Raw genomic sequence first — 115,692 nt, forward strand, 5'->3', positions numbered from 1 at the left:
GCCCGGGCGCTGGGGTGGCTCCTTGGCCTCTGCCCCAGGCGCTAGAGTGGCTCTGGTCGCCGCAGAGCGACGCCCCGGAGGGGCAGAGCATCGCCCCCTGGTGGGCAGAGCGTTGCCCCTGGTGGGCGTGCCGGGTGGATCCCGGTCGGGCGCATGCGGGAGTCTGTCTGACTGTCTCTCCCCGTTTCCAGCTTCAGAAGAAAAAAAAAAAAAAAGGCTCTGATTACAATGGAGCAAAGGCCCTAGATGAGCAGAGCATCACACCCTAGTGGGCTTGCCATGTGGGTCCCGGTCAGGTGCATGCGAGAATCTGTCTCTGCCTCCCCATCCTCTCACTAAATGGAAAAAAAAAAAGAAGTCAGACATAGATGCCTGATCAAACTTGGCTTCCAATAATAGTTGTACACTGACGACACTGAAGACATTGCTTCAGAGGATGAGAAGATGCATTGCAGTGATAGGGAGGAGCCACCACTCTATGCTCTCTCCTCACAGGAGAGGTGGACTGACAAGGAGTCAACTGGATTAATAAATCAGCATGGTGGCCTCACCCTGAGCCCAGGAGACTCTTGCTCAGAGTTATGAGGGGAGGCTAAGATCAGCGGCTGCTCATAGAAATGGGAATAAGGTGATGAACCCTGGGAATTCACAGGCTACCAGTCTCCAGAAGACCAAAGGCAGAAAGAACTCTCTAGAACATGGATCCCTCCTCATCCATTCTCATGGTGCTTTCACCATCAGGCTCATAGAATAAGTTAGTGTCAGAGCTGGAATCAGAGCAGAAGAAAAAGGACAGTCCCCACTGTACCCCTCCTAGGTTCCTTTCCGCAGTGCTGCTCCCTCTGTGAGGAGGAACCCTCCCACCTGGCACACTCCCACTGTCTTTACGTCCACTCTTCCTATAGACCCCTCTCTGGGCCTCAGTCTCTTCATCTGCAAAAATTAAGGGGTCAGGCTGGGTGAACTTGCAGGGCCTGATATCTTCTGAAAGCCTCAGGGAAGAGGTGGTGCTGCAGGGCAAAGATGGGGTCTGTGTTCTAATTACCTATCCAGGTATCAGGTGTAACAGACCAGAGGAGCCTGGCCACAATGTGGTCTGGGTCTACTGACACAGGGCTCAGTCAATTTGGTGCCAGCGAGAAGGGGTGGTGGTGGTGGTGGTGGTAGCTAATTTAACTATATGTTTACTATATGCCAGGCACTATTCAGAGCGAGGGCTTGGATTTGATCCTGAGGGTAATGGAGAGCCATGGGAGGTCTAAGGAGAACAGTGGCACCATCTCATTTCCCAATTCTGAGATCCCTGTAGAGAATGTATCAAGGGAACCTCACACATCAGTGGAGAGAACTCTGTGAAGCAGTTTTACTGTCAGTTTTAGAAGTTTTAGGTCTGGCCAGGTAGTTCAGTTGAGTAGAGCATCATCCCGACATGTCAAAGCTGTGGATTTGATTCCTTCAGGGCACATAAGGAGCAACCAATATTTCGATGTTTCTCTTTCTCTTTCTTTCCCTTCCTCCTGCCTCCCTCCTCTCTTCTAAAATAAAAATTTTTTAAGTTACCTTTCAGAAACAGAGTTCTCTTGAAAAAAATTTAGATCTAAAAAGTAGCGAAAACACCTCAAAGAACACCTCTGGCATCGAGGAGTCCCTGTGTGAAGCAAAGAATGGGCAGCCAAGGAGAGAATGATCTGAGGGTGCGCATGCTCCCCACTGAGCTAGTAAACTGGGGTCTCTGGCTGTATTCCATGAGCCCTTCTCTCATCCCCAAGGATTCTGACTGATAACAAGGGTGTCCCCTCCCCTGGCTCCTTGGTGAAACTCCACTTTCCTCTCTGCAGGACCAGCCAAGATTTGGGTAGAGGAGGCTGGGGGCTGGGTGGGGAAGCTGTCCAATCCACCTCAGGTGAGCTGCTGGGGCAGAAGAATTCTCAGTTCTGTTCTAGAAAAGGATTCTGTGTCCCACGGTCCCACATGTAGATGCCAGTGGCTGCGTCCACCGAGAGCGAGGGGATGTCTGCGGCTATAGGTCCAGACTGAGTCTAGGTAGTTTTCTTAGAGAAGAAAATATTCTCTGGAGAACGGAGGTAAGATGCTAAGGGAGAGAAAAGGTGTCGCTCAGTTACTTCTTGTTCTGACATTCATCAGACACACTGCCGAAATTGCTGAGAACCAGATGGTCACATCTGGTGGCGGTGAGGAGGAAGACTGAGCTGAGGAAACTGAGAAGGGAGAGGCTGACCAGATCCTGAGCGTTCAGGACAAGGTCGTATGGCCTTCGGGACAAGTCTGGAGGATGGAGGGACCTCTGCTCCGGCGACCCTCCCCCTTGGCTGCAGTGAGCAGAGCCTGTACCATAATCCTTCTGCCCTCTGGGCACTCCAGCTCCTGGCGCTTAGCTCTCGGAAGGCTCTTTTCTCTCCGCCCTCAGCCTTGGTTCTTTCGCTGTGTCTGTCCCTGGCCTTGCCTTTCTGAGACTCTCTCCGTTTGTGTCTGTCTCACTATTACTGCCCTGTTTTGTCATCTCTCTCCTGATCTCCTTCACAATCCATGTCTCATCTCATCCCTCTGCCTTCTCTGCCAACATGCCGCCTCCGTCTCTTTCTCTGTCCCCCTCTGTCTCTCTCTTAGCCTGTCTCCTCTGTCTCTGCCTTCTCCCCATCTCCACTCCCGCTTTCTCAAGTCAGTGTTTCACCTTTGTCTCCATCTCTGTCCCCGTCTTCCTCTTGCCCCTGTCTCCAACCTCGCTCTCTAGTCCATATTTCATCCTTGTTTCCATCTGTGTATCTGTATCTGTCTTGTCCCTTTCTCTCCCTGTCTTGTCTCTGTCTCCTCTCCTTATCCACGTCCCCATCCCAGACGCCTCTTTTCCTCGGCCCTGTCTCCATCCCCCTTCCTGGGCTGCCTCCTTGGTCACCGCCTGGAGGAAACCTAGCTGGGGGCGGGGCCGAGGGGCTGGGGCTCTGAATAACTCGGTTATCTGGACGAATTGAATTAACTTCTTCACACAAGCGCTGCCGGGCCGGTCTCCCCTCCCTTCTGCGGGGCCGCAGGTGGGAAGCCGGGGAAAGGGTCGAGACCCTTCGGCCTGGCACGATGCGCTGAGACCAAAGGTCTGATCTGGATTGGAGCGGGATGGGGACTCTGGTGATGGGGCCGCGCGCAGCCCCGCCCTGAGCCTCGGGAGCCATCAGAGGGTGGTGGGTACCTTTTGGGGTGGGGGTGCTGGGGCGGGGCCTTGGCGGCGGCCAGGCCCCGCCCCGAGGAGCTCGTCCCGCCCCCTCCACGGGGTCCTGCGCGTTAAAAGGCGCGCGGGCCGAGCAAGGCTGCACTTGCTTTGCACCCGGTGGAGCGCGGCCGCGACGGGGCGGGCAGACTCGCGGGTGCTCAGAGCCAGCCTCGGGTCCTTGGCGCCTGGTCCTCGAATCCCCATTCCGACTCGCACCCGGCTCGGGACCCCGACCCCGACTCGACCCCGACCCGACCCGGCCCGGCCCGGCCTCCGTCCTCGCCCCCCGGGCCGATGGACTACTCCTACCTCAATTCGTACGACTCGTGCGTGGCGGCCATGGAGGCGTCCGCCTACGGCGACTTCGGCGCCTGCAGCCAGCCGGGCGGCTTCCAATACAGCCCCCTGCGGCCCGCCTTCCCCGCGGCCGGCCCGCCCTGCCCCGCGCTCGGGTCCTCCAACTGCGCGCTTGGCGCTCTACGCGACCACCAGCCCGCGCCCTACTCGGCAGGTGAGCCCAACCCCGGCCCAATCCTCTCCAAATCCTGCGGGACCCCCAGTCCCTTCTCTACTTGGCAAGTGGTTGAGACAGTCACCCACAGCCGCCACCACTCCTGCCCTGGCCAGACCCTCCAGTGCCCCGCCGGCCCCCAGTCCCCCTGTAAGACGGGGTTACCCTGGGCAGAACTGAGCCTCACCCTTTCATCCTTCCCATCTGCTACAGCCCTGTCCCACGCCCTTAGGGCCAAGGAAACAGATAACCGGTACAGCTCCAGGTTCCACACCAGACCCTCCCCTCTCCACCTGCAAAGACTGACCATCAAACCTCTCAACCCCCTATATCCTTGGAAGATGCTCCCGGCCCAATTTAATCAGACTCCCATCCTTATCATCCCCACCCCACTTGGTGCCCTGTCCCCAGCAAGGACCCTTACAGCAGCTGAGCTGCCCAGGTGAAAACCTTACTAGAGCCCCAGAACAGTCAGGCCCCTCCTGCCAGCTTTTGGACTCGTCCTGCTTGTGCCCAAACCCTCTTACACCACCAAAACCCATGTTCCATTACCTGAAGAAAAGGGTGCCCAGGTCATCAACCCATTTTCATTTTCCCATCTCCCTGAAGACTCTCCCAGCTAGAGTCCTGCACAGCCCAGAAGCTGCCCCTACAGCGCCCAGGCCCCTTGGTGCAAGTCCCCATCTGAACTCTCAGCCTTATGGAGCCCCTCAGCCCTCCTCATCCTTCCATTACAGCCCAGGGTGCCCCAACCAATGTCCTTATCTCCTTCCTTCCTGGGAAGACCACTGGGACACAAGTAGAAGATTGGGGCCTGGGGGTGGTGGTGGGAGGGATGATGAGATAAGGGCCTGGATTTGGAGAAAGGAGATTCAGAGAGATGGAGCCAGAAACTGAAACAGGGATGGGGAGGTTGGGTACTCTGGACCTGATGCAGATGGGGACTGGGGAGATGGGCCCCAGTGAGATGGAGTTCTGATAGGGACAGGTACAGAGAGATGTGAGCCAGAATGGGGAGATTGGAGACCCTGGGAGAAATAGGGACCCAGGGTTTGGGAGGTGGAGGTAAGAACCAGGTGGTAGAGACAGGAACTATGGGAAATAGGGAGAAAGGAAAATGCAAACAGATGAGGAAGATGGGGATAGGATAGGGTGTTGGGAGACAAGGACTGGGGAGATAGAGAACTAGGGAGATAGAACAAAGATGAAGGATATTGGGAACTCCTGGAAAATATGGAGATCTAAACGGGGGTTGGAGAGAGTGATGGGAGAGACAGTGTCAGAAACACTCTATGGGGTAGTGGGAACTGGGGCAGGGTAGACAAAGATGAGAAGAGGGTGAGGGGGAAGGGTGGGACCAGCTTTGGGGAGATTGGGGCACAGAGAGGAATGCCTGGGAGGAAAAGGTTCAAAGAGAAGATGGAGGAACCTGAGTGGACAGAACCAAGGACAGTTCCCAGTGGGCACCAAGAGAATATTCAGAAGGGGAAAGTTGGGAAGATATGTGGATGGAGAGACAGATGAGGAAGAGCATGTGATGTGAGAGGGGGCTGAGGAGATGAGGCCTGGGAAGGAGAGATATGGTGGGGTAGTGGGGATCAGATCTGTACACTGCGGGGAGCAAGCATGGCAGAATTAAAACTAGACCTACGCAGGGGAGTCTCGTTCGCCCAGCCCAGGTCCAGGACTGGTTACTGGGGAGATGCGCGATGCTGCTGAGACCCGAGAGCCAGCCAAGGCTAGGGTAAACAGGGCAGGACCTGAAGCCAAGCGGGCAGGCTGAGGAAGAGACACACTGATGGGAGGGAGCAAGGGAGGGGTTGGTGGACTGGTGGGCGGTAAGGGGAACAGGACGAGGGCCCACAACAGGTCAGTGGCCTTGACCAGAGGGTCAGATTCTGGTTCACTCGCTGCTGCTTTTTGGTCGGTCTCACTGCGCCCTGTCCGCCGTCACCCCTGCCGGCTCTAGCGAACGATAGGGAAGACGCTCGATCCGAGGCTGCGAGGACGAAGTCGAGGGGCCAGGGTGGGGAAGGGGACCGGTGGCCGATCCCCTCGGAGGCAGGACAGAACAGGCTGAGCGCGGCCCCTCACGCCGCCGTCCTGGTTGCTCCCCTTCCCGCGCACACCCGTAGTGCCCTACAAGTTCTTCCCGGAGCCGTCGGGCCTGCACGAGAAGCGCAAGCAGCGGCGCATCCGCACCACGTTTACGAGCGCGCAGCTCAAGGAGCTGGAGCGTGTCTTCGCGGAGACCCACTACCCGGACATTTACACGCGAGAGGAGCTGGCACTCAAAATCGACCTTACTGAGGCTCGTGTGCAGGTGCGTGTTTGCGCGCGTGTGTACGAGAGTGTGTGCTCGGAGAAGGAGCACCTGTGGGGCTGCGAGACAGAGGGGCCTCGCTGGCGGAGAACCAGGCAGGGCTGGGGGCCAGGGGCTGGCGGGGGTAGCTGGCAGGAGAGGACCGGCAGCCTGGAGAGGCGGCGGGACCAGGACCTCGCAGACGTGAGGTCCTCCGGAGATTTGAACTTGTCAGACCCACGATTTCCTTGCAGTTCGCCCGGTAAGGCCGGACACGCAGAGTGGTGCTTGGGAAGCCAGAGCGGAGGCCGAGTGGGGAGAGGGCTCAGCAGGGTGGCGGAGTGGAGGAAAGCGGGCCCGCGCCAGGCTCCCTCCCCAGCTCCGCAACTCAGAAACACCCGAGCCCGGCAAGGCTGGGCGCAGGCGGAGGGAAGCCGAGGCAGGGCGACTCTGATGTCAGCCTCTGAAATCCGAGAAAAGTCCAGCTGGCCCGAATTTGCGGGAGACAAAAGGTTTCTCCTGGTGCCCTAGCCGCTCTCTGCCGTCCTGGGACACTCGGGAACTTCTTGTAGGAGGGGGTTGGGGACAGCGCCTCGGGTGAGGGGGGAGCGAAGGCGGAGTCCCTTCCAGCGGGGTCCGTGGGTAAGCAGGGCTGTAGGAGGGGTAAGCGCACGAGGAGACGCGAGGAGGGCAGCGAGCGGAGTGGAGGGCAGAAGGGCCACGCTCGGAAGCCGGGTGCTAATCCTGATCCGCCCTCTTCCGGATTGAAGTCTCACTCGCGCCTTGCGGCCCCGGGCTGACCGGCCCCTGTGCTCGCAGGTCTGGTTCCAGAACCGCCGGGCCAAGTTCCGAAAGCAGGAGCGCGCGGCCAGCGCCAAGGGTGTGGCAGGCGCGGCCGGCGCCAAAAAGGGTGAGGCGCGCTGCTCGTCCGAGGACGACGACTCCAAGGAGTCCACGTGCAGCCCCACGCCCGACAGCACCGCGTCGTTGCCGCCGCCGCCTGCGCCCGGCCTGGCCAGCCCGCGCCTGAGCCCCAGCCCTCTGCCCGCCGCGCTGGGCTCGGGCCCCGGCCCTGGCCCGCAGTCGCTCAAGGGCCCGTTGTGGGCCGGAGTTGCGGGTGGTGGGGGCGGCGGGCCCGGCGCGGGGGCGGCAGAGCTACTTAAGGCCTGGCAGCCAGCAGAGCCAGGGCCCGGGCCCTTTTCCGGGGTTCTGTCCTCCTTTCACCGGAAGCCCGGCCCCACCCTGAAGACCAATCTGTTCTAGCTGCTGGACTCTGGAGCCTCCGGGCCTGGCCCCAGAGACGCCCCTACCCCTCCAAGACGTTACGGTCTACCCCATCCCGGCCGCCTGCCAGGAAGTCCCCATCCGTCCCCACCTTTCACTGTATCTGACCCCCAGGTGCACCCTCTCCAGTTTTGGAAACCAGTTCAGGGCCACTCTTGTCCTCGCCCACCCCACCCAACAGAGTGGGGTACTTTTCACTGGGACACCACCCTACCCCACCCCACCCCAGACCCTCAGAGAGCCTGGAGGTTCTTCTAGCTTGGCTTTCTTTGGAAACGGGATCAAATAACTGCCTGTCCCTAACAGTGCTGGAATGTGAGGATCCTCAAGGAGGAATAACTGGCCCCTTCCCCTCACTTGGCAGCAGGCTGGGTCACTCACCTTGGTAACCAGCCCACTGCCCCACCCTCCAGGCCCACCCATCCAAAGGTCGTCAAGATAATCAACAACCTGAAGGGTCCCACCAAGTTGTTCTTCAGCATTTCCTCCCATTGGTAACCAGTCTGGGGCAGAGGGTAGGCCCCTTAGAGGAGGGGAGAGGGGGCTGCCAGGGCATGGGACAGAGGGGTTTCCTCTTGATTTTTTGTTGTTGTTCTTTTCCTTTGAAAAACTTGTAATTTATTGAGGTGAGTTTTGCTCAATCCAAATAAAACTTAATTTATTGAAGACATCATGCTGGTAACCCCTCTGAATACCCAGGAGGGGGGCAGGCTGACTGCCTGCAAGAGGTGGGTCTTCCTTGCGACCAGTGAGGACCCAAGGCTGCTACTGATAGACCAGGAGATAGCAAGAACTAACAAACTGGCACTTTATGGCAGCGATCCACCTCCCACCCCTGACCGGCCCCAATAATATTCAAGTGCCTGCTCTCCCTAAATCCACACAGAAAAGTTTAAATAAACCCCGGCCCAGTCCTTGGGCTGTTCCTTCATTTCCGGATTGGCACCCCAGAGTGGGGGTAGAGAGAGGTCCTAGCTGATTATCCCACTGTGGTTCAGGCCGGAGGAAACAGTGGTGAAAGTGGGGGCCCAGCCATACCCAAATGGACCCCTCAGGCACTGCTGGGGCTGAGAGGAGAAGTCCAGAAAGGGAGGACAGCACCAGAATAACCAAGGTCCTTCATAACCACAGCAACTGATCTCTGATGCTCCCGGTATAAAGGCAAGGGGCAGGATGTCCTAATTAGGGCATTCCAAATGATTGGGCAGTGGGGAACACAGGTCCCCAATAAATACACAGAGAGGTACTACCCCACCCCTCATAAATTTTCAACTCTGGTGCCATGGCTGGGTTTTGGTGGGGAAAAGAAGGGGCGCTGAATTCGCAATTTCACAGTGCCACCGCTATCACTTGCTGAGCTGCAGGGTATCCAGAAGGAGGCGTTTGTGAGCCGGGTCCTGCACCCCAGCCTCCTCCAGGTCCTCCTCGGTGATGTCACTGTAGTAAGGGGTAAAAGAAAAGAGGCTGGGAGATGGGCGAAGTGGTCCAGAGGGCCCATAGCTCTGCCTCAGGGGCCAGCGCCACCCTACCCACCTCCAGCCCCACCCCCACCTGAGAAACTCCAGGTCGTCCCAGCCATTGTGCACCAGGCCTTCTTCATAGCGCTCCAAGCCGATGGCCCGAAGCCAGGCACCCATGCCCGCCTCACCCAGCCCGCTGGCCCGCCCGCTCTGCGGGCACGGAGCCTGAGGGAATAGGGCATGTCAGGGAGAGCACTGAGGGTGCCCACACACATAGAAAAAGCACCTTCTACCACATGTCCTGGGATGGGGGAGAGGGAGGCAAGCGCGGGGGCTAATTCATGTGTCCTACAACTCCCCAGTGCCCAGCTCAGGGTGGAGGGGAAATAACTGAGTGTTGAATGGTGGGGTGAAAGGATATGCAGTCCATGGGCAAGCACACACCTCAAGTCCACACCCAGCCAGCCACCCCGGTCCACACACCTCTTCTGCCAGGTCCTCCTGGATGCTCTCTCGGATGCGAGGTGGGGGGAAGCTGAGAGGCCGGCCATAGTCTGAGGGCAGTCCCCTGGGTGGCTGTAGCTCCAGGGGGCCTGGCAGGAGTACTGAGCGGCCAGGCCCAGCAGGAGCATAGTCCACCTCGCTCAGTGTCTTGGCCATCTGCAGCACTGAGCAGGAGCGATCGTCCCCACTGGCTACCTCCCCCAGGAAAGTGCTGGTGGGCGAGGGTCCTGGGGGCAGTGGGGGTCTTGGGTGGGCCTTGGGAGGCGGTGGGCCACGGGGCTCACTCCCACTGCGACCTCGGATGACTGGCCCTGGCAAAGGATCCAGGCTTGGAGGCAGGAAGATGGCCGAGTCCGGCAGTGGCGGAGGTGGAAAGTCTGGAGGGGGCAGTGTGCCCCCGGACTCCTCATCTGATGAGCTCCCCTCCCCCACATGGGGAGGCCGGTGGCGCCCAAGCTGTGGAGCAGGCACTGTGATAGCCACCTTGTTCTTGGTGGCAGGTGGGACGGGGACCCTGGCAGGTGGAGGTGGCTCTGGGGGCAGCAGCTGGTGTGGGACCCCTTCAAGCACGTAGTAGGCAGGGTTGTTGAAGCTGTTTTTGGGTGGGGGAGCCGCCACCCCTTCAGGCTCTGGAGCCCCCTCTGGCTTCAACCTGGGTTAGGGAGTAGGATAACGAAGTCAGGACCCAGAAATCCAAAGTGAAGGTAGTGGGAGCAATAGAAGGAAAACTGGACTGGGAGTCAGGAGACACAGTCCCCAGTCCTAGACTTGCTTGTGACCTTGAACACAGTACTTCCCCTCTCTGGCTCTTGCTGTCTTTATCTCTAGTATCAGGGAAGAGAAGGAGTTGAATGGAGAATACCTAAACTTGCTTGCCTCACTTACTGCGATTCTCAGATCTTTTATAACTCTGTAACTTTGAAACCTGAGCTAAAAGGAAACAGGTGCCAGAAGACAGGGCAATATAGGCCTTTAATGAGAATGACCAGCCGGATTTGGAAAAACCTCTGGAGACATGAGGTCGATCTACTGAGGCATCTTGCTCAGGAATTCAGGTTAGTTTTACACAAGCCTGGCAATAAAACCAAGATGACTGATAACAAATGAAGATGAGTGAAAAAGCACCAAACTGGACGTAGGAGTTTTTATTTAAGTTCAAGTCTCAATTGGATATAATAAGAAAGCAAGGCTCACTTTCCCAAGGTATGATCCACAGAACACTAGTTCCCCAGGATATTAATAGTTATTGTGTGGAAGAGAAGTTTCCTGGCCTGTTAAGTTTGGGAAACTATATTGAACAGAGTTGAAAAGGGTTTCCTTTCTGTCCACATGCTCAGAGCTTTTGCTAATACTAATGTGCACTAGGAATATCTAAGAAACTAATCTAGCAAGAACCATTTCCCAAACTTATGTGACCACAAACCTGCTTCCAGGGTGGGCACCTTGTAGGACAGTGCTCCATAGAAAGCAAAAAGGGAAAACCCACAGAGAAGGCTCAAAGTAATTTTGTTTACGTGGAGGGAGCTGCTGCAGAAAGAATTTCTAACTCTATTTTTTAAAGCCGAATTGAGAGGAAAGGCCGGCTATGCTCCCTTTGACTCAGAGAGCCACACCTAAGGGAGGCCTGGCTGGCCAGAGTGGCCTTGGGCACAGGACCCTGGCACCTCTAGCCATGAGGCGGCAGAGCACCCAAGCAGCCGACAATCCCCAGGTTGGCCCTGAGAGCCAAGCACAGTGATGGATAAGGGGGGAGGGGGAATGACAGGTTCTCCTCTCACCTGGGGGTCAAGAGCTCCTCCCGGGGAACAGCTCGAGGTGGGGCTGGTGGCCTCCCAGTTGGTGGTGGCTTCTCTGGTTCTTCAAATAACTTGGACAGCGGACAGAAGGCCTCTGTGGGGCCTGGCTTTCTGCTCCCGGACCTGCCAGGGGTGCACAGGACAGGAGAGATGAAGTCGGGGATGACCAAAAACCCCAGCTACCCCTTCACATGACACCCAACACAAGCCCTGCTCACCTGGGCTCCTGGCTGCCTCGGGACACAGAGGGGGCTTTGTTCTTTGTCCCTGCTTCGTCCTTATCAATGCTGATCCACTCTGGGGGAGAAAGAGAAAGACTCAGAGGGGACCTGGGATCCTGGACCCCAGGCACCCACTGACCTTCAAGCCCCTTCCCAGCCGAGCTTCAGGGCAGGCCCACTCCTGCCTGCGGCTGCAGAGCTTCCACTCGATTCCAGGGGTTCTACCACGCCCCGCCCGAACCCCCGGTACTCCCCTCCTAGACCTGCCCACACCACCTCATCTCATGCCCCACACCCCTCCCAATGGAGCCCCCACCGTAGAGTCGCTCACGGGTGCCCACGCGCTCTGTGGGCACCCGCACCTTCATGGAGCCACGGATGTTGCCTGTCTCCTCGCCACGGTGGGAAAGGAAGGTCAGGAACTGCTGGGCTGTGCTGCCAATCATGGACTTGAGCGCCACCACGCACTCCCCTGAAGGGCAAACCAACAAACTGACAATCCTTTCTAGGACCCCCGGCCTCCTGTGCTCCTTGGTATCCCTTGCCTCTCACCATAGGATTCATAGCCATCCATGGACTTGACTGTGAGCAGGAGGTGCTGGTCCTGCAGGTACTCGATGTCGGCCAGAATCGGCTTGAGCTGGGGAGCAGAGAGGCCCAGTGAGAAGCAAAGCCCCCACCAGCCTCTCCTGCCCGGCACCACTCACCCCAGCCCTCATGGTCCTGCACGATCACTCCCACTCAACTCTAAGGAAAGGTCCAAAATTCTTAATGTAGGAGACACAGTCCCCCATGGGCCTTTCATAGCACTTAACAGCACTGTAACTAATTAATGGCATTGTAACTAAATTAATTTCCTGCATCTTCAATGGCCAACAAAGGACCTGACATTTAGTCAAGGCTTAAGAAGTATTTATTAAATGAATGAACAAACTGTAACTTGGTCCCACAACCCCCAAGTAAAGCAAACGCCCTCTCCTCACTCATGCCCACCCCCTACCCCTTGACATGCACACACACACGCGCTCTGCCGGCTCCACCTGCCCTCCAGGCAGCCCTGTGTGCGCTCTGCCATGCCCCTCTGCACCCTCACCCACAAGCCCAGGCCCTGCCTCCAGCCTCACCGTGGGCAGCTGGCGTGAGGACCACTGCACTTTAAGGAAGTTGATGTTGTCACTGCTCTGGGCATCATTCTCAAAGCTCTTCTTGTACTCTGAGGTAGAGGTGGGGAACACCCAGATGAGTGCCACCTCCCAGTTACCCTTTCCCCTAACTAGGGGGCTGACTGCTCTGGGCACCTCTGGCCTCCCACTCCCCTTGCCCCACTCCAGCCCTGGGCCCGTTCTCACCCTCTAGGCAGGTGGAGTAGAACTCAATGAAGAACTTGGTGCGGCTGGCCGTTTTCACAATGGCCTCAATGCTCTCAAACTCAATGTAGGCCTGGTCTGAAGTCTTTGAGAGCCCTAAGAGGCAGAGAGAGAAAGGAAGACAGGATTGCTGAGAGGGTGACAAGAGCAACAGAACAGAGAGCCTGAGCCCTGGGACAGGAAGTCAGGGGGCCTGGCAGAGCAGCAGAGAAGGCCAGGAGGGGCCTCCCCAGTCCCAAGAAGCCAGTAAAGAGACCCCAAGCCTGACCAGTGGTGGCACAGTGGATAGAGCGTCAATCTGGGATACGGAAGGCCCAGGTTCAAAACCCTGAGGTCGCCAGCTTGAGCGCAGAGTCTCTGGCTTGAGCATAGGATCATAGACATGACCCCATGGTCGCTGGCTTGAGCCCAAAGGTCACTGTCTTGAGCAAGGGGTCACTGGCTCAGCTGGAGCCACCCCCCAACCCATCAAGGCACATATGAGAAAGCAATCAATGAACAACTAAGGTGCCACAACAAGTTGATGCTTTTCATCTTTCTCCCTTCCTGTCTGTCTGTGCCTATCTATCCCTCCCTCCCTCCCCTGACATCTTTCTCTCTTAAAAAAAGAAAGACCCAAAGCCCAGACCCAGGCACACTGTGGGGAACACACGTGGCCCCAGGCAGACACAGACACTCACACATATACACACAGACTCATGGGCACGAACATCTTACAATGAATGACTCAGGCACACAGACATCCTCACACATCATATTCAGAAACATTACTGCACTTATATGTACACACACACGTATATTCAAACCCGTGCACATCCCCGGCTTCTACCTGTGCCCACCCAGATGTGTGCCATGCCCACAGGCACATCCAGAACAGTCACCTTTCTTGGAGATGAATTGAGAGGTAACTCCAACCTCAAATGTCCCAAACACGGGGGAGTGGTCGCTGGTGACAATGTCATCAGTGCAACCTGGGGAAAGGACGGGAATGGGGGCTTAGGGAACAGCTCTTTTACTCTGTGCTCCCACCTCCCAAGGCTGGAGCTGAGTCAGGACACTGCACACACAGGACTGCCCATCACTCATCCATGAGGCTCTGACCGTAGGAATTGCAGATGACGTGGGTCTCAGGGTAGGATTTCCAGAGAATCCGGTCACACCATGAAGGCACATTGGTCCGGACCTGGGACAGAGGAGGAGGATGACAGCATGGTCAAGGCCAACAGCTAGGGGTGACTCAGCACGAACCCCAGAGCCGATGAGGCCCCATACCCTTTCCCTTGGAGCCTCACAACACCTAGTATCACCCTACAGCCTCAGAGGGGCCTCAGACACTGGGGTGGTAACTGCAGAGGCCTACACTCTTGACCCCACAAGCACTCCTGATTCACTGCAACCTTGGGGGTCTCCTAAGCACACCCTCTTCTCACTCACCCCAGTTGGTTTCTGCTTGTGCCAGGCATACGTATCCCGGGAACCCCGCTCATAGCGGTAGGTGGGTGGGAAGGAGATCTCCTCCTCACCTAGGAAAGGCAGTGGACAGACTGGGTAAGGGCTCAAGATATCACAGATCTCTGGCCCTCAGACCACCTACTGGGCCCACACTCACTGAATCGAAGGAAGACCTTGTGCTTTTCCCGCTCCAAATTGAGCTGGTCCACCCTGAGCAGGGGCTCGAACTCCTTCCTGCTGATATAATTCAGGATCTCCTGGGGTGGGGACACAGAGGCTGGAGATGCTCCCTCTGAACCACAGCCAGAGGTGAGAGCCCGTCTGACTCCCAGTCTAGCCACCGTGCCAGCCACCCGCCAGGCCCTGCTCACACCTGGATATCCATGTCCAGGCGATAGTTGAGGTCCCCAAACCAAAAGAGGTGAGTGAAACGCAGAGAGATGTCAAAGGCACTGAGCTGGCGGTCGCCTAGCGAAAGCAGACGTAGGATGTCTAGGTAGTTCTGGTTCCGCCTACAGTGGGGATGGGAGGAGGTCCCCAGGGTCAGGACTCAGGGGTAGGCAGAAAGGTAAGGCATCTCTGGGGTCAGGGATGGGGTAGGAATCAGTGTCCCTGAGGACAGAGGAAGATCAAGGTCAAGGATAGACAGAGGGGTCTTGAGTTGGAATAAGGGAGAATGATGTCTCTGGGGACAGGGATATAGGTGGGTGAGACTGGGAGGGCTATGGGAGAGGGAGTAGTTTTCAGGTGAATAGGGGATGAGAGTAAAGAGACTGTTTGGGAAGGCACCCCTCACCGGGCAGTCTTCTCATTTCCCGAGGTCAGGTGGCAATTCACAAAGCCAAATGAAGTGCCATTGAACATGAAGGAGACACCCACAGCCCCCTTGTTTCCTGTCAGGATGACAAGAAAAAAAGGCTTGAGCCACCACTGCAGGGCTCCCAGCTCTCCCCTCTGCCCCTCAAAGCAGCAGAAGGAAGGTTCTCCCTCCCAACTTCCTGCCTCAGATGCTAAGAGGCAGGCAGGCAAAACCCCTGAACACACACCCACATCTTCCCTAGGGCTCCATGTGGGGCAACACACAGTACACCTGGATGATCTGAGTCTGTTTGCATGTATAAGCAGAGCCCCCGGAGGTCACAGGGAATCCCAAGGGCGAAGCTGCAAGGATCCTACAGCTTCTGGGCAGAATCCCAGTGCGCTGGAGGAACACTGACTGCAAACCAATAGACCTGGGCAGTATGCCAGGCTCCACCACCTGTTAGCTGTGTGACCTTGGACAGGCCACTCAACCATTCTGAGCCTGAGTTTTATTACCTAGGAGATGGAGGTCATTATCCTGGCCTGCCTTACTGGTGGGGCCAGAAGAGATTTAGAATATGAACATACTTAAAGTTCAAAGAGTTTTATATATGGAAAAGCTGAGACCACCCAAAAGGGGGGGGATATCCTGGGCTAGAGAGAAAGCAGAAGGCATGGACAGAGGGATGCCACCCACTCTGCTCACCCAGGGTGTTGGCGATGCCAGTCTTCACGCTGGAGGTACTGACGTGGCTGATGCGGTTCTCGTGCTCTGGCTTGACCAGCACAGCCACCTTGATGTTCCACAGTGACTGCATGGCAATCTGGGTGGAGGGCGCAGAGTCACCTCTGTCCCAAGCTGGGCTGCTGTTCGAACCCCTCGCCTCCCCAGCCCACACTATATACTGTTCTAGCAGGCATGTGATAGGAAAACCTGCAATCTGAGGAGCCAGAGAACAGACCCTCCCATAGCAGGAAGGACTCAGGTTAGAGCTCCTAAAGGATATGCTGATAGACCAGAACAGCCAGTCAAGTTGTGTCCCCTAGGGTCACCATGAGGTCAAGTGGTGAGATGAGGGACCTGGACAAGATGACCCCCCTCACCGGGCGGTAATCCAGATCTGTGAGCTCCTTGAGGCCCCCGCGTAGCAGATCCAACCATTCTCGGTCGCCCACCGAGTTCTCCTGGGTCCCAAAAACATAGATGTCATGGGGTATGGTCACTGTGACCTCATCCAGGGTCTTCCCCAGTCCCTTCGATGTGAACCAAGATGTCACACTTTTTGGAGGAGGCACACTTCCTGGAGGTGGAGGGGATGGGGGAGTGGTCAGGCCCCCACTCTGGGCCACTCCTCCCTCCCACTTCAGCCCCCGCCCCCAGGCCTCACCCATGTTCCAGGTGCCTATGAAGACAGAGATCATGTCGGGCTCATCCTGCTTTGAGTGTTTGTTCTTCATGAGCTGCAGCAGCTGGCAAAAGGCTTCCCGCTTCTGGGGGGACAGCTGCCAGTCAGAGGCAGGTGAGCAACCAGGGAACCCGCCCCCCTTCCAGGGATACCCTGCTAGGTAGTAGGTACCATGCGGGCAGGGTCATGCCTATCTGGTTCACTACTATATAGTTCATGCATATAACAGGTGCTCCATAAACATTCATTGAATGAGTATTTAAATCCTCAGGCCACCCACTCTCCAGACACATAATCTCTGCCCTGTCAGAGCCAGCCTGGCCAGGAAGGATAACATGCCCACATCATGAGTTCCTTCTCTTCCCATTCCATAGGGACTCCTGCAGCCCCCAAAGGCCTGGCCCAATCTGCTGCTCACCCGGGCACTGACAAAGATAAAGTCCTTGCGCTGCGTCCGGTCCTTCTCCTTCTCAAACACGACGCCCAGCTTGTTCTGGACACGCTGAGACTTAATGAGTTGGCGGACTAGGGGATGGAGAATGAGTCACACTGGCCTGTGTTCTGAGGCCTGGGGCTACCCTGTCTACCCTTCCCAGGTCAGGCCCTGGCTCACTGCGGTCATGACTGAAGGTTGTCCAGTCCTCCTGTGAGTCTCGCTGTCTCCGCAGCAACACCAGCCGCCCACCTTCTACATCCACGCTCAGTGTGAACTTCTGTGACTTTCCAATCTTAGTCAGATCACCCAGGGTCACATCGAGCTTCACCTGCAAGCCAAGAAGTAAGGAGATGCTGAAAAGATGTTGAGGCAGGCAGCTATCCCTTCATATCCAACTGTCCTTTGACCCATGAGGCCCCACCTGGGACCCCTGCCACGTACCTCAAAGGCCTGCACAGGGATGGTCTTGGCCTTGCGTGTACATGGCTGCAGCGGAGCTGGGGGAGCTGTGGAACTTATGTCCTGTAGAGCCTTCAGGGCCTGGAGGGGACAAGAGCAGGGCAAGGTCAGGAGACATGGGAGGGCAGGGGACAAGGTCAGAAGGGTGTGGCTGGGAGGCGCACAGCTGAGGTTGGGGTCAATGCTAAACTGTAGATTCAGGGTTGAGATCAGTTAGGTCAGTGTGAGTGGTCAGGGACTGGTGGGTAAGAGGTCATAGGTCAGGAGTCAGGCCACCTTCTTCTGGATGCCTGACAGGAAGTCCTTTAACACTGACAGCTTCAGCACCAGGCTCTCTAGTTCCTGCTCCCCAGTCTGTGATGGGTTCTGAAGTGAGAAAGAGTAAGTCTTATACAATGAGGCCACCAGGAAGGAGGCCCCCAGTTTAGCCCCAGAACATGATTCCTCAAAGACCTCTCCACAATCCCACCTGTTGCTGCAAAAGGCGGGTCACCATGGGCGAGCTCTGCTGGTCAAACACCTTGGATAGAATTTCCAGGCCAGACAGGACCTTATCCACCTCACTAGGGGAAACATTAGGTCAGAAGAACTCCCCACCCTGATCCGGTAGGTATAAGGAAAGAGGGCTTCAGCCTCCCCCATGAGGATACAAGGGTCTAAGCGAGGAAAAGTTAGGGGGCCATGACTGGTTCAGGGCCAGACTTCAGAGGTCAGCGCATTTATGCAGCAAGGGGGAGCAGGTAAGGACAGGTCAGAGATTAAGGTGCAATGTATGGTGTTGGATGTCCCAGGTACCTGTGTAGCCTCCGGCATGAGGTGGCAAGGGTGCGGGTGAGGTGGGGCAGGTTGCTGGCTCCACTCCGAACAGCCTCCAGGTCCAGCCCGTAGCTGCCCTTCAGATACTCATGCGAGACAGTGCTCAGCCCATTGGGAGCACTGCGAGGAGGGGTTAAGAAGTCAGTAGAGGCCTTGCTGACCCTGTCCCAGCATCCCTACCCTATCCCTAGAAGAGTTAGTACTGGTGACAGAGTGCTATGGGTCAGGGTGTCTGTCTCTGGGGCTGGGATGGGGCAGGGGTCCCGGGGGGCTGGAACTACGGCTTAAAAGGCCTCCCCACCTTTGGTGAGGACACAATTCTCAGAGAAGAAAGGGACTTCCTGCTCAGTGGAGGGGGTTATAGTCTTACCTCTCAGCAGCCGGAGTTGTAGGGGTCTCAGGGGCTGGTGGGGGGCTGCTGGGCCCCACAGAAGCACAAATGCTGGTGGAGCCAGAGCGTGGGGGCAGCGGGGGCTTCTCATCCTCCCCATCTGTGGACAGGGGTCAGTGGGACATCCATCTGGGCTTTCTGCCCTCAGTGAAGTATGCAGGAATGCCATGATGATCAGAAACTTCCATGGAAAGGGGGTAAAGGGCCCTGGCATCATGGTTAGGGGTGGGGGCTTTAGAGAAGGCAGGCTGAGAAAACTGGATGGAAAGAAGCAGGCAGTATTTGAGCACGGGCAGGGCAGGCATTTGCACACTGCACAGGGGGCGGCACCTGAGGCATCACGGTCATCTGGTGGGTCCAGCTCTCGTTCCCGCTCCACAGGAAGCAGCAGGGCGCACACAAGGCCCTGGTTGGGCTGGGCATACAGGCCGATGAGCTCACCCAGGGTCTGGAAGCGGCGCACAGGCACACCCTGTGAGGTCTGCGACCAGCAAGGGGGGAGAAGTGTCAGCCAGCCAGTCCTGAGCCACAGGCTAGAATCAAGGTCAAGGGTCAGGGTCCAAGCTCCTACCTGCACAGCCAGGAAGTCTTCTCCATCAGGTAGAATTCGATATGTATGCACATGTTTCTGATACCTGACAGCAGGACAGGGGGCAGAATCTGTCACTCTAGGCTAGGGTCTAAGCCCCATGGTAACCACTCTTCCTGCCGCTGGGCTCGGCCCCCAGCCCTTTCCGTTTGGCTTCCCTAAAACCATTTGCCCAGGCTGCACAGGGTTAATGATGGAGCCTGTCTCTGTCTATCCTGCTAGTGTCACCGACAAGTAGGAACCCCCCTCCCAGGCCTAGTCTCCACACCCACCGCAGGGCCCAGGGCCCAGGAAGCAACAGGCAGCTCTTTTGTGGCCTCCACAGCTGTCTAAACAGCCCCTCTGGGCTGTGGTACCAGTCTGGGCCCCCTGCCAGATTAAGAGTCCTCAGAAGCCTGGGTAACCGCTGTTTGCATGCATGGGCTATGTGCTAACACACTATGCCTACTGTCTGTGTTTACATTGGTGTCTAGATCTGTTGAAATTGGGTGTGCCTGGGGCAATTTAGCTGGAAAGTATGGGGTATCATTCTAGGGATTTCCTATGATCTAGGGATCATCCCAGACCCTAGGAAATTGGGATGACTTAAGGGGGCCCGTTATTGTAGACCTATGCCTCTAGGAGCCCCAAACTGAGGAGGGGCATGAGGGGTGCTGACAGATGGCAGCAACAGCTGAGTAGGTGACAGCTGAGCCAGGCCTGGGTGCTGGAAGACTCCCTCTACCGCCACACCTCAGGGTAGGCTTGCCCAAGGGAGTCACTGGGTCTGTGTGTATTAGGCAGGAGGGGGTGTTGGCACCAGAAAGGACCAAATGCCTGTTTGAAAGGATGCCATACCTTGGCCATAGGGCCATGCCCTCCGCTCAAGTAGGTCTCCTTTGAGGGCTCTCCTGGCTGCCGACCAGACACAAGCTATGCAGGTGTCTGTATGTGACTGGGTATGTTGGTTTGTAGACTGTGGGCCTCTGTTTATAACAATAATAGCATCTCATTAACTGAGACATGTCTCTGTGACAAGCCAGGTACTTAGCATAGACGTGATCTCATTTAATCTTCACCTTTTGAGGCAGATATTATTATCCTTGTTCTCCAGAAGAGGAAACTAAGGTTCACAGATAAAAAGTGATTTGCCTAAGGCCCTGGCCATTTGGCTCAGTGGATTAGAGCATTGGTCCAGCATTCAGATATTCTGGGTTTGATCCCTGGTCAGGGCACACATGAGAAGCAACCATCTGCTTCTTTTCCCCTCCCTCTCCCTCTTCTTTCTCTCTTTCCCTCTTGTAGCCAGTGGCTCGATTGGTTTGATCATCGGCCCCAGGTGCTGAGCAGAGCTCAGTTGGTCCACGCATTGGCCTCAAGTGCTGAGGATAGCTCAGCTGATTCAAGCATTGGCCCCAGATAGGAGTTGCTGGGTGAATCCTGGTTGGGGCGCATGCAGGAATGTATCTATCTCCCCTCCTCTCACTTAAAAAAAGAATCTGGCCTGACCAGGCAGTGGCACAGTGGATAGAGCATCAGACTGGGATGCGGAGGACCCAGGTTCGAGACCCCAAGGTCGCCAGCTTGAGCACAGGCTCATCTGGTTTGAGCAAAGGCTCACCAGCTTGACCCAGGGTCACTGGCTCGAGCAAAGGGTTACTCGATCTGCTGAAGGCCCACGGTCAAGGCACATATGAGAAAGCAATCAATGAACAACTAAGGTGTCACAACGAAAAAAGTAATGATTGATTCTTCTTATCTCTCCGTTCCTGTCTGTCTGTCACTGTCTATCCCTCTCTCTGACTCTGTAAAAACAAAAACAAACAAACAAAAGAATCTGACCAGGTGGTGGCACAGTGGATAGAGCCAACGTTTACCTGGGATGCTGAAGACCCAGCATCAAAACTCCAAGGTCACTGGCGTGAGCTTGGGCTCACCATCTTGAGTACAGGGTCGCCAGTTTGAGCACAGGGTCACCGGCGTGAGCATGGGATCATAGACATGACTCCATGGTCACTGGCTTGAGCCCAAAGGTCACTGGCTTGAAGCCCAAGGTCACTGGCTTGAATGTAGGATCATAGACATGACCCCATGGTCACTGGCTTGAGCCCAAAGATCTCTGGCTTGAAGCCCAAGGTCGCTGGCTTGAGCAAGGGGTCACTGGAGCTCCCTGGTCAAGGCACGTATAAGAAAGCAATTGATGAACAATTCAAGTGCCATAACTACAAGTTGATGCTTCTCATCTCTCTCCCTTCCTGTCTGTCTTTGACTCTGTCGCTTAAAAAAAAAAAATAGTGATTTGCCTAAAAGTCACAAAGCAAGTAAAAGGCAAAGCTGGGATTTAAAGCCAAGGCAGAGAACAGGGCCTATATTCTGGCCTTCTGGTGAGATCCCCTGTGCCTATTAGGGCAGGGATGTGTCCTGAATATTACCGGTGTAAATGTGGGAGTGTATATAAATAAGCAAGTATGTTTCTGATTGCCCACCCCCAGGCTCCTGAAACCCAAGGAGTAGCCAGTCAGCTGGCAAAGCTGAAGCACTGCCCCACAGACCTCACCCCACCCATTTCCTTTCCTGGCCATGGAGCCAGGATTCTCCCCTCCTGGGACAATAACTGTTCCTCACCCAGATACAGGCCCAGCTGTCCCCCTCCCACTCAACAGCTGACCCAACACCTGCCTCCGTCCCCTCCCTAATTAGGGGGTATGCCTCAGAGGGAGATGGAAGGCAGGTCTCTAGGATATTCATCTGCCTAGGCTGTTCCTCTTTAGTTTTCCCGGCTGAGCCTCAGACTTGGGGCATAAGCCAAGACTTGGAGTGCCCCTTCCTCTTCAGGTTCACTGTCTACGCCAGGGTTTATCAACCTTAGCACTACTGAGGTTTCTGACTACATAATCCTTTTTTGTGAAGAACTGTCCTGTGCTTGTAGGATGGTTAGTAGCATCCCTGGCATATACCCACTAAATGACAGTAGCTCCATCCCAGTTATGACAACCCAAAAATGTCTCTAGACATTGCCAAATATCCCCTGAGTGATAAATTCAACCCCAATTGAGGACCACTAGCCTAGGCCAATGCTCCCCAAAGATGTGAAGAGAACAGAGGGGATAGGGGTTTGGGAGAGCTCATAGGGCTAAAGAGAAACATAACTAGATCTAAACAAAGCAGCCCTGTAGCTTTCCACTCACCACCTCCTACTCCTGAGGCCCACAGGAGCCCACCCAGTGTCAGACTGAGTGGTGTAGGGGACAGCTCAGAGAGAAGACTCCGAAACGAAAACTGCACACTCACCCAACACCACTGCCACACATGGGTACAGGCACAGAACCAGGCCCACTCAGAGAGCTGCCAAGTCTAGCCCCACATTCAGCACCCATAGCTCAGGGCTAGGGCAGATGGGAGCCAGGGCACACACACTCATTCATTGATTCATGAAATAATGGCATGGCCCCATACGGCCTCGCCCTCTTCTCAACACCACCCTGTCCCCCAGCCCCAGCCATACACATCCAAGCAGGCCCCAGCCTCAGTCCTGGGGGCACAGCAAGACCCCTAAGGAAGCTGCTGACCATCTTCATACACCCCGTCAGTCCCTCTGGCTCCAACTCCAACTATGCCTACCTCTCAGATACCTAATCTGTGTAAACAGAACTGCACACAACCATGCAATGCACAGCCTCATCACTCCAGCTCCTTCTACCTGAAGGGTACCTGCTGGGGTCTGCCACAGGCTCCCTGCATTTTTCCCCCTTACAGCCACCCTGGCAGCAGGACCGCACTTACTCTGCTTCATCGCCCCAGAAAGTGCCCCCAGACACAGAGCAGGAAGGAAATGCTCCCTGCATCCTTCCTCGGCTTCAGCATAAAGCCAAGGCCCCACTCTGGGGGGCGCTGGCGTTCCATTGTCCCAAGCCCTCCCCACACATTCAAGGAACCCCAAACTGTGTCCCCGCCCGCCAAGATCCCCAGCGCCACTCACAGGACGCAGAGCGCGAAGGCGCCCGCCACACTTTCGCTGTCTCGGACCAGGAAGCTGCCATCGCGGCCTGCCCGGGCCAACAGTTCCTCGGCGGCAGCGCGGCTCAGGTCTCGGTGGTACCAGGCAGGAGCCGGGCTGCCCAGCGCGCCTCCCGGGCCGTTGCCCCCCGGGCCCAGCGCCCCGCACGCCGAGGCCATGGCCCGTGCAGGGATTAGCGCTGCCAGCACCCACCGCCCAGCTCCATACCCCCGGCACGCAAGGGTCTGAGGCTGAGGCCGGGCCCGGGCCCCGGGCCTGAGGATCCGCGGACCGGCCGAGTCCGGGATCCAGGCACCGCGCTCCACCGCACAGGCTGCCTGCTTCGCCGCGCAGCCGCCGCCGCCGCCAGCAGCGCCGGCCTCAACTTGAAGAGAAAGAAAAGTTTGTTCAGAGGCGGCGGGGGAGGGGCCAGAGCGGAGCGCAGAGCCGGCGGCCGGGCCCCCTCCCCCTCCGCTGGGCCCACCGCCCCGGACTGTCCCAGCCCCAACCTCTTCCCAGCGGTTTTGATGCCCCCGCCTCCCACATTCCCGCAGGACCCGGGACTCCCTATACCCCACAATGATCATTCCCGCCATCATCACCCGAAGAAATCCAGCCAATCCCCTCAGAGAAGAGCAAGTCCCCCCAGCCCCCCATCCTGCACCCCGACGGTTCGGAATCCCAGCCCCCTACGCTGAGACTGAGTACCCTTCAATAATCGCAATATAACCCACAACTCCCATATACGTCTGATTCTACCCAAATCCTTTCCATTCGCTCCCCCCCATATAGCCTTGCAGAATTGAGTTCCCAAAACCCGCGAAGGACCCCACGATGAACTTCCTCCTATTTCTCACCCCATCATCTGCGTGGCCCCTACCTCCAGCCCCCGTGAAATCCAGCCCCCCTTTAGACCTAAGCCCCAAATTCCACTGGGTCTAGCCCTACAAATCCCGTGGGGGATCACCTCAATAGAGATCCGATCCCCCCGCAAACCCTGAGACGAGGTCCAGTGTCCTCGAAACCCCACGCACAGTCCCTGGCATCCCCTCAGCCAGGGCAAAGCCCTTCCCCCCTCTCGGCCAAGTTCCCTGGCACCATCCACCATACCCGCAGGCCCGGGCCTTGAGGGGTTAGGAGTCGGAGCCCAGGCCTCCCTTTGCCGGTCTAGAAGAAAGTTCCCGAAAACCCGTGGGCTCCCAAGCTCTCCTCAGAGCCGCGGCCACCGCGCGCAGACCCCCACCTTCTAGGATGCTCGGATACCCCCTTCCCGGGGGGAAGCGGCCCTAGACTCTCAGCGGCCACTTAAGATGGCCATCCTCTGCCGCCGCACCCCCCCCCCCTTCGCCTTCCGCCCCGCCCGCCGCTCCGCCCCCGCAGCTCTTTGCAGAGCAGGGGGTAGCACCGCGCCCCGCCTTCCCGGGCCCCGTGTCTTGATCTCTGAGCCGCTGACCGTGCCTAGTGACCTCCGGCAAGTCACGGCACCAATCCGAGCCTCGCCTTTCTGCTCTGTAAAATGGGAATAATGTTATGAGGGTAGACTCAATGGGACTGTGCTTGTAAAGCTCTCGGCAAAAGGCCTGACATCCAGTAGGCGCTCGCGAACGGCGGCTATTTTTATTATTAATTAAGGAGTACCAAGGTGACAGCTGTGTAAACTGTAAAGCGCGGCGGCTGAATGGACGGGTATTATTAGCACCAGCCCCCGCCCCACCTACTGCCTCTAAGTCAACAAACTTCAGCCTTTGTAGGCGGGACGCCGAGTAGGAAGCTCCCCAAACTCGGTCTGCTCAGACAGCCCCGACCCCATACCCATTAAGTGACAGCAACCTGGAGGTCGGGAAGGGGGTGGGGCCTATAGGAGGGATGCCCCGCCCCTTCTCAAAAAAGACCTAGCCTGTGGCTGTGCCTCCAGGGAGTATGCTTCCTGCCCCGCCCCTCCGCCCCCTGGCTCCTTAAAGGCGCAGGCCTGCAGCTGGGCTCCTGCTGCTGTCAACTCCTGGACTGCCGTCTCAGAATCCCCTTTAAACTGGAGGAGAACTTACACTTTACTGAATTGAGTGTTTAAGTCAGTCCCGACGAACTCTTTACTCTATTTCAAATACGCCTTGACTTAATCCAGCTGGATCAAAGCCTGGGACTTGGAGGGGGCTCTGTGGAGCCTTCCAAACTGGATAAATATACTATAATAACTTCTCGAGACCCTCCCACAAACACAACAGTGTCTTCAGGAACCCAGCATCTCAGTCTTCCAATCTGTGCCCAACTTCTCTCATCAGTCACCTTTTGGTATGAGGGAAGGTGAATCTGCTAGGAAGGTGCAGCCAGGAGCTGCAGGGAGAGACTTGGACTAGGAGCACTCACTTCCCACTTGCCCAGTGTTCTCAGACACTTGCCCAGTGTCCCAGTGCCTCTCTGGGGATAACTACAGTCTGTGTACGGAGACAAAGACTTACTCAGGAGGAAACAGGAAATGAGAGCCTCAGAGATCAACTCAGGCCCAGTTCCCTGGAGCTTCAAAGACAGAACAACCCTCCAGGGTAAGCATATCTACCATTCCCAGGGGGACAAAGGTAAGAGTTTCCATCCTTCTTCCAGCCACACCTCTAGGACACAGCCGAGCTGAACCAGTTTAAGGCTTTTGAGTATTTCCTCCCCAGGAACCTCCCACACTGCCCTCCATATATGCTTTCTTCCTCCTCTGAGGGTCCCAAGCCCTAACTCTGTCCCTTCAGTCCACATCATGAGTGATTTTTTTTCACCCCTGAACTCCCATTCCCAGCTATCTCATTGCAGAGCTGAGCATAGAGGCATGAAGACCATGCCTGGGAGAAAGGGGATTTTTGTAGACCAATATAAATAATGAAGTCCTAGACCCACCTCTCACTTGGAGCTATAAGAGTGACAGGAACCCTGAGAACTACTAATGTGCAGACACTGGGCTCACATACTTTCTAGGCAACAGTTCCTTTATACAGTGTGTCCGTAAAGTCATGGTGCACTTTTTTCTTTTTTTTTTTGTATTTTTCTGAAGCTAGAAACGGGGAGAGATAGTCAGACAGACGCCCGCATGCACCGGACCGGAATCCACCCGGCATGCCCACCAGGGGGCGACGCTCTGCCCACCAGGGGGCGATGCTCTGCCCCTCCGGGGCATCACTCTGTTGCGACCAGAGCCACTCTAGCGCCTGGGGCAGAGGCCAAGGAGCCATCCCCAGCGCCCGGGCCATCTTTGCTCCAATGGAGCCCCGGCTGCGGGAGGGGAAGAGAGAGACAGAGAGGAAGGAGAGGGGGAGGGGTGGAGAAGCAGATGGGCGCTTCTCCTGTGTGCCCTGGCCGGGAATCGAACCCGGGACTTCTGCACGCCAGGCCTACGCTCTACCACTGAGCCAACCGGCCAGGGTCATGGTGCACTTTTGACAGGTCACAGGTAAGCAACAAAAGACGATAGAAATGTGAAATCTGCACCAAATAAAAGGAAAACTCTCCCAGTTTCATACCTATTCAGTGCAGTTCAATGTGGGCTCACGCACAGACTCTTTAGGGCTCCTTAGGTAGCTATCCTGTATAGCCTCTACAGACTTATCACTGACTGATGGCCTACCAGAACAGGGTTTCTCCACCAAACTGCCAGTTTCCTTCAACTGCTTATCCCACCGAGTAATGTTATTCCTATGTGGTGGCGCTTCGTTATAAACATGCCGATATTCACGTTGCACCTTGGTCACGGATTCGAATTTAGCGAGTCATAGAACACACTAAACTTTCCTCTCTACCATCCACATCTCAACTGGCATGGCCGTGGGCTGCTCCGCTGTATACACGGTGTTACATCATCATCTGCGCATGCGCACATGCTGCCACATCATCCTACAGAAACTGGGAGAGTTTTCCTTTTATTTGGTGCAGATTTCACATTTCTATTGTCTTTTGTTGCTTTCCTAGGACTGGTCAAAAGTGCATCGTGACTTTACACACACACTGAATTTCACTCAACCCTGAGAGAAGGAGGGATTATTAGCCTCATTTTATGAAGAAGAAACTAAGGTTGCGAGCAGAGCAGTCTAGCAACTTTGCCCTTTCACATAGTGGGTATCTGAGCTGAGGTTAAAACCTGGGTTTCATTTCTCTAATCTGAAGGAATCCAAAAGCTATGGAATTTCTCCTCTATCCATTCACAAACTCACAACCAAAATAATCAGATACAAATGTGTCTGTTTGTTAAAACTGGCTGTCAGAGAAACCCCAAACCCCACAGTGGAACAGGAACTGGCTGACAGAGGGATGAGTAATGGATGGAGGCATGCTAAGGGCTCCCTCATTTGTGGACCTGAGCTGAGCCCAAACTGGTCCTCAAAGCTGGAGTCAGAGAGAGGGGACATCTGGAAAGAGCTGAACTCAGGAAAGGAGCCAGAGTTGCAGAACCAGGGAAAGGCTGAGCAGGAGAAGCCCAATCCCACGGGGCAGGGCGTTAGAAGTCATGGCCAAGGCATAGAACCTTGCCACCTCCTCATTGGGGTTGCCCTGGGCTGGGTCAAACCACATCTGGATACAGCGGCCACTTCCCTTGCTGTAGTTGCTGACTTTGTAGGAATGACTCCAGAGGCCCTCACACAAGGCGGTAGGAGTAGGAAAGTAGGACTCAAAGGTGCGGCACACAGCCCCTGCTGGACACTTGTTAGATCCTGCAAGGGGAAATAAAATAGACATTCAGCCTTTGGTTACCCCAGAAATATTCACACAATGCCAGATCCTCAAACTGCCTTTGTCCAAACCCCATCTCCATCACCTCACACGCCCAGCCCTCACCTGAGGTCCAGTTCCAGCCCTTTTGCCAGTTGCTCTTGCAGGTGTAGGAGGTGCGGCAGTCTTCCCACCAGCTCTCACAGTCCTCTCTGCACAGGGGCACGTTCAGGAAACGTTCTTTGCGCCAGCTCTGGTCTACCTGGATGGGAGGGGAATGGGGAGGCTCCTCTCAGCCAGGCATGTTGGCAGCCACAGCCTTGACTGAGCTGGAGGGCAGCCTGCTGGGGCATGTTAGGGAGACTCCCATACCTGCTGGATCCAGGGCCCCAGGTTGGGGGAGCACTCATAGAGACAGGTGTCCTGGATGAAGTGGCGCTTGCAGGCAGGCTTCATTGGGCCACAGTGGTCCCAGTTAAAGTTGTACAGGAGGGAAGTGTCTTTGTGCAGCTCCTGGCTGGTGCTGACAGAGCAGCAGGCATTCTTCCTCCAGGGACTGCACTGGTGGGGAGGACACAGCACTAAGTCCTTCCCACCAAAACTTCTGCCACATCAGCCTCTCCCTATTTGGTTCTTGCCTCCTACCCCAGGTTGGTTGCCCTAGAAATGTTCACGGTGAGGACCTCTCTGTCCTTGGCCTCCAGGAACTTCTATCTTGGGGGACACTCAATTACAACAGTGTGATCATGAGGTTGTGGGAGCTTGGGGGATACCTTGTCTTGAGAGGATAATACAGCAGACAACAGAACAGACAGAAATATGTGTTTGTGGGTCTTACATTCTGGTCAGGGGAGACAGACAGGAGGACACTAAAAGAGAAAAAATATGCTATGTAAGGATATGATCAACTATATAGGGAAATTTACAGCAAGGAATTGATATGTGGAATATGGGGGGATTGTTAAACTTTTTTTTCTTCTTTTCCAAGTGAGAGGAGAGGAGATAGAGAGACAGATTTCCGCATGTGCCTGAACTGGAATCCACCGCACAAGCCCATCTGGGGCCAATGCTCTGCTCATCTTGGGCCATGTTTGCAACCAAGCTATTTTTAGTGCCTGAGGCAGAGCCTCACTGAGCCATTCTCAGCTTCAGGAGACCAATGTGCTAGAACCAATCAAGCCATGGCTGCTGGAGGGGAAAAAAGAGAGAGAGAGAGAAGGGAAAGAGGAGCGATGGAGAAGCAGATGGTCACTTCTCTTGTGTGCCCTAACCATATAGCAAACCTGGGACATCACAAGCTGGGATGACCCTCCACTACTGAGCCAATTGGCCAGGGTCAATAGTTGAAATTTTTTTTTTTTGTATTTTTCTGAATTGAAAAGCAGGGAGACAGAGAGACAGACTCCTGCACGCACTCAACCGGGATCCACTTGGCATGCCCACCAGGGGGCGATGCCATGCCCATGTGGGGCATTGCTCCATTGCAACTGGAGCCATTCTAGCACCTGAGGTGAAGGCCATGGAGCCATCCTCAGTGCCCGGGCCAACTTTGCTCCAATGGAGCCTTGGCTGCAGGAGGAGAAGAGACAGATAGAGAGAAAGGAGAAGGAGAAGGGTGGAGAAGCAGATGGGCGCTTCTCCTGTGTGCCCTGGCCTAGAATCAAACCCGGGACTTCCGCACACCGGGCCAACGCTCTATCACTAAGCCAGCCGGCCAGGACCTGAATGTTGAAATTTTAAATAAGGTGGTTTGAAAATCCTCATTGGAACGTGACATTTTGAGTAAAGAAGAAAAGAGATTGAGTGACGCAGTAGTTTATTGTTGAATGACCTTATTTGTGGCAAGTATTACATCTGTGTCCCCCCAGTGGCAAAGTCAGTACCAGCCACATAGCAGGCCCACAGAAACATTTGCTAAAAAAGTAAATGAAAGACATATTTATGATGTTCTAGTCCAAACCAAACTTCATCTTACATATAGACACACCATAGTTTAGCATGTTTTTAATATAGACCAGATTTTCCAGGACAACAAACAACATGAAATGGAAGCCTATACTATAAGTTTTTAGTTACTAGAGTTAATCACTATTTAGAAGATTGTGTCATCAATGGCAATACTGCTTAAAGTATCTTAAAGCACTTAAATTTCCAATAGAATACACCTGTATCAATCTTCATTTGCAGCTGCCCCATTCATAGTGAATTTGCCAATAAAAGAAATGTGCTATGTCCCAATGACCTCTAATGTCATCATACCAGAAAATTGACATATTGAAATGTAGTTATTTTATTATAAATGACATTTTTTGTTGTTTGTTTTGTTGTGTTTTTCTTCTAAATTACTTTTTAAAATTCTCCTTTGCATTACAGGTGGTTATATTGATATTTTAAAATTAGATGTGCAAATAGATTCTATTAGTTTTGAACTTCATTCCAGGATAGAAAAGAGTCTAAACAATAGTTGTCATAAAAAGTAGACACGGAGTCTAATACAATTGCAACCAGGTGGCATAGGTTTTATAGAATGTGTGAAAGTACAACACCTCTGCCCTGTGCCACAGTCATCAGGGGCCTTCCTCTTTGCCCTTAGCACTCCATGGGACTGGCACATAGTGAAAGTAGGAAAAACCATCCTCCCCCAAAGTCTGGGAGATGTCCACCCCTCTCCTCCCCTGACCCCACTGCAAGGGCGGGTCATGTCCAGTTCCTCTGGGTGTCCATATGCTCCTCTGGGTCTGTTCCTCATTTGTATCATGTGGAAAATGTCATCTACCTACCTCAAAGGGCCACTGGGAAAAGTGAAATTATGTACAGAAAACACATGATACCTACCTAGTAAGTACTCAATAAATGATTATTCCATATTATTGCTGACATGATATCCTATTCAGGGGAGGCCACCCCTAAAATCACCTAAACCACTGCCCAACCTTTATCTTCTCAGCAAGAACTAGACGATGGGGTGTCTGACCCCTCAACCTTTCCCCCAACACCCTAACTTCCTCTTCCTTGTCAGAACCAGTCCCCTCCCCAGACAGAGCCACACTCCAGCCATACCTGGTCATGCAGCTTGTCCTCAGGGCCAGGCTCTGCCTTGTGGTGTTTGGCGTCCATGCAGACGTTGAGCAGGTCTGTCCTGTCTCTGGCACTGCACGTGGAGGCCAAAATGCAGCCCAGCAGCAGCAGAGGTGGTGTCAATGGCCAGGCCATGTCTTTCTGTTGCTGCAGAGGAAGCTGTGGAGAAGGAGAACAAGGCCTGAGGGGGGAGAGCCCTGTGCAGGGTGCTCCCTTCACCCCATCTCATTCTCCCCTCTCCACAGTGAAGGAAGACTGGGACCCTGTTCTTTCACTGCTAGTGTCCTGGGGCTCCCTGAGGCTAAGGCAGATGAGGCTGGCAAAGGGGGCTCCCTCACCCAGACTTGGAAGGCTCAGAGGGTATCTGATTTTAGAAGGTGGGCCCTGGAGGCCTTTTCCCAAGTTAGAGAAGATATCATGTGTTTACAACTTTTCCCTGGCCTTTACCTATAAAAAGTAATTAAGGAGCTTAGGTCTCTTCCCTACTTCCTCAAAAGGGCCAGGGACACACAGCGTCCTTCTCCTGTGGTCAACAAGTGCTTCGCCTTTAGACCCTGCATCACCTGGGCTCCCATGCGAGCTTAGAAACCCTGTTAGCCTGGGAAGGCAGTGGCCCGCTCTGCTGTGTTCTCCAAATCAGCATGAGGATCAAGTGATGCAACACACAAACAGGACCGTGTTTGGTTACAGGATACAGAAATGGAAAGAATATGGGGTTTTAAACAGCTTTATTCTCTCAAACTTTTTCCTATTTCCTAAAAGCCATTTCCTCCCTGCACCCCATGGTTAATCTGACTTCCTGAGCTCTAAGAGCTGGACTAATGCACCAGATGGCCACCTCACTCCTCAAAAACAAATGCAGAGATTCCTGGACTGAAAGACAACATGAACATCTCTCATGTTAAAGCAGCCTACCACACAGGGAGGCACCTAGAAACAGTGACAGCCCCCTTGTCTGTTCATGTCTGCCTGTCAATCACCCCCATCCCCACCCATTACAGATCTGTTCCTTTGGGCTCAGTCACTGAAGTACCTAAGAGTTGATAGCAAAGACCCATTCCTGTCCCTCACTATTCCCACATGCAATTGATTTCCTAGCCCTGGAAGGGTCCTACTTCCCTTGGCTCTGTTTTTGGGGTCAGGTCCTCCTTCTTCCCATTTACCCTTCAAGTCATCTTCCGCACAGGAAACAGAGTGATCTTCCTACAGAAAGGCATGATCCTCCCCTACACAGACCCACCAGGTGGCCCCAGTGCCCCTGCCACCCTTCTCTCCTTAGGGCATCTTACCTGAGACTCCTTTGCTGCTGGGAGCACACCCTGCTGTGTCTGGACTGGCCTCTCTCTGGGCTGGCCACAGCTGCAGGAGCCAGGCGTGTCCCCAGTGGTCTCTGTCCTCAGGCGGGATAGACTGCAGGAGCTCTGAAAGTGCTTACGAACAGAATGTGCGCTGCGTTTAGCAATTCCAGTTCCGCTTCCTTCAGTCCAGATGCCAGCCTCTTCAAGGCTTCCTTAATCTGTCAAGTTAGGCAATTCTGCTTGATTTCATCCCTTTATTTGTTCATTTACTCATTCTAGGATCCACACATTCAACTTTTATCAAAATTTACAGAACCACTCATCTCCTAGGGCAGTAGTGGGCAAAATCATTAGTCAACAGAGCCAAATATCAACAGTACAATGATTGAAATTTTTTTGAGAGCCAAATTTTTTAAACTTAAACTATATAGGTAGGTACATTCCTTATTGAGGTAGAGCCCGCACGTGGTATTTTGTAGAAGAGCCACACTCAAGGGGCCAAAGAGCCGCATGTGGCTCACGAGCCACAGTTTGCTGACCAAGGTCCTAGGGGAATCTGAATTTTTGAGATTCCCTATACTTGAGGTGGAAATAAGATGTGGGCCTGACCTGTGGTAGCACAGTGGATAAAGCATCTACCTGGAAATGCTGAGGTCGCCGGTTCGAAACCCTGGGCTTGCCTGGTCAAGGCACATATGGGAGTTGATGCTTCCAGCTTCTCCCCCCCTTCTCTCTCTCTGTCTCTCCTCTCTCTCTCTGCCTTTCCCTCTCCTCTCTGAAATGAATAAATAAATAAAAAATTAAAATTAAAAAAAAAAAAGATGTGGTGTAGTAGAACCCAGGTTTTAGGGTCAGGCCTTGGGACCAAGTGACAGCTCCATCCCTCACATGACCTTGTAAATGTCACTAAACTTTGCTCCCAGACTTTTGAGACAAGTGTTGAGACTGAATAACAGCTCTGTCTCACATGCGACCATGGGAAATACCACGAAACCTTGCTGATCTGTTGTTGGCTCACCAGAAAATTGTTGAGCATTATATCTGGAAAAGTCCGGCAAATACCAAGTAGGCTCAAATGACAACTATCAGGTTAATTTATGAGCAGTGAGGTTGACACAGGTAGAAGTTGAGATACAGAAGTCAAGAGTCATAGGGAAAAATTGTCGCAGATCTGGAAAACGGCAATCTCTCACCATATAACATTTTTCTTTAAACATATTTATGCATTTTGGAAAGCCCTGTGAAAATTGTAGTAAAATACACATTATTTTTAGGTCTTAGCCATTTTTAGGCATACAGTTCAGTAATGTTAAGTAATTCATATTGTGCCACCAATCTCCGGAACTTTTCATCTTGTAACAATGAAACTCTCTTCCCATTAAACAACTGCAGGGTGTCCTCAGGTTATGACACAGTTTTGTTCCTAAGGACAGTGACATAACCTAAATTTTGGTGTAAATTGAAACACACCTTAGCCTAACACAAATATGACACTTGTGATTTTAACATTCCTAAATGATGTAGGTAAGCGTACGAGGGGGCAGGGGGCTGGGGGCTGGGGGCTGGGGACAACATCTCCTTCACTCATTCGCCACATTACTATGTATTCTTCCACCACTCGCAACCAAACTAGTTCACCCACGTAGTACGACACTAATGGTGTAAGCCAAAAACACTCATGTCTCAACTTTTTAAAGTTTTTATGGGAGTTAGTGTTGTAAACTTTAATGTTGTATGTGGAGACTGCCGTAACCCGAGGACGCTCTATAACCCCCAGTAAAGAACTACTCCCCATTTCCTCCTCCCCCAGTTCTTGATGACCATCATTTGACTTTCTGTCTCTATGAATTTGACTACTACTCTAGGTACCTTCTATAAGTGACATCATACATTGTTTGTTCTCTGGCTTCTTTGACTACATAATATCCATAAAAGTCACCCATGTGTCAGACTTTCATCCCTTTTTATAGTTGAATAATATTTCATTGTATGTATATATACCACACTTTATTCTTCCATTCACTCATCAGTGGACATTTGGGTTGCTTCCACTTCTTGGTTATTGTGAAAATTGCTGCTATAAACACGGGTGTATAAATATCTCTTAAGGACGCTGCTTTCAATTCTTTTGGGTGTATATCCAGAAGTGAAATAGCTGGACCACATGGTAATTCTATTTTTAATATTTGAGGAAGTGTCATGCTATTTTCCATAGCAGCTATACAATTTTATATTCCCATCAACAGTGTACAAGAGAGCACCCTGGCTGATAGCTCAGTTGGCTAGTTTCAACTCATACAGCAAGGTATGGGTTCGATCTGAGTCAGGGCACATAAAAGAATCAGCCAATGAATGCATAAGTAAGTGGGACAACAAATCAATGTTCCTCTCTCTTTCTCTTCCATCCTCTCTCACTAAAATTAATAAATAATTTTTAAAAGTAATAATTTTAACAGTGTAGAAGAGGAAAAAAATTGTAAAAGAGTTCCAATTTCTTCCCATTCTTGCCGACACTTGTTATTTTCTGTTGAATTTTTTCAAAAAATAAAAGTCATCCTAATAGGTGTCAGGTGATATCTCATTATCTTTGGTCCCTTTTGAGTTAAGTTGTATATATGTAGTAGAATAAGGGTTCAACACAATTTTTTTTTGGCATGGGAATATCCAGTTGTGTCCCAGCATCATATTTTGAAAATATTATTCTTTGAATGGTCACTTATCCCATTTAAATGTCTTGAAACCATTGTGAAAAATCTGGATTCTACGTTCTATTCCATTGATTTGTATATCTATTCTTTTTTTTTTTTTTTTTTTTCCATTTTTCTGAAGCTGGAAACAGGGAGAGACAGTCAGACAGACTCCCGCATGCCCCCGACCGGGATCCACCCGGCACGCCCACCAGGGGCGGTGCTCTGCCCCCCAGGGGGCGATGCTCTGCCCATCCTGGGCGTCGCCATATTGCAACCAGAGCCACTCTAGCGCCTGAGGCAGAGGCCACAGAGCCATGCCCAGCGCCCGGGCCATCTTTGCTCCAATGGAGCCTTGGCTGCGGGAGGGGAAGAGAGAGACAGAGAGGAAAGTGCAGCGGAGGGGTGGAGAAGCAAATGGGCACTTCTCCTATGTGCCCTGGCCGGAAATCGAACCCGGGTCCTCCGCACGCTAGGCCGACGCTCTACCGCTGAGCCAACCGGCCAGGGCTCTATTCTTTTTTTAATTCAGTTTTTTAGAGAGGAGAGATAGAGAAAGAGACAGAGAGAGAGAGAGAGAGAGAGAGAAGGGAGGAGGAACAGGAAGTGTCAACTCCCATATGTACCTTGACCAGGCAAGCCCAGGGTTTCAAACTGGCAACCTTGGCATTCGAAGTTGACACTTTATCCACTGTGCCACCACAGGTCAGGCATGTGTATATCTATTCTTATACTATTACCACACTGTAATAAGTTTTGTAATAAGTTTTGAAATCAGGAAGTCTAAACCCTTCAATTTTGTTCTTTATTAAAATTGTTTGGGCCCGGCAGCAAAATGGCAATGGAGTAAGGGGACGTTTCAACTTCCACCTCCCAGAACCAAAGTGGATTACAATTTAATTTTAAGAACCATCATCTGGAAAAACCAACTTTGGACTAAACTAAGAGGACTCTTCAACCAAGGAACACTGAAGAAGCCACACTGAGCCTACTGGGAAAAGTGGAAATGCAGAGAGGGCTGCCCAGCTCCCAGGAACAAAGGGCAGCCTGGAGGGACTCACATGGCAGGAAGTGAGTTTAGTGGAGAGGGAAGGGTCTGGGACCCAGGAATAAAGCCCCAGCCTGCAGCCCTAGAGCCTAGAAAAGGCATATGGAGAGTATTTAGCTGCAAAACAAGCCAGTGTACTGTTTGTGAGATGAGACAGATTTCTCAGACTCAGGATTCTTCTTAAAGGGACTGTGCAGAAAACCTCTTTTGCAACCACTCACCCGGGTCTCTAGGAGATGGGGAGAGCTGAGAGGACTGGAGTAGCAGGAAGAGAGTGTAATCTAGGAGGCACAGGGAGAAACACTTTGAGGGACAGCCACCCTAACCTCTGGGCTGAGTCACCCCACAAATCTAAAATGAATATTTCCCCTGGAACCAGCAATATCAGCAAAGGGAAGTAGGACACCAGCCAAACAAGCTCTCCCGTGGCACTCAGAGCAGAGTCACTTAGAAGGAGGGAGCCATCAGGGATACAGTATTGAGTGCTAAAGTCTGAGCTGTGTCACCCCCCAACACATACTGCTGAGGGCTCTCCGGAGGGCAGTGGTGAGATGCCAAAGTGTGGTCCTGTTGGCAGAGGCAGAAGCCAGGCCGGCCATGACTGAGGCCCGGTGTGAGCTCAGTCCCCACTAGTGGGGGTGGAAGGGGCACAGGAAAGCAGTCTGACCCTGCTGTGGGCCGGGTAAGCAAGAGCGGTCCTGCCTGCAATCCCGCCCACAGGACGCACAGCCCCCCCTGTGGGGTCAGGGCAAAGGCTGAGGCTGCCTGGGCTTGTAGCCCAAGCATGTGAACACAGTCCCCTCACGGAGGAGAGGCAGAAACTGTAGCGACTGCAGCAGCGGGTTGGCACTGGCAATGCCCATACCTGAATGCCTGAGGCAGTGGCAGAGGGGGTAGTGGGCCTGCAGACAGACCACACCTAGGGAACACAGAGGACACACCCATTGGACTCCAGTGGCCACACCCTTCTTATACACAGACAAAATGGGAAGGCAGAGAAATGCAACCCAAATGAATCAAGAAAAATCCCCAGAAAAGGACTTGAATTAGTCAGATATAACCAAATTATTGGATGCAGAGTTTAAAATAATGATTGTTAGGATGCTCAAAAACCTTAGAACAACAATAAAGGGACATAACAAGCACCTAAATAAAGAGATAGCAAGTATAAAAAAGGACACTGAAATAATAAAAAAGAATTAGTCAGAAATGACAAATACAATATCAGAAATAAAGACCACAATGGAAGGAATTAAAAGCAGAATGGATGAAGCTGAGGATTAAATCAGCGAGTTAGAGGACAAGATAAATGAAGGCACAGAAGCAGAGCAGCAAAAAGAAAAGATACTCAAAAAGTTTGAGGGAACTCTAAGAGAGCTTTGTGACAACATGAAGAGAAATAGCATCTGCATCATAGGAGCTCCTGAAGAAGAAGAGAAAGAACAAGAGATAGAGACCTGTTCAATCAAATCATAGCTGAAAACGTCCCTAAATTGATGCAGGAAAAAGTCACATAAGTTCAAGAAGCACAGAGAATTCCATTAAAGAGAAACCCAAAGAAATCTACACCAAGACACATCATAATTAAAACCAAAGCTAAGAGATAAAGAGAAAATATTAAAAATTGCTAGAGAAAAAAAGGCTATCACCTACAAAGGAACCCCCATAAGAATGACATACAACTTCTCAACAGAAACACTTGAGGCCAGAAGGGAATGGTAAGAAATATTTAAAGTAATGCAGAACAAGAGCCTACAACCAAGACTACTTTAACCAGCAAGGCTATCATTTAAAATTGAAGGAAAAATAAAAGCTCTCCAGACAAAAAAAAAACCTCAAGGAATTTATTACAAACAAACCAATGCTGCAAGAAATGTTAAGAGGCCTGTTGTAAACAGATCAAAGAGGAAAAAGAATATAGTAAAAGAGGAATATAGCTTTAAAAAATAAAATGGCAATGAATAACTACATAACAATAATAACCTTAAATGTAAATGGATTAAATGCTCCAATCAGAAGACATAGAGTAGTTGCATGGATAAGAAAACAGGACCTATACATATGCTGTCTATAAGAGAAACACCTCAAAACAAAAGATGCACATAGACTGAAGGTAAAAGGATGGATAAAAATATTTCATGCAAATGGAAATGAAAAAAAAAAAGCTGGGGTAGTAATACTTATAGCAGACAAAATGGACTTTAAAATAAAGGCTAGCCTGACCACGTGGTGGTGCAGTGGATAGAGCATCAGACTGGGACACGGAGGACCCAGGTTCAAGACCCCGAGGTCGCCAGCTTGAGCATGGGCTTCTCTGGCTTGAGCAAAAAGCTCACCAGCTTGGACCCAAGGTCACTGGCTTGAGCAAGGGGTTACTCAGTCTGCTGAAGGCCCACGGTTAAGGCACATATGAGAAGGCAATCAATGAACAACTATGGTGTTGCAATGGCAACGAAAAACTGATGATTGATGGCTTCTTATCTCTTTCTGTTCCTGTCTGTCTATCCCTATCTATCCCTCTCTCTGACTCTCTCTCTGCCCCCGTTAAAACACACACACACACACACACACGAAGGCTATAGTAAGAGATAAAGAAGGTCACTACATAATGACAAAGGGAGCAATCCAACAGGAAGATATATCCATTATAAATATCCACGCACCTAATATAGGAGCATATATAAAGCAGACTTTGATGGATATAAAGGGTGAGATCAACAGCAATACTATAATAATAGGGGATTTCAATACCCCACTAACACCACTAGATAGATCCTCAAGAAAAAAAAATTAACAAAGAAACAGCAGACTTAAAGGACATACTAGATCAACTGGATTTAATAAATATCTTCAGAACCTTTCACCCTAAAGCAGCAGAATATACATTTTTTTCCAAGTGCTTATGGTACATTCTCTAGAATAGACCACAAGTAAGGGCACAAAAGCGGTCTCAACAAATTTAAGAAGATTGAAATCATATCAAGCATTTTCTCTGATCACAATGGCATGAAACTAGAAATCAACCACAACAGAAAAACTAAAAAATACTCAAACACTTTGAAACTAAATAACATGTTATTAAATAATGAATGGGTTAACAATGAGATCAAAGAAGAAATTTAAAAATTTCTAGAAACAAATGATAATGAGCTTACAACTCAAAATTTATGGGACACAGCAAAAGCAGTACTGAGAGGAAGTTCATAGCATTACAGGTATACCTTAAGAAGCTAGAAAAAGCTCAAATAAACAACTTAACCCTGCATCTAAAAGAAATAGAAAAAGAACAGCAAGTAAAGCCCAGAGGTAGTAGAAGGAAGGAAATAATAAAGATCAGAGTGGAAATAAATGACATAGAGGCTAAAGAAACAATACAGAGGATCAGTGAAACCAAAAGCTGGTTCTTTGAAAAGGTAAACAAGATCGATGAACCTTTAACCAGTCTCACCAAGAAAAAAAAGAGAGAAGACTCAAATAAATAAAATTAGAAATGAGAGTGGAGAAATAACAACTGACACAATGGAAATACAAAGGATTGTAAGAAAATACTATGAAGAACTGTATGCCAAAAAATTAGACAACCTAGATGAAATGGTCAAATTTCTTGAAACATATAATCTTTTAAAAATCAATCTGGAAGAATCAGAAAACCTAAACAGACTGATTACAACAAATGAGGTCGAAACAGTTATCAAAAAACTCCCAACAAACAAAAGCCTGGGCCAGATGGCTTCACAAGTGAATTCTACCAAATATTCAAAGAAGAACTAACTCCTATTCTTCTCAAGCTATTTCAAAAAATTCAAGGAAATTATATGAGGCGAGCATGATTCTGATTCCAAAACCAGGCAAAGACAACACAAAGAAAGAAAAGTATAGGCCAATATCCCTGATCAATTTAGATGATAAAATCCTCAACAAAATATTAGCAAACCAGGCCCTGGCCGGTTGGCTCAGTGGTAAAGCGTCGGCCTGGCGTGCGGGGGACCCGGGTTTGATTCCCGGCCAGGGCACATAGGAGAAGCGCCCATTTGCTTCTCCAACACCCCCCCCTTCCTCTCTGTCTCTCTCTTCCCCTCCCACAGCCAAGGCTCCATTGGAGCAAAGATGGCCTGGGCGCTGGGGATGGCTCCTTGGCCTCTGCCCCAGGCGCTAGAGTGGCTCTGGTCGTGGCAGAGCGACGCCCCGGAGGGGCAGAGCATCGCCCCCTGGTGGGCAGAGCGTCGCCCCTGGTGGGCGTGCCGGGTGGATCCCGGTCGGGTGCATGTGGGAGTCTCTCCCCGTTTCCAGCTTCAGAAAAATACAAAAAAAAAAAAAATTAGCAAACCAGATCCAGCAATATATGAAAAAAATCATACACCATGATCAAGTGGGATTTATTCTGGGGCAAAGCTGGTACAATATTCACAAATCATTCAATGTGATTCATCACATAAACAAAAGGAAGGAAAGAAACCACATGATAATTTCAATAGACGCAGAAAAAGCATTTGATAAAATCGAGCACCCATTCATGATCAAAACTCTCAGCAAAGTAGGAATACAGGAAACATATCTCCACATGACAAAGGCCATCTATGACAAACCCACAGCCAACATACTTAATGGGCAAAAATTAAAAGCAATCCCCTTAAGATCAGGAACAAAGCAGGGGTGCCCCCTTTCACCACTCTTATTCAACATAGTTCTGGAAGTCCTAGCCACAGCAATCAGACAAGAAGAAGAAATAAAAGGCATCCAAACTGGAAAAGAAGAAGTAAAACTATCATTATTTGCAGATGATATGATATTGTATAAAGAAAACCCTAAAGTCTCAGTCAAAAAACTACTGGACCTGAAAAATGAATTCAGCAAGGTGGCAGGATATAAAATTAATACTCAGAAATCAGAGGCATTTTTATACACCAACAATGAACTGTCAGAAAGAGAAATTAAGGAAACAATCTCCTTCACTATTGCAACCAAAAAAATAAAGTACCTAGGAGTAAATTTAACCAAGGAGATTAAAGACTTGTACTCAGAAAATTATAAAACATTGATAAAAAAAAATCAAGGAAGATACAAACAAGTGGAAGCATATACCGTGTTCATAGATAGGAAGAATAAACATTATTAAAATGTCTATATTACCCAAAGCAATCTATACATTCAATGCAATTCCTATTAAAATCCAATGACATTCTTTAAAGATATAGAACAAATATTCCAAAAATTGATATAAAACCAAAAAAGAACATGAATAGCCTCAGCAGTCTTGAAAATGAAGAATAAACTGGGAGGTATCGCACTTCCTAATATCAAGTTATACTACATTGTACTCAAAACAGCTTGGTATTGGCATAAGAACAGGCTTATAGATCAGTGCAACAGAACAGAGAACCCAGAAATAAACTCACACCTTTATGGACAACTGATATTTGACAAAGGAAGTAAGAGCATACAATGGAGTAAAGACAGTCTCCTCAACAAATGGTGTTGGGAAAATTGGACAGCTACCTAAAAAAAATGAAACTGGACCACCAACTTACACCATTCACAAAAATAAACTCAAAATGGATAAAAGACCTAAATGTAAGCTGTGAAACCATAAGCATCTTTAAAGAAAACATAGGCAGTAAGCTCTCCGACATCTCTCGCAGCAATATATTTGCTGATCTATCTCCATGGCAAGTGAGATAAAAGACAGGATAAACAAATGGAACTATATCAAACTAAAAAGCTTTTGCACAGCTAAAGACAATAAGAACAGAATAGAAAGACAAACTACACAATGGGAGAACACATTTGACAATACATCTGATAAGGGGTTAATAATTAAAATTTATAAAGAACTTGTAAAACTCAACACTAGGAAGATAAACAATCCAATAAAAAAATGTGCAAAAGAAATGAATAGACACCTGACCAGGCAGTGGTGTAGTGGATAGAGTGTCGAACTGGGATGCAGAGGACCCAGGTTCGAGACCCCGAGGTCACCAGCTTGAGCGCAGGCCCATTAGTTTGAGCAAAAGCTCACCTGCTTGGACCCAAGGTCGCTGGCTCGAGCAAGGGGTTACTCGGTCTGCTGAAGGCCCGTGGTCAAGGCACATATGAGAAAGCAATCAATGAACAACTAAGGTCTTGCAATGAAAAACTGATAATTGATGCTTCTCATCTCTCTCTGTTCCTGTCTGTCTGTCCCTGTCTATCCCTCTCTCTGACTCTCTCTCTCTCTCTCTGTCTCTGTAAAAGAAAAGAAAAAGAAAAGAAATGAATAGACATTTCTCCAAAGAGGACATACAGATGTCCAATAGGCATATGAAAAATTGCTTAACATCACTAATCATTAGAGAAATGCAAATTAAAACCACAATGAGATATCACTTCACACCAGTCAGAATGGCGCTCATCAACAAAACAATACAGAATAAGTGCTGGCGAGGATGTGGAGAAAAGGGAACCCTCCTGCACTGCTGGTGGGAATGCAGACTGGTGCAGCCACTATTGAAAACAGTAGGTAGATCCTTCAAAAAATTAAAAATGGAACTGCCTTTGGCCCAGCCATCCCACTTTTAGGAATATATCCCAAGAATATCATATCACTGATTCAAAAAGAGAAATGCACCTCCATGTTTATGGCAGCATTGTTCACAATAGCGAAGATCTGGAAACAGCCCAAGTGTCTGTCAGTGGACAAGTGGATTAAAAAGCTTTGGTACATATATACAATGGAATAATATGGGGCCATGAAAAAGAAGGAAATCTTACTTTTTGCAACAACATGGATGGACCTGAAAACTATTATGTTAAGTGAAATAAGCCAGGCACAAAAAGAAAAATATCATATGACCTCACTCATTTGAGGAATCCAATGAACACTGTGAACTGAGGAACAGAACTGAGACAGAAGAGAGATCAAAGGAACCAGAGGAAAAGAGAACAGAGGGAAAGGGAATGATAGGATGGGATAAACCTAAAGGGAATGGGGGAGGGCGCTATGGGGAGGGGGGCAAGGGAGACATTGAGGGGAATACGAGGGAGGGGGGATGCAGTCGGGGTGAAACAAACAAACAAAAAAACAAAGTGAAAGACCAAACACCAATTCTGTATTAGGTAACTAAGAGGTATGCAATTAACATTCTTCAGATTGGCAACTTTTTTTTTTCAGATTCATAACTTTTAGAAATATAGGCTCCTTTATTGTCAAACTCACATTTTTAAGAGACATACTTCTATGAGACATATTATAAAGCCCAAGTAAGTGATCTAGAAAGAAACAGTGGAAATAAGTTAAAATGACTTGCTCAGTGGCAGGTTTTTTCTCTCTTGATAAGAATTACCTCTGAGAAATTTGCATTTCAAAAGATGGCTCAGATAAGAGTTATAGGAAACCAGGTATTTGGACCTCAAAGGTACAGACTTCATTTTCATAAAGACAGTTACCTATAAACCCTATCCTTGAGGAACTCAGAGTTAAATTTCTGCCCGTTGGTGAGTATGTATCCTAAGAGGGGTCTTTAGAGGCACTGTGGATGGAGGTGGTATTGCCTATTGTCTTCAGGGAGAGAAAACTTTCTTGTAAAAGAGGAAGAAATTGGATAGCTGGAGGCTTAACCAGTCTCAGTGCTCACGTGACCAAAACCCAAGATGGCTTGTGAACCCTTCTTTACCGGCTATTGGCATCCCAAAGCCCACTTCTGCCTGGACCAGCCTTCAGTGTCCCTAAGGCTCCTGTCCCGCCCCTCCTCCAAGGGGGAGGAGACCTTCCTAAAGAGGGCAATACAATCAAGTCCTGACCTGGGGTAGGACCAGCAGCTGCAGTTACAGTGGGAGAGGGGAGTGCAACCTCGGCCTCAAGACCCGTGTGAGCTCTCCAGCCGTGCTGCAGCTCCGGGGATGTGAGCACAGCAGGTTGGAGGTGGAGAGAAGAGAAGGGGGAACAAGTTGAAAGGGCCACATGACACACAGTTTATCTAACCTCCAGCAGCTGCAGGAGGTCTCTGGCTGCTCACCTGGGCACTTGCCGCTGTAGAAGCAGTACAGGCAGCTGGATGCGCTTGGGGTTTTACGCACCAGGACCAGCAATCGAGGCAGCAGCGGGTGCACATGCCCTTCCCGCATTCTGTCCCCCGCACCCATCAGTCCATTGTCCCATCAGGTCCCACTGCACTGATTTGCGTGCAGGACAGAGCAAGGGGAAATGCCCAACCAGTGCTGTTTACTGTGGCGGTGCTGAGAACAAAGGCACCGGGCAACCGTGGAAGGGTAGACAGAAAATGTGCCGCGCTCCCCCCAACCTCTGCCCCAGTGTGTGCTGAGCCACAGGCAGTGGCAGCTGAGAGATTGGCAAGGCCAAGATGGCCTCTGAAGACACTTAGACCAGCCCCACAAAAGTGTGAGCCAGGGGAAGTCTTGATCTGGAGCTGAACCAGCAGTGACAGAAAAGAGAGAAGAGGAGTGGGAAAACCCACACCAACAGTAGCAGAGGAGCCCATAAAGAAAACACCTTCCAGCCTCCTGCAAGGGGGAGGGATGAGGAAGGAGGAGCAAGGACTCTTCCCTTCCTGGCTGGCTCACCAGGTGTTGGTGGAAATGAGGTCTTTCATGGACTCACATGGAAGACATTCCAGGAGACTCACCTATGGGAGGTTGAGGCTTCATAGGAAGGTTTGTTCGGGTGGAAATAGAAGGCTGTCCCAATGTCTCATCCCTGTCCATCCCACTGTGGACAAAGTCCAGCCTCATCTCCGTCAGGCCCAGGAGAAATGCCAGTGTCCATAAACTTTGTGCCATTGGTTCAGTTCAATTTAATCCACTCCAACCTTTGTTCCCATCAGGCTAGCATAGGCTGTTCCTGGCTGTGCTCTGACAGGCACTGTGCCCAGGCCCCCATGGTCTGCTGGGCTGCAGGTGGCTGCTCTGCCCACATGACTGCTTGGAGAGAGACTGTGAACAAAATACAGGAAGCATGTGTTACCAGGTGAGAGAGTGAGTGAGACGGAGTTCTTTGTTAAGGTTGGGTTATATTATTTCTGGTTTGGGAAGGACCAGGCACTTCTTCAAGCTAACCAATCAACTTCCCAATCTTTCCTGGGTCTGCACTGGGCCCTCCCCCCTCCCCAACCAATCCATTTTCTAGATCTTCCAGGGTTCTCTCTCCCTTATCCAGTCTGACCCTTTACCCGGGCTAGGCTCCATCCTTTATGATCACCATCTTGTTTCTACTGTGCATGCCTCAAAGTGGAAGCACCTCCCCCTGAGCCATCTTGATTTCTAGGGGGCATTCGCCCAGAGAGGAATTTCTCCTGCTGTTTTTATTCCTCCCCCAGTAATGATCCTTCCTGGCCGCTTTGGGGGATTAGTAAATCCTGAGGGCAGAGGATGCCCTGGGTGGTGTTTGAAGCTGTAACTTCTTTGTGAAGCTGTAACTTCTTTGTGAAGCAGGCTTACTGTCTAATTCAGCTCCCTGATTTATTAAGCTTAATCATGTCTGATTCTCTTTGCTCCCTTTCTTTATTAATATCTAGTTACCAAAGATAACATAAGGAAAGATACTCCTGCAGAAACATTTTGCAACTCATGCAGTGTTCTGCAAATCACAGACACTTTGGCTACATCAACTGTCTCAGAAAGAGGATGTCACATGAGTCTCTTTCTTCCTGTTGGAACTGGAGGGATGTGGGACTGGATGGCATATATATGTTTATGATATGACAAGAAAAGCAAAGAGCCTAAAGGAGGGCTCAGCACCATCACACACAGTCAGCCCCATCTTTTCTCCCCCAAGTTTTCCTGGTTGGCACCATATGTCCAAGACTTTTTTTTTCTGACTTCACATCATATCATAATAATTTTCTGCCATCATGAAATGCTCACTGAAAATGCCATTTTGTGGCTATACAGTATTTTATGGTCTGGCCAAACCACAGTTAACTTTACCGTTTTTTTAAAAAATATATTTATTTTTAGAGAGAGGAGAAGAAAGAGGTAGGGAGAGAGAAAGAGAAAGAGGCAGGGAGAAGCAAGAAGTATCAACTCATAGTAGTTGCTTCCTGTATGTGCCCTGACCAGGGTTTCAAACCAGCGACCTTGACGCTTTATCCACTGCGCCACCACAGGCAAGGCCACCTTTCTTATTGATGAGCAATAAGGTCTTCCCCTCCAGATTTGCTCCTACTTGTAAAGCTGGAGTTAATCTTTGTGCACAAGTCTTTGTTTGATTTTAGATTACTTTCTTATTCAAACCTGAAAGTGAAATGACTGATAATGAATATTTTAAGGCTTCTGATTTACATTTCAAAATCGTACTTCAAAAGGTTGTGAACAAAAAAGCAGTCAGATACTAAATCTGGGAAGCTGGGGAGGCCTATGTGGTGCCTTACAAATAGAGACCTAAAGTAACCACAGAGGATGGCCTGAAATGAAAACTTTCTAACTAAAAGCAGGTCATGGCAGGTAGTCACGTCCTAGGTTGGTATCTTCCCTGTCAAAGGTCAGTCTTTACCTTACCTGAGCCTGTCTATTGTATTTTTGCATCTAGGATAATATATCTTTGGAATGATAGGGTAATTTCCTTTCTTTTCTGGACCCTTCAGAACACAACCACCACACCAGAGCAGAGACCACAAATCCCCTAGTCGTTATTGTTATCGTTTTAATTGTTGACTGTTGAGTACTCTATACCCACCAATATAAAAGAAGTATGTGTCTATTGATTTACTGTTTATCCCAGGGGTCCCCAAATTTTTTACACAGGGGGCCAGTTCACTGTCCCTCAGACCATTAGAGGGCCGGACTATAAAAAAAACTATGAACAAATCCCTGTGCACACTGCACATATCTTATTTTAAAGTAAAAGCAAAACAAAACAGGAACAAATACAATATTTAAAATAAAGAACAAGTAAATTTAAATCAACAAACTGACCAGTATTTCAATGGGAACTATGCTCCTCTCACTGACCACCAATGAAAGAGGTGCCCCTTCTGGAAGTGCGGTGGGGGTGGATAAATGGCCTCGGGGCCGCATGTGGCCCGCGGGCCTGTAGTTTGAGGACCCCTGGTTTATCCCATGACAGAAATTTTCCCACTTTGCTTTCTCCCGCCTCCCTAACCTATCACCAATGAATTTTATATCACCCCTTTACACCTTTCCCTTTGATTCTGATGTATGAAATAAGTGATAAAACTGCCATTTTCCAGAGCACTTTCTCAATTTGTTGAGATTTTGCTTCCTGGCAATTGTCATTTTGGATCAAATAAACTCATAAAAATTAAAAAAAAATTAAAAAATAAAATAAAATTGTTTGGGCTGTTATGAGTCTCTTCCATGTGCATATAGATTTTAGGCTCAGATTTTCAGTTTCTCCAAAAAAAGTCAGATGGAATTGAATATGAAATGTCTTTTCATTTATTAAGTTTTTAATTTCTTTCAACAATGTTGTATAGTTTTTAGTGTACAAGCCTTTTACTTTGTTAAATGTATTTTGTTTCTGTTTATGCTATTGTGAGTGAAATTGTAATCTTAAATTCTTTTTTTTTTTTTTTTTTTACAGAGAAAGAGAGAAGGACAGATAGGGACAGACAGGAAGGGAGAGAGATGAGAAGCATCAGTTCTTCATTGAGACACCTTAGTTGTTCATTGATTGCTTTCTCATATGTGCCTTGACCGGGGGTGGGAGGTGGGGGAGCTACAGCAGAGTGAGTGACCCCTTGCTCAAGCCAGCGACCTTGGGTTCAAGCCAGCAATTTTAGGCTTCAAACCAGCAACTATGGGGTCATGTCTATGAGCCCACACTGAAGCCAGTGATCCTGAGCTCAAGCTGGTGAGCCTGTGCTTAAGCTAGATGAGCCCACGCTCAAGCCGGCGACCTTGGGGTTTCAAACCTGGATCCTCCATGTCCTAGTCCAATGCTCTATTCACTGCGCCACTGCCTGGTCAGGCTTAAATTCATTTTTATATTGTTCATTGCTAGTGTATAGAAATACAATTGATTTTTATATGTTGGTCTGGTTTCCTACAAACTTGCTGAACTTACTTAGTAGTAGTAGTATAATGTTTTTATGGGTTCCTTAGGGTTGTCTATATATAATGCTATATAATCTGTGAATAGAAGTAGTTTTATTTCTTGTTTTTAATCTGGATGGTTTTCATTTCTTTTTCATAACTAATATCCCTAGCTACAACCCTCAGAACAGCATTTAATTGACATGTTGAGAGTGGGTATACTTGTCTTATTCCTGATCTTTTATGGAAAGCCTTTTGGCATTGAGTATGAATTTAGCAGTGGACTTTTCACAGACATTCTTTATCAGGTTGGGGAAATTCCTTTATTCTTTTTCTGTTTGTTGTTTGTTTTATTTATTTTTTATTATAAGAGGATTTTGGATTTTGTCAAATGATATTTCTGCATCAATTGAGATGATCATGTAATTTTTGCCCTTTATTCTAGTCATATGGTATTTTATTAAATCAATTGACACTTGGATGCTAAACCAACTTGTATTCCTGAGATGAATCCTATTTGGTTGTGGTGTATCATTCCTTTTACATTGTGCTGAATTCAGTCTGCTAGTAGTTTTTGAGGAGACTTATGACTCTATTCAAAATGGATATTGGAGTGTAGTTTTCTTTGTCTGATTTTGTATCAGAGTAATATTGGTCTCATAAAATGCGTTGGGAAGTGTTTCCTCCTTTTCTTCTTTGGAAGAGTTTGTGAATGATTGGTATTAACTATTCTTTAAACATATGATAGAATGCACCACAAAGACCATCTGGACCTGAACTTTTCTTTTCTTTTTTTTTTTTCTGTGACAGAAAGAGAGACAGAGAGAGGAACAGATAGAGACAGACAGACAGGAAGGGAGAGAAATGAGAAGCATCAATTCTTCATTGAGACACCTTAGTTGTTCATTGATTGCTTCCTCATATGTGCCTTGACAGGGAATACAGCAGAGCTAGTGACCCCTTGCTCAAGCCAGTAGCCATGGGCTCAAGTCAGCGACCTTGAGCTTCAAGCTAGCGACCTTTGGGCTCAAGCCAGCGACCATGGGGTCATGTCTATGATCCTGCACTCAAGCCGGTGACCCTGCGCTCAAGCTGGAGGAGACCATGCTCAAGCTTGAGTCCTCTACCTCCCAATTCGATGCTCTTTCCATTGAGCCACTGCCTCGTCAGGCCTGAATCTTTCTTTATGGGAAGTTTTAAAATTACCAATTTATTTATTACAGATGTATTTAGAATTTTGTTCTTCCTGCATCTTCTTTGGTAGTTTGTGTCTTTCTAGGTATTTGTTAATTTCATGTGTGTTTTCTAATTTATTGGCATACAATTGTTCATAGTAATCTCTTACATTGCTTTTTATTTCTGTAATGACAATAGTAATGTCTCCTCTTTTGTTTTTGATTTTAGCAATCTTATTCTTCTCTTTTTTCCAGATTAATCTTGCTGAAAGTTTATCAGTTTTATCTTTTCAAAGAACCAACTTTTGGTTTTGCTGATTTTCTCTATTGTTTTCTTTCCTCTATTTCCCTTATTTTCATTTTACTCTTTATTATCTCCTTCCACTACTTTGGGTTATTTTGTTCTTCCTTTTCTGTTTTTATTTTAAACATTTACTTAAATGTTTACTTAAATGTTTAGCAAGAGAGAGAGAGAGAGAAAGAGACAGGAACATCAATCTGTTCTTGTATGTGCCCTGCCCAGGGTTCAAACCCGCAACCTCTGTGCTTTGGGACGATGTTCCAACCAACCAAGCCCTCTGGCCACGACTGTCTTTTTTTTTTTTTTTTTTTAACATAGTAGTTTAGGTGATTGATTAAGATATTTCTCCTTTTTAATATAGGCATCTATAGCTCTAATCACTGCTTTAGCTGTATTCCTCCCGTAAGTTTTGGCATTTTGAATTTTAATTTACTCATCTTAAAATATTTTCTAGCCTGACCAGGCAATGGCACAGTGGAAAGAGTGTCGAATTGTGACACGGAGGACCCAGGTTCAAAACCCCATGGTCGCCGGCTTGAGTGCGGGCTCATCTGGTTTGAGCAAGGCTCACCAGTTTGAGCCCAAGGTTGCTGGCTTGAGCAAGGGGTCACTCAGTCTGCTGAAGCCCCCGGTCAAGGCAAATATGAGAAAGCAATCAATGAACAACTAAGGTGCCACAAGGAAGAATTGATGCTTCTCATCTCTCTCCCTTTCTGTCTGTCCCTATCTGTCCCTCTCTCTGTCTCTGTCACAAAAATTTTTGTTTCTGATTTCTCTTGTGAATTATTCTTTGACTCACTGATTATTTAGGAGTGTGTTTAATTTGCACATACTTGTGAATTTCCTAAATTGTTCTCGTTTATTTCCAATTTTATTCCATTGTGGCCAGTGAACATACTTTGTATTATTTCAATATTTTTAAATGTATTGATGTCATTTAAAATGGCTTAACATATTTTGTATGCACTTGAGAAGAATGCATATTCTTTTAATGTTTGTCGGTGTGTTCTTTTTTTTAATAAAATCTATTTTTTAATGATTTTTAAAAATTCATTTTAGAGAGGGTTGCATAAGAACAGGAAGCATCAACTCCCATATGTGCCTTCACCAAGCAAGCCCAGGGTTTCAAACCAGCGACCTCAGCATTCAAGGTTGATACTTTATCCACTGTGTCACCATAGGTCAGGCTTGGTGTATTCTATAAATGTTATATCTAGCTGGTTTAGTGTTGTACAAGTCTTCTATTTTTCTGTTATCTGCCTAGTTGTTCTATTCATTGTTGGTAAAGGAATATTGGAACATCTGTTGTAATTGTTGAATTGTGTATATCTCTCTTCAATTCTATCAGTTTTTACTTCATGTATTTTGGTACTTTATTGTTAGGTACATTTGTTTATTTTTTATTTACTTTTAAATTATAGTTAACATAAAATATTGTATTAGTTTCAGGTGCACAATACAGTGATTAAACATTTATATACCTTACTAAGTAATCACCATGATAAGTCTAGTATTTATCTGGCACCATACGTAGTTCTTACAATGTATTGACTATATATTACTATGTATTAAATATATGCATAATATATATATTACTGTTATTGACTATATTTCCTGTTCTGTACATTACATCTCCAGGATGAATTTTCTAACTGGTAGTTCGTACTTTTTAATCCCCTTGGTGTATTTGTTTGTAATTGTTATATGTTCTTGATGGATTAACTCTTTTATTGTTATAAAATGGGGGGTTTTTTGCTTCTTAATTTTTGTCTTAAATTTTATTTGTCTGATATCATTATAGCCACTCCAAATATTCTTTGGTTGTTGTTTTCATGATATATCTTTTTCTATCCTCTTAATTGAAACTTTTTTTGTGTCTGTGAATCTAAAATATGGCTTATGTGCATGGGGCCAGTAGCTCAGTTGGTTAGCGTGCTATCCTGATATGCCAAGGCAGTGGGTTTGATCCCCGGTCAGGGCACATACAAGAATCAACCAATGATTGCATAAATAAGTGTAACAATAAATCAATCTCTCTCTCTCCCTTCCTCTCTCTCTAAAATCAATAAAAAAAACATTTTTTAAGTGTGGGTTATGTAGACAGCATGCCGCTGAATAATGACATTTTATTTGCCAATCTCTATTTTTATTGAAGTATTTAATACATTTATGTCTAATTTAATTACTACTGATTAGGATTTACATCTGCAATTTTATTTGTTTTATATAAGCATTTTGTCTTTTTTGTTCTTCTGTTTCTCCATTACTGCCTTCTTTTGTGCTTAACAGATATTTTCTGCTGTGCCATTTTAATTCCTGTGCTGTTTCTTTTATTATATTTAATTTTATTTTTTTAAGATTTTTTATTTATTCATTATAGAGAGGGGGGAGAGAGAAAGAGAGAGAAGGGGGGAGGAGCAGGAAGCATCAACTCCCATATGTGCCTTGACCAGGCAAGCCCAGGGTTTTGAACTGGCAACCTCAGCGTTTCCAGGTTGACGCTTTATCCACTGCGCCACCACAGGTCAGGCTCTTTTATTATATTTAAAAGTTTTTCCTACCCTGGCCAGTTGATTAAAGCATTGCCTCAAAACGCAGAGGTTGCTGGTTCAATCCCTGATCAAGGCACATACAGAAACAGATTGATGTTCCTGTCTCTCCCTCTATCTTCCTTCCTCTCTCTAAAATCAATAAAATAAACATTAAAAAAAAAAAGTTTTCTCATAGTACTTGCTCTGGGACTACAATTATCATCATAATTTATAAAAATCTAGTTCAGATTAATACCAACTGTGTTTTAATAGTGTTCAAAATTTTGCTCCAGTATAGCTTCATTTCCTCCCCTGCTCCTTTGTACTATCATATCATACAAATAAACATATCAACACAGTTTTATAATCATTGCTTTATGCGATGGTATTTTCATTAGATAGGATAAGAAAAGAGTTACCACATAAACACATTTAGACCATACTTTCTTTTTCTCTATGTAGCAACTTTTATTGGTGCTCTTTATTTTTTTTATATGAATTTAAATGTCATTTAATGTGAATTTAAATTGTCATTTCATGTTGGCTTTAAGGACAATCTTTCTCATAGAGATTTCTTATAAGAGAGATCTATCTGCTAGTGACAAATTCTATGTTTTGGTTTAGTTTTGTATTTTTTTTAATGTTTATTTTATTAATTTTAGAGAGAGGAAGGGAGAGACAGGAACATTGATCTGATCCTGTATGTGCCCTGACCGGGGATCTAACTGGCAACCTCTGCTCTTTGAGACAATGCTCTAACCAACCTAGTTATCTGGCCAGGGCTATTTGGGTATTTTTAATTTCTCCTTCATTTTTGAGGGTAATTATTCTGGTTATAAAATTCTCGGTTGACAGTCTTTTATTTTTAGCATTTTGAATATGTTATCCTACTGCCTCCTGGTCTTCATAGTTTCTAATGAACCATTAGCAGTTGATTTTATTGATGATCCCTTAGAAATGATGAGTTGTTTTTTTATTGCTACTTTCAAGATTCTCTATTTGTCTTTGTCGTCTAGTGGTTTGATTCTGATGTGTGTAAGTGTGAATTTCTTTGAGTTTATCTTACTTCAAGTTAATTAAGCTTCTTATATGTGTAGATTAATGTGTTTATAAAATTTGAGAGATTTTGACCATTATTTGGAAATCAATCTCTCTCTCTCTCTCTCTCTCTCTCTACCTCTCGCTTTCTCATTCTCCTCCTAGGACTCCCATTGTGCATATTTCTGTATACTTGATGACATTCTCACAGGTCTCTGGGGCTCTGTCCATTTCTAAAATTCTTTAGGGTTTTTTTGTTTGTTTGTTTGTTTGTTTGCAACAGAGAGAGAGAGAGAGAGCAAGAGAAACAGACAGACAGAAAAACAGTAAGGGAGAGAGATGAGAAGCATCAACTTGTAGTTGTGTCACTTTAATAGTTCATTGATTGCTCCTCATATGTGCCTTGACTGGGTAACTCAAGCCAAATCAGTGACCCCTTGCTTAAGCCAGTAATTTTTGGCTTCAACCAGCAACTTTGGGCTCAAGCCAGTGACCATGGGATCATATTGATGATCCTACACTCAAGCCGGCGACACCACACTCAAACTGCTGAGCCTGTGCTTGAGCCAGTGACCTCAGGGTTTCAAACCTGGGACCTCAACACTCAGGTCAACACTCTATCCACTGCCTCACCACTAGTCAGGCTCTTTTGGTGCTTAAGAATGGATAATTTCTATATTCTATCTTCAAGACTGTAGATCTTCTTTCTGTTACTTTAAATCTGTTGCTGAGAACCTCTAGTAAGTATTTTTTTTATTTTTTTTTTATTTTTTGTATTTCTTTGAAGTTGGAAATGGGGAGGCAGTCAGACAGACTCCCACATGCGCCCGACCGGGATCCACCCAGCATGCCCACCAGGAGGCGATGCTCTGCCCATCTTGGGGCGTCGCTCTGCCGCAATCAGAGCCATTCTAGTGCTTGAGGCAGAGGCCACAGAGCCATCCTCAGCGCCCGGGCAATCGCTGCTCCAATGGAGCCTTGGCTGCGGGAGGGGAAGAGAGAAACAGAGAGGAAGGAGAGGGGGAGGGGTGGAGAAGCAGATGGGCACTTCTCCTGTGTGCCCTGGCCAGGAATCGAACCCAGGACTCTTGCACGCCAGGCTGACGCTTTACCACTGAGCCAACCGGCCAGGGCCTCTAGTAAGTATTTTTAATTCAAACTTTTTCTTTCTTAGAACAGTTTAAGGTTCACAACAAATTGAGGGAAAGGTGAAGAGATTTCCTATATGCCACCTGCCCCCACACACAAATACCATATTTCCCCATGTATAAGACGCTCCCATGTATAAGATGCACCTTAATTTTGGGGCCTGAAATTTGAAAAAGAATGTATTACATAAAGTAATTGAACTCAAGTTTTATTCATCATAAAATTCATACAAATTCTCATCACTGTCAAAACTCCCCTTCATTAGCTTGTCTTCATCTGTGTCTGATGACGAATTACTGTCTTCAACAATGAGCACAAAAACAAGTGCGAAAAGCGGGAAATGCAAGTAAAAAAAAACTACAACCACTGTATAAGATGCACCCAGTTTTTAGACCCCAAAATTTTCAGGGAAAGGTGCGTCTTATACATGGGGAAATATGATAGCTTCTCTCCTTATTCCCAACATCACCTACCAGAGTGGTATATTTGTTACAGCTGATGAATATACATTGACATATCTTAGTTACTTAAAGTTTGTAGTTTATGTAGGCTTTACTCTTGGTGTTGTACATTCCTTGGGTTTGTACAAATGTATAATGATGTATCCTTATTATGTATTTTCACTGCCCTAAAGGTCCTCTTTGCTCTGCCTATGTATCCCTCCATCCCTCCAACCCCTAACAACTTTTGGTTCTTAAGAATGAACAATTTTGTCGACCTGGAATGCTGAGGTCATCAGTTTGAAACTCTGGGCTTGCCTGGTCAAGGCACATATGGGAGTTGATGCTTCCTGCTCCTTCCCCATTCTCTCTCTTTCTCTCTTTCCTCCCTTCTTCCTCCCCCTCTAAGATGAATGAATAAATTATCTTTTTAAATGAAAAATTTTTATATTCTATCTTCATGTTTGTAGATCTTCCTTCTGCTACTTTAAATCTGTTGCTGAAAACCTCTACTAAATATTTTTAATTCAAATGTTTTTTATGCATTTAAGTTTTTTTCCTTGTCTTTTCATGGCCTAATAATTTATTTATTTATTTATTTTTTACAGAGACAGAGAGAGAGAGTCAGAGAGAGGGACAGATAAGGACAGACAGACAGGAACAGAGAGAGATGAGAATCATCAATCATTAGTTTTTTGTTGTGACACCTTAGTTGGTCATTGATTGCCTTCTCATATGTGCCTTGACTGTGGGCTTTTGGCAGACCAAGTAACCCCTTGCTCAAGCCAGTGACCTTGGGTCCAAGCTGGTGAGCTTTTTGCTCAAGCCAGATGAGCCCACATTCAAGCTGGCGACCTCAGAGTCTCGAACCTGGGTCCTCCACATCCCAGTCCCATGCTCTATCCACTGCGCCACCACCTGGTCAGGCTAATAATTAATTTCTTTTTAGTTCTGAATAATATTCCATTGTCTGAATATACCACAGTTTATTTATTAATTCACCTACTGCAGGATATCTTGGTTTATTCTAAGGTTTACACTTATGAATAAAGCTACTATAAACATCTGTGTGCAAGTTTTGTGTGGACATAGTTTTCAGTTCCTTTAGGGAAATACTAAAGAACATGATTGCTAGATCACAAGGTAAGAGTATCTTTAATTTTCTAAGAAACCACCAAAGTGTTCTTCCCAACTGTCTTCCAAAACTGTACTAATTTGCATTCCTACCATCAATGAATGAGAATTGCTGTTGCTCCACATCCTTAGCAGCACTTGGTGTCAGTGTTCCAGATTCTGGCCATTCTAATAGATGTGTAGTGGTATCTAATTGTTTTAATTTGCAATTCACTAAAATGATGTATAATATTGAGCATCTTTTTTAACGCTTATTTACCAACTGTCTATCACCTTTGGAGTGGTGTCTATTCAACTGTTTTGCTCATTTCGTAATCTGTTTATTTATTTTTTATTGTTGAGTTTTAAGAGTTCTTTGCATAGTTTAGATAACAGTTCTTCATCAGATATGTCTTTTACAAATATTTTCTCCCAGTCTGTGGTTTTTATCATTGAAGAAATTTTAAATATCAATTAAGTCTAGCTTATCAATTCTTTCTTTCATAAATCATGTCTTTGGTGTTGTATCTAACAAGTCACCACCAAATTCAAGGTCACCTAGATTTTCTTCTTTGTTATCTTCTAGGAGTTTTATAGTTTTGCATCTGTGATCCATTTAGGCCTGATCTATTTGAGGTCACTTTTGTGAAGACTATAAGACTTGTGTCTAGATTAATCTTTCTGCATGTGGACATCCAGTTATTCCAGCACCATTTATTGAAAAGCCTTGCCATTATATTGCCTTTGCTCCCTTTCTGAAGATTGGTTGAGTATTATTTGTGGATCTACTTGTGGGGTCTCCATTCTGTTCTATCGATCTGTTTGTCTATTCTTTTGCCAATACCACATGGTTTTGATGACTGTGTCTTTATAGTACATCCTAAAGTCAGGTAATGTCAGTTCTCCAACTTTGCTTTTCTCTTTTAATATTGTGTGGCTATTCTGGGTCTTTTGGCTCTCTCCATAAACTGTAGAATCAGTTTGTAAATATCTACAAAATAACTTAATGGGGTTTTGATTGGGATCGCATTGAATCTATAGATCAAGTTGGAAATAACTGACATCATGACAATATTGAATCTTGTTATTCGTCAAACATCTCTCCATTTACTTAGTTCTTCTTATATTTTGTTCATGAGAGCTTTGTAGTTTCCTTATATAGATCTTCTATATATTTTTATTAGATTAATACCTAAGTATTTCATTTTTCTGGATGCTAATGTAAATCATGCTGTTTTGTTTTCTTTTTTGCTAGTATGTGAGAAGGCAAGTAACTTTTGTATATTAGCCTTATATCCTACAATCTTGCTGTAATCACTTACTAGTTCCAGCACATTTTTTATCAATTCTTTTTTGATTTTGCACATAGAAGAACATGTCATTCATGAACAAATGTAGGAATATACTATGGCAATATGTAGAGTTAGGATAAACAATCAGAGACAGCAAAAGCCCTGAGCTAATGAGAGTCCAGGGCCTCTCTGACCCCGTCCTAGAAATAGCAAAACAACAGGATAAGATTCAATAACAGAAATGTTTAGGCTCTTAGAAGAGAGATTAGAAGTCAGCATGTTCCTTGTCCTTTACTTCATCCCCTGAAAACTTCTGCTGTCTGCTTCCTTGATTTATTTGTACTGACTAATAAATATTTGAGTAAGGCTGGGGGTGGGGTTTTAGTCCTTTGGTCTATGGACTGGGGCTGTTGTCACCCCTTGGCCCCTCAGAGCATTTCATCTGGTGTCAAAGTAGTTCATTGTTACCGTGACAAAGATAATTTTATTTTTTCCTGTCCAATCTGTATATATTTTATTCCATTTACTTATCTTATTTCATTAGCTGGAGCTTCCAATATGTTGTTGAAGGAGAGCAGGGAGAGGGGACATCCTTACCTTATACCTGATCTTAATGGTAAAGCTTCCAGTTTCTTACCATTAGGCATGACTAGAATTTTTTTTGTACCCTAGCTGGTTGGCTTAGTGGTAGAGCATTGGCCCAGCGTGTGGATGTCCTGGTTCGAGTTCCAGTCAGGGCACACAGGAGAAGCTACCATCTGCTTCTCCACCCTTCCCCTCCACCTTCTCTCTCTCTCTCTTTCTCTCCATCTCCCAGAGCCATGGCTTAATTGGTTTGAACACATAGCCTCCAGGCACTGAAGATGGCTCCATGGAGCCTCCACCTCACGCACTGAAAAAAGCTCAGTTGCAAACATGGCCCCAGATGGGGGTTGCTGGGTGGATCCCAGTCAGGGCACATGCAGTAGTTTATCTATCTCCCCTCCTCTCCCTTGGAAAAGAAGAAAAAAAAAAATTATTATTATTTGTATTTTTCTGAAGTTGGAAATGGGGAGGCAGTCAGACAGACTCCCACATGCGCCGGACCGGGATCCACCTGGCACACCCACCAGGGGGCGATGCTCCGCCCATCTGGGGCGTCGCTCTGTTGCAACCAGAGCCATTCTAGCGCCTGAGGCAGAGGCCATAGAGCCATCCTCAGCGCCCGGGGCCAACTTTGTTCCAATGGAGCCTTGGCTGCCGGAGGGGAAGAGAGAGACAGAGAGGAAGGAGAGGGGGAGGGGTGGAGAAGCAGATGGGCGTTTCTCCTGTGTGCCCTGGCTGGGAATCGAACCCAGGACTCTTGCATGCCAGGCCAACGCTCTACCACTGAGCCAACCAGCCAGGGCAAAAAAAAAATTTTTTTTATATTAAGTTGACTAAGTTCTAGTAAATTTTTGAAAATTTTATGAATTGATTTTTTTAGAGAGTGGAGAGAGAGAGAGAGAAGGGGGCAAAGCATCAACTTGTAGAAGTTGGTTCTCATATGTGCCTTGACTGGACAAAGTAGGGTTTTGAACTGGAAACCCCAGCATTCCAAGTCAACACTTTATCCACTGCACAATCACAGGTCAAGCTCTAATAAATTTTTTATTTTAGTTAATACTCTGTTCAACTTTAGGATTTCTATTTGCTTTTTTTTTTTTTTTGTATTTTTCCAAAGCTGGAAACGGGGAGAGACAGTCAGACAGACTCCCCAATGCGCCCGACCAGGATCCACCTGGCACGCCCACCAGGGGCGACGCTCTGCCCACCAGGAGGCGATGCTCTGCCCCTTCGGGGCGTCGCTCTGCCGCGACCAGAACCACTCTAGCGCCTGGGGCAGAGGCCAAGGAGCCATCCCCAGCGCCTGGGCCATCTTTGCTCCAATGGAGCCTCAGCTGCGGGAGGGGAAGAGAGACAGAGAGGAAGGAGGGGAGGGTGGAGAAGCAAATGGGTGCTTCTCCTATGTGCCCTGGTGGGGAATCGAACCCGGGTCCCCCGCACGCCAGGCCGACGCTCTACCGCTGTATTTGCTTTTTAAAAAATAATTTATATCTCTTTATTGATATTCTCTTTTTGGTCAGACATCATTTTTGAATCCTTTAGATGTATTTTCCTCTGGTTCTTTTTTATAACAGCTGATTTAAAGACTTTGTCCAATAAGTTCAACATCTGTGTTTCCTCAGGAACAATTTCTTTTTCTTTCTCTCTCTTTCTTTCTTTCTCTTTCTCTTTCTCCCCTTCTTTCCTTCCTTCCTTCCTTCCTTCCTTCCTTCCTTCCTTCCTTCCTTCCTCCCTCCCTCCCTCCCTCCTTCCCTCCCTCCCTTCCTTCCTTTCTTCCTTCCTCCTTTCTTTCTTTTTAGCAAGAGACAGTAAGGGAGAGATGAAAAGCATCTACTAGTCATTGTGGCACCATTGATTGCTTCTCATATGTGCCCTGAGAAGGGGGAGATCTCAAGCCAAACTAGTGATTCCTTTCTTAAGCCAGTGACCTTGGGCTTCAAGCCAGTGACCTTTGGGCTCAAGGTGGTGAGCATGCACCCAAGCCATGCCCAAGACTGTGCTCAAGCCATTGACCTCCAGGTTCAAACCTGGGACCTCAGTGTCCAGGCTGACACTCTATCCACAGCACTACCACCAATCAGGCAGGGACAATTTCTATTGACTGCTTTTTTTTTTCTCGTGTTGTGTGAGCCATGCTTTCCTGTTTCTTTGCCTGTCTCATTGTGTAGTGGGGAAGGATTAAAAACCAATCATTTTAAATGACATAATATAGCATCTCTGGAAATTAAATATTCCGAGGGCTTGTTTTTGTTGCTGTTTATTTGTTTATTGACTTTCAAAGACTAATTCTGTAAAGCCTGTTTTCTTTCTCATGTGTGGTCACTGACATTACTGCCCATTAGTTTAGTGGTCAGCTAATTCCTGGACAGAGATTTTCTTGAATGTCTTCTATTCTTTGCCAGGGGACTCAGTGTGTTGGTTCAGGCAAACCTTCAAAGTTCTGTTACTTTACTCTGCCTTATCCCTCAGTTCCTGGTTCAGCCTGGCTTCAAGGTTACTAGAATTGAGAGACTGTGGCCTTTTCATGTATTTCCTAGATTTATAAACAGTTCTGCAAATGCATGTCGATTTCTAGACCCTGGGTATGTGTCACAGTTTTCAAAGCCTGCCATCTACATGTCATTCTTACTATTCCTTTTCAGATTTTTGACCAGCCTCTTGTTTGTCTCAACTGGTATTCCTGCCTTAGGCAGCTGAAATGTCAAACAGTTTGTTGCTGATAGTTTAAAGTAGACAAACACCTAGATATGCAGCTTCTCACTGTGTGAGCTCTGAGTCAGATCAAATATGACAAGTCCTATGAATGGGGCTCTTTCCAGGATCTGCCAGATAGATCAAATAGTGACATTTTCTAGGGACAGGGCTTTTGGAGGAATTCCACACCCACTCTGCCCCCTCTAGTGGCTACAAAGCTGCTGTTTCTCAGCTACTCTAGTGAGACAGCTGGTTCTGAAGCCTACTATAGAGTTGGTGAGAGGATGGGGGAAAAAGCAAGTTAAACTGCTAAGAACGTGCTGTTTCCTACTGAAATTCAACCATTTTTCTTGAATAAATGCTCCTTGGATTTTGGAAAGTTTTGGTCAATTTCCAGAGTTCTGGGAGTTTGACATTTTGCCGGGGGCTTGCTTTTATGGAAGAGTGGATTTTCAGATGTCCTTCTGCCATTCCAGAAGTGCTCCTTAGGATTACTTCTATTTCAAGGAGCATAAAGCTTTAAATAATGTGGCCACTCTGATGAAAAAAATGGTCTTTGAGTATACATTCTACATTTAACATGAAGGAATTAAATAAAAGTTGTTTTTTTTCTGTGTGTTTTCCCCTGACAGCAGTATTATGGTCCTACCCAACCCCAATATGAACTCTTATTTCTCAGAACACATGTTAATTTTTTTATTTTGTGCTGGCTCATATCATGTTCTTGGGTCATGGTATAAAACAGTAGGGTTTCTCACTTCTAGAGAAATTAAAAGTGTGTGTGTGTGTGTGTGTGTGTGCGTGTGTGTGACAGAGGCAGAGAGAGGGACAGATAGGGACAGACAGACAGGAAGGGAGAGAGATGAGAAGCATCAATTCTTTGTTGCAGCACCTTAGTTGTTCACTGATTGCTTTCTCATATGTGCCTTGACTGGGAGGGCTTCAGCAGACCAAGTGACCCCTTGCTCAAGCCAGCAACCTTGGGCTCAAGCCAGTGAGCCTTGCTCAAATCAGATGATCCCGCACTCAAGCTGGCAACCTTGGGATTTCAAACCTGGGTCCTCCGTGTCCCAGTCTGACACTCTATCCACTGCACCACCACTTGGTCAGGCGAAGTTAAAACTCTTAATGCCAATGTTATAAAATACAGTTTTCGTATTAATAACACAGCCAAGACTCAGGCTAGTTCCTGACAACACTTTTTTCAGCTTCTCTTCTATAAATTGGGCCCTAAATTCAGAATAGTAAAATGATCAAGGCATATTTTATACCCAAATCATCCTGGCATTTCCCAGACAACTGTGGAATACACCGGAACTTGGCTTTCTAGCAGCACGGCACTCATAAGTAAAGAAATATTCAAGGAGGGATACCAAAAATAGTTAAGTATAATTGGTATGCTCCATGTTTTTTAGAATTAGCTTATCAGTATTACAAGAGCTGCCTTGTTCATCGTGCCCACAATGTAGAGGAAAATGAACGCAAACAGAGGAAACTCACCCCTCTAAGGTGAGTTTTATACAAAGTAAAGTGTTCTGACTGAATGGTCAGTTATTGTGGACCTTCTCAAATGAGTAAAAACATACTCATGTCTATAGGCAAGGGCTTGCATGATGACTATCGACAAGTTTTTTCCAAGATGATTTCATGCCTTTATTTAAAATCACCTTTTATGGGCTGACACCACTAGGGTCTCAGCCCATCTGTTTGCAGATGCATAAATTTCTTATAAAACTAAAAAGTAAATAAATAAAATCACCTTTTATTATTGATAGTAATTTTGATACACATCTTCATAAATAGACTGTAAAGCCCTCAAGATTTCTAAATATATCCACTGTTCATTTCACCCACAGAGTTCTGGCAAATAGGGGCGACAAATGGAATTATCAAAAATAAGTTGGTTAGCCCAGTGGTTGGCAAACTCATTAGTCAACAGAGCCAAATATCAGCAGTACAACGATTGAAATTTCTTTTGTGAGCCAAATTTTTTAAACTTAAACTATATAGGTAGGTACATTGTTATTAACTTAATTAGGGTACTCCTAAACTGGCCTTTGCTAAAAACGTCCTCAATCTGATTGAGGTATATTTGCTGAGGTCCACCGGTTCCAACTCGTGCATGAATCGCCCGCCCCTCCCCCGCACTGCGTATCTGGCAGCCTGCCAGCTCCACATACCTGCGGGTACCTGCGCGGCCTCACATGGTGTTTTGTGGAAGAGCCACACTCCAGGAGCCAAAGAGCCACATGTGGCTCGCGAGCTGTGTTTGCTGACCACTGGGTTAGCCTGCAGGCAGTGACACATAGAGCATCTGACTAGGACGTGGAGGACCCAGTTCGAAACTCCGAGGTCACCACTTGAGCACAGGCTCACTAGCTTGAGCACTGGGTCACTGGTTTGAGCGTGGGATCATTGACATGACCCCATGGTTGCTGGCTTGAGCCCAAAGGTCGCTACCTTGAAGCCCAAGGTCACTGGCTTGAGCAAGGGGTCACTTGCTCTGCTGTAGCCCCCACCCACGTCAAGGCACATATGAGAAAGCAATCAATAAACAACTAAGGAGTTGTAATAAAGAATTGATGCTTCTCATCATTTTTCCTTTCTGTCTGTCTGTCCCTATCTGTCCCTCTCTCTGTCTCTGTCACACACACACACACACACACACACACACACACACACAAATGTTGGTTAGCCATGCCTGGGAAGGTCAGTTGCTTAGAGTGTCATCCCAATATGCCAAGGTTATAGGTTTGATCCCTGGTCAAGGCACATACAAGAATCAACCTATGAATTCATAAAGAGATAAAACAACAAATCAAAACTTCTCTGTCTCTGTCTCCCTTCTGCACTCTCTAAAATTAATTTTAAAAAAATAGTAAGTTAGTTAAAGTATCTGAGAAGACTAATTCTCCCTTTTCTGCACCTCCCCAAATTCTAATAATATGTTCTTTTGAAAGTAGTCATCAAATGAGACCTCATGAACCCCCTCCCCCAAGAGGCCCATGCTCTGTTCTCTCTTTCATTCTGCTGCTGGAAGTGAATAGATTGATCAGATCATTTGGTTCTGTCAACAAGTGTTTCTGTTCTCTCCTTTTGTTTTCCTAAATACCCAGCCATAATTGACTGACAGGAAAATAGCCTCATGCATCTGACATCACCACCATAAACCAACACTTGGATAATTCAACCTATCAGAGTCCTGGTTCTTGTCCAGAAAAATCACAGCCTTCAAGCAGAAGATTTCTGTGGAGGGAAATGCTAACCCACAAACAGGTAAGAAGAAGTAATTTTTAAAGAAATAGAAAAGTTGACAAAGATTTTGATGGTGTGTTTTGTGTTGGTATTTTTGGTAATGTGCTTCATGTTCTTTTTTTAATTAGTCATATGATGCAGCCCTTTTTCTTTCCTCCGGCTCTGGTCTATAACCCTCAATTTAGCCAACCATACTTATGCCAACTGAAATAAACTCTCCTCTAAAATACATTCTTGGTCAATGGGCTACCCTCCTAAACGTCTGTACTAGCATCGTCTGCATCTACACCATGCACAGACTCCCTGCTTGATTGCCATGTTGTTCCAACCAATGCCTCAACGTTTATGATGAAGTAGAAATTGTCTCAGATGATAGATTTTTATGGAGCCAGATCTAAATTCCTTAGAATACATTCCTCATAGAACACCCCAGAGAAATTCGAATCATATAAGATTCCCTATATGCTCACTGCAAGGGAGACTATCTGATAGGCAATCATTCATTTATTAATCCACTTATTTTACATAAAATTTACTCATTTGAAGTTTACAATAATTTTGCCAGGTGAAGCAACCTCAGCATAAATGCATTTTAGAACATTTTCTTTCCTTCTCATACACATTTATAGTTAATCTCTATTCCCAAATTCAGCCCTAGGCAGCCACTAATCTACTTTCTATCTCTATAAATTTGCCTTTACTGGGCTTTTTGTACAAATGGACTTTAATTTAGCATGTTTTTAAATTTCATCCATGACATGGCATGTATCAGTAGTTCATTAGTTTTCATTGCTGAATGATTCCATTGTGTTGATACTATAAATTTTTTCTGTTTACCTGTTAATGGATATTTAGATTATTTCCAATTTGGGGATTTTATGAATATGGTGCTATGAACATTCACATGCAGGTCTTTTTGTGATATATATTCTCATTTCTCTTGAATTCTTGGGTCATAAGCCTTTTTTTTAAGTGAAAGAGAGAGAGAGACAGACAGGAAGGGAGAGAGATGAGAAGCATCAATTTATAGTTGCTTCACTTTAGTTGTTCATTGTTTCTATACATGCCTTGACGGGGGGGGGGGCAGCTGAGCCAGTGACCCCTTGCTCAAGCCAGTGACCTTGAGCTCTGTGCTTAGAGTCAGAGACTAGGGGATCATGTTGATGATCCCACACTCAAGCCAACGACCCCATGCACAAGCTGGTGAGGCTGTACATAGGCAACAACCTCCGGGTTTTGAACCTGGAACCTGTGTTCCATGTCAACACTATCCTATGCACCACCACCAGTCAGACTGGGTTGAAAGACTTTTACACTTAACTTTTGAGATACTGCCACTGTTTTCCAAGGGGCGGTAATTTACATTCCCATCAGCAAAGTTTGAGGGTTCCAGTCTCTTCACATCTCACTATTTGTTATTAGCTGTCTTATTTGTCAGTCATTGTAATGGGTGTAAATGGTATATTATTGTGCGTATAACTTGCTTTTCCCTAATGATTAATGATGTTGAGCAACTTTTCAGTATATGTTAAGCACTCGTGTACTTTCTATGATGAAATGTCCATTTACTTCCTTTGCCCATTGTTTGACTGCATTGTTTTCTTATTAATGAGTTGTAAGCATTCTTTGAATAGTGTGAATATAAGTCCTTTCTCAGACTTGTGTTTGGCAAATATTACCTCCAGTTTGTTACTTATCTTTTAATTTCTTCAGTGATATCTTTTGCGGTGAAAAGTTTTAAATTTTCATGTTGTCCCCTTTATCAGTTTTTTCAGTTATGTATTGTGCTTTTTATCCAATAAAGTAGTAAAAGATGGTGGAAGCTTTAATCAAAGACTTGCCATCTGACCAGGCGGTGGCACAGTGAATAGAGCATCAACCTGGGACTCTAAGGTCCCGGTTCAAACCCCGAGGTCACTGGCTTAAGCTCAGGCTCACCAGCATGAGCACAGGGTCTCTAGCTTGAGCATGGGATCATCGACATGGTCACTGGCTCAAGGTCACTGGCTTGAGCAAAGAGTCACTGGCTTGACTTGAGCCTCTGGGTCAAGGCACATATGAGAAGCAACCAGTGAACAACTAAAAAAGTGCCCCAACTACGAGTTGATGCTTCTCATCTCTCTCACTAATGGCTCCTATGAACTTGAGGATGACAGCTCAGAAGTGGGGTTCAGACAAGTATTTTTATAAATGTTTCCTGAACAACACAATACAGCTTTGATAAGGTATATTGGATTGAGGTGATTCTAATCTTAAATTTCACTAATTCTAATACATCTGTAAACACGTCTGGTTTCTACAGAAAATAGACACATCTATTGAAAATAGACTGGTTCTATAGAAAATACGACACATCTTTGATCTTGTTCATAATATTATTTAGGGTGGTAGCCGCTGGATTGTTTCACTTTTCATGTTCATATAGTTCTTTTTTATAGATTCTAAGAGTTGATCCTCATCCTTCTTACCAGAAACAAACTGAAAAAGTAAATTTGTAACCATGGCCATGGCATGAAACATACCGACCATGACATGACATTAACACGCTTTGTGGTAGTCATTAGATCTGTGACAAACACTCAGATTCCCTTCTTTTTCTGAGCACATGTAAGATTGTATTTCCCTGGCCTCCTTGAAGTTAGTCATGGTCATAACTTGAACTGACCAACAAAATAAGTGATGGGTGGAAGTTTAAGAGCCTATTTGGAATTCACCAAGTTCCCAATTCCTGACTGGTGGAAGTGTGTGATGAGATGGAGCCCCCGTTAACCTGGGTTGCTGAGTGCCAAGTAGAATCCCCAACAACTCACATTAATCACCATCATTTGAGCAAGAAATAGTTGTGTTAAGCCAGAGATACTCAGTATGGTACTATTACACACTACCCCGCACATTACAACTCCTATCTATACTTAATGCGAGATCTCTGCCTAACAAATCAATCAAATCATTGGTTTAGAACCTGTTCTAGGAGTCTGGGTTTGAGATCCAGTTCTAGCTCTGCCAAAGCAGCTCAGGCCCAGCTCCTCCGGTCAGGTGTGGATTCAGTACCCCTTTAACATGCACATATTTACCCGCTCCATAGGCTAAGAGTTTGTTCTCAAGAGCCAGATTGTCTAGAGTGGAATCCTCGCTCTTATGCAGGGTATGGCTTCAGCCATGTTCCTTTATTTATGTGCCCACTTTCACCTGTGTAAAATGAGACACCCGAAGGGAACAACTATAAAGTGTTTAGGACAATGGCTGGCATGTAGAGCTTTAAGAGTATCAGCTTTAGACCCTGGCCGGTTGGCTCAGTGGTAGAGCGTCGGCCTGGCCTGCAGGAGTCCTGGGTTTGATTCCCGGCCAGGGCACACAGGAGAAGCACCCATCTGCTTCTCAACCCCTCCCCCTCTCCTTCCTCTCTGTCTCTCTCTTCCCCTCCGGCAGCCAAGGCTCCATTGGAGCAAAGTTGGCCCCGGGCGCTAAGGATGGCTCTATGGCCTCTGCCTCAGGCGCTAGAATGGCCCTGGTTGCAACAGAGCAACGCCCCAGATGGGCAGAGCATTGCCCCCTGGTGGGCATGCCGGGTGGATTCTGGTTGGGCGCATGCGGGAGTCTGTCTGACTGCCTCTCCATTTCCAACTTCAGAAAAATACAATAAATAAATAAATAAATAAATAAATAAATAAATAAATAAAATTAAAAAAGAGTATCAGCTTTAGCTGTAGTGGGGAATGGCTCTTGTTGGCCTCCTGCACCTCTTCCCAGGCAGCCATCCAGAACATGCTGGGCCCTCCCATTCCCCTCGTCTACTGGAAAACTGAGCAGAGCAGAACAGTCCACCCTGGGAAGCTTGGGTCCAATTTAAGTGATAAAATCCTAGGCCTGATTCTAGAGATGCAATAAAAAAAATAAAGTTGAAAACTATGACTATGTCCTTGGTTAAAAGAATAGTTAAGCATCTGGCAAATTCATAGCACATATCAAAGCAGGGAAGTGACCAAGTCTCACTGGCTTCAATCAATGGGAACTGGGAAGCAAAAGTCACATTCCCGTTCACACCCAAATTATTCACAAGACACATGTGGGGTATCTGGTTTATTCATACCGTTGGACGGAGTTCTCACCGTGGGAGCTGAGCTGTTGGGCTGAACTGGGCGAGGATGACTAGGTAGCAGGCAGTGAAAGGAGCTCAGCCAAGCAGCAGGAGCAGCATTAGGGTCAGGCTAAGCGGAAGAGGCCAGGCCCCACGGAGCACGGCCCCATTCATGGCCTCAGCATAGAACCTTGCCACCTCCTCATTGGGGTTGCCCTGTTCCGGGTCGAACCACATCTGGATACAGCGGCCACTCCCTCGGCTGTAGTTGCTGACTTCGTAGGAGTGACTCCAGATTTCATTGCACAGAGCAGCAGGCGTGGGGAAGTAGAAATTAAAGGGACGGCAGGCAGCCTTCACTGGGCACTGGTTAGACCCTGAGGAGGGTGGAAGGCCTTTAGCCACTGGGCCCAGAACCATCTCTGGTTCCGCCAGCCTCACAACTCTACCCTTTCATATACCCGTCTCACACCCCCACCCTCGACCTCCCAGTCCCGCCCTCCCACCCGCCCAGCCCTCACCTGAGGTCCAGTTCCAGCCCTCGTGCCAGTTGCTCTTGCAGGTGTAGGAGGTGCGGCAGTCTTCCCACCAGCTCTCACAGTCCTCTCTGCACAGGGGCACGTTCAGGATCCGCTCCTTACGCCAGCTCTGGTCCACCTGGGAGATGGCAGCAGGGGAAAAGGACTCAGGCTGAGGCTTCTCAGCAGCCAGCCCTGAATAGCCCAAGCTGGAGAGGCAGAGGGCGGAGATGTCTGGGAAGCAGACGTGGGGAGGACACTCGCACCTGCTGGATCCAGGGCCCCAGGTTGGGGGAGCACTCATACAGGCAGGTGTCCTGGATGAAGTGGCGCTTGCAGGTCGGTGCCATTGGGCCACAGTGGTCCCAGTTGAATCTGTACAGGTAGGAAACATCCTTATGGGCTTCCTGGCTGGTGTTGACAGAGCAGCAGGCATTCTTCTTCCAGGGACTGCACTGGGTGGGGAAGACACAGGACTAAGTTCTTCCCCCAGCACCAAATATCTCCACAAGTGGCTTCTCCCTTTTGAATCCTTGGTCCCCCTAAGGTAGTTAGTTGTTAGGGGGCCCTCTTTTGGGAGATGCGGTCATTATAAAATTAATTAATTCAAATCTTGATTGAGCTCAGGACCTACTTACTCTAACCCAGGCACTTTTCTAGGAACTGAGGACACAGCAATGAACACTTCTCACAGTGTAATTGCTTTGGAGAAAAATAAAGCAGGGGAGAGGGATGTGAAATTGCAATTTTGTAGAATGGTCCAATCAAGCTTCATTGAGAAGGTAACAAAGACCTGGAGGTAAGGAAGCAAGTGAAATTCTAACCTCAGAATGATTTTTTGTGGCTATTTTTGTAATTTATTTATTTAGAGATATAAGGGAGAGAGAGAGAGAGAGAGAGAGAGAGAGAGAGAGAGAGAGAGAATTTGGTGTTCCACTTATTTATACATTCATTAGTTGATTCTTTTTTTCCCATTGGTTGATTTTTACGGTCCTGACAGGAGGCAGGGGCCAAACCTGCAACCCTGGTGTATCAGGACAACACTCTGACTAACTCAGCTACCCGACCAGGGCCCAGAATACTTCTAGTTACATAAATACTCAATATTCTTATTGAATAAATGAAAACCTACAGCCTAGAATTTAGTATAAAACAAAATAATAAAGCCCTGGCCGGTTGGCTCAGCGGTAGAGCGTCGGCCTAGCGTGCGGAGGACCCGGGTTCGATTCCCGGCCAGGGCACACAGGAGAAGCGCCCATTTGCTTCTCCACCCCTCCGCCGTGCTTTCCTCTCTGTCTCTCTCTTCCCCTCCCACAGCCAGGGCTCCATTGGAGCAGAGATGGCCCGGGCGCTGGGGATGGCTCTGTGGCCTCTGCCCCAGGCGCTAGAGTGGCTCTGGTCGCAACATGGCGACGCCCAGGATGGGCAGAGCATCGCCCCCTGGTGGGCAGAGCATCGCCCCTGGTGGGCGTGCCGGGTGGATCCCGGTCGGGCGCATGCGGGAGTCTGACTGTCTCTCCCTGTTTCCAGCTTCAGAAAAATGAAAAAAAAGAAAAAAAAAAAACAAAATAATAAAATGTGCACTTTAAGAAATATGTAGGCTGAAAAAGTTAAAGTCAAGGCCGCTGGAAGAATCCAAGTTATAACACTACTTGTCAGTCTGCGCTGGCAGCTGTTGCTTAGTGATGCAAACCGAGCACAAACAGGAGACTGAGACAACTACCTGCTAATGAGGTCAAATGCACATTTACATGTTGGAGAGCATGTTACAAGAGACTTCCGAACTGTGGTGGCGCAGTGGGTAAAGCATCAGCTTGGAATGCCGAGGTCGCATGTTTCAAACCCTGGGCTTGTCTGGTCAAGGCACATATGGGAACTAACTGCTATGAGTTGATACTTCCCACATCTCCCTCCTCTTTCACTCTCTCTTTCTCAAAAATCAATTAAAAAATTTTTTCCTGGCCAAATAGCTCAGTTGGTTAGAGCATCGTCCAGAAGTGCAGAGGTAGCCAGTTCAATCCCAGGTCAGGGCATATTCAGGAACATATCAACATTCCTGTCTCTTTCTCTCCCTTCCTCTCTCTAAAATCAATAAAATAAAAAATTTTTAAAGTGACTTCCTTTTGTTTGTTTTTTTATAGTTTAGGCATCAAATTGGTTTTTACAAATATTTATGTAGGTCCAGGTTATTAAAGGGGTTGTGACAAAATAATTGTCATAAGTAGGAGACCTCAAATCCAATGGAAGTGTTTGGTAGATGCTTGAATCAAAGTGCTTAGCACCCAGACTCACGACTGGGAGATCCACATTTCCTGAGTTGTTTGGGGCTGGCAGAAAAGAAGCCACTGTGTGCCATGTGCACTTTCTCCTCTCAGATCCTCGAAGGGGTCACCCCTGTCTAAACTGAAATGGAAACCAACCCCCCAGGAGGGGTATCTCCAGTGTCACATCCCCGGCCCCTCTCTGGACTGCTTCCTGATTTGTGTAGGACAGAAACCTGGCAGCCAAGAAGCTGAGCTGTTGACAATGTACTGGCCACCCTGGCCCACGGTTTATGTTAAGCAGTTGCTCAGATTAGGTTTTTTAGATTTTTTAAAAAAGAGATTTCTCAGCTTTTTATTCTGATGACAAATATCACACAGAGAACAAATTATAACAGACAAACCGGAGAGTGAGATGTGGGCTGGGAAACCCGGGAGCGGGTGCCCACGGTCCCTGCCGCTTCCTGGAACCCTGAGTTTCCTTCCAGGGCTCCCAAGGGCCCTGATGCCTCCTTCAAGGCCCCCAGGGGCCCATGGGCTGGAGTTTCGGAACCAACACTCTACGCCAAGGTCTGTCTATGTCCGACAACCTGAAGGTCTGACTCCTCAGGCATAAAGAGAATTGAATAATTCATCTCTAGCTTTTTTCTTCCTGAGTCAGTTCCTCCCCACCCAGCCAGACCGCCCCTCCTTGACCTCGGCCCACCTGCTCATGCAGCTCGTCCTCCGGGCTTGGCTTTTCCTTGTGGTGCTTGGCGTCCATGCAGACGTTGAGAAGCTCAGTCCTGTGCCGGGTCGCCCATACCGCACCCCCCCACGCCAGCAGGAACAACAGCTGTGTTGTGGTTGTTCGAGCCATGTCAGTCCCTGAAGGAAGAGCTGTGTGGTCAGTGACACCAAGGGAAGTGGAGGTGGGGCTTCAGGTGTGGGAACAGACCCAGGTGGGTGGAGGCTCCAGAAAGCCTGAGACAGTTTACAGCCCTTTCCCCCTACCCCCTAGTCTTCCCAGCCTCTCAGTAAGGGTTGGGATCAGATACCACCTTCCTGTATAGTCAGTCTGGGGAGCCTCACTGACTTCCCCATGTGATCATGGGGATCAAGTGGTACAACTAAGGGATGAGATTTGGGCAAAATGCAAAAATAGTCAGGAGATTGCCATAGGTCCACATTCCTTGTTCAAAATCATTGAAGGCAAATGTTTCGGCATCTATAATTTTTAGGATTTTATAAAAGGTAACACAAAATCAGGTAATATGATTTACATGCACTCAACAAGCAGGTATACTTTTTGTTAATGCCAGAGGGATAAATAAAAACTGTAATAACCTGGCCTGACCTGTGGTGGCGCAGTGGATAAAGCGTCAACCTGGAAACACTGAAGTCGCTGGTTCGAAACCCTGGGCTTGCCTGGTCAAGGCACATATGGGAGTTGATGCTTCTTGCTCCTCCTCCCTTTCTCTCTCTCCTCTCTCTCTCCCCCCCCCTCCTTTCTAAAATGAATAAATAAAAATTAAAAATTTTTGGCCCTGGCCGGTTGGCTCAGCGGTAGAGCGTCGGCCTGGCGTGCGGGGGACCCAAGTTCGATTCCCGGCCAGGGAACATAGGAGAAGCACCCATTTGCTTCTCCAACCCCCTCCTTCCTCTCTGTCTCTCTCTTCCCCTCCCGCAGCCAAGGCTCCATTGGAGCAAAGATGGCCCGGGCGCTGGGGATGGCTCCTTGGCCTCTGCCCCAGGCGCTGGAGTGGCTCTGGTCGCGACAGAGCGATGCCCCAGAGGGGCAGAGCATCGCCCCCTGGTGGGTGTGCCGGGTGGATCCCGGTCGGGCGCATGCGGGAGTCTGTCTGACTGTCTCTCCCCGTTTCCAGCTTCAGAAAAATACAAAAAATAAAAAATAAAATAAAAAATTTTAAAAAACCACTGTAATAACCTCATATTAATTTCCAGGTCAGATTTTTGACACCAAAAACTTCGTGAAAAAGTTTACAACAATATCTTAGTTTTGGAAGCTCCAAATAAGCTGCAGACCTTTTTTTTTTTTTTTTTAAGCCTGGGCTCCAGCCATTTTCAGCCTTATCATTTGGCCTCTCCCAGAGCCCGTGTGGCCTGGGAAATATCACAGGGCACAGAGGCTTGGTGGGTGGGCATTGGCAGCCAGCTAGATAGCCCCTGGGGCCTTGGGAGGCTCCTGTGCCCCCTGCCACAGAGCTAGCTGCCTCCACTCAGCCTTCATAGCACCTTAACCTCCTGACCTCAGACACTGAGCCTTGGGAGGTAATGGTTCCCGAAGCCCGTTGGTCAGCAGGTGCAGCAGGTGCCTGCCTCTCCTAAAACACTCAGCTCCTAAAGCATATATGGCCTCCGCACACAAAGTTGCCTTGCTCCACGCTGCCCCCTTCTTCTGTAGAACTCAACTGTCTTGCCTGGGCCTCATGGACAGGACCTGAGCTGGGCAGCCTCCAGGCTCTCAGCCTAGCAGGGCTTGGGGAAATCTGGGACTGAACTCCTACATAGCTCTTCTTTTTCTCCTCACTCCCTCCTCACCCTTGTTGACCTAAGAAACATCCAAAACTGTAGAGAATTTTATAAGAGTTAATTTGAATCAAAGAGAAGATCTGTCTGGAAGCAAGATCTCAACAGACTGAATAATAAAAAAAAAGCTTCAAAGAAACTCAAAAAAACAGTTTGCAATCTCTTTTACGACTAAGGAGGGAAGGTAAGGAACTAACTGTACAGGACAGTAGGAGAAAGCAAGGTAGGGGTCAGATTACCTCTTGCAAGCTTTAGAAGAGGAGATCTGGGTCAGGTTATTAGAAGGATGGGTCTGAAAGGGGTCAAATGGTGTTAATATGGACAGATTTGCTTAAGGCAAAAATAATCCTTTTACTAAAAGAAGATATATGCCTGGGGCAGGGGTCGGGAAGCTTTTTGGCTGAGAGAGCCATGAATGCCACATATTTTAAAATGTAATTCCAGGCCCTGGTTGGTTGGCTCAGCGGTAGAGCGTCGGCCTGGCGTGCGGGGGACCCGGGTTCGATTCCCGGCCAGGGCACATGGGAGAGGCGCCCATTTGCTTCTCCACCCCTCCCCCCTCCTTCTTCTCTGTCTCTCTCTTCCCCTCCCGCAGCCGAGGCTCCATTGGAGCAAGGATGGCCCAGGCGCTGGGGATGGCTCCTTGGCCTCTGCCCCAGGCGCTGGAGTGGCTCTGGTCGCGGCGGGGCGACGACACCCCGGAGGGGCAGAGCATCGCCCCCTGGCGGGCAGAGCGTCGCCCCTGGTGGGCGTGCCGGATGGATCCCGGTCGGGCGTATGCGGGAGTCTGTCTGACTGTCTCTCCCCGTTTCTAGCTTCAGAGAAATACAAAAAAAAAAAAAAAAAAAAAAAGTAATTCCATGAGAGCCATACAACAACCCGTGTACATTATGCATTGTCCAATAAAAATTTGGTGTTGTCCTGGAGGACAACTGTGATTGGCTACAGCCACCCGCAACCATGAACATGAGCGGTAGGAAATGAATGGATTGTAATACATGAGAATGTTTAATATTTTTGGGTTTTTTTTAAAAATTTATTTATTTATTCATTTTTTTTAGAGAGGAGAGGGAGAGACAGAGAGAGAGAAGGGGGGGAGGAGCTGGAAGCATCAACTCCCATATGTGCCTTGACCAGGCAAGCCCAGGGTTTCGAACCAGCAACCTCAGCATTTCCAGGTCGACGCTTTATCCACTGCGCCACCACAGGTCAGGCTGTTTAATATTTTTAACATTATTTTTTTAATTGAAGATTTGTCTGGGGCCTTGGCCGGTTGGCTCAGTGGTAGAGCATCGGCCTGGCGTGCAGGAGTCCCGGGTTTGATTCCCGGCCAGGGCACACAGGAGAAGCGCCCATTTGCTTCTCCAGCCCTCCCCCTCTCCTTCCTCTCTGTCTCTCTCTTCCCCTCCCACAGCCAAGACTCCATTGGAGCAAAGTTGGCCCGGGCGGTGAGGATGGCTCCATGCTCAGGTGCTAGAATGGCCCTGGTTGAAACACAGCATCGCACCCTGGTGGGCATGCTGGGTGGATCCCGGTCGGGCGCATGCGGGAGTCTGTCTGACTGCCTCTCTGTTCCCAACTTCAGGAAAAAAAAATACATAAAAAAAAAAAAAAAAGATTTGTCTGGGACCCAGATGCAACCATCAGAAGAGCCACATCTGACTCGCGAGCCATAGGTTCCTGACCCCTGACCTGGGGCATGACTAACCACCATGACCTGCCTAGTTAAGAATTTATCAGATCACCTTGTGAGGTTACTTTAGATAGAACCTTTTTTGCCCACACCCATACCCTTCCACAATCTATATTCTGCTACTTTATTTATTCCAGTGTTCATTCATTCTATCACTTGCTGATTTACTCATTCCAGGACCCAACCTGTACTCTCAGGAACCACCAGGTGATTCTTTGGATCAAGTTCCTTGGAGAAACAAAGTCTAGTAGTCTAGCACAGGGTTTCAGACCAGCCTATCCACCATCTCAGCCCTCACATTCACCTCCTACTTGACCTTGGGGAAAAATAACTGAAATTATCCTGAGGCTTACTTTTCTCATCTGAGGATTAAATGTGTGTGGGAGGGAGACCCCAGCAAATGATAGCCAGCTGAGCACAGATTGAGGAATCAGATGGGCATAGTTTGAGGGATGTGCTCCTAGTCACAGAGCATGGACCACCCAAGTCTGACTCTGGGATTCTTAAGTCCAGAGCTCCTTCAGCTTTTGTCCCCTGTTACCATCTCTGTGCTGAGCCCCTCATGGGAGCAACTGATGCAGAGTACTGGGGGAGTTGGCGGGTGGGGGCTGAGAACACCCAGGTTCTATTGGATCCCACTGGTCAGTCAGCAGTTTTTCTAACTGTGGTTGCTTTCTAGAGCCAGAGGTCTCTTCCTCTCTGTGCCTCCTACGTCACTCTACAAGCCCCTCCCCACATTTCTAGACTCAGCTACACCAGGTGTGACCCCCACCACCGATAACCATCACCCTCAATACACACACACCTCAGAGCCCAGACTTAAAGCACTGAGAAGTCAGTGCTGTGCTGAAAGGCAAGAGCCCTGGTTCAGGGATGGACACTAACTTGTACTTTAACCTTGGGCAGGCCCTACTCTGCTCTGGGCCTCAGTCTCCACTTCTGGATTCTCTGCACTGTAATCAAAGTGGACCCTCCCAGTTCCGCAAACCCTTGAGCACACCCTGAGAGTACCAAAGGACTTGCTGTGTGTGGGGGGGGGGGGGGCATACCTGGGAGTGGAGGTGGCTCTGTCTAGCTCAGAGGTGCTCTGCTCTACAGTTCCTTCCCCTCGCCTTCCTCCAGGAATGGCTGTGGTTTAGTGGCCAAGGAGACAGGCAGTTTGGTCAGGCGGTGGGAATGTGGCCCAAGAGTGGAGCCTGGGATCGGGCGAAGGCCATTCAGCAGTTAATTATTGCATGTGGTCACCAGCCAGCCAGGCCTCCATGGAGGGGGTGGATTAATAGTGCGGGCCTAAAAAAAAAAATGATGCTGGCCTAATGCCAGTCCCCAAGCCCCACTTACTTAATTTTTTCCCCAAAACTTAAGTCTGATAAAACCTTGTAGCATGAGTTACCAGGGTCCCTAAAATAATCTGGTCAACTTCCAACACCCCTGCCCTGTTATCCAGACAAGAATCAGACTCAGCGAATCAGGACAGCCAATGGCAGTGCAAGGGCTGGAGTGAAGGCTTCTGAGCTCCCAGCCAGCTGTAGAGAGCAAAGAGCTTCCATGTTACCAATTTACAGAGCCACTAACTCCTTCAACCTCATCAGCCCCAGGCATAGCTCAGCCCCCAGCTGCAAAATCACAGATGTTGCTTGATGACCAATGCCTCAATTGTTTCAAGATTGCAGCTCTCCTGCTGTCACCAAACAGCAGACCTGGCCCTTCAGGTTTCTGGTAATGTGAGGGTTCTTGACTTTGTATAGGGAAAATTTCACAGCACCGATCCAGGTGATTTTGAGTGCATTTATTAAAGCTAGGGACAAGAAAGGCAAGAAACAAGAAAGGGTTTAGAATAGAACAACAGGAAAGCCTAGTCAGGGCTGCTTTGGCTCACTGGGAGTCAGAGAAAAGGGGGCCTGGAGACAGGTTCAGGGGGTTGGCCCCGGAGGAGCTGCCCCTGCGCATTGCGCCCCTGGTTGCAAGTCTCCTAGGGACCCTTAGAGTTTAGGAAATTCATGTCTGTGGGAAGAAAAGGGGAAGAAGGAAGAAAAGGCATGGGAGGGAGAGAGGTTGTTCCTTTGTTTTTGAGGGTTTTTAAAGACTGGGAGTTTAGGGGTGGTCTTAGGGGATGATTCCAATAGAGCTAAAATACAAATGAGGTGTAGATAATATCTCTAAGGAGGTGACATTCTGCATCTGGCTGTAAATTGCTCAGCCAGTCTATTCAGCTATTTTTCTCAGTTTCTCCATTTGGCTTGCCAAGGAATTTCCCTAGTTTCTTACTATCCTGCCTTGCTGCCATCGCCTACTCACCCGCCGACACAGGTCTCTTCTCTACAGCACTTCAGAGTCTGGTCTAATTTAGACTCCTACCACTCCCACCCTGGCCGAGGACAGAAGCCTTTCTTTTTTTTTCACCCCGAGACCATGGTGATACTGCTACTGGTGAGAGAAGGAAAGAGGGGAGGAGCAGATCTGGGCAGGAGGAAATGCCGAAAGTGGTTTTGTCAAGGTGCCTGTGTGCGACCTGCGAAAGCAGTTGCAGAGGTGAAAGTGCTGGGGAAGCGTCTAGCTTGGATGCAGATGTGGGAGTCAATACCCTGGAAAGATGGGGCCCCCGGACCCTGTGGAAGGCCACAGATCTGGGCCCCTGGAGCAGAAGGGGACAGAGAATTAGAGGAGGCAGCTGGATTGCTAGAGGGAAATTAGCCAAGAAGGAAAGCCCAAAGGGTTTGCAAAAAAACTGACTCCTGTCTCTCATGTCCTGCTTTCCCCACCCCCTCTCTGAGTAGACTTACCTAAGTCCTGTGACCATCTGAGAAGGTTAAATCCTCTGAAGGTCTCTCTGGAACCCTCAGGCCTCCCTCCTGACTTGACAAGCCCAGCTCAGCTTTTTCCTGATTGGAGAATGACCACCTAGACCACTTAGACCATTGATGAAAATTCCTCAAGATGGGATTTGTTCCTGCTCCTCATCCTCCACACCAGCCCTGGGGGCTGATCATTTTTGTGCTTTAAGCTCCTCCTCCGCAGGAATGAGGTTTGGGCCCTGAGCCAGGACCCTGGGCCTCACTTAAGGACTTCAGAAGTGATCAGCAAAAGGAAGGTGAGTAGGTAGTGGAGTTCTGATCTGTGGGGAGAACCCACCATTGCTGAGCCTCCTACCCATGGTGATGTTAGAAACATCCAAACCTGTAGAGAATTCTTATGAGTTTTTTGAGCCAAAGCAGACAATTGCTGGGAAACAAGACCTCAAATGCTCTGGAGAATGATAGTTTTACAGTTTCTTGTATGCATTTGAAATTAAGGAGAGAAGTAAGGAAGATTACAGGAAGGTGGGAGAAAGCAAGGCTCAGATTGGATTATAGGTGTTGGGCAGATAAAATGTATTATGCTCACTTTGTTAAAGATGGCGCTGCCCACGTGGGGGCCATTGCCCAGGTGATATTAATGTGTGTCTCTGTGGGCTGTGGGCAGGCAGGATCATTGTAGCCTGGGGCTTGGTTTTGGGACTAAGCCTTTCCCACCCTTTTTGATGTGGGGTGGTACAATCCCATCATGCCCCAGATAAGTGACTTTGTATTAGAGACTTCCCTATTTTGTATATTGGATTAGAGGTTATGAAGCTACACTATAAAGTGGGGGCAGAACGGGAGCTTACTCTCTCTTGGTTCTTGAGATTATCATTAGAGGAGAGAGCAGAGCAGAGAGCAGAAGGAGGCCACATGGCCAGGAGAAGCAGCCAAGATGGCGGAGTGTTGAGTGAGAGGCCAGTTTGTGCAGAGTTTGTGCAGGGAGAAGGAAGGAGATGGGGGAACAGAGGTGAATAAGTCTGATGAGCTAGAAACCTTTGATTCTAGGAAACTCGGATAAGTCAGTAGCTTTGTGAGCACTGAATGTGAGTGGGTTTTGGAGCCCAGTGTGTGTATTACTTGCCCGCCAGGTGCAAGCTAGGATTAAAGGCGATGGCCCATCAGTTCTTGGCTCCGTTGTTTCTTTACCAATTGTCTGAATCCAATGCGAACCTGCATGGGCCGGGCTGCTGTGATGGTAGCCCTGGCTACTGGCTTTATAATAGGACAGTTAAGATTATGTGTTCTGCCTGACAAGGCGGTGGCGGGTGGCGCAGTGGATAGAGTGTTGGACTGGGATGTGGAGGACCCAGGTTCGAGATCCCGAGGTAGCCAGCTTGAGTGGACTTATCTGGTTTGAGCAAAGCTCACCAGCTTCAACCCAAGGTTGCTGGCTCGAGCAAGGGGTTACTCAGTCTGCTGAAGACCCGCGGTCAAGGCACATATGAGAAAGCAATCAATGAACAACTAAGGTGTGGCAACGAGCAACGAAAAACTAATGATTGATGCTTCTCATCTCTCCATTTCTGTCTGTCTGTCCCTGTCTATCCCTCTCTCTGACTCTCTCTCTGTCTCTGTAAAAAAAAAAAATAATAATAAGATTATGTGTTCTCTTGAAGTTGGTTACCACTTATTTCAAAGATATATTAAGCCAGATGCACAAAAACAATGGGTAGGGTTTGCTTAAGGCATAAACAAACCTTTTACTAAAAAGTTACAGGCTTGCCCTTTTACTGGACACAGCACTAAGTCCTTCCCCCACTGAGAACTTCTGCCACATCAGCCTCTCTTATTTGGTTCTTGCTCTCCTGCCCCAGGTAGGTTGCCCTAGAAACAATCTCTATGAGGACCTCTCTGTCCTTGGCCTCCAGGAACTCAATTGGAGGACACTCAATTATAACAGTGTGATCAGGGAGCTTGGGGAACTTCGGGGAAACCCTGTCTTGGGAGGACAATAAACTATCATTTATATAACCCTAAAGAGTTTATTAAAAAATTCTTAAATTTATTAATTTAAAGAAAATATTGTTTAGTACCTATTCTATGTTAGCCACTGTTCTAGATGGAATATAGCAAACAACAGAACAGACAAATATGTGTTCATGGGTCTTACATTCTGGTCAGAGGAGACAGATAGGAGGACACTAAAAGAGAAAAAATATGCTCTGTAAGAATATGATCAATTATATGGGGAAATTTACAGCAGAGAATAGGTATATGAAATATGGGGTGATGGTTGAAATTTGTTTTTTCTTTGTTTGTTGGGGGTTTTTTTGTATTTTTCTGAAGTGAGAAGCAGGGAGGCAGAGAGACAGACTCCTGCATGTGCTTGACCGGAATCCACCCCGTATGCCCACCAGGGGGTGAAGCTTTGCCCATCTGGGGTGTTGTTCCGTTGCAACCAGAACCATTCTAGCACCTGAGGCAGAGGCCACAGAGCCATCTCCAGCACCCAGGCCAACTTTGCTCCAATGGAGCCTTGGCTGCAGGAGGGGAAGAGAGAGACAGAGAGAAAGTAGAGGGGGAAGGGTAGAAAAGCAAATGGGCACTTCTTCTGTGTGCCCTGGCCAGGAATCGAACCTGGGACTTCTACATGCCAGGCTGACGCTCTGTCACTGAGCTAGCCGGCCAGGGCCTGAAATCTGTTTTTTTTTGTTTTTTTTTATTTTTTTTGGTATTTTTCTGAAGCTGGAAACGGGGAGAGACAGTCAGACAGACTCCCGCATGCGCCCGACCGGGATCCACCCGGCACGCCCACCAGGGGCGAAGCTCTGCCCACCAGGGGGCGATGCTCTGCCCCTCCGGGGCGTCGCTCTGCCACGACCAGAGCCACTCTAGTGCCTGGGGCAGAGGCCAAGGAGCCATCCCCAGCGCCCGGGCCATCTTTGCTCCAATGGAGCCTTGGCTGCGGGAGGGGAAGAGAGAGACAGAGAGGAAGGAGCGGGGTGGGGGTGGAGAAGCAAATGGGCGCTTCTCCTATGTGCCCTGGCCGGGAATCGAACCTGGGTCCCCCGCACGCCAGGCCGACGCTCTACCGCTGAGCCAACCGGCCAGGGCCTGAAATCTGTTTTTTAACTATTTTCTTTTTAAAAATTTTTTATGCTTATTTTATTGATTTTATAGAGAGAAAGAGAGAAAGATATAGGAACATCAATCTATTCCTGTATGTGCCCCAACCAAGGATCGAACCAGCAACCTCCATGCTTCAGGACAATGCTCTATCAACTGAGCTATCTAGCCAGAGATAATTGTTATTTCTTTTTTTTTAACTTTTTAGTTTTTTTTTTAAGATTTTATTTACTTATTTTAGAGCAGGGGTCCCCAAACTTTTTACACAGGGGGCCAGTTCACTATCCCTCAGACCGTTAGAGGGCCGAACTATAAAAAAAAAAACTATGAACAAATCCCTATGCACACTGCACATATCTTACTTTAAAGTAAAAAAACAAAATGGGAACAAATACAATATTTAAAATAAAAAACGAGTAAATTTAAATCAACAAACTGACCAGTATTTCAATGGGAACTATGGGCCTACTTTTGGCTAATGAGATGGTCAATGTTCGGTTCCATATTTGTCACTGCTAGCCGTAACAACTGATATGATGCGCTTCCTGAGCCATGACGCCTGCATCCCTCGTCACCGGAAGTAGTACTGTACGTGAGCGACACAGCGCTTTGTGGCACTGCCACATACAGTACTCCAGGAGCACAGGATGCGAATGCATCCTCTCACTGACCACCAATGAGAGAGGTGCCCCTTCCAGAAGTGCAGTGGGGGCCAGATAAATGGCCTCAGGGGCTAGCATGCGGCCTGTGGGCCGTAGTTTGGGGACCCCTGTTTTAGAGAGTAGAGCGAGAGAGAAGAGAGAGGAGCAGGAAGCATCAACTCCCATGTGTGCCTTGACTGGGAAAACCCAGAATTTCAAACCTGCGACCTCAGCATTCCAGGTTGATGTTTTATCCACTCAGCCACCACAGGTCAGAACTGGGATGATTGTTGAAATTTTAAATAAAGTGGTTTGAAAAACCTCATTGCAAGATGACATCTTGAATGAAAGAAGAAAGAGAGTGGGCAATGCAGTAGTTTATTGTTGAATGACCTTATTTGTGGCAAGTATTACATCCATGTCCCCCCAGTGGCGAGGCCAGTACCAGCCACATAGCAGGCCCACAGAAACATTGGCTAAAAAAGTAAATGAGCCTGACCTGTGGTGGCGCAGTGGATAAAGCGTCGACCTGGAAATACTGAGGTCGCCGGTTTGAAACCCTGGGCTTGCCTGGTCAAGGCACATATGGGAGATGATGCTTCCAGCTCCTCCCCCCTTCTCTCTCTCCTCTCTCCCTCTCTCTCTCTCTCCTCTCTAAAATGAATAAATAAAATAAAATAAATTTAAAAAGTAAATGAAAGAGATGTTTATGATTTTCTAGTTCAAACCAAACTTCATCTTACTTATAGACACATATGGACACACAATAGTTTATCACATTTTAATATAGACCAAATTTTCCAGGACAACAAACACCATGAAATGGAAAGCTGTGCTATAAGTTTTGAGTTACTAGAGTTAATCACTATTTTAGAAAGTTTGTGTCATCAATAGCAACACTGCTTAGAGTTCTTAAAGCATTTAACTGTCCAATAGAATACACCTGTATCAATCTTTATTTGTAGCTGTCCCATTCATAGTGATTTGTGAATAAAAGAAATGTGCTATTTCCCAATGATTTTTTTTTTTAATTTTAGAGAGAGCAGCAGGAAGGGAGAGAGATGAGAAGCATCAACTCAAAGATTGCTTCTCATATGTGCCTTAAGGGTAGCCCTCAATCCGAGCCAGTGACCCCTTGCTCAAGGCAGCAATCTTGGGCTCAAACCAGTGACCTTGGGATCATGTAGATGAGTCCACACTCAAGCTAGGGAGCCTGTGCTCATCCGGAGGAGCCCAAGCTCTAGCTAGCAACCTCAGGGTTTCAAACTGGGCCCTCAGTGCCTGGGGCTAACACTCAATCCACTGCATCACCACCAGTTAGGCTTATGATGACTTATTTTTTTCTTTTACAGTACTGAAATTGTTCTATTTATTATTTTTTGTTACTCTTTTTTTTATTTAGAAACTGAATTTAATGGGGTGATGGTGATCAATAAGAGTATATAGCTTTCAAGTAAATACTTCTGTAGCATTTGAACTGTTGATTGTGTTGTGTGCCCATCACTCAAAGTCAAATTATTTTCTGTCACCAAATATTTGTCCCCCTTTACTCCCCACAATGACTTTAAAAAATTATTGATTTCAGAGAGACAGAGAGAGGAAAGGAAAAAGAGAGATAAAGAGAAGCATTCATTTGTTGTTCCACTTAGTTGTGCGTTCATTGGTTTCTTCCCATATGTGCCCTGACTGGGGATCAAACCTGCAATCATGCTGTTCTGGGATGATGCTTTAACCAATTGAACTAACAGGCTGGGCCTTGCAATGACTTATATTGTAGCTAAACCAGAAAATTGAAGTATAATTATTTTATTATAAATTACTTTCTTTTTTGCTTCTCCTTTTCATTACAGGTGATTATGTTGATATTTTAAAATTAAATGTGCAACTTGACCAGGTGGTGGTGCAGTGAATAGAGCATCAGACTGGGACACATAGAACCTGGGTTGTAAACCCCGAGGTCGCTGGCTTGAGTGTGGGCTCATCCGCTTGAGCACAGGGTCACCGGCTTGAGTGCGGGATCATAAATGTGATCCCCATGTTTGCTGGCTTGAGCCCAAAGGTCACTGGCTTGAAGCCCAAGGTCGCTGGCTTAAACCCAATGTCGTTGGCTTGAGCAAAGGGTCACTCACTCTGCTGTAGCACCCTGATCAAGGCACATATGAGAAAGCAATGAACAACTAAAGTGTCGCAACAAGAATTAACGTTTCTCATCTTTCTCCCTTCCTGTCTGTCTGTCCCTATCTGTCCCTCTCTCTGGCTCTCTCTCCTTCTCTCTGTCTCTCCCTCTCTCTGTCTCAATCATTTTAAAAAAATGAAATGTACGAATAGATTCTATTAGCTTTGAACTTCATTCCAGGATTAAAAAGATAGCCTAAACAATAGTTGTCATAAAAAGGAGACACGGGCCCTGGCCGGTTGGCTCAGTGATAGAGCGTCGGCCTGGCGTGCAGAAGTCCCGGGTTTGATTCCCGGCCAGGGCACACAGGAGAAGCGCCCATCTGCTTCTCCACCCCTCCCCCTCTCCTTCCTCTCTGTCTCTCTCTTCCCCTCCGGCAGCCAAGGCTCCATTGGAGCAAAGATGGCCGGGTGCTGGGGATGGCTCCTTGGCCCCTGCCCCAGGCGCTAGAGTGACTCTGGTCTTGGCAGAGCATCGCCCCCTGGTGGGCAGAGCGTCGCCCTGGTGGGTGTGCCGGGTGGATCCCGGTCAGGCGCATGTGGGAGTCTGTCTGACTGTCTCTCCCCATCTCCAGCTTCAGAAAAATACAAAAAAAAAAAGGCCCTGGCCAGTTGGCTCAGTGGTAGAGCGTCGGCCTGGCGTGCGGGGGACCCAGGTTCGATTCCCGGCCAGGGCACATAGGAGAAGCGCCCATTTGCTTCTCCACCCCCCCCCTCCTTCCTCTCTGTCTCTCTCTTCCCCTCCCGCAGCCCAGGCTCCATTGGAGCAAAGATGGCCCGGGCGCTGGGGATGGCTCCTTGGCCTCTGCCCCAGGCGCTAGAGTGGCTCTGGTCGCTGCAGAGCGACGCCCCGAAGGGGCAGAGCATCACCCCCTGGTGGGCAGAGCATCACCCCTGGTGGGCGTGCCGGGTGGATCCCGGTCAGGCGCATGCGGGAGTCTGTCTGACTGTCTCTCCCCGTTTCCAGCTTCAGAAAAATACAAAAAAAAAAAAAAAAAAAAAAAAAAAAGGAGACACGGTGTCTAATATGATTGCAACCAGGTGGCATAAGGTTTTATAGAATGTGTGAAAGTACAACACCTCTGCCCTGTGCCAGTCATAAAGGGCCTTCCTCTTTGCCCTTAGCACTCCATGGGACTGGCACATAGCGAAAGTAGGAAAAACTATCCTCCCCCAAAGTCTGGGAGGTATCCACCCTACTCCTCCCCTGACCCCACTGCAAGGGCGGGTCATATCCAGTTCCTCTGGGTGTCCATATGCTCCTCTGGGCCCGTTCCTCATTTGTATCATGTGGAAAATGTCATCTACCTACCTCAAAGGGCCACTGGGAAAAGTGAAATCATGTACAGAAAACACATGATACCTACCTAGTAAGTACTCAATAAATGATTATTCCATATTATTGCTGACATGTTACCCTATTCTGCGGAGGCCACCCCTAAAATTACCTAAACCACTGCCCAACCTTTATCTTCTCAGCAAGAACTAGATGATGGGGTGTCTGACCCCTCAACCCTTCCCCCAACACCCTAACTTCCTCTTCCTTGTCAGAACCAGTCCCCTCCCCAGCCAGAGCCACACTCCAGCCATACCTGGTCATGCAGCTTGTCCTCAGGGCCTGGCTCTGTCTTGTGGTGTTTGGCATCCATGCAGATGTTGAGCAGGTCTGTCCTGTCTCTGGCACTGCACGTGGAGGCCAAAATGCAGCCCAGCAGCAGCAGAGGTGGTGTCAATGGCCAGGCCATGTCTTTCTGTTGCTGCAGAGGAAGCTGTGGAGAAGGAGAACAAGGCCTGAGGGGAGAGAGCCCTGTGCAGGGTGCTCCCTTCACCCCATCTCAGTCTCCCATCTCCACAGTGAAGGAAGAGTGGGACCCTGTTCCTTCAGTGCTAGTGTCCTGAGGCCCCCTGAGGCTAAGGCAAATGAGGCTGGCAAAGGGGGCTCCCTCACCCAGACATTTTTAAATGTTTTTCAAATTGATTTTTTTTTTACAGAGACAGAGAGAGAGTCGGAAAGAGGGATAGATAGGAACAGACAGACAGGAACGGAGAGAGATGAGAAGCATCAATCACCAGTTTTTTGTTGCGACACCTTAGTTGTTCATTGATTGCTTTCTCATATGTGCCTTGACCATGGGGCTACAGCAGACTGAGTAACCCCTTGCTCAAGCCAGCGACCTTGGGTCCAAGCTGGTGAGCTTTGCTCAAACCAGATGAGAGTGCGCTCAAGCTGGCGACCTCAGGGTCTTGACCCTGGGTCTTCCACATCCGAGTTCGATGCTCTATCTACTGTGCTACTCCCTGATCAGGCTCAAATTGATTTTAGAGAGAGAAAGGGAGAGAGCGAGAGAGAGAGAAACAAGAACATCGATCTGTTCCTATATGTGCCCTATCAGAGATCAAACCGGCAATCTTGGCCTGACCTGTGGTGGTGCAGTGGATAAAGCATCGACCTGGAAATGCTGAGGTCGCTGGTTCAAAACCCTGAGCTTGCCTGGTCAAGGCACATATGGGAGTTGATGCTTCCAGCTCCTCTCTCTCTCCTCTCTCTCTCTCTCTGTCTGTCTCTCCCTCTCCTCTCTAAAATGCATAAGTTAAAAAAAATGACTGTCCTTTAAAAAAACAACAACAACAAAAAAAAAAAACCCCAGCAACCTCTGTGCTTTGGAATGATGTTCTAACTCAGGGGTCCCCAAACTTTTTACACAGGGGGCCAGTTCACTGTCCCTCAGACCAGTGGAGGGCCGGACTATAAAAAAAACTATGAACAAATCCCTATGCACACTGCACATATCTTATTTTAAAGTAAAAAAACAAAACAGGAACAAATATAATATTTAAAATAAAGGACAAGTAAATTTAAATCAACAAACTGACCAGTATTTCAATGGGAACTATGGGCCTGCTTTGGGCTAATGAGATGGTCAATGTCTGGTTCCGTATTTGTCACTGCTAGCCGTAACAAGTGATATGACGCACTTTCGGAGCCATGATGCATGCTTCCCTTGTCACCGAAAGTAGTACTGTACATGAGCGATGCCATGCTTTGCGAAGCCACCACATACAGTACTCCAGGTGACCACCAATGAGAGAGGTGCCCCTTCCAGAAGTGCGGTGGGTGCTGGATAAATGGCCTTAGGGGGCCGCATGCAGCCCACGAACTTAGTTTGGGGACCCCTGTTCTAACCAACTGACATATCCATCCAGGGTATTAACTGAAATCTTTTGTCTTCATTTGGCATATAGTCTCCATGGTAGGCCAAGATGAAATCCTGACATCTCTTGAAGCCCATGTGCATCCAAGCATGTGAAGGAGGCAAGACTTATAGGTCAGTTTTGAACAGTCTTATTTACATTTGATTAATTGACATTTGTCAAATTATGTAATTAAGTATATTTTTAAAAAAGTAATTAGGCTCTGGCCCGATAATTCGGTAGAGAGAGTTTTGTCCCAGCACACCAAGGTCATGAATTTGATGCCTGGTCAGGGCAAATATGAGAAGCAACTGATAAGTACACAACTACATGGAACAACTAAGTGCAACAATGAGTTGATTCTTTTCTCCCTGTCTTCCTTCCCCACCCTGTCCCTCCCTTCCTTCCTCTCTCTCTCAAATCAATGGGAAAAATTCTCTTAAAGAATTTTTTATGGAAGGGCAGCAAGATGGCGATGGAGTAGACAGACGTACCAACTTCCACCTCCCAGAACCAAGGTGGATTACAACTTAATTTTAAGAACCATCATCTGGAAAAAACAACTTTGGACTAACTAACTTTTGGAAAAACTAAGAGGACTCTTTAACCAAGGAACACCAAAGAAGCCACATTGAGTCAGGTAGGAAAAGCAGAAATGCTGCCCAGCTCCCCGGAGCGAACGGTAGCCCGGGAGACTCACGTGGCGAGAAGTGAGTTTAGTGGAGAGGAGAGGGTCCTGTGCCCCAGGAACAAAGCCCCAGCCTGCAGCCACAGAGCCTACAAGAGGCATATAGACAGTATTTAGCTGTGAAACAAGTCAGGATACTGTTTGTGAGAAAGAGACAGATTTCTCAGACCCAGGATTCTTCTTAAAGGGACCACACAGAAAACCTCTCTCACAACCACCCACCCAGGGCTCCGGGGAATGGGAGAGAGGAGAGGACTGGAGCAGCGGGAAGAGAGTGTAATCTAGGGGGCGGGGCGAAGGCCGAGGCCACTGATGCATGTAGACCTGGGCACGTGATCAAGCCCCTCCCGTGGAGGAGAGGTAGAAACTGCAGAAACAGCCCCAGCAGGCTGGCAATGGCAACGCCCATACTCAAACGCCCTATGCAGCAGCAGCAGAGGGGGTGGCAGGCCTGCAGACAGACCATACCTAGGGAACACAGACGCCACACCCATTGAACTCCAGTGGCCAAAACCTTCTTATACACAGACAAAATGGGGAAGCAGAGAAATGCAATACAAATGAATCAAGAGAAATCCCCAGAAAAGGACCTTAATGAGTCAGATATAACTAAATTAACAGATTCACAGTTTAAAGTAATGATTGTTAGGATGCTCAAAGACCTTAGAACAACAATAGATGGTCACTATGAACACCTAAATAAAGACATAGCAAATATAAAAAATGACATTGAAATAATAAAAAAGAATAAGTCAGAAATGACAAATACAATATCAGAAATGAAGACCACAATGGAAGGAATTAAAAGAAGGATGGATGAAGTTGAGGATCAAATCAGTGAGCTAGAGGACAAGATAAATAAAGGCATGGAAATAGAGCAGAAAAAAGAAAAGAGACTCAAAAAGTTTGAGGGAACTCTAAGAGAGCTCTGTGACAACATGAAGAGAAATAACATTCACATCATAGGGGTTCCTGAAGAAGAAGACAAAGAACAAGGGATAGAGACTTTGTTCAATCATATCATAGCTGAAAACTTTCCTAAATTAATGCAGGAAAAAGTCTCACAAGTTCAAGAAGCACAGAGAACTCCATTAAAGAGAAACCCAAAGAAATCTACACCAAGATACATCATAATTAAAATACCAAAGCTAAGTGATAAAGAGAAAATATTAAAAATTGCTAGAGAAATAAAGGCTATCACCTACGAAGGAACCCCCATAAGGATGACTTCCAACTTCTCAACAGAAACACTTGAGGCCAGATGGGAATGGCATGAAATATTTAAAGTAATGCAGAACAAGAGCCTACAACCAAGATTACTTTATCCAGCAAGGCTATCGTTTAAAATTGAAGGAGAAATAAAAAGCTTCCCAGACCAAAAAAAAAAAAAAAAAAAAAACTCAAGGAATTCACTACAACCAAACCAATGCTGCAAGAAATGCTAAGGGACCTGTTGTAAACTGATCAAAGGGGAAAAAGAATATAGCAAAAGAGGAATGCAGCTTTAAAGAATAAAATGGCAATAAACAACTACATATCAATAATAACCTTAAATGTAAATGGATTTAATGCTCCAATCAAAAGACACAGGGTAGCTGCGTGGATAAGAAAACAGGACCCATACATATGCTGTCTACAAGAGACACACCTCAAAACAAAAGATGCACATAGACTGAAGGTAAAAGGATGGAAAAAATATTTCATGCAAATGGAAATGAAAAAAAAAAGCTGGGGTAGCTACACTTATAGCAGACAAAATGGACCTTAAAACAAAGGTTATAGTAAGAGATAAAAAAGTCACTACATCCCTGGCCGGTTGGCTCAGCGGTAGAGCGTCGGCCTAGCGTGCGGAGGACCCGGGTTCGATTCCTGGCCAGGGCACACAGGAGAAGCGCCCATTTGCTTCTCCACCCCTCCGCCGCACCTTCCTCTCTGTCTCTCTCTTCCCCTCCTGCAGCCAAGGCTCCATTGGAGCAAGGACGGCCCGGGCGCTGGGGATGGCTCTGTGGCCTCTGCCTCAGGCGCTAGAGTGGCTCTGGTCGCAACATGGCGACGCCCAGGATGGGCAGAGCATCACCCCCTGGTGGACAGAGCGTCGCCCCTGGTGGGCGTGCTGGGTGGATCCCGGTTGGGCGCATGCGGGAGTCTGTCTGACTGTCTCTCCCTGTTTCCAGCTTCAGAAAAATGCAAAAAAAAATAAAAATTAAAAAAAAAAATCTTTAAAAAAAAAAAAAGTCACTACATATTGATAAAGGGAGCAATCCAACAGGAAGATATAACCATTATAAATATCTATGCACTTAATATAAGAGCACCTAAATACATAAAGCAGACTTTGGTGGCTATAAAGGGCAAGATCAACAGCAATACTATAATAGTAGGGGATTTTAGTACCCCACTAACATCACTAGATCCTCAAGAAAGAAAATTAACAAAGAAACAGCAGACTTAAAGGACACACTAGATCAACTTGATTTAATATATATCTTCAGAACCTTTCACCCTAAAGCAGCAGAATATACATTCTTTTCAAGTACTCATGGCACATTCTCTAGGATAGACCACATGTTAGGGCACAAAAGTGGTCTCAACAAATTTAAGATTGAAATCATATCAAGCATTTTTTTTTATCACAATGGCATGAAACTAGAAATCACAACAGAAAAACTGAAAAATACTCAAACACTTGGAAACTAAATAACATGTTATTAAATAACAAATGGGTTAACAATGAGATCAAAGAAGAAATAAAAATATTCCTAGAAACAAATGATAATGAGCATATATCAACTCAAAATTTATGGGACACAGCAAAAGCAGTACTGAGAGAGAAGTTCATAGCATTACAGGCATACCTTAAGAAGCTAGAAAAAGCTCAAATAAACAACTTGACCCTGCATCTAAAAAAAATAGAAAAAGAACAGCAAGTAAAGCCCAGAGGTAGCAGAAGGAAGAAAATAATAAAGATTGGAGCAGAAATAAATGACATAGAGGCTAAAGAAACAATACAGAGAATCAATGAAACCAGGAGCTGGTTCTTTGAAAAGGTAAACAAGATTGATGAGCCTTTTACCAGACTCACCAAGAATAAAAGAGGGAGGACTCAAATAAGTAAAATTAGAAATTAAAGTGGAGAAATAACAACTGACACAACAGAAATACAAAATATTGTAAGAAAATACTATGAAGAACTGTATGCCAAAAAATTAAACAACCTAAATGAAATGGACAAATTCCTTGAAACATATAATCTTCCAAAAATTAATCTGGAAGAATCAGAAAACCTAAACAGACTGATTACAACAAATGAGATTGAAACAGTTATCAAAAAACTCCCAGAAAAAAAAAGGTCTGGGCCTGATGGCTTCACAAGTGAATTCTACCAAATATTCAAAGAAGAACTAACTTCTATCCTTCTCAAGCTATTTCAAAAAATTCAAGAGGAAGGAAGACTTCCAAACTCCTTTTATGAGGTGAGCATAAATAATTCTGTTTCTAAAACCAGGCAAAGACAACACAAAGAAAGAAAATTATAGGCCAATATCCCTGATCAATTTAGATGCTAAAATCCTCAACAAAATATTAGCAAACCAGATCCAGCAATATATGAAAAAAATCATACACCATTTATTCTGGGGAGGCAAGGCTGGTACAATATTTGCAAATCAATCAATGTGATTCATCACATAAACAAAAGGAAGGAGAAAAAACACATGATAATTTCAATAGATGCAGAAAAAGCATTTGATAAAATCCAGCACCCATTCATGATCAAAACTCTCAGCAAAGTAGGAATACAGGGAATATACGTCAACATGATAAAGGCCATCTATGACAAACCCACAGCCAACATCATACTCAATGGGCAAAAATTAAAAGCAATCCCCTTAAGATCAGGAACAAGGCAAAAGTGCCCCCTTTCACCACTCTTATTCAACATAGTTCTGGAAGTCCTAGCCACAGCAATCAGACAAGAAAAAGAAATAAAAGGCATCCAAATTGGAAAAGAAGAAGTAAAACTATCATTATTTGCAGATGATATGATATTGTATACAGAAAACCCTAAATCCTCAGTCAAAAAACTACTGGACCTGATAAAGAAATTCAGTAAGGTGTCAGGATATAAAATTAACACTCAGAGCCTGACCTGTGGTGGCGCAGTGGATAAAGCGTTGACCTGGAAATGCTGAGGTCGCCAGTTCGAAACTCTGGGCTTGCCTGGTCAAGGCACATATGGGAGTTGATGCTTCCAGCTCCTCCCCCCTTCTCTCTCTCTGTCTCTCCTCTCTCTTTCTCTCTCTCTCTCTCCCTCTCCTCTCTAAAATGAATAAATAAAAAAATAAAAATAAATAAAAATTTAAAAAAGATGGCTCTTCTTCAATGTTTAAAAAAAAATTAACACTCAGAAATCAGAGGCATTTTTATACACCAACAATGAACTGTCAGAAAGAGAAATTAAGGAAACAATCCCCTTCACTATTGCAACCAAAAAAATAGAGTACCTAGGAGTAAATTTAACCAAGGAGATTAAAGACTTGTACTTGGAAAATTATAAAACATTGATAAAAGAAATCAAGGAAGATACAAACAAATGGAACCATATATCATGCTTATGGTTAGGAAGAATAAACATCATTAAAATGTCTATATTACCCAAAGCAATTTATAAATTCAATGCAATACCAATTAAAATACCAATGACATACTTCAAAGATATAGAACACATATTCCAAAAGTTTATATCAGGGTTTGGGAACCTATGGCTCGCAAGCCAGATGTGGCTCTTTTGATGGCTGCATCTGGCTCACAGACAAATCTTTAATAAAAGAAATAATAACGTTAAAAATATAAAACATTCTCATGTATTACAATCCATTTCCTACTGCTCATGTTCATGGTTGCGGGTGGCTGAAGCCAATCACAGCTGTCCTCCGGAACAACACCAAATTTTTATTGGATAATGTGTAACGTACATGGGTCATTGTATGGCTCTCATGGAATTACATCTTAAAATATGTGGCATTCATGGCTCTCTCAGCCAAAAAGGTTCCTGACCCCTAATTTATATGGAACCAAAAAAGAACACGAATAGCCTCAGCAATCTCGAAAAGGAAGAATAAAGTGGGAGGTATCACACTTCCTGATATCAAGTTACACTACAAGGCCATTGTACTCAAAACATCCTGGTACTGGCTTAAGAACAGACATATAGATCAGTGCAACAGAACAGAGAACCCAGAAATAAACCCATACCTTTATAGACAACTGATATTTGACAAAGGAGGTAAGCGCATACAACGGAGTAAAGACAGCCGCTTTAACAAATGGTTAAATTGGGAAAATTGGACATCTACCTGCAATAAAATGAAACTAGATCACCAACTTACACCATTCACAAACATAAACTAAAAATGGATAAAAGACTTAAATGTAAGCCATGAAAACATAAGCATCTTAGAACAAAACATAGGCAGTAAACTCTCCAACATTTCTCTCAGCAATATATTTGCTGATTTATCTCCACAGGCAAGTGAAATAAAACACAGGATAAACAAATGGGACTATATCAAACTAAAAAGCTTTTGTACAGCTAAAGACAATAAGAACAGAATAGAAAGACAAACTACACAATGGGAGAACATATTTGACAATATGTCTGATAAAGGGTTAATAACCAAAATTTATAAAGAACTTGTAAAACTCAACACCAGGAAGACAAGCAATCCAATCAAAAAATGGGCAAAAGAAATGAATAGACACTTCTCCGAAGAGGACATACAGATGGCCAATAGGCATATGAAAAAATGCTCAACATCACTAATCATTAGAAAAATGCAAATTAAAACCGCAATTGAGATATCACCTCACACCAGTCAGAATGGCGCTCATCAAGAAAACAACACAGAATAAGTGCTGGCGAGAAATGGGAACCATCCTGCATTGCTGGTGGGAATGCAGACTGGTGCAGCCACTATAGAAAACAGTATGGAGATTCCTCAAAAAATTAAAAATCGAACTGCCTTTTGACCCAGCTATTTTACTTTTAGGAATATACCCCAAGAACACCATAACACTGTTTCAAATGGAGAAATGCACCCCCATGTTTATAGCAGCATTGTTCACAATAGCGAAGATCTGGAAACAGCCCAAGTGTCCGTCAGTGAACGAGTGGATTAAAAAGCTTTGGTACATATATACTATGGAATACTACTCAGCCATAAGAAATGATGACATTGGATCATTTACAATAACATGGATGGACCTTGATAACATTATATTGAATGAAATAAGTAAATCAGAAAAAACTAAGAACTATATGATTCCATACATAGGTGGGACATAAAAATGAGACTCAGAGACATGGACAAGAGGGTGGTTTTTATGAGGAGGGGAGAGAGGAGGGGTAAGAGGAGGGGGGCAGGGAGGGCACAAAGAAAACCAGATAGAAGGTGACAGAAGACAATTTGACTTTGGGTGATGGGTATGCAACATAATCAAATGTCAAAATAACCTGGAGATGTTTTCTCTGAACATATGTACTCTGATTTATCAATGTCACCCCATTAAAATTAATAATAATAATTTTAAAAATCGTTTCAAAAAACAAAACTAAAAAAAGAATTGTGTCTGGCCCTGGCTGGATAGCCTATTGGGTTAGAGTGTCATCCCAATACACAAAGGTTGTGAGTTCAATGCCCTATCAAAGCACATACAGGAACAGATCAATGTTTCTCTATCTCTCCTTTTCACTCTCTCTAAAATTAATCAATAATAAAATTTTTAAAAAATTATATCTGGAAAAGTATGGCATATATCAAGTAGGCTTCAATGACAACTATCAGGTTAATTTATGAGCAGCAATGACACAGGTAGAAGTCGAGGTTCAGGAGTCAAGGGTCACAGAAAAAATCATCTCAGATCTGAAAAATGTCAATTTTCACCATATAACATTTCTTGAACAATAAGCATTTTTGATAGCCTTGTAAAATTGTGGTAAAATACACAGTATATATTGTCTTAGCCATTTTTAAGTGTATAGTTCAGTAGTGTTAAGTACATTCATATTGTTGTGCCACCAATTTCCAGAACTTTTCATCTTATAACCATGAAACTCTTTTCCCATTACACAACTACTCCCCATTTCCTCCTTCCCCTAGTCCTTGGCAACCACCATTTGACTTTCTGTCTCTGTGAATTTTACTACTCTACTTACCTTCTATAAGTGGCATCATACAGTGTTTGTTCTCTGGTGACTGGCTTCTTTGACTATATAGTATATATAAAGTTCATCCATATGTCAGAATTTTATCCATTTTTATAGCTGAATAATGTTTTATTGCATGTATATACCACACTTTATTCTTCCATTCACTCATCAATGGACACTTGGGTTGCTTCCACCTCTTGGCTATTGTGAAGAATGCTGCTATAAACATGGCTGTACAAATATCTCTTAAGAACTATGCTTTCAATTCTTTTGAGTGTATATCCAGAAGTAGTATAACTGGATCATATGGTAATTCTATTTTGAATATTTGAGGAATCGTCACACTATTTTTCATAGCAGCTGCACAGTTTTATATTCCCATCAACAGTATAAGTAGTACTAATTTTTTAAATGTTCTATTTACTGACTTGAGAGAGAGAGATCTGTTGTTCCACTTATACATTCATTACTTGATTTAAAAATTTTTTTTTATTTATTCATTTTAGAGAGGAGAGAGAGAGGGAGAGAGAGAGACAGAGAGAGAGAGAGAGAGAAGGTGGGGAGGAGCAGGAAGCATCAACTCCCATATGTGCCTTGACCAGGCAAGCCCAGGGTTTCGAACTGGTGACCTCAGGATTTCCAGGTTGACGCTTTATCCACTGCGCCACCACAGGTCAGGCTTGATTTTTTTTTAAGATTCTATTTATTGATTTTACAGAGAGAGGAGAAAGAGAGAAGGGGGAGGAGTGAGAAGTATCAACTCATGGTTGCTTTACTTTAGTGGTTCATTGATTGCTTGTCATATGTGCCTTGACCAGGTAAGCCCAGGGTTTCAAACTGGTGACCTCAGCGTTCCAGGTTGATGCTTTATCCACTGTGCCACCACAGGTCAGGCTTCATTACTTGATTTTTTAAAATGTATTGATTGATTTTAGAGGTACAGAGAGAAGGGAGAGGGAGAGGGAGAGAGAGAGAGAGAGAGAAGCATTCATTTATTGTTCCACTTAGTTTTGCATTCACTGGTCACTGTTCCCTGACTAAGGATTGAATCTGCAACCTTGGTGTTTCAGGAGGATGCTTTAACCAACTGAGCCAAGGCCCAACTAGAATTTTTTTTTTTTAATCTTTTTTTTTTCTTTTTTTCTTTATTCATTTTTAAAGAGGAGAGAGGGAGAGAGAGAGAGAGAAGGCGGGAGGAGCTGGAAGCATCAACTCCCATATGTGCCTTGACCAGGCAAGCCCAGGGTTTTGAACCGGCGACCTCAGCATTTCCAGGTCGATGCATTATCCACTGCGCCACCACAGGTCAGGCCCAACTAGAATTTTTATAAGGATTGAGTTGAATCTATAGATCAATTTGGAGAGAATTGCCTCCTTGTTGTGGACCGTTAATGGCAGGAAGCCATTATAGATTCAAGGCTTAGCAAAAGGCTAAGTTCTACCCCCTCCATCTCCATATTTGGCTTTGGTGCTGAGTGTTTGCACCCACTCCACTTCCTTCCTTGGGTTGCAGGAAGCAATATACATACCCTTCCTCTGACTCTGTTTGTTTCAGATGTTTGTAAATTTCACTAATGTATCCTGTTTTTGCCTTGGGAGAGTTCCTGTCTTAGCCTTTGATGTGCAACTTTGTATCAGGGTCCTTGATTTGCATAGGTCCATATAATAAAGCGAACTGGGGCTGTGAGGCACTCAGATGCTGCCAGGCAGTTTGAGGAGTCCTCCCAGTCCCATCGGTTTTGTTCTGACAAAGTGTGTTTCCTTAATTCCGCACCGTTATTTGGAGCTGCGCTGGTCCGCGGCACCTCCTAACAAAAATGTCCTCTGATTAATGAACATGTGATTTCTTTTCATTTACTAAGTTTCTAATTTCTTTCAACAGTGTCATACATTTTTCAGTGTTCAAGTCTTTTACTTTGTTAAATGTATTGCAACATGTTTTGTTCTTTTTTATGCTATTGTGAATGGTATTCTAATCTCAAATTCATTGTTGTATTGTTTATTGTCTCCAAGATACAGAAATACAATTGATTTTTTAAAAATTTATTGATTTTAGAAAGAGAAACATCAATTTGTTTCGCTCATCCATGCTTTCATTGATTGATTTCTTTTTTTTTAATTTATTTTAGAGAAAGAAGAAGGGAGAGAGACAGACAGACTGAAATATTGATCTGTTTCTATATGTGCCCTAATCAGGGATTGAACCCACAACCTTTGCATTTCGGGACAACACGCTAACCAACTGCCAGTCAGGGCTCATTGGGTGATACTTGTATGTGCATTGACTAGGGATCAAACCTGCAACCTGGTGGGACAATGCTCTAACCAACTGGCTACAATTAATTTGTGTGTGTGTGTGTGTGTGAGAGAGAGAGAGAGAGAGAGAGAGAGAAATAGTAAGAGAGGAGGACTGGGGAGGAGAGAGATGAGAAGCATCAATTCATAGTTGCTTCACTTTAGTTTTTCATTGATTGTGTCTCATATGTGCCTTGACCAGGGGCTCCGGCTAAGTCAGTGACCCCTTACTCAAGCCAGCAACCTTGGGGTTTGAACCTTGGAAACCTCAGAGTTTGAACCTGGGTCCTCAGCATCCCAAGCCAATGTTCTATCCACTGTGCCCTTGCCTGGTCAAGCTAGAGAAGTTAAAATTCTTAATGCCAACATTATAAAATATATTTTTCTTATTAATAACACAGCCAAGGCTAAGGCTAGTTCTTGACAACACTTTTTTCAGTTTTTCGTCTCTAAATTGGACCCTAAATTCAGAAAAATAAAATCATCAAGGCGTATTTTACATCCAAATCATCCTGGCACTTCCCAAACAGCTGCGGAATACACCGGAACTTTGCTCTCTAGCAGCACGGCACTCATTAAGTAAAGAAATATTCAAAGAGGGATGCTAAAAATAATTAAGTACAATTGGTATGCTCCATGTTTTCAGAATTAGCTTATCAGTATTACAAGAGCTGCCTTTTTCATCGTGCCCACAATGTAGAGGAAGATGAACGCAAACAGAGGAACTCACCCCTCTAAGGTGAGTTTTATACAAAGTAAAGTGTTCTGACTGAATGGTCAGTTATTGTGGACCTTCTCAAATGGGTAAAAGCATACTCGTGTCCATGGGCAAGGGCTTGCATGATGACTATCGACAAGTTTATTTCCCAGATGATTTCACACCTTTGTTTAAAATCACCTTTTATTATTAACAGTTATTTTGGTACACATCTTCCTAAAAAAACTGTAATGCCCTCGAATTTCTAAACAATCCAACTGTTCATATCACCCACAGAGCTCTGACAAATAGGGGGGACAAATGAAATTATCCAGAATAAGTTGGATAGGCCCTGGCCGGTTGGCTCAGAGGTAGAACGTCGGCCTGGCGTGTGGGGGACCCGGGTTCGATTCCCGGCCAGGGCATATAGGAGAAGCGCCCATTTGCTTCCCCACCCCCACCCCCTCCTTCCTCTCTGTCTCTCTCTTCCCCTCCCACAGCCAAGGCTCCATTGGAGCAAAGATGGCCCGGGCGCTGGGAATGGCTCTTTGGCCTCTGCCCCAGGCGCTGGAATGGCTCTGGTCGCGGCAGAGCGACGCCCCGGAGGGGCAGAGCATCGCTCCTGGTGGGCGTGCCGGGTGAATCCCGGCCGGGCACATACGGGAGTCTGTCTGTCTGTCTCTCCCCGTTTCCAGCTTCAGAAAAGTACAAAAAAAAAAAAAAGAGTAAGTTGGATAAAGACTAAATCTTGTCCACCCCTCACTCCCCATCTTCTATGAACTTTGTTTTTTATAGATTTTTTATTTATTCATTTTAGAGAGAGGAGACGGGGGTGGGGGGCAGAAAGCATCAACTCCCATATGTGCCTTGACTAAGCAAGCCCGGGGTTTTGAACCGGCGACCTCAGCATTTCAGGTCGACGCTTTACCCACTGCCCATCTCCTAATAATATTGTCTCTTGAAAGTAGCCATGGGCCCTGTGGTTGGCTCAGTGGTTAGAGTGCAGGTCTGGCATGCAGACAGCCCAGATTCAAACCCTGGTCAGGGCACACATGAGAAGCGACCATCTGCTTCTCTCTCCTTTCTCTCTTCCCCTCTCAGCTCAATTGGTTCAAGCATCAGCCCAGGTGCTGATGATATCTTGGTTGGTCCAAGCATGGGCCTTAGTCAGGGGTTGCTGGGTAATCCTGGTTGGATGCATGCAGGAGTCTGTCTCACTGAAGAAAGAAAGAAAGAAAGAAAGAAAGAAAGAAAGAAAGAAAGAAAGAAAGAAAGAAAGAAAGAAAGAAAGAAAGAAAGAAAGAAAGAGGGAGGGAGGGAGGGAGGGAGGGAGGGAGGGAGGGAGGGAGGGAAGGAAGGAAGGAAGGAAGGAAGGAAGGAAGGAAGGAAGGAAGGAAGGAAGGAAGGAAGGAAGGAAGAAGGGAGGGAGGGAGGGAGGGAGGGAGGAAAATAAAAGAAAGAAAAGAGGGAAGGGAAGGGAAGGGAAGGGAAGGGAAGGGAAGGGAAGGGAAGGGAAGGGAAGGGAAAGAGGAAGAAAAGGGGGAAGGGAAGGGAAGGGAAGGAAGAAAGTAGTTATGTCCCTGGCCAGTTAGCTCAGTCAGTTAAAAACATCGACCAAAAACAACATGGTTGTGGGTTTGATCCTGGGTCAGGGCACACATGGGAAGTGACCAGAGAATGCATGACTAAGTGGAACAACAAATGAATGCTTCCCTTCCCCTGCCCCTCTCTTTCCCTTCCTCTCTTTGTCTCTTTAAAAATCAATAAAAATTAAGCCCTGGCCGCATAACTCAGTTGGTTGGAGTGTCATCCTGGAGCACAGAGGTTGCCCATTTGATTCTCTGGTCAGGGCACACACAAGAGCAGCTCAATGCTTTTGTCTCTCTCTCTCTCTCTCTCTCTCTCTCTCTCTCTCTGCCTCTCTCAAAAAAAATAAAGAAAGAAGCCATAAACTGAGACCTCATGAACCACTTCACCAGGAGGTCCATGCTCTGTTCTCTCTTTCATTCTGATGTTGGAAGTGAATAAATTGATCAGAAAATCTGTTTCTGTTAACAAATGGTTTCTGTTTGCTCCTTTTGTTTTCCTAAATATCCAACCATAATTAACTGACAGGAAAATAGATTCATGAATCTGACATCACCACCATAAATCAACTAGGATAATTCAACCTATCAGAGGTTCTTGTCCAGAAAAATACCAGCCCAAAGCAGAAGATTTTTGTGGAGGGAAATGCTAATCAACAAACAGGTAAAAAGAAATAACTTTTTTTCCTTTTTTTTTTTTTTCAGGGACAGAGAGAGAGTCAAAGAGAGGGAAAGACAGGGACAGACAGACAGGAATGGAGAGAGATGAGAAACATCAATCATCAGTTTTTCATCGAGACACCTTAGTTGTTCATTGATTGCTTTCTCATATGTGCCTTGACCGTGGGCCTTCAGCAGACCGAGTAACCCCTTGCTAGAGCCAGCGACCTTGGGTCCAGGCTGGTGAGCTTTTTGCTCAAGCCAGATGAGCCTGCACTCAAGCTGCCACCTCAGGGTCTTGAACCTGGGTCCTTCGCATCCCAGTCTGATGCTCCATCCACTGCGCCACCGCCTGGTCAGGCAAGAAATAATTTTTTAAAAAAGTAGTGCCCTGACCTGACAAGGCAGTGGCACAGTGGATAGAATGTCAGCCTGGGACACTGAAGACCTAGGTTCAAAGCCCCGAGGTCACGGGCTTAAGCACAAGCTCACCAGATTGAGCTCAGGGTCACTGGCTTGAGCGTGGGATCATTGACATGATCCCATGGTTACTGGCTTGAGCCCAAGATCACTGTCTTGAGTAGGGGGTTACTGGTTTGGCCAAAGCCCCCTGGTCAAGGCACACAGAGAAAGCCATCAGTGAACAACTAATGCATCTATGCGTTGATGCTTCTCATCTCTCTCCCTTCCTGTTTGTCTGTCCCTGTCTGTCCCCCCGGCCCCATCTTTCGCTAAAAAAAAAAAATTATTGCCCTGGCCAGATAGCTCTGTTGGTTACAGCATCATCCTGAAGCCTAGAGCTTGCTGATATGATACCTGGTCAGGTCACGTGCAGGAACAGATCGATGTTCTTGTCTCTGTCTCTCTCCCTTCCTCTCTCTCTAAAATCAGTAAAATAAACATTTTCTTGAAAAAAAAATTTTTAAAAAATGAAGTCGTGAAGTTGAAGAAGGATATGATGGTGTGTTTTGTGCTGGTATTTTTGGCAATGTGCTTCGTGTTCTTTTTATAATTAGTCATATGATGCAGCCCTTTTCTTTCCTCGGGCTCTGGCCTATAACCCTCAATTTAGCCAACCATACTTGTGCCAACTGGAATAAACTCTCTCTAAAAAAAACCAAAACACATTCTTGGTCAATGGGCTACCCTCCTAAATGTCTGTACTAGCATTGTCTGCATCTACAACATGCACAGACTCCCTGCTTGTTGCCATATTTTTTTAACCAGTGTCTCAATGTTCATGATGAAATAGAAATGGTCTCAGGTGACAGATTTTTTTTTTAATTAATGAGATTTATTTTTTTATTCAGTGAGAGGCAGGGAGGCAGAGAAACAGACTCTTGCATACACCCAACCTTGATCCACCCACCAACTCCACTAAGGGGCGATGCTCTGCTCATCTGGGGCCGTGGCTCCGTTGCTCAGTGACCTAGTTCTTCTTAGCACCTGAGGAGAAGGCCATGGAGCCATCCTCAGCACCCGAACCAACTCGCTCCAATGAGCCATGACGTAGCTGGGATCGTCAGGACAGGGCTTCCCGGAGGTAATGTCTGAGCTGGGAGCTGCGTGAAGAGGGGGCTGCCAGGGCATTGAGTCTGGGCATGCGAGTGTCTGCCCAGCACAGACAATAAGGGTGCATGGGTGTAGGGAATCCTGTTGCATCCTTTTGCCGCCTGCTCTGCTTCTTCATCAGATGATAGATTTTTATGGAGCCAAATGCTAAAGTCCTTAGAATACATCCCTCATTGGCACACCCATAGAAATCAGAATCGTATAAGATTCCCTGTATCAGGGATTGGGAACCTATGGCTCGCAAGCCAGATGTGGTTCTTTTGATGGCTGCATCTGGCTCTCAGACAAATCTTTAATAAAAAAATAACGTTAAAAATATAAAACATTCTCATGTATTACAATCCATTCATTTCCTACCGCTCATGTTCATGGTTGTGGGTGGCTGGAGCCAATCACAGCTGTCCTCCGGGACAACATCAAATTTTTTTTGAATAATGCCTAACGTACATGGGTCGTTGTATGGCACTCATGGAATTACATTTTAAAATATGTGGCATTCATGGCTTTCTCAGCCAAAAAGGTTCCCAACCCCTGCCCTATATGCTACCACTGCAAGGAGGTATATCCTATAAACAGTCATTCTTTCATTCATTTATAATATTTCCATATTGTAAAACTTACTCAGTTTAAACTTACAATGATTTGCTAAGTGGTACATCCTCACTGTAAATGCTTTTTAGAACATTTTCTTTCCTTTTCATACACTTTATTTTTATTTATTTATTTTATTTTATTTATTTATTTATTTGTATTTTTCTGAAGCTAGAAACCGGGAGAGACAGTTAGACTCCCGCATGCGCCCGACCGGGATCCACCCGGCACGCCCACCAGGGGCAACGCTCTGCCCACCAGGGGGCGATGCTCTGCCCCTCCGGGGCATCGCTCTGCCGCGACCAGAGCCACTCTAGCGCCTGGGGCAGAGGCCAAGGAGCCATCCCCAGCGCCCGGGCCATCTTTGCTCCAACGGAGCCTTGGCTGCAGGAGGGGAAGAGAGAGACAGAGAGGAAGGAGAGGGGGAGGGGTGGAGAAGCAAATGGGCGCTTCTCCTGTGTGCCCTGGCTGGAAATCGAACCCAGGACTTCTACACTTCTACACACCAGGCCGACGCTCTACCACTGAGCCAACCGGCCAAGGCCTTATTTTTTTAAAGATGTATTTATTTATTTATTATAGAAGGGGAGAGAGAGTGAGAGAGAGAGAGAGAGAGAGAGAGAGAGAAGGGGGGAGGAGCAGGAAGCATCAACTCCCATATGTGCCTTGACCAGGCAAGCCCAGGGTTTTGAACTGGCAACCTCAGCGTTTCCAGGTTGACGCTTTATCCACTGCGCCACCACAGGTCAGGCCTCCTTCTCATACACTTTTATACTTAATCCCTATTCCCAAATCCAGCCCTAGGCAAGCACTAATCTACTTTCTGTCTCTATAAATTTGCCTTTTCTAGGCCCTGGTTGATTGGCTCAGTGGTAGAGCATCGGCCTGGCATGCAGGAGTCCCAGGTTTGATTCCCGGCCAGGGCACACAGGAGAAGCGCCCATCTGCTTCTCCACCCCTCCCCCTCTCCTTCCTCTCTGTCTCTCTCTTCCCCTCCCACAGCCAAGGCTCCATTGGAGCTAAGTTGGCCCGGGCACTGAGAATGGCTCTATGGCCTCTGCCTCAGGCGCTAGAATGGCTCTAGTTGCAACAGAGGGACGCCCCAGAAAGGCAGAGCATTGCCCCCTGGTGGGCATGACAGGTGGATCCCGGTCGGGCACATGCGGGAGTCTGTCTGACTGCCTCCCCATTTCCAGCTTCAGAAAAATACAAAATAATAATAATAATAATAATAAATAAATAAATAAATTTGCCTTTTCTAGACTTTGCATACAAATGGGCTTTCACCTGTTATAATGTTTTTAAAGTTCATCCATGAATGGTATGAGGAGTTCATTAGTTTGGGTTTTTTTTTTAAGATTTTATTTATTCATTTTTTTTAGAGAGAAGAGAGAGAGAGAGAGAGAGATTGGGGGAAGAGCAGGAAGCATCAACTTGTAGTTGCTTCCCATATGTACCTAGACAGGGCAAGCCTAGGGTTTCGAACTGGTGACTTTAGCATTCCAGGTTGACGCTTTATTCACTGCGCCACCACAGGTCAGGCTCATTAGTTTTTATTGCTGAATAATATTCCATTGTATAGATACTACACATTTTGTCTATCCATTCACCAGTTGATAGACATTTGGGTTATTTGTAGTTTGGGGATTTTATGAATATGCTGCTATGAACATGCAAGTCTTTGTGTGATATATATTCTCTTTCCTCTTAAACTGCTGAGTCATAAGACTTTTGCATGTAAACTTTTGAGATACTGCCACTATTTTCCAAGGGGCAGTACATTTACATTCCCATCAGCAATGTATAAAGATTCCAGTTTCTCCATATCCTTGAAAACATTTGTTATTAGTCGTCTTATTTATCACAGTCAATCTTTTGGGTGTGAAATGTTTTACTATTGTGGTTTTAATTTGCATTTTCCTAATCATTAGTGATGTTAAGAATCTTTCATGTGCATATCAGCCAGTCATGTATTTTCTTTAAAAAAATTTTTTTAAAGATTTTATTTATTGATTTTTAGAGAAAGAAGAGAGAGAGAGAGAGAGATTTGGTGGGGGAGGGGGTAGAGGATGCGTGGTAAGCATCAATTTGTAGTAGTGCTTTCTGAATACAAGCCTTGGCCTGACCTGTGGTGGCGCAGTGGATAAAGCGTTGACCTGGAATGCTGAGGTCAACGGTTCAAAACCCTGGGCTTGGCTGGTCAAGGCACGTATGGGAGTTGATGCTTCCTGCTCCTCCCCCTTCTCTGTCTCTCTGTCTCTCTTCTCTAAAATGAATAAATAAATAAAAATAATTTTAAAAAGAAAAAAAAGAAGTTAAGTCTAAAAAAAAAAGAAAAAGAAAAAAAAGAAGAATACAAGCCTTGACCAGGCAAGCCCCGGACTTCTAACTGGCTACCTCAGCATTCCAGTCGGGCATTTTATCCACTGTGCCACCAAAGGTCAGGTGCATTCTTTATATAGTAACACAAGTCCTTTATCAGACTTGTGTTAAGAAAATATTCCTACCAGTCTTTTAAATTTTCAATGGTATCTTTTGAGGGGTAAAAGCTTTACATTTTGATTAACTCCAATTTATCTGTTTTTCTGTGATAAACTCTGCTTTTTGTCCAAAAAAGAAATAAAAAATGATAGAGTCTTCAATCCAAGAAAGTTTTGCCTAACACAAGGTCTGGAAAATGTTCTGTTTTTTTCTAAAATTTTTACATGTAAGTTACATTTAAGTCTGTGACCCATTTTGAGTTGATTTTGTATATGCATGAGTTGAAGGTCTAAGTTCACCTTTTTGCATGTGGGTGCCGGGGTCCAGCCCCGGCGGTGATCCAGGGGTCCCACAGGAGGAGACGGCGTCGGCGAAAACGTAGTGAGAGAGCCGAATTCTTTTCTTTCTCTTTATTCTCCGGTTAGCATTTACTGCCAGGCATCTCTGCTCAATGCTAGTATAGCTCCCTTTTTATACACACACACCGAGTTACAATCACATGGTGTTAATTATTGCTTTTGTTTCACTATGTTTGCATGTTTCCGGATAACAGTTAATTTACATCTATGAGTCACAAACCAGGTAGCAAATCATTCAAAATACAAAATAACTTGAATAGTGATAACAACATCAGTAAAAGCTTTTAAATTATTAGTCTGTTGTGAGTTAAGGGGCAGAGAGAGATTTAGCAGACGACTAACAATGGACCACCACTTGCTCAGGTAAATGGCCTTGAGTTTATGCAGTGTCCTACAAGATTCTGAAAGGCTTGCCTCTAAAGAAATTAACATAACATTAAGGATAGCTTTCACCCAAAGATATGCAGAGTGCACTTGCAAGATATCCCAGCAGCAACACAAGACATTAACTGTTATTACTTCCTATTTTATTTAAACACTAGTTAAGTTCTGACTCTATTCTTCTCAGAATATACCACTATTTGCAGATCAAATAAGCGGAAGAAAGGAAGGTTCTCTACTTATCACATGAAAAGGCTAGGGAGGAAAAAATGTTAAGTGAAGGCCAAAGGGTGCTTTGTGCACAGCCACTGCCTCCTAAGTCACAATTTATTCTTTTTAACATGATTAAGAAGGAATTCTCCTACAGACTTAACCCTTTACGAGGGATATCATAGCCAGCCTCTTATGTCTATGAGCCCAGTTCAAGGGGCTTACAGGCTTTTCTGTGGAACTCACACCCTCTGTCTCATTTCCAAAGAAATCACTACGAATCTACAGGGAAAGCACGGTACTATTATCCCTGTGCCACAAATAATAGCACACACCCAGAAAAGGGGGGATATAAGGCCAGATTAATTCAAAAAGTCAAAGGGGGGAGTATCGTTGTACCTATCCTTTGTGGTGACTTTGTCACCCCACAGCCATTGGTCTTCACTGCAGTGACTTTGTCACTCCGCAGCCATTGGTCTTCTCTGCTGTGACCTTGTCAATCAGCAGTTTTTGGTCTTCTTCTGCTGTGACTTTGTCAATCAGCAGTTTTTGATCTTCTTCTGCTGTGACCTTGTCAGCCAGCAGTTGTGGGTCTTCTTCTGCTGTGACCTTGTCAGCCAGCAGTTGTGGGTCGGCTCCCGACATGTGGGTAATCAATTGTCCCAGCACACTGTTGAACAGACAGTCTTTTCCTCCAACTGCCTTAGCAATTTTGTTGAAAATTGATTAAAGATAGATATAAGGATTTATTTCTGGCTCTGATTCTGTTTTATTAATCCATGTATCTATCCTTATGCCAAGACAACTGCTCTTCATCTTGATATGAAAAGTTATTAATACTTTCTGTAAGTTAATGACTCTTAAGAATTGAGGATGAGCCTGACCAGGCAGTGGCACAGTGGATAGTGCGTCAGACTGGGATGAGGAAGACCCAGGTTCGAGACCCCGAGGTCGCCAGCTTGAGTGCAGGCTCATTTGGTTTGAGCAAAGCTCACCAGCTTGGACCCAAGGTCGCTGGCTTGAGCAAGGGGTTACTCAGTCTGCTGAAGGCCCACGGTCAAGGACCATATGAGAAAGCAATCAATGAACAACTAAGGTGTCGCAACGAAAAACTGATGATTGATGCTTCTCATCTCTCTGTTCCTGTCTGTCTGTCCCTATCTATCCCACTCTCTGATTCTCTCTCTCTCTCTCTCTGTAAAAAAAAAAAAAAAAAAAAAAAAATTGAGGATGACAGTTACAGAAGTAAGCTTCAGACAAGTATTTTTACAAATGGTTCATGAACAGCACAATAGAGCTTTGATAAGGTATGTTGGATTGAGGTGGTTCTAATCTTAAATTTCACTAATTCTAATACATTCATAAACAAGTCTTATTTGTAAATAGTGCCACTAGTTCTGTAAAAAATATGATACATCAATTGATCTTGTTCACAAGACTAAAGTGGTAGCCAGTGGATTGCTTCACTTTTCATGTTAATATAGTTCTTTTCATAGATTCAAAATGTTGGCCTGACCTGTGGTGGCGGGCCTGACCTGTGGTGGCGCAGTGGATAAAGCGTCAACCTGGAAATGCTGAGGTTGCCGGTTCAAAACCCTGGGCTTGCCTGGTCAAGGCACATATGGGAGTTGATGCTTCCAGCTCCTCCCCCCTTCTCTCTCTCTGTCTCTCCTCTCTCTCTCTCTCTCTCCCTCTCCTCTCTAAAATGAATAAAAAAATAAAAAAAAATGTTGATACTCATTCTTCTTACCAGAACAAACCTAAAAAATAAATTTGTAACCATGACCATGCCAGAATATACTAACCATGACATGACAGTCTTTGTAGTAGTCATTAGGTCTATTGACAAACATTCAACATTCTTTTTTTTTTTTTTCAAATTAAGGAAAAATTTATTGGCGGTCAGGAATACACTCAGAAGGGACTGGCGGGCAAAAAAAGGGGGGCCTTGGAGACAGGTTTGAGAGTTAGCTTAGAACAACCTGCCACTGCCCATTGTTTTACTGGTTGCAAATCTCATGGGGTCCCTTCGAGCTGCGAAGAGAGAGGCAAGAAAAACATGCCTGCGGGGAGGAAGAAGAGGAAGAGGGGTAGGGGAAAGGCACAGGGTACTCCTAAAGGGAGAGCACCAGATTCTCGTCTTTTTCTGAGCACATGTAGGATTGTATTTCCCTGACCTCCTTGAAGTTAGTCATGGTTATAACCTGAACTGGCCAACAAAATAAGTGGTGGGTGGAAGTTTAAGAGCCTGTCTGGGCCTGACCTGTGGTGGCGCAGTGGATAAAGCGTCGACCTGGAAATGCTGAGGTCGCCGGTTCGAAACCCTGGGCTTGCCTGGTCAAGGCACATATGGGAGTTGATGCTTCCAGTTCCTCTCCCCTTCTCTCTCTCTGTCTCTCCTCTGTCTCTCCCTCTCCTCTCTAAAATGAATAAAAAAAAAAAAAGTTAATAAAAAAAAATAGATGAACAAACAAACAAACAAAAAAAAAAAAGAGCCTGTCTGGAACTTACCAAGTTCCCTATTCCTGTCTGGTGGAAGTGTGTGACAAGATGGAGCCTCTGTCAAACTGGATCAACTACTGAGTGCCAAGTAGAATCCCCCTGAAAACCCACATTAATCACTGTTGCTTGAGCAAGAAATAAATGTTAGTTATATAAAGCCACTGAGATACTAGGGATGGTACTTTAACATAACCCAGCTTATTACAACTGCTACAAACTATGCTTAATGTGAGATCACTGCCTAAAAATTTGTCAAATCATTGGTTGGGAACTTGTTCTAGAAGTCTGGGTTTGGGATCCAGTCTCAAGTTTTGGACCATAGATGTGTATGATAGTCATTACCATTTTTGTATTTATTTGGGGGTGGTGGTGAAGAGAAGCATCATCTCTTCGCTCCACTTAGTTGTGCATCTATTGCTTCTTCTATGTGCTTTGACTGGGGATCAAACTGGCGACCTCAGGCTCAAGCCGAGCCAGTGACCCCTTGCTCAAGCCAGGCAACCTTATGTTTCTAACAGGCCATCTCAACATTCTGGGTCGATGCTCTATCCACTGTGCCACCACCATATATTTATTTAATAAGATGAATACAAGCCAAGATTTCATGCAAACAATGAGCAAGAAATTTCCTTCCATCTTGGAAGGTAAATTTCAGTTTATTGCAAATCCATTGAATATTCCAGGATGTATGGAATCAGAGAGAAAAACTTAAAAACTGATTGAGCAGCAAAAGTTAGGAATTTAGTCGCTGATAAAGGTTTACCCGTTTTCATAGTATCAGACAAGACTAAAATTCCAAAGTTGACATGGATGAATTTTGGAATTTTAAGGCAAAATGTAAATTCTTTTTTTTGTGTGTGTGTGTGACAGAGACAGAGTCAGAGAGAGGGACAGACAGACAGGAAGGGAAAGATGAGAAACATCAATTCTTTGTTGCAGCTCCTTAGTTTTCATTGATTGCTTTCTCATATGTGCCTTGACTGGGGGCTACAGCAGACCGAGTGATCCCTTGCTCGAGCCAGCGACCTTGGGCTCAAGCTGGTGAGCCTTGCTCAAACCTGATGAGTCTGAGCTCAAGCTGGCAACCTCGGGGTCTGGAGCCTGGGTCCTCCACATCCCAGTCTGACGCTTTATCCACTGTGCCACCGCCTGGTCAGGCAAGGCAAAATGTAAATTTTAATTAAGCCAGATGTTTTATCACTTGGACTAACTGTGACGAAACTTACAGAGGGTGTGTTTATTATATTATAAATAAAGTTTTGTCTATACAACTAAAAATAAAAAATGTTGGACAGAGTTCTCACCGTGGGAGCTGAGCTTTTGGGCTGAACTGGGCGAGGATGACTAGGTAGCAGGCAGTGAAAGGAGCTAAGCCAAGCAGCAGGAGCAGCATTAGGGTCAGGCCAAGCAGGAGAGGCCAGGCCCCACGGAGCACGGCCCCATTCATGGCCTCAGCATAGAACTTTGCCACCTCCTCATTGGGGTTGCCCTGTTCCGGGTCGAACCACATCTGGATACAGCGGCCACTCCCTCGGCTGTAGTTGCTGACTTCGTAGGAGTGACTCCAGATTTCATTGCACAGAGCAGCAGGAGTGGGGAAGTAGAAATTAAAGGGACGGCAGGCAGCCTTCACTGGGCACTGGTTAGACCCTGAGGAGGGTGGAAGGCCTTTAGCCACTGGGCCCAGAACCATCTCTGGTTCCGCCAGCCTCACAACTCTACCCCTTCATATACCCGTCTCACACCCCCACCCTCGACCTCCCAGTCCAGCCCTCCCACCCGCCCAGCCCTCACCTGAGGTCCAGTTCCAGCCCTCGTGCCAGTTGCTCTTGCAGGTGTAGGAGGTGCGGCAGTCTTCCCACCAGCTCTCACAGTCCTCTCTGCACAGGGGCACGTTCAGGATCCGCTCCTTACGCCAGCTCTGGTCCACCTGGGAGATGGCAGCAGGGGAAAAGGACTCAGGCTGAGGCTTCTCAGCAGCCAGCCCTGAATAGCCCAAGCTGGAGAGGCAGAGGGCGGAGATGTCTGGGAAGCAGACGTGGGGAGGACACTCGCACCTGCTGGATCCAGGGCCCCAGGTTGGGGGAGCACTCATACAGGCAGGTGTCCTGGATGAAGTGGCGCTTGCAGGTCGGTGCCATTGGGCCACAGTGGTCCCAGTTGAATCTGTACAGGTAGGAAACATCCTTATGGGCTTCCTGGCTGGTGTTGACAGAGCAGCAGGCATTCTTCTTCCAGGGACTGCACTGGGTGGGGAAGACACAGGACTAAGTTCTTCCCCCAGCACAGCCATCTTCTCCATTTTCTGGTGCCTGTGTTTCAGTAGGTCTTTCAGAGCAGCACTCAGTGAGGAGGGTGCCTCTTTGCCTGGCCCTTGAGGAGCCTCTATTTGGGATAAAGCCAATTATAATATTGGATTTTAAGGGATGTGGGTGACCTGAGAACCACTATCTAGAGGAGCAATTATTTGTACAACTCTTAATAGTTTTCAAGCTTATTTTACATTATTCAAGTTATTTATAGTACTCATTTTACATCCATCCAATATTAACTGAGTGGTTATTATACATTGGGCCCAGGGCTAGGTACTGAGAATACCACAGTGAACAAAACAGATCAAATCTCTTTCCTTCCTCATGTTGGTTATGATTTTCCTTTGGAGTGGGGGAAGACAAAGAATGTTGTAGGCCTAGAAGATAGCAGGTGCAAAGTCCCTGAGGTTTTTGTGCTTTATCCTCTCAACAATCCAGTAAAAACATCATTACTCCAACTTTTACAGAGTATAAGTAAGATGAACCTCTGGTAAATGGTGGGATTTAAGAAGGGACTGGTCTGGCTGCCCTAGGGCTTGGAACCTCAGGCGAGGAGGCTCCAGATAGGTTCTGAAAGTTGTTGGGAACAGAGGGGCAACAGTCAGCACATGGGCCTGAACATGAACCTGACTAAATATGAAAGGCTATCCAGAGAAGTAAATTAAGACAGGTAAGATGGTTGAAGTGGTGGAGTTTTCTCTTTAGAAATCATTCTAAGCCTGGACTCAAGAACTGAGTGGTTATGGACCAAGTGCTTCAAGTCTCTGAACTGAACTCTAGTACCAGGGTCAAGTGGGAGGGGAGATGCTATTGGTCTGGGCACTCAGGAGAAACTAAGGAAAATCCATGAGGGTGGGGCCAACCCTTTTGCTTTCAAACAGTGTAGCCCGCAATCAGTGCGACTGACACAGATCTGGCTTCCAGGCCGCCCCAAACTTCACACATGCTCTTCTTCAGATGCCCTAATTTTTGGTCACCCTGCAAGACCCCATGTACCTCATCCCTGATCTACCAAAGTTATTGGTTTCTGCCTCCACAAGAGTTAATTAACATAGTTAAAAGCATGTCCTAGTAGGGGTTCATAAAAAAGCCACTCCCAGATAGCTCATGTCCCTCTGAATTACAATCATCTGTCTCTGTCAAAGGTCTGTGTCTGTACCATTTCTTGACAAAGAAGAAGTACTCCAGAGCATTCTTACAAGTACCTTTAGAATTTAAAATTTTCTAAAACTGATGTGGTGGGTACAGACTTTCAGTTTGGGAAGATGCAGTGGTTCTGGAGGTGGGTGGTGGGGATGGTTGCACCACAATGTGAATGTTACTTAATGCCTCTGAACTGTACACTTAGAAATGCTTAAAATGGCAAATTTTATGTTATGTATATTTTACCACCCCCACCCCCCACACACAGCAATGAAATGTTGGAAATGACTCAGAAGTCATGGGACTGCTGGACTTCCTTCTCTTCACTTCAAGCCCTTGGAGTCTGTCCATGCCACAGTCTTGCCCTGAGATCATCCCCAGCCTCTAGCAACATGAAACCTTGTGGTGGGCGAGACCAGAAGGACTGAAATACTGGCATCTCTCGCAAGCCTGTATTCAGTTCAAGCTCAGACTTCCTCAACTACTTCCAGGGGTCTTAACTATGAAATGGAGACCCGGGCCTCACCTCCCTTTCTCTGTTGTCTCTGACCCCACGAGACTTGCCGCTGATTGTTCTGCTGGACCTGTGTACATGCTGTCCTCTTCTAGGCTGCCTCTTCCTGCTTCGTCTTCCTGGAAAACTCTTACTCATCCTCTGAGGCCAAGGCTAATGGCCCCTTTTCTGGGAAGTCTTTCCAGCACATCTGATTTGTCACTCTTTCTTCAGAACCTACTGGGTGTGGGGGTAGGGAATGAAAGGAAGGGCACCAGCCAGGCTTAGCAGCCTGGAGGCTTGTAAGCACCCAGAGACTGCCAGTGGGGCAGATGGAGAAACTGTCCAGGGGCCAGGTGAAGGCCACTGAGTTGTTCAGTTGTGGCTCATGTTCCTGGACCAAGTGCCATAGGAATTGGGAGTGGGGATGGCATGGGGGTGGGGGTGGGGGTGGTAATGTGGAGAGCAAGTGAGAGCACAGGCCCAGGCAGCCCGACTCCAGTTCCTCACACCTCAACAACCCCTCCTTTTGCATTTTAATTTTATTTATTTATTTATTTTGTGACAGAGACAGAGAGAGGGACAGACAGGAAGGGAGAGAGACGAAAAGCATCAATTCTTCGTTGTGGCACCCTAGTTGTTCGTTGATTGATTTCTCATATGTGCCTTGACCAGGGGGCTACAGCAGATTGAGTGACCCCTTGCTTGAGCCAGCGACCTTGGGCTCAAGCTGGTGAACCCTGCTCAAACCAGATGAGCCTGCATTCAAGCTGGCGACCTCGGGGTCTCGAACCTGGGTCCTCCACATCCCAGTCTGACACTTTATCCACTGCGCCACCACCCAGTTAGGCAATGACCTCTCCTTTTGCACAGAGGGGTCTTAGGAAGTTCCCAGGGCAGAATCAGGGCTAGAGCTGTTCTCTCTATGGTAAGTCTGTTTGTTTGTTGTTGTTTTTTCTGTTTATTTTGTTCTTTAGATTCCACATATTAGTAAAATCATATGGTATTTGTCTTTCTGTGTCTGACTTATTTCACTTAGTATATAATACACTCCATGTCCTCTAGGTCCATCCATGTTGTCACAAATGGCAAGATTTTATTCTTTTTATGGCTGAATAAAAATGTATGTATGGCCTGACAAAGCGGTGACGCAGTGGATAGAGCATCGGACTGGGATGCTAGAGGATCCAGGTTCGAGACCCCGAGGTCGCCAGCTTGAGCTCGGGCTCATCTGGTTTGAACAAAAGCCCACCAGCTTGGACCCAAGGTTGCTGGCTCCAACAAGGGGTTACTCGGTCTGCTGAAGGCCCACAGTCAAGGCACGTATGAGAAAGCAATCAATGAACAACTAAGGTGTTCCAACGCGCAATGAAAAACTAATGATTGATGCTTCTCATCTCTCTCCGTTCCTGTCTGTCTGTCCCTGTCTATTCCTCTCTCTGACTCACTCTCTGTCTCTGTAAAAAATAAATAAATAAAAAATTTTAAAAAACGAACTTTAAAAAAAATGTATGTGTGTGTGTATGTGTGTGTGTGTGTGTATATATATATATATATCTCACCACTTTTTTATCCACTCATCTATTGATAGGAACTTGGTTGCCTCCCTATCTTGGCTATTGTAAATAATGCTGCAATGAACATAGGGGTGCATATATTCTTTTGAATTAGTGTTTTGGGTTTGTTCAGATACATACCCAGGAGTGCAATCACTTGGTCATGAGGTAGTTTCATTTTTAATTTTTTGAGAACCCTTCACACTGTTTTTCAGTAGCTACACCAATTTATATTCCCACCAACAATGCACAATGGTTTGCTTTTTCCCCACATCCTTGCCATCTCTTTTTGTTTATGGATTTATTGATGATAGCCATTTTGACAGGTGTGAGGTGATGCTTCAGTGTGGTTTTAATTTGCATTGTTCTGATGATTGATGACATTGAGCATCCTTTTATATGTCTATTGGCATCTGTGTGTCCTCTTTGGAGAAACGTCTATTCAGGCCCTCTGCCCATTTTTAAATTGGATTCTCTCTCTCTCTCTCTCTCTCTCTCTCTCTCTTTCGGTGTACAGTTCTTTACAAATTTTGGGGATTAACTCCTTATCAGATGGATCATTGGCAAAATCTTCTTCCATCCAGTAGGTAGTCTTTTCATTTTGTTGATGGTATCCTTTGCTGTGCAAAAACTTTTATTGTAATTTTATTTTATTTTGTGCAAAAACATTTTTGTTTGATGTAGTCCCGTTTGTTTGTTTCCTTTGCCTGGGGAAATATATCAAAGATGAATATTACTATGAGCAATGTCAGAGAATTTAGTGCTTATATTTTTTTCTAGTAGTTTTTTTTTTTTTTTTTTTTTTACTTTTCCGAAGCTGGAACCGGGGAGGCAGTCAGACAGACTCCCGCATGCGCCCGACCGGGATCCACCCAGCACGCCCACCAGGGGGCGATGCTCTGCCCATCCGGGGCGTCGCTCTGTCTCGACCACAGCCACTCTAGCACCTGGGGCAGAGGCCAAGGAGCCATCCCCAGCGCCCGGGCCATCCCCAGCGCCCGGGCCATCTTTGCTCCAATGGAGCCTCGGCTGCGGGAGGGGAAGAGAGAGACAGAGAGGAAGGAGGGCGGGGGGAGTGGAGAAGCAGATGGGTGCTTCTCCTGTGTGCCCTGGCTGGGAATCGAACCTGGGACTCCTGCACGCCTGAGCCAACCGGCCAGGCCTTTTTCTAGCAGTTTTATGGTTTGAATCTTACACTTAAATCTTTAATCCATTTTGAGTTTATTTTTATATATAGTATGAGAATGTGATCTACTTTCTTTTTCTTTCTTTTTTTTTTTTTGCTAGAGAGACACAGAGAGAGAGGGAAGGACAGACAGGGACAGACAGACAGGAAGGGAGAGAGATGATAAGTATCAACTGGTAGTTGCAATGCTTTAGTTGTTCATTGATTGCTTTCTTTTTTTTTCTTTTAATATATATATATTTTTAAGTGAGAGGAGGGGAGACAAAGAAACAGACTCCTGCATGTGCCCAACCAGGATGCACCCAGCAAGCCCCTATGGGGTGATGCTCTGTCCATCTGGGGATGTTGCTCAGCAACTGAGCTATTTTAGCACCTGAGGTGGGAAGCTCCACAGAGCCATCCTCAGTTCCTGGGGCCAACTCACTTGAGCCAATCAAGCCATGACTGCAGGAGAGGGATAAAGAGAGAAGAGGAGAGGGATGGGTAGAGAAGCAGATGGTCACTTTTCCTGTGTGCCCTGACTGGGAATCAAACAGAAGACATCCACACATGGGGCCAATGCTCTATCACTGAGCCAACCAGCCAGGGCCTGATTGCTTTCTCATACGTGCCTTGACCAGGGGCTACAGCTGAGCCAGTGACCCCTCGTTCAAACCAGCAACCCTGGGCTCAAGCCAGTGACCTTTGAGCTCAAGCTATGGTTCATGTCTATGATTCCACGCTCAAGCCAATGACCTCAGCATCTCAGATTGACACTGTGCCACCACCTGATCAGGCTAGTTTCTTTCTTTCTTTTATTTTTACACATATCTGTCCAATTTTCCCAACACCATTTATTAAGTAGGCTGCCTTTATCCCATTGTATATTCTTGCCTCCCTTGTCATACATTTATTGACCATATAGTGCAGGTTTATTTCTGGGCTGTCTATTCTGTTTCATTGATCTTTTTAAAAAAAAGATTTTATTTATTGATTTTAGAGAGAGAAAAGTGGAGAAGAATGGGAAACATCAACTCTTTGTAGTTGCTTCTCATATGTGCCTTGACTGGACAAACCCGGGGTTTTGAACCAGAGACCTCAGCACTCCAGAGACCACTTTATCCATCGTGCCACCACAGGTCAGGCAAACATGTATTCTTTTCAAACTATTCCAAAATATTCAAGAGGAGGGAAGGTTCTCAAGCTTATTTTATGAGGCCAGCATTACTGATGCCAAAATCAGATGAAAGCATCTTAAAAAAAATTATGCGAGCCCTGGCCGGTTGGCTCAGCGGTAGAGCGTCGGCCTGGCGTGCGGGGGACCCAGGTTCGATTCCCGGCCAGGGCACATAGGAGAAGCGCCCATTTGCTTCTCCACCCCCACCCCCTCCTTCCTCTCTGTCTCTCTCTTCCCCTCTCGCAGCCAAGGCTCCATTGGAGCAAGGATGGCCC

The 115,692-nt window shown here is 46.6% G+C and overlaps 5 protein-coding genes and 2 long non-coding RNA genes across 11 annotated transcripts; 3 read left to right on the forward strand and 4 right to left on the reverse strand.

The window, feature by feature from the left end:
- The first annotated feature begins 3,198 nt into the window (after positions 1-3,198).
- On the forward strand, positions 3,199-7,991 carry PHOX2A (paired like homeobox 2A). Its single transcript, XM_066250603.1, has 3 exons — positions 3,199-3,737; positions 5,873-6,060; positions 6,859-7,991. Exons 1-3 carry the CDS (start codon positions 3,521-3,523, stop codon positions 7,300-7,302), a joined length of 849 nt encoding a protein of 282 aa, XP_066106700.1. The 5' UTR covers positions 3,199-3,520; the 3' UTR covers positions 7,303-7,991.
- Positions 7,965-24,342, reverse strand: INPPL1 (inositol polyphosphate phosphatase like 1). Of its 2 annotated transcripts, none has more exons than XM_066250601.1 (29): positions 24,241-24,342; positions 22,980-23,382; positions 19,004-19,067; positions 18,763-18,913; positions 18,412-18,532; positions 18,021-18,161; positions 17,695-17,788; positions 17,502-17,591; positions 17,208-17,306; positions 16,944-17,094; positions 16,749-16,855; positions 16,313-16,415; positions 16,029-16,225; positions 15,631-15,748; positions 14,920-15,016; positions 14,497-14,635; positions 14,281-14,380; positions 14,106-14,194; positions 13,773-13,854; positions 13,553-13,642; positions 12,654-12,767; positions 12,429-12,517; positions 11,857-11,944; positions 11,621-11,776; positions 11,302-11,380; positions 11,066-11,206; positions 9,267-9,939; positions 8,875-9,008; positions 7,965-8,760 (listed from the first exon to the last, which is right to left on the reverse strand). In XM_066250601.1, exons 2-29 carry the CDS (start codon positions 23,174-23,176, stop codon positions 8,670-8,672), a joined length of 3,795 nt encoding a protein of 1,264 aa, XP_066106698.1. In that variant the 5' UTR covers positions 23,177-23,382; positions 24,241-24,342; the 3' UTR covers positions 7,965-8,669. The 2 variants fall into 2 exon arrangements, with proteins under 2 accessions (XP_066106698.1, XP_066106699.1); XM_066250602.1 differs by lacking the exon at positions 24,241-24,342 and adding an exon at positions 24,108-24,203.
- A 2,853-nt stretch (positions 24,343-27,195) lies between these two features.
- LOC136318037 (folate receptor beta-like) lies at positions 27,196-44,559 on the reverse strand. 2 transcript variants are annotated; one of them, XM_066250605.1, is made up of 6 exons: positions 44,410-44,559; positions 32,048-32,274; positions 30,741-30,917; positions 28,053-28,241; positions 27,807-27,942; positions 27,196-27,682 (listed from the first exon to the last, which is right to left on the reverse strand). In XM_066250605.1, the coding sequence occupies exons 3-6, from the start codon at positions 30,891-30,893 to the stop codon at positions 27,396-27,398; spliced, it is 765 nt and encodes a 254-aa protein (XP_066106702.1). In that variant the 5' UTR covers positions 30,894-30,917; positions 32,048-32,274; positions 44,410-44,559; the 3' UTR covers positions 27,196-27,395. The 2 variants fall into 2 exon arrangements, with proteins under 2 accessions (XP_066106702.1, XP_066106703.1); XM_066250606.1 differs by having other exon boundaries at positions 32,048-32,188; positions 44,410-44,486.
- A 72-nt stretch (positions 44,560-44,631) lies between these two features.
- LOC136318090 (uncharacterized) lies at positions 44,632-99,430 on the forward strand. Of its 2 annotated transcripts, none has more exons than XR_010728027.1 (3): positions 44,632-44,750; positions 63,211-63,370; positions 99,345-99,430. It is a non-coding gene; the product is annotated as an uncharacterized lncRNA (long non-coding RNA). The 2 variants fall into 2 exon arrangements; XR_010728028.1 differs by lacking the exon at positions 99,345-99,430 and adding an exon at positions 86,394-86,476.
- Positions 67,413-77,364, reverse strand: LOC136318064 (folate receptor alpha-like). Of its 2 annotated transcripts, none has more exons than XM_066250608.1 (5): positions 77,212-77,364; positions 70,913-71,073; positions 68,212-68,400; positions 67,949-68,084; positions 67,413-67,804 (listed from the first exon to the last, which is right to left on the reverse strand). In XM_066250608.1, exons 2-5 carry the CDS (start codon positions 71,063-71,065, stop codon positions 67,524-67,526), a joined length of 759 nt encoding a protein of 252 aa, XP_066106705.1. In that variant the 5' UTR covers positions 71,066-71,073; positions 77,212-77,364; the 3' UTR covers positions 67,413-67,523. The 2 variants fall into 2 exon arrangements, with proteins under 2 accessions (XP_066106705.1, XP_066106704.1); XM_066250607.1 differs by lacking the exon at positions 77,212-77,364 and adding an exon at positions 75,478-75,635.
- LOC136318106 (uncharacterized) lies at positions 76,013-77,344 on the forward strand. The gene is made up of 3 exons (XR_010728029.1): positions 76,013-76,147; positions 76,754-76,858; positions 77,206-77,344. It is a non-coding gene; the product is annotated as an uncharacterized lncRNA (long non-coding RNA).
- Positions 99,431-108,871: 9,441 nt separating the features above from the next.
- LOC136319587 (folate receptor alpha-like) lies at positions 108,872-109,814 on the reverse strand. Its single transcript, XM_066252776.1, has 3 exons — positions 109,629-109,814; positions 109,366-109,501; positions 108,872-109,221 (listed from the first exon to the last, which is right to left on the reverse strand). The coding sequence occupies exons 1-3, from the start codon at positions 109,710-109,712 to the stop codon at positions 108,872-108,874; spliced, it is 570 nt and encodes a 189-aa protein (XP_066108873.1). The 5' UTR covers positions 109,713-109,814.
- Positions 109,815-115,692: the final 5,878 nt, after the last annotated feature.

Source organism: Saccopteryx bilineata, chromosome 1 (assembly GCF_036850765.1).
Source record: "Saccopteryx bilineata isolate mSacBil1 chromosome 1, mSacBil1_pri_phased_curated, whole genome shotgun sequence".
NCBI classification, from domain to species: Eukaryota; Metazoa; Chordata; class Mammalia; order Chiroptera; family Emballonuridae; genus Saccopteryx; species Saccopteryx bilineata.

Excerpts from the sequence above, each read along its gene's own strand:
- LOC136319587 (XM_066252776.1), bottom strand. The coding sequence starts at position 109,712 with ATGGCACCGACCTGCAAGCGCCACTTCATCCAGGACACCTGCCTGTAT. Across the intron at positions 109,502-109,628 it reads TGGGGCCCTGGATCCAGCAG|GTGGACCAGAGCTGGCGTAA; the intron begins GTGCGAGTGTCC and ends GCCATCTCCCAG. Across the intron at positions 109,222-109,365 it reads GGGCTGGAACTGGACCTCAG|GGTCTAACCAGTGCCCAGTG; the intron begins GTGAGGGCTGGG and ends CACCCTCCTCAG.
- PHOX2A (XM_066250603.1), top strand. The coding sequence starts at position 3,521 with ATGGACTACTCCTACCTCAATTCGTACGACTCGTGCGTGGCGGCCATG. Across the intron at positions 3,738-5,872 it reads GCCCGCGCCCTACTCGGCAG|TGCCCTACAAGTTCTTCCCG; the intron begins GTGAGCCCAACC and ends GCACACCCGTAG. Across the intron at positions 6,061-6,858 it reads TTACTGAGGCTCGTGTGCAG|GTCTGGTTCCAGAACCGCCG; the intron begins GTGCGTGTTTGC and ends CTGTGCTCGCAG.
- LOC136318037 (XM_066250605.1), bottom strand. The coding sequence starts at position 30,893 with ATGGCCTGGCCATTGACACCACCTCTGCTGCTGCTGGGCTGCATTTTG. Across the intron at positions 28,242-30,740 it reads AGGACAAGCTGCATGACCAG|TGCAGTCCCTGGAGGAAGAA; the intron begins GTATGGCTGGAG and ends CCTCCCCACCAG. Across the intron at positions 27,683-27,806 it reads GGGCTGGAACTGGACCTCAG|GATCTAACAAGTGTCCAGCA; the intron begins GTGAGGGCTGGG and ends TTCCCCTTGCAG.
- INPPL1 (XM_066250601.1), bottom strand. The coding sequence starts at position 23,176 with ATGGCCTCGGCGTGCGGGGCGCTGGGCCCGGGGGGCAACGGCCCGGGA. Across the intron at positions 12,518-12,653 it reads CTACTCCACCTGCCTAGAGG|AGTACAAGAAGAGCTTTGAG; the intron begins GTGAGAACGGGC and ends CCTCTACCTCAG. Across the intron at positions 9,940-11,065 it reads GAGGAGCTCTTGACCCCCAG|GTTGAAGCCAGAGGGGGCTC; the intron begins GTGAGAGGAGAA and ends TCCCTAACCCAG.
- LOC136318064 (XM_066250608.1), bottom strand. The coding sequence starts at position 71,065 with ATGGCTCGAACAACCACAACACAGCTGTTGTTCCTGCTGGCGTGGGGG. Across the intron at positions 68,401-70,912 it reads AGGACGAGCTGCATGAGCAG|TGCAGTCCCTGGAAGAAGAA; the intron begins GTGGGCCGAGGT and ends TTCCCCACCCAG. Across the intron at positions 67,805-67,948 it reads GGGCTGGAACTGGACCTCAG|GGTCTAACCAGTGCCCAGTG; the intron begins GTGAGGGCTGGG and ends CACCCTCCTCAG.